The sequence below is a fragment of the Notechis scutatus genome, chromosome 3 (genome assembly GCF_049901735.1).
Source record: "Notechis scutatus isolate UNSWTSFEM ecotype Mainland chromosome 3, rNotScu1.2, whole genome shotgun sequence".
Taxonomy (NCBI): domain Eukaryota; kingdom Metazoa; phylum Chordata; class Lepidosauria; order Squamata; family Elapidae; genus Notechis; species Notechis scutatus.
The window spans coordinates 60,089,085-60,233,263 of NC_142011.1; the positions used below are offsets into that span (position 1 = coordinate 60,089,085).

Genomic DNA, 144,179 nt, shown 5'->3' on the forward strand with positions numbered 1-144,179 from the left:
GCTCCTACTATGTTATTCTGTTATTCCTTGAAACAAAAACAATGATCCTGAATAGGCTGAAAATACCCAGAATAGAGACTGGAGTGAAATTTCCTTTAAAGAGTACCATCTGAGGACAAAATCCCAAATGTGACGGAACAATAAATGAAATGTGTTAAAAGCACCGTTGGACTCAAGGTCAATGAAAACATGCTCCAAAAGGAAGCTGTGTACATAGCTTGTATTTTCTGAAACAGTTTGTGCAATCTCTCTGTATGGATCAATTCTGCATCACGCTGAGATGCTTGAAAACTGTTGCAGTGGATGGAAAGCTCTGTGTTCCAACTCCTGCCAGCCAGAAAAACCCACAAGAGGGCATGAAAATTGATCATGCAGAAGCCTCTTCCATATTGCACATTACAGGTTGAGTGTACTTCTATAATTAAAATTATGAAAAAAAAATCTCAGTAATGTGTTAATCAAATAAAGTAAACATGTGGATTGCCTTCAGTTTTATAATACTACATATTGGTGACTATGAAGATATCATTGATTGATTGATTGATTTAATTCAATTTCTATAGTCACCCAAAGTTTAAAAGGTTAATATTTGGATATAATTTGCTCACCATGAGACCTATGTAATACTGCTATTTTCTTAGAATTTTATAAATGTATCCACCATTACCAGTTCATTTGAAAAGCTATTTTTTGTATTGAAACACAGGTAATCTTGCTCACTGGCCATTCTAGTAATGAAAATCAAACATGCAGTAAGAAACGGGAGTAAGATTAAGTATTCAAAAAGGCAAATAGCTTCCAACTTTTAGGATGAACTGTTAACAGTAAATGAATTGACAGGGCTTGATAGAGCAGTTCTGAAGGCCTTGGAAAAGATAATCACATGCTGGGATTAGAATCATGTAGGCAATGGTTTTTACCTTTGACACTCTGTGAAAATGAAACTTGGAATTTGAACAAGCAGCCCAAAAAACATATTCACATTTCAACTTTAATGCTAGAGAAAATTCCACAGAATACTAGGGATATCCCCAAAGATCCCCCTAAATGGATGAATCATTGAACAAATCAACCCAGAGTTCTCAGCCAAATGACCATATTCAAAGTATCATACTTTGGATATATTAGATGAAGATCTAGTGCCCTGGAGAAGTCTGTGATGCCGAGAATGGTGGAAGGAAAGAGAAAATGATGACCAGTGACAGTGTGAATGGACTCCATTAAAGCAGCAATGATTGCACTGTTGGAAGATTTGAAAACCAGGCTGGGGACAAATTGTGATGGAGAAAGTCTGGTGGTTTATTGTGGTTGGTCGTATAGTCACCCAGATGTTTAGATTTGGCATTTTTATCCTTGCAGTTTCCTTATTCACACCTTCATTATTGGTGGCAGGCTATTTTTAAGGTGTTACTTTCATTGCTGAGAGTCTCTTTCTACTGAATAATTCTGCATTTGCCATCATTTTTTTTTTTTTTTCATTTTAATTCTTCTTGTCGAGGGATAAATTCACGTGTTGTTTCAATGCTGGCCTCTGTCTGCTCTGATATTATGACTTGTTATAAGTCATAATTTCTGTAGTCAACATCAGCTATTTTCTTTATATTTCCAATTGTTGTTATCTGAGTTTCTTCTACTGTTCTACTATTGTTTCCGCCATCTTCCATTTTCACAGTTTTTCTGTATCTTTCAATAGTTTATTTCTGATAATGGATTTCCTTTGATCTGGAAATCATTCACTGATATTTGAGTCTGGATAAATTCTTTCCCACAGTTCAAACATTTGCTTTAAATAGCCCTACTTTGTTGGTTCCTATTTATAAAAGCAGGCCATAATGATATGATTTTCAAACAGAATATACTTTTATTTTGTCTCTAGTTGTAGTTTTTCTTCCAGTAATGATTCAGGGTGGAGCCTTAGTTGCCAAGACATAGCTTCTGAGTCCCATTGCCTACTGTTTTCCCACCATTGTGTAGTAAATGAATAAATGGATAGGTTTAGTCTGGTTCTTTGGAGATTTGTCTGATGTGAGTGACCCATCTAAGTAGAATACAGGTAGTCCTCAACTTACGACCACAATTGAACCCAAAACTTACATTGCTAAGTGAGACATTTGTTAAGTAACTTTTGCCCCATTTTATGACTTTTCTTACCACAGTTGTTCAGTGAGTCTGTTGTTAAATTAATAACACCGTTGTTAAGTGAATCTGGCTTCCCCATTGACTTTTGTTCAGAAGGTTGAAAAAGGGGATTGCATGACCCCAGGACACTGTAACCACCATAAATATGAACCAGTTGATCCAAATGTAAATCACATGACCATGGGGATCCTGCAATGGTCGTAAATGTGAATGGTCACTAAACTAACTGTTGTAAGTTGAGGACTAGCTGTATATCACTGCCAGCATAGTTCTCAAACATCAGAATATCACAAAGGCATAACTATGGGCAGGATAATTGTGAATGTTGGTTGCACTATCAGATATTTAGATTAGATTTGGCATTTTTATCCACCTATCAAGTCATTCCCAATATGATGAATCAGGGTGGGATACAAAATAAACCCAGTTACAAAAATAGGTGAAGCTCCTTTTATTCCTTCACTTTGCTTCAAAGCTCCAAATATCCTTGACTGGAGACAAAAAAACTCCCCCACAAGCAGTTACAAAAAGGAGGAAATGCCGTTTAAACTAAAAATGCCTATAAATTATAAAGAGTAAAAACAACACAAATCACACAGAAGCAATTATGGGAACCAGGCAAGATAAGGGCGTGAAGACTCCACAGAAATCGAACACACACTGGGAAGGAAAACCAAACTCAGAGAGGAATGTCAAACTAGAGATATTTCCACACTTTGTTTCCAGCACCCGCCCATACGCATGTCCGTCCTTTTAACCAGTTGTGATGACCCGTAGTCTCTCAAAATAACCCAAAACCCAAAACATACATTAAAGTCTGGTAATGCCTTTAACTTAACTTCACTGTTTTATTAGGCACAGTTTAAAGTCATAAAAGTAAATAATGAGGCAAAAAGAAAACCAAAATAAACCGCATTGACGAGAGTTCCGAAGCAAGCCAAGATAATTAATCGTACATTCCAGGAAGGTAACCGAGGAGAGTCCATGGGAAGAATGCCAGCAAAGATAAACCTCTTTCAAAGTAAACACTAAACTTTGACTCCAGCAATTCTGACTACGCAGTTACAAACTTATATACATAGCTCCCAGCTGCAAACCACGAGGAGGATCCTCCTGAGTAGACCTCGCTTTTCCCTGATCCTCTCCTCCCTGCATGCCCTAGGATGGAGAGGGGATGGGCCTGGATCTTCCTCTGACTGCCCAGCTGGCCTCTGCCCTTCCCCAGCCTCCTCCACAACCTCTGTAGCTACACTTCCACTCCCTGTTAGCTGTTCCTCCTCTCCCTTGGAGTCAGTCTCCAACAGGGGCATGACACCCAAGAAGTTTGGCTAGAAAGATATTCATGGAGTTAAAAGTATCATGACAGGATGTAAACTGTTCCAAGTAAATCTGCCTTTTGCCATTGATAATTTTGTCAAAATGTTCAAGGGCTGCTCCAGAAGTTTTGGGATTGGATCCAAGGAATCTATTACTATTGGTATTATTTTTGCTTTCTTTTGCCAAAGTTTTGGAATATCTTGGATGAGGAACTAGACATGGTACTTCTTACAGTTCAGTCATCTTAATCATTCAAGTCCACCTAAATATGAACAACTATCATGTCATTAGGAGAGAGAAAAATATCTAAGCCAAGCCCAAAGTCTTTAATCCAATAAACAATCTAATTGGCATAGAAAACAAAATAATTTTCGAGGAAGAACTATGCCGCAGTGTGGAAGACTAGTAACTCTAATTTAGCTACCTCATTTTATGATACTATGTCCTAGTTATTATGGGAAGATTTCTGTGCTTTCTAAATGCTTATCTAATTAGACCTCATATCCCTGAAGTCTTTTGTCTACATATTTAATGAGCTCACTAACCACCAGGAACAGAAATAATGGGCTGCTAAATCCATTTACAGTTAAAAAAAATAAGAATGACTCTCAAATAAGACCTGTAGGCAGCATTAAAGCTCTATTCTTTCCATTTTCATTAGTATATTGTGATGTTGGTTACTAACAAGACATTATATAGTTTTTCTTCCTGTAAAAAGGGGGAAAAGATACATAACTTTTCAGACAGTCCAGATCTTTACTTTATTTACAGGTAGACCTCGACTCATGATCACTATTGAGCCCAAAATTTCTGTTGTTAAGTTGGATGACAGTTCCTACTAGGAGAACAGAAAAGCCACCTAATGTTGTGCTCCCAAATCCTGGGAAGATCAAAGATCTGGAGGCACAGTGAGGCTAGAATTCCTGGAGACAGAGAATGGGTTGCATTTCAAAGAAACTTGTAGTTCTACAATAGCTTCAAATGTACTTCCCCGAAGACAGAAATAAACCAGCTCAGCTTCGGAATAAAGTTGACACCATGGGATCACATAAACCCTGCACTGCTTTCAGATTGGTGCAGCGTTTGGATGTGGACATTCACATACTGTAATTCATCACCCAGTATGACACAGATCAGTGGACAAACAAATATGTCAGTTAGAGCAAGGAGTAGCAGATTTTTTTTTCCAGGCTGTGGAACCTGCTGGTTCTAAAAAAAACAATCAAATTGCCAGAATCCAACATTCCCGGGACAAAAATTAAGCTGCATTCAACCAAACCACAGTCTTTAATGGACCTCATCAATTTCTCATGGAACCCTAGGGTCCTTGCAAAACAGAGTTTGAAAAACCCTGGGTTAGAAGATGGTGTAATAATCGAATGTTAGATAAACAGCTAAGACTTGCACAGCTCAGAAAGTTTTGTTACCTACCTTTAAGACTTCGGCAGGGGATCCATAATAACATTTAAGGTAGGATTTTCAGATTGTTATATATCTTTATTCAAGTTTATCCATTTTTACCTTTTTTCCTTTTTATTTTGTTTGCCACTTGAAGGCCAAATAAATAAAAATGATTGCCTGAAATTCATACCATGGTAATAGACATGGTATAGTAAACCTGTACTTGTGTGTGTGTGTGTGCTCACAACTTCAAATCAAGGTTGTCTCATGTTGACTGCCTGTACTAGTCCCTGCAGTATTTTTGGCAAGCTTTTAACACTGGTTTGCCATTGCCTGCTTTGTAGGGTTGAGAGAGTAACTGGCCCAAAGTCATGCAGTTGGCTTTGTGCCTAAGGCAGAATAAGATATTCTGGTTTCTAGCCTGATGCCTTAAGCACTACACTAAACTGGTTCTCCCGAGTATTTTAAAACAGCATAAAATTGGCACTGAAGAATAGGAATTAAAATTGTACTTGAATATATTCAATTGACAAAAGGGCCGGGTGGAAGAAAGAATGTACAGCATATTTGTGTACAAATGTAAAGCAGAAAAGGGAATGAAAAAAACAAGCCGCTTAGCATTTTATTCATTTGTAGAAGTTTTCTCTGTGATCTTTCTTTTAACTTGTTTGCTTGAAGACAATATGAACCTGTATCTTTTTTGTGCCACAGATAATTGTGATTAAACTTTCATAGGAAAAAATATGAGAAGGAGACACAAATTATAAATACTGATGTAGAAAGTGAAAGAGAGCAGTAGAAGAAAAGAGAATAGAAAGCAAAAAGATCCCCCCTCCCCCAAAATAACCCAGGAATTTAAAACTATGGAAAGATCCTGTTTCCGATTCAATCTCAGGTATTTCAGCACTTGAAATTTTGTTTCGGTTACAATCTACAGTTTGCCAGCCTTGAGAGGACTGAGCTACATGGACCATTAATCTCACTTTCCAGCTCAATGTTTAATAGAATCGTTAATGATTTATACAAAATAAATACACTAAAATTCATTAAGCAAAGTGTACGTGTTTCATGGCCCATAGCTATATTCTGTTAAGAAATTACTTGATAGTTTTCTGACATTGATTATGTTGCTGAACTTGGTTTCAACATGGTGTGGTAGTTGTATTTCCCCAGAGTTCTTTGACTCACTGACGCAAGTAACCTAAAAGCAAATGCTATGCTGGTTATTTTAGTGGAATGCATCTATGCTTTTTTCAATATATATCTCCTAATGTCAATTAGGAGAAATGAAATTAGGAGAAATCTGAACCAAACGGCTGCTTAATGCTTCCTTGTTCCAAGAAATACTCTTATTTCCTTATTCACTAGTGCCTTACAGGAAAAGAATATTTTTCCAATCAAATAATCTCAGTAGTTTTATATTTTTTCAAAATATTTTATTATTCATTTATTTATCTATCAAATTTCTTTACCATCCATCACACTTGCATCCCTCTGGGCCGTATCTCTGCCTTTCTAAATTAAACTATTTTTAGTAATTTATTAGAAAGATGCATTCACATTTTTGAAGGATCATCGGTGCATCCTTAAAGTACAAGATAGAATTACAGAAAAAACTTTTTTTCTTTGACAGGCAATGCAGGATGGTGATATTCGCCCACTTGGAATATCTTCTTTGTCTCGGCCACTGTAGGTGGATTATCTGCAGCTTCCGGAGGATGAATGCAAAAACAAAAACAAAAAACAATATAGGTGGCAAGAATCACAAGGCCACAGAGTGAGAGAAAGGAAAATTATATTTACTGAAGTCCACAGAAATTAATTTAAATTGTATTGGAAGCTTACTCCAAGACGGAAAGTTCCTCAGATTCTTAGGGAGTTGTCCATTGGAGCATCATCAGAACATCTTGTCCATATAAATGTTGATCTTGCAACATTGTCTAAGTTATCTTTAATGGCAAATCCTTTCCGTCATTTCCTTCTGGAAGAAAATGAAGAATGAATGAATGGATAGATGACTACATTATATTTATTTGAAAGAAACTGAGTCGACTTTTAGAAAAATAGTCCCATATATGCAAATAATACATAGTGGTTAGGTAATATAAAGGAACAATAATGCAAGTTTTCAGTTGTTAATTATGGATGAAGTCTTCCTTACGTTAAATAGTTGCACAGCCATTCCTTAAACAAAGCACATCCAAATGTTAACATCTTTGTTATGTCATTAACATCTACTGATTTATATTTTTTCAACATTCACAGGTATTACGGTTTGTTTGTTTTTTACCAGAGGTATTCTAGTATTTTGGACTATTCAGAGCATACTAATATTATCAATGTTACCAGACAAATTAAGTTAGAGTTCAAGCATAGATTCCCTTCTTCTAATAATCTTTGTCCAAGGAAAGATTCTTTTGCTGATAGAAAATTTCCTGTCTCCTTCCTGCTCCAAACCAAAATGTTGAAGTACTTTGATTATCGTATGGAAGGTGGGAGGCTGTCTTCAGTCAAGTTCAGCACTGTTGTGAGATTTGAGCCAAAAATATCTGGCTCCCAAAACTTCTTCTGCCAATTAAGATCAGCTTGATCAAAATTCAGCTGAATATATAAATGCATATCTAATTAAAAAAAAATTCCAAGGCTATTGGTAACCGTATTGTTACTTTAAAAAATTAGATTTGTAGATAAATTGCTGTCATTTGCAAGTCATTTGAATCAATTATTTCCCTAATAAATATCACTAACTTTTAGATTGATTTCATCTTTAACTAAAGACCTTTCAGATGAAAGGACTAAAATGCTGAAATGAGACATGGGCCGTAAAAAGAGGAAAAATTGGCAATGACTCTTTGAGTTGCCATGGTGACAACCAAAAAGCTCAAAGACAAAGCTGATAAAAGCTTGTGTTGTGTTTAAAAAATCAATTTCTACTTTTTTACTATTTTCCTTTTGCTAACACAAAGAAACGAAGATATAAGAGGGAAATATATATCAGGAAAAAGGAGGATAAAATCTACATTCTATCTAATTTCACTGTGACAATAAGAAAGGACGTAGCTGTGGCAAGTAAAGTTTCCATCACAGATGAATGAGGATGGGAGAAGCCTTTCTATGACATTCTAATAGCATAAAGAATTTAGAATCTGAAGAGGGAAGCTCATATAATGACCTGTATTATCTAATCTACAAGGTATCCAACCTTGGCAACTTTAAGACTTCTGGATGGAGAATTCTGGGAGTTGAAGTCGTTGCCAAGGTTGAACTTCTCTGATCTAATAACCGACATGCAAACAAGTCGCGTGAAATTATTTCAAATAAATAAAAAGTTTGGGAGTTGCCATTATGCTTGCAATTATAATAGCCCATGTTTAAGCAGCTTATAATATCTATCTAAATAAAAGGTCAGCCCTGAATTCTTTATCATATATTGTGCAATACCATAATAGCAGCAAGAGGACCTTGCCAGCAAAGGAAAAAGGGTTATCTAAAAATGTACTATTTTGATGCTCAGTAGTGAGGAAATACAGAGGGCTAGATACAGTATTCATCCCCCTTGACAGGTCTAAAATGACCCAATTAAGCAACTGAACCTTCAGTTTGATTGATTAAATTGGAAAAATGAGTATTTGTGTATTTAAATAGTAGAGATAAAAGTTTAACTAAAGGTGAGCCTGGGAATTCAGCTACTTCTGAGAAAAATATTATGCTCATTCTATTGCCACAAATAAAATTCCATTCTCTCTCTCTCTCTCTCTCTCTCTCTCTCTCTCTCTCTCTCTCTCTCTCTCTCTCTCTCTCTCTCTCCCTCCCTCCCTCCCTCCCTCCCTCCCTCCCTCCCTCCTTTCCTCTCTTCCTCCCTCCCTGTAACTAACACTGGGTTATTTTCTTCAATGTTTCTTGTCAGACAACTTTGATAATGGAGGGGAACAATCCCCATAGCAACCTGTGTATTTCCAGGATTGCTGTATTTCTTGGCATTATTATTGTAACAAAAAACTGTTTGGCCCAGTAAAACAAATTATTGCTTTCCTGAGAGATGCATCTGTAAAGTTAGTCCTAGATGGAAAGAATTCAGTGATTCGTTTTATACCACCAAGTGAAAAAGAGAAATTTCTGTAAGAATTCAGTAAATCATCCCAAAACTGCACATGAAAAGAGTAAGGAAAAACAAGCACTTCTGCAAAGATATGAACTTTTGCATGCATATTGGCTAAAGTGGATAAAATGCCACATCTTGTTTCAGATATGGAAAAAACATATTTAGCGTATCTGCGGATGTTTGAGGCGGTTTCTATGTCTCAGCCCTTTTCCCATTTATAAAATAGAGTGGTTGCCTACTTTATTAAATTACTGAGTTCCATCTGTTTTATTTGTAAAGGAAGGAAGGCAGGAAGGAAGGAAGGATACATGTGTTGTTACAAATAGCCAGCCTGCATTCATAATACTATAACATCCCTGCCAGTCTAAAGACTGGACTTCATTTGCATTTTTATTTGCTATTTTTAGATTTCAATCTTTTCAAGAGAGATTGGAAATCTCCAGGGAAAAATAAGTTCCTGTGCCTGATACCCTCAGCACCTCTGATAAATGACTAGCATTACACTAATAAATGAGAAGAGATCCAGAATATAAAAAAAAATAAGACTTTGTTTTGGGATTAAGTTGTCTCTAAGTAATAGGTAAAAACTTTAGAAAAATGTTGAATGAGGCTTTGTTTTAAGCTTCCTTTTCTCTTAGCCCTATTTTTCTGAGCAAGTAGGACATTCTGTATAATTTAAGACTGTTTCCCTAAGATTTCTCTTCTTTCTATGAACTCACAATCAACATCCTTAATTATAGCAGACAATCACTGTTTTATTAGCTATATTTTGAGTTCCTTTTTTTAAAAAAATGATTTTATTTATCTCCTATGAAATGAATGTATCTTCAGTTTATCTTCAACAAACAAATAAATAAATATCTACAGGCCCCTCACATCCTGGACATAAACTGTTTCAATTTCTCCCCTCAAGAGGCTGCTACAGGCATTGCATTGCCAAAACTACTAGACACAAAGATAATTTCTTCCCCCAAGGCCATCACTCTGCTAAACACCAAATTCCCACAGAACTATCTTATGCCTAAAGATTTTTACCCATGTAGAAGGGTATATTGCTATTATCCTTGTCATCTTTCATCTTTCCTACTACCTTCTATTGGTATATAATGATTTATCAATTGTTTGTATCTTACGATTTATGATTGTATTTTATGATTTATCACTCTGTTGTTTGTATGTACACTAAGGGTTTATACACTGAAGACAAATTCCTTGTGTATCCAATCACACTTGGCCAAGAAAGAATTCTGGTCTATTCTATTCTAAACTGAAGGGCAAAACAAATTGTGGGCGTCTTATCTTTCACAGATTGGATAGATGAAGGACAGTAGTCGAGGTGTCCCATGGAAGATAATTGGTGGCAGCAGTAATTATCTCTTATCAGGTAGGCCAGGCTGTATAAACCCAGAGGGCTTCTAGGAAAGAATACTCAAAAGTTGTAGACATTTACTCTAGAATCCCAGCCATACTTCTACCTGTGTTGCTTTGATTTGGTTAGCAGCCATCAAATTCTATTTCCAACCAGTAACTTATTGTCCCCACTTTACGCCTGCAAAAATTTGCATCAAAACTCCCTTTTAAAGAGGTAAAAAAATACAGGTGCGCTATTACTTCCATTTCAATTCTCAGTGTTTCCATTCTCTGGAAGACTACTGATAAGATCCCAGAAGGAATGTGTGTTGGTTCTATCATCCATTGTAGCCCCATGAGCTTGAGAGAGTGACTAGAAGATAAGTAAGGAATTTGGATTTTTTTTTTCCCTTGAAGCACAAGAAAATGAAACCAAGCTATTTCAGAAATTGTTTTCACTGCAGTGGACACCTCTTCCCCAATCGATAAAAAATAGAGGGGAAAATTAGCATTCCTCATGTTCACAAGCCTCCAGCTACAGCATCATGTGACATGAAAAGAGAGGTCATCACTGGATCTTCATACCTTCCTAGAAGCGCTACAATACCAGCCACAACGTGATGCTCTTTATTCTACATAAAGCTCCATATATAAATATATGTAAATATATGTACATATTTGTAAAATAATCAGAAAAGAAGGGTCTACTCTTGTTTCTAAATTACTATTCAAACCTGAAACCAATTCCCAAAAGAAACATTTTACAGCACAATTCTACATTTACTTGGAAGGAAGTCCAGTGTATTCAACATGTTTCCTTCCTAAGAAGTAATTTAGTACAAAATCAGGACTGCCACATAATTCTTCCAATTACTGGTGCAAGAAAAATCTGCGATGAAGGTGAAAAAGAGGTCAAGAAGGGATGATTAGAGAAAGAATGGGCTTATCCAAGTAGCTTTAATGCCTATGTAATAGAATAATTACACCTTAGCTGTGCCCATTATACAAAATTGATTTTTCTTCCCTGCCTCCTTCTTTACTTAACACAGGAATGGGTTTTTTTTCCCCCTGCTCTTTATTTTTATTTTTAATTTTGTTTGCTGCCATCTCACCACAAGGCAACTTTCAAACATATAAAGCAGGAATGCTACTTAGGAACTTTTTTCCCCCCCAGGATCCAATCTGAGTCGGTCATCGGACCAGAAGTTTAGTCTTCCGAGCTTTCAGATTCATGCAGAAGCCCATCCTCAGGGAAATTCTCTCTCTCTCTCTACCAGAATGTGATTCCCCCCCCCCAATCCACTATTTTCTCTTTTCCAACAGAATAGGAACATGTACAGAGTTTGAATGGAGGTATATAGATTCTTCCCAATATTAGTGACTTCTCTCAGGGAACAGAATTAATTTGGTGGCAATATCTGAATTTGCTTCTTCTTTTTTTGCTTATCTTTGTAGAAGGATTCTTGTCAAAGCATTTATGCTAATGTTAGCAATGGGTATTTCAGTGAACTTGCACCCCATAATCTTAAAGAAGGAATGAGCTTTGCAACTGCGATATGGAAGTTGTGCCATTGTCGGTATTACAGCAGGTATGCTCACAAGATCTTTGGGGTGGGGGCAAATGTCCCCCATTGAGATAAGGCAGGCTAGAAACACTTCAAAGACTACATGAACACTACAGATTCAAGTAGGGCATACTGAGTGAAGGGGCCCACAGTGGCTCAATGGTTAAAGACTCCGAGTTTGACTGACTGGGTTCAAGACCTGAGTGACTTGTGAACTGTTATTTGCCCCAGCTCCTGCCCATCTAGCAGTTTGAAAACATGCAAATTGCAAGTACCGGTGGATAAATAAGTACCACTTCAGTGGGAGGGTAACAGCGTTCCATGCGCCTTGGCCATATGACCATGGAAATGTCTTCAGACAACACTAATACCCTTGGCTAAGAAATGGAGATGAGCACTGCCCTCTAGAGCAGGGGTCCCCAACCACCGGGCCCCGGCCCGGTACCGGTCCATGGAACATTATCTACCGGGCCACCGGTTTGCTGGGCACCGCCATCTTGTTTCGATGAGAAAGTGCTTCCGGGTGAGCTTTTCCGGTTGGAAAGCGGCGTTTGGGTCCTGAAGGAATCCTCGCACCTTAGCTTCATCGAAGGGGGGGGCGGCTTCGAACGAAACTAAGGCGCGAGGATTCTTTCAGCACCCAAGGCAAGGCGAGCCAAGCGACCGTCCCAAAGCCGTCCTGAAGCCCATCGACAAAGGTACAAAGGAGGAGTTGAAGGTGGTGGGGAGAAGCGGGGGACGGCTGGCTGGCCGGTCGCTCGGCTCACCTTGCCTTGTCATGCGTGCTGATGCTGGTACCGGGCCGCGGATCATTTTGTGATGCCGGTACCGGACCGTGGCACAAAAACGGTTGGGGGCCCCTGCCCTAGAGTCAGAAATGACTAGACAGGAAACCTTTACTTTTCCCTTTATACTAATTGAAAGCCTGACAGACTTTCTCTGTGCCTAGTCTTAACACCAATCAAATTCAAGGCAGGATTGTTTTGAGTTTCTTTCTCACACCTTCCCTTCCCCTGGGCTGTTATCTTTTATTTCACCATTGCCTACTCCAAGATTATTTAAGCGTTCCTCTATAACACCGCTTAGGGTCATGGTGGTTCAATGGCTAAGACGCTGAGCTTGTCAATCAGAAAGGTCGGCAGTTTGAATCCCTAGCACCACGTAACGGAGTGAGCTCCCGTTACTTGTCCCAGCTTCTGCCAACCAGCAGTTCGAATGCATGTAAAAATGCAAGTAAAAAAATAGGGACCACTTTGGTGGGAAGATAACAGCATTCCGTGCACCTTCAGCATTTAGTCATGCCGGCCACATGACCACAGAGACGTCTTCAGACAGTGCTAGCTCTTCAGCTTTGTAACGGAGATGAGCACCATCCCCTAGAGCCAGAAACGACTAGCACGTATGTGCGAGGGGAACCTTTACCTTTACTTACAACAGGACTGTCAAACTCCTGGCCCATGGACCGGATGCATCACATGCTGGCCACGCCCACGCCTGATTTAGCGAAGGGGAAAAAAGTCCCAATATATCATATGACACCACCATGACGATGTTAGTTTGACACCCTGCTCTACAACAATCAATACAATGTGTATCACAATATCGTGATGCAAACTGTGTTCCTTGCATTCTCGTGTGTGATCACACCGCAACTACAAAAAGGGCTGAGCGTGTGCAATGATGTCAGGACACACATTTCATCATGTCGGCATTCCTGGGCTTAGGAATGGATGCTGATGGATATGTTGTTAATCACATTTCACTTTCAATCTGGGAACAAGCAGGAGGAATAAAAGCCATGATGTAGCTGTGCATATCTTAACACCAAAAAGACAAATTCATATGTTTAAAGAATTGTTTAAAATCAATTGCTTGAACAATATGGTACAAAGAACAAAAAAACAATTCCTATTTGGCCAGCCAACAATACTGAGCACATTACTACCATTTTACAAGGATATTTGTGGAGAAACTTCCTCTTATTATGCCTTAAGGGAAACAGCAGGAAGGAGGGAAGTTATTACAAAGTTTTTTTTCCTTCTTCCCACCTTCATTGATTTCCTGTGTTTTAATTGCCTTTTAGGATCAGCAGCTATTCTGATGCCTGTGAAACACTGCATAGATATCCTCATCTACAAAACTGCTCCCAAAAGGCAAACACCTCATCAGAAAAAAATAGATTTCAGGTGGAGCAATCCCTTTTCACGCAGCGAGGCTCATACATCTTGCTAAATTGAAAACCTTAAAAAGTCTTATTACAACTTAGTGCAATAAATGAACCCAGCAATGTTCATAAGATATGGTTTTTGGCTTATGCACTGCGTAAAGCTAACCAAATTTGGTTTAATTAACAAACTATGTTTTAAAATGCATGGTTAAGCATAGCATGGGAAATTGCTGGGTTACCTCTAAATTGAGGGATGTCACTCCCTTTAAATCTATTACACAGGGTTGCTGTTGTGGGGATAAAATTAAAGAGGCTCCAAAAGCTCTATCTTGAGCTTTTGGGTGAAAAACACCATATAAATCTAATAATAAATAAAAAGTGAAGCTGTACTGTGCTGGAACTTTGATGGCGTTAATTTTTTTTTACTCCTGTGACTTATCACACATGCATTACTTAAGGCACCTAGGAAGTACACAGCTGGGAAATTTTAGTGCAGCTCTTAAATTACCTATGTTCTTCTAAAGCAAAAAAAAACAACACATTTATTAAGTCCCTATTCTCAAAAAAAAAAAAAAAAAGGAATAGAGATGCCTTGGTGCTACTCAATTAGAGTTGCAGGTTGTTCCGTAGATCAGTGGTCCCCAACCTTTTTTATGCCGCGGCCCGGTACCGGCATCAGCTGGGCGCCGCGGCCCCGGCATCAGCTGGGCGCCGCCATCTTGTTTTGATGAAAAAGTGCTTCCGGTGAGCTCACCGGAAGCACTTTTTCATCAAAACAAGATGGCGGCAGCCACGCTTTCAGTGAGCTTTTCCGGTAGAAATGGCTTTCTACCCAGAAAAGCTCACCGGAAGCACTTTTTCATCAAAACAAGATGGCGGCACCCAGCAAACCAGCGGTCCGGTAGGATTTGTTCCACGGACCGGTACCAGTCCGCGGACCGGTGGTTGGGGACCCCTGGCGTAGATGAAATTTCTGCTTTGGTGGTCTCTTTGTTCTATTCCGGATCAGTTTGTCTCATTCCAAAAGTATGTTCTTATCCACCTTCATCCCAAATGTCTCCCTAATTTACTCCCCTGTCTTTGCAACATTAAAAACTATGTGCCTATGCAGATTAATTGTGCATGACTTAATCACTAGTGAACTTGCAAAGCAATAAGCTAAAGGATCCCTTTGTTATTTCTGCACAACTGCTCTCTCCAGCATTCTTTCATCCAAAGAAAACCTTTCCTGTTTAGAACAGGGCTGTCAAATTCGCGGGCCACAGGCCAGATGTATCACACGCTGGCCACGCCCAGTTTAGCAAAGAGGGGGGGGAATCGTGAGATGTCACATGATGACGCCATAGTTTAGAAGCAAGAAGGAAGATAGGATGGTTCTTACCAGTGGTTCTAATTCCCTTTGATCAACCAAACTGAATTCATTGATGAAGTAGTAAAAGTGCTTGTAGCAAGTATTGACATGAGCTTCAGCACCAATACCGATGATGCTGTCAAAGTGATGGATATAAACATGGACGAAAACCCTGAAGAGGCGTGTGAGGATCTTTGTGCAGACCTGCTGGAAATTCTTGGGGAAAGGTACACCTGCAAAACAAACAAACAACAGTCTCCTAGCATCTCAAAATCAAATGTGGCCAAGGAAATGCTTTGGTGAACTATTAGTTAGGGCGTTCTATTTCTACCTCCTTCACAATCAAAGCGCTAAAATTTCAGTATCATCAGTGACAAAGTGGATGCCTTGAGAAAGGTCTGCTTCTATTGTAGCAATTGTTTGGATTACCAGAATAAATCTGTTCCACATGTACCTTGACATCATAAAGACTGTCACTGTGATGACCCGGGGCGTAGCACAAAAGCAACAAAGTCACAAAAATAGGTAAAGTCCCTTTAATACCTCCAACTTGGCTCCCAATGTCCAGTTATCATCTAGAGAAAAAATTCTCCCAAGAACAGTTTTTAAAGAGAAGAAATTCCTTCCGAACACAAAGTACATATAAATTATAAATAAAAACCAACACAAACCATGCTGCAGCAATTAATGAGACAGGGCAGGATAAGGAATTGAAGACTTCAAAAGATAACAAAACACACACAGTTGGGAGGATGCCAGAACTCAGATAAGACTTGACAAAGCAAAATAATTCATGCTTTGCTTCCAGCGAGGAGCTGTGCACTAACATTTATCCTGTTTTCCCAACTGCAGCTAATTAAGGGAATCAGGACCTTTTTCTCCCCCATAACCCACATTGCTCCCTTATCCATTCCTCCCTGCGTGCCCTAGGATGAAGAGGGAGTGGGCCTGGGTCTTCCTCTGAATGCCCAGCCAGACTGTGTCCTTCTCCAGTTTCCTCCACAGCCACCAGAGTCACATTCCCACTCCCTGTCAGCTGTTTCACCTCTCCCTCAGAATCAGATTCCAACAGGGCCATGACAGTCATATTGCAGCTGTGTAAGAATATGAAGTTGATATATAGATTAGTGTGCAGTGAACTTTGGAGCAAACTCCAGGAGACAGTGGAGGACAGGAGGGCCTGGTGTACAATGGTCCATGGGGTTGTGAAAAGTTGCACACAACTTTTAGTGATTGAATTGGACACATTGGACATATTTCAAGAATAAATGAAGCTGTCCTTTTATGGAATCAAAACTTTGGCCCATAAAGTCTCATGATGATCAATAGTGGTAATGGTGTCATGCCGAAGGATTTTGCCCAGACTTAATATTACCTGGAGATTGCAGGGATTGGAGCTGACACTTCAAGCATCAGTTTGTTTATGTCTTTCACTGTAATCTTAAAGTGGGATGAGTGGTAGGGGTTTATGAGTGGTAGGGTTTAAAAATCATTAGAGTGATTCATCTAGCACTAGAGAAATATTTTGAGGATAGCGGGGTACAGGGGAGTGTTTTATAGCACAGAGCACATTTTAATACCTGCAGAAGATACCATTATGATTTTAGGGCTTTGGCGATAGAATTAATCAAATAGTTAAACACATTCTTTCAAAACAGCTATGAAGATAAAATGCCCATCAGGTGACAGAACAGTTAGAACTTTCTGTATCTCTACTGCCATCTAGTGCTGTTCTGAATGTATACAGGTAGTCCTCGACTTACAACAGGTCGTTTAGTGACCATTCAAAGTTACAACAGCACTGAAAAAGTTATTTATGACCCTTTTTCATACTTACGACTTGCAGCATCCGCACAGTCACAAGGATCAGAATTCAGACACTAAGCAACTGACTCATATCTGATAATCCTGTTTCTGAATACATTAACACAGTGGTCGCCAACCAGTGGGCCGGGGACCACTGATGGTCAGTGAGAAAATTTTGGAGGTCCGCAGAGAAATGTCACCCCCAAAGCCATTAATCCAGTATGCGCAAAAACAAGGCTGCGCCGCCCACATGGTCCATGGGAACACAAAGCTTGTGTCACTTGCATTGTGAACAACACAAGATAGTGAAGGGAGGGGGGGAAGGGCAGAGGGGGGGAACTTGCCCAATGCACCTGGCCTGGCCACCAGGCTGCTTCTTTCGCTTCTTTCTCCTTCTGCTTTTGGCTGCGCGCAAGGAAAGCAGCAAAAGTCTTTCTTTCTCTCCCCCAAACTCTGCCAGAAATGAGTCTTTGGGACCCTGCAAGGCATCTTGCTCCAAAAGGCTGTGCCATTCTGGTGGAGTTTGGGGGAGAGAAAGAAAGACTTCTGCTACTTTCCTTGCATGAAGCTGAGAACGGAGCTGGAGACAGTATCTTGCGATCCCAAATAAAGAATGATCGATCGGTAGGAAAATGGGGTGGGGAACTTTCCTGCAGACTTTTTTTGGGATTTTCCAGTCCACAGGATTTAAAATTATGAGTTTGGTGGTCCCTGAGGTCCAAAAGGTTGGTGACCCCTGCATTAACACAGAACTTGTTAACTGCCTTGTTAGTTGACATGCCCTCTTAAATGAAGACTATACACACAGTTGAGAGACAGTCTGGTGTAGTAGTGAAGGCATCAGACTAGAAAGTGGGAGACCATGAGTTCTAGTCCTGCCTTCTTGCATTATTAGAATACATCTAACTTAGGAAGAAAGTGGAGTCAGAAGCATCAAGTGGTAGCAATCCTGTCATTGTAGATTCCAGCAATACAGAGCCAGTGATCTCACTCTGATTTTAACAGAGCCAGCAAGTCCACAGGACCGCTCACCCATACATTGATAATCTCTTAGATCCAGAAGCCTAGTCACTTAGTCCTAGGCTGAACTTTGCAAATCTGAGAGGCTAACCAGGTGAGTGCTAACAGAAGAACAAACTCTGCGGCTACTATTTCATGAGGGGAAGGTTCGGTGTGGCTTAGTTAACCATACTGTCCCTTCAGACAGTGTTGAGAACAACATCAGAAATTCAGCTCTTCCCTGTGAATATCCTGCATTGCTGTGTTTTTTTTTAATCTTAGATTTATTTTGACCTTTTTGGTAGCTTACCGGTTTCAGTGTCTGTTTGACCATGAGTACAGTCTATCCTCAAAGGTACTGCAAAAACACTTTTCAAGAGCTGTTTTATTCCAGCTAATTGTAGTAAAACACTGAATTTCCTTATCTCTGGCCTGTGGCAGATTCAAGGCTTACTAACTTGCTTCCTGGCAGCCAGCTGTGCTGGCAGAGGATGCTGTATAACAGAACTCAGGAGGCTCAGTTGTGTAACTTACAAGAAATTCTCAAATGTTATTGCCAGGTTATTTGGAGTTTAATTGCTGTCTGTTTGGATGGAGATATGAAAATTGTTGTACAGACAGCTATATTGCACACTTCTAGTAAATGATGATTAACTAATTAATCCAATTTTCTAATTTTCATGATATATAACTATATGTTAACCATATACCAATGCTGTTTTCACCATAACCTAGGTTAAAATATGTTGGCTAGTTTGGGATTCAGTATGTCCGGTGAGTAGACTACAAATAGCTTGTAAAGACAAATCCTACATTCTCTGGTTTATGAAAACAGTGCCAAAAATAGTTTTTCTCTCTCTTTCTTTTGAAAGTACACGCTTGCTTTCTAAACAATGAAATGTAGCACAGCTAGAAAGTTAAAAGTGCTAAAATGGCACGGAAGAGTTGTTAAGTATTTGTTTTGAAGCATTGTTTATACAAACAACTCAGCCATGTGTTGTTATCTTGGGAAAAGTCAAAACTATGTAGCCTTCCAGCAAATTTTAGCTTACATAAAAAGCCTGTATAGATGCTGCCGTGCACTGTCTTGGGTATAAAGTTGTGATTTGTGCAACTTTCTAAAGACTTTTCCTCATCATATCTCCACTCCTGGGTTTGTAATTGAGAAACATCCTTTTTTAAACATAAGCTACATATGCCATATACTTACAAGTTCTACCAAGCTTTTGGCATATCTACTTTACGTTTGCCATAGTATCTGCTTGGATTTACAGGATATATTATTATAATAAAGTAACCAATGAAGCAGAGACAAAGAGGCCATGGGATTCAAAGGTTAACACTATGCAATACCAAATTGACATGGTTTATTTTAGATACAGTGCTTTAAGGTTTTGGCAGTGTAATTCAAGCATGAATGTTCAGGTTATTAATTCAAAGCAAGCGTGGGGATGGATTCTTTAGGAAAACAATACAGGGATTTCCCCCCTCTGCCTTTTCTTAACAGCTGCCAGAACCTTAAAATGAGCGCTCCCATTAGCTTGCCTTATAGCTACCGTTAAGTGAGGCTTGGTTTTTTTTGGTGTCAAGGCAACTGAAGAAAAAAGTGAAAATCATTGCTTCTTACATGTTACTCTTCTAATGAAAACCCTCCGCCCCTCTTTTTAAAACCCTAACATGATGATGAAAGATTAAAGCACAGCTTTCTGTCTAAATATTCTCTCAGGTAAAAGATGAAATGAAGTGAGGAAAGCATGCAGACTAGTGTGGCTTCTGAAATTCTTCCCACCTCTTTACCAGCACTGGTCATAAAATTCATCTGTATTCTGTGCAGAGAAGCACAGTACTGTCTTTGTATTATATGCACACTGGTGTGTGTGTGTGTGTTTCTGCACATGCTCTGCACAACTCTAGGTCATATGCCTGAAAGAAATAGAGAATGCTTAGAATGGAGCAGTCACAAACACTGCAGAACTGCCTCTCATAGAAGGATGTGTTGCAGATATTTTTTCTTTTCTATAGCAGGCCTGTCAAACTGGTGGCCCACAGGCCGGATTTATCACACGTAGGCCACGGCCACCCTGGCTCCACAAAGGAAAAAAACTGTTGCAATATACACCATAATATGTCACATGACATGATCGCTTTTGACACCTGTGCTCTATAGCCTCAAGGCAGGACTGTTTTGAAACTCAGTCTTTTACTTGCCAGCTTAGCTTGCCATACCAAACTCACTTCATGCTGTTCAACCAGCCTACCTTCCACAGAACCTGTATATTGCTGGGGGCAAAAGGAGGACTGAGAAGGTATCTGCACACCCCCTCACATCCTGGATATAAACTTCAATCCAGACCCCTGACATCCCGGATATAAACTCCTGCCTCTTGAGATGGCACTGTAAGGCACTGCAAAAATAACTAGATACAAGGATAGTTTTTTCCCTTCAGACCATCACTCTGCTAAAAACCTAATTCTCACAGCGCTGCAGATTGTGTATTTACCCATGTAGTATGGCTATAGTATTAATCCTTCTTTACTCGCCCCTCTTATTGGTATTATTATAAAGATGGTTATCATTGTACTGTTGCTTTGCATGTACACTGAGAACTTCTGCACCAGAGACAAACGTTGTCACACAATCACATTGGCCAAATAAAGTATTCAATTCAATTGAATTTTTGGAAATTTGTCCTGATGGATAGGTAGTGTTCTGAGCTTCTTTACATCATTTATTAAAATTAGAATACTAAAAAACATGGAACAACACTTTGTAAGCTGAAAAATATTAAATTAATAATATCCTGCTGCGTTCTGAATTTTTTTCCACAACTGCAACCCAAAAACATGCATAGTTAGTCAAGTTTATTAAAGGAAACATTATTTTTAGCTATTGTTTTTCCTACTGGGTTATGCATGGAAATCTGAAAAGCAATTTTGCTATATACAGTAAAAGCAACAAACGTAGCTTTCATTAGGACATTCACAAACAAGAATAGCATTCTCTGATTGCCCAAAGGCAGATCGCAATCTTCTCTCAATCAGGAAGTGTTGTGGCTCCGATTCCCGAGCCTGTGTTGTTAGAGGAAGAGGACTTGTAAGATGAGGAGGAGGAACTGGGAATGCCTTCCTCCCCAGGACCTTCCTCTCTGGCAATGCCTTCCTCCCTGATAATGCCTCAGGTTTCATCAGACAACCGAGAGGAACAGCCTGAGATTAATCAGGAGGAAGGCATATCGGAGCAGCCCCTGACAGGGAGTCAAGAGAAAGAATGTTGGCTTGATCCTAAGCTGCGTCATAGGGAGAAACGTGAGCAGCAACGTAGGAGGCGTGGGAGGGTCAGAGAGCGAGCTGAGTCATTGAGCCACACCCCACAGGGGATAAAAGTGGGTGTGTTGTCGGCTGGAACTTTGTATGGGACAAAGTTTGATCTTACTTCAGGTTTTTCTTTGTGAATTATTTTTGTGGTCTGCCTTGTAATTTTCTGTAAGTAGCTTTTTACTTGTTATCAGTTCGAACTTGGCAGGCAGAGCGTGTTGGAATGCCAAGGACATTATCAGTTCCAAAGAATTAACTCTGTGAAGTCCGAGCCAGCTTGCCTGCCTGTGTTTGTGTGAATTTGTACTCTTTCATCTTTTGAGAAAGAAGAAAGGTGAGACAGAACAAGGAAGCATGGTAGAAATCTGATAAGATAATGTTTTTTTCATGTAACACTACGTTATCTAAGGTCAGCTTACACAAACACAAAACTTCTAATATATTGCAATTGAAACTAGGAAAATCACATTAAACTTTTGAACTGTTTCAGGCTAGTTGCCCAGGAAAAGTTATTAAACAAATGTTGCATTGTAGCTCCAGTCTCAATTTGGAGACCATCTATTTTCATGATCTTCCCATGTGTTTGGTAAGATGCTTTTCTGAGCATTTTTCACTGAGAAAAAATATAAAGGAATATGTTATGCTACTGATCTCATTAAACTTTTCTCTAAGCTTTGTATGGTACCATGATGACTAGAAAAGTGAAAAACTAGAAAAGTTTTAAGAGGCATAGCCTCAGTCCAATATTTCTCCAATGCCACAGAGTTCGCAATGCATTTTAAACAGAAGTGCTTTGAGCTAACTAGCTAGCAGTTGTTCAAGCGTGTAGCAATTTAACCAAGCACACACTGCTGAGAAGGCAATGATAAATAAAACATAATTGATGGTGGTGTTATTTCTGGATCCTAGAAAATTGCAATATCTATTCACTGGCATCCAAATAAAGTTTTACTGAAGCTCAATACTATGTAACTGATATTAGTCATTTTCCTACTAGTGACTTTTAGAGTCATCCTGCCATTGGTGTTTCAAAATAACAGTAATGGGGAGTGGCTTTATATTATTTCAAGAATGACTGGATGATACTGTGAAGACATTTTTGTCATTGATGGAAAAATGGTCATTATTTCCCAGTTTCTAGCTGTGAAAGTCCTTGAATGACAAATTAACCCTAATAATGGCAATTCTCTCCTCTCCTGGTGCTTTTTTTAAAAATGTGTTTCTTCCCCTAATCATCTTTAAAAACCAAGAGTGGCAATTTGATCTGAAGAACAAAAGTATAATGATGAGAAGTGTGTCAAATCCTCCTTGGATTTATCGCTCACAATTTTCTCCTGAAGTTCTTTTTCCACAGCTAATTTTACCTGCAATATTAAAAGTGAATTGCAGTTCATGTACAGTATTCTTGACCTCCAAGACTATAAGCAGGATATTTTTATTGAGTTTTTGTTTTGTTTTGTTCTTCAGTAAGAATCCTGAGCTTTTAAGTTCTTACAATCTTTGGAACGTGGAAATGACTTGTCACAATATCTCTCCAGCTTTGCTAAGTGGCAGAATATTCACAGAGAATAATACATATCAGATAAAGGCATGCTGCATTATTGTATTAGGCACTATCTGAAACAATACTAAAAAAGGTAATTTTTGAGTCTAGTTTTATGACCAAGTTGCTAAAATGCAGGGAACATTCAATTCTTGCTATCAAGAGCCAAGGGCCAATCATTTTGAAGTGAGTTGAATGTCATATGACATTTTTTTGTTTCATTTACAAATGGTTTTGTTTTGCAGACTAGAAATATCTGCAAAGATTATCTTGGACAAGTAGACATATAAATGGGGTTCAATTTTATCATCCTCAAAGAGATTCTGTTGTCCGACTACAATCCCATGAATATAGAGGGGAGAATGGTAGAATGGCACCTTGTAGAATTTCTAAATTCTGATCACAACCTTGTCCAGTATCCAAGAGCATTGATGGAGGAAGGGGGGAAGGAATTAAATTTCTGTTATGACATCACAATGCAAAGTCTGCCTCTTACATATTTATATACAACACTGTGTGTCATAAATAGGAAAGGGGAAAGCTTGCATTAGGAGTCACAATGCACATTTTGTCATTTTGATGTTATCATGGTAATGAATAGATAAGTTCAAAGTGCTGTTCATTCCAGTATGGTGTTGATTGATATATTAATGCATTAAAAATGAGAAATAATAAGCACAGGTATGTTACATAAGAGAATGTTAAAGCTATTTGTTTCTCCAAGATAACATTTCTCTGATGCAGTCAAGAGAGACCTGTCAGTTGGATTTTTTTAGTTTCAGCTATTATATTGTTAAATCTGGGAAGAATGATTTGTTCAGAACAATAGTATATTGTCATGGAGTTTTAAATCCCTCTAGACAAAAAGTATTATTTGCCTCTTCCCATAAATGAACCTCAATCTGTGCTTTAAACCAATGTATGATGAGAAAGGCACAAAAACAGCTGCTAAGTTTTACACAATATTAATTTTGAAAGGTGATGGGAGGGGAAGAGATAGAAATGACACAACTAAGCATTTATGAAGCTGACCAGCTGTGAAAACAAGAAGGAACATGCTGTGTCAAAATGGTATTCCTTCACAATAGAAGAAAAATTCAATACTTATCCCTCACTCACTCCTTTTGTATTTGTGAAAGTGTTGTTTGCATTTTTTTAAAAAAAAGCAGAACTGGCTCACTGCAGTTAGTGCCAACTTGAGAAGAGACCCTGCTGCATTAAGTGTAATATTAAAGATGCACTGTTGCAATGATTCAACTCATTAAAAGAGGGATATTGCCTGGAAGCCTAGAAAAAAAGATGCAGCTGCTTTAATAATCAGCAGACAGCTGCTTTACTTATGTGAGTCCTCATTAAAATAAGGCCTAAGGCCTTGAATGCATTGAAGAGGTTCTTTTATAGGTTAAACCAACAATTCCTCATACTCATTCCTGTGAGAGGGATGGCTAATTATCCACATTAAAAAATTGAATCTGTTTTTTTTGGGGGGGGAGGGGTAGCAGTGAAGCAATCAGGTGGATTCAGAGATTGGCTACAGGTTTCTCTATCTAGAGCAATCTTCCCTTTTCTCTTTTCTGACAGGATATAAAAAGAGATGTGGTTTAAGGTGGGAAATATATGTCCCATTCCCATTTGGTCAGATGCTTCTTCTACCTGCAAAGGTGATCCTCTTTGCTCCCTGCAAGGGGGTTAGGAGAGGGATTCTCTTCTGCAGAGGAGAAGGATAAAGGTGAACCTCAGAGGTGGTATTCAGCAAGTTCTGACCAGTTCTGGAGAACCAGTAGCAGAAATTTTGAGTAGTTCAGAGAACCGGCAAATACCACCTCTGACTGGAGATTTTACAGTATCCTTCCCCTGCCACGCCCACCAAGCCATGCCCACAGAACCGGTAGTAAAAAAATTTTTTGAATCCCACCACTGGTGAACCTCCCTTCCTCTATTCCTCCTCCTATGAGGTTTTTCCAGTCAGGGGCAGCACAATGAGATTTCTGTCTCTTCCTCTTTCTCCTGGCGTAACGGTGGAGTCAAAGGCAGAGGGTCGCAACTCATAGCTTTCTCTGAGGCACTCGTGGTTTACTAGGTCTTTGGGAGAGGATATTACCTGTCAGCTTGTCGAGTGTTTCAAATACTTCTGTTTCTTTAGTGAAGGATAATCGATTAAGGCACCTGACAGCATTACCAACACCCATCTTCTGTGGTACCTGGGCCATCCAGCTCCCTTAAGGAAGAGTAGTGAATCTTCTGACAGTTACGAGAGGCACTAGGCTTGTGTTAATGTGTCCTGGTGGGCAGGGGTAGGGGCGGTGCAGATTGCTAGAAATCAAAACCTGTTGGAATGATCCTCCAAGGTATCCCCTGACAGTGAATGGCTGGCCATTTTAACAAGGAAATTAAATAGGAAGCAAAAAAAATGAAGTACCACAAGGTCAAGATCTGTGGATGAGTTAGTCAGTTTTGGCATTGTTGATAGATGGTCATGCTTTATGGAAGGACCAGCATGGGGAAAGGAACTGCCCATCTCTCCCAGGAATTGATGCCAGGTTCTTTTTCAGTTTTGCCCCTGAAGTGAGTAGAAGGAATACTCACTTCAGAGTACCGTTAAGAGAACTTGTAGGATCACTGAAGCCAAAATAAACTCTATGCTACAAGGAGAAAGAGTTTGATCTAGAAGAATCAACTTTCCAGGGAGCAATCAAAGTTTACTTACCTATTCTAGTGGGAAAGATGTTTTCATTATTAATTAGTGTCTCAATCCAGTCCATTAGCATGCACATGTAATGAGGTGCTGAAAGCTTGGTAGGCCTCTTGAATCGATAGTCATCCTGCCATCGGTATTCATACTTCAGACCACCAGACATAATGGGGCAGCTCTTTTCAGTGCAGAATTCAGATATGGTCCCGTAAATGAGATTTATCCTGTTGAAAAAGTCCACGAGGTGCACTGCAATCCAATCATTGATGTTCTCCCCTGGGGGCAACTGGACCACTGTCTTTAAGTCTAGTCCTGATTTGAGGGAAGCCTGGGCTTTCTTGTACAGCTCAAACCGCTGTGTACCCGGCTCAAATTTCTTACGAGGACGAAATGTTTTGTCTTTGTTAAAAACTTGCTTGAGGCATAGAGCCATTCTGATTTAGGATTAGCCAGGGTGGCAATTATATTTTTCAAAGGAAAAAAACTTTCAAGTAGAAAAAAATAATATAGTTTTTGAAAAATAAATTATAGAGTTTTAACAGGCAGTTCTTCAATCGTTTTAAAAGTTCCTTTTATTCGCTTAACTGTCCAGCAGAGGGAACAAACATCAGCAACATTTAAAGTGAAGTGTAGTATCCATGTATATATTTAACAGGGAGCTGAACTTTTTTTCTTTCCTGGTTCTCATCAATGTGGAGAAAGTGGTAGGCAGCAATGGTCTAACCTGAAATGAAACCCAAAAAAATAAGTAAGAAAGAAGGAAGGATGCAACTTGTGAAAAGCAATGGACATGTATATAAGAAAGTTTTTTTTAAAAAAGCACCACTGTATTAGACTACAGAACCATTTTGTCAAATATTTTGTTGCCACGGTGGCCAAGAAGGTGCCTGGAGAAGGACATCTGTATGAATAACCACCAGAAAACCTCTGTACTTATACTGAATCGAGGTTCAGGGGGGGAAACACCAAAGAAAGCAATGGCAAAACAAGTCCATGTTGCTCCCTAGAAAACAAGCCATACGTATTCACGACTCACCAGGAGCCAAGCTTAGTCTGGAGACTGACTATATTCTTCTGTTCATGTTTCCCAGAAAACTAAGCCTACAAGCTTCTGTTACTGGAACTTAAAGAATATGAAGGGTTGCGTTGTTTCAGTGAAACCTACTTTTTCAAACACCTCCACAAAATGACTTCTGGCAAGGTAGACGGAGGCGGATGAAGATCGAGAGAGAAAGTGTTCCAGTGGAACTTTTGGCTGGATCCCATTGCTTTATTTCAGTGGAAATGTGAGCTCAGTGCAAGCATGGCACCAAGAAACACTTTGATGAAGCCCCACTTAAAACACTTCTCCTGCTCCTTTTAGTTATTTTCCACAGTCCCCAGAACTGCTCACGGAAACCAGAGTCCTTCCCCACCTCCCCATCCCCAATAGCAAAGCAATTTGTTCGTTGCATCTCATCATTACTCTAAAGATGAGGACAAAATGCAAACAGAAAACACTTGTATCTATTCAGCATTGCACAGAAGTTGTTTTGAAACAGAAGGTCAGATCAAAGTAGTACTCAAGGCATTTCTAAAAATAAGTGTACATTTCTGGTGGGAAGCAGAGAAGTTTCCTCAACAGCTGCAGTGCTTTTAACCCAAGAAGAAAACATTTTGTTGCTTTGTCATTGGTTTGACCATTCCCTGGACATCTCCTGGGAATGCAGATGTTTGGCAGTTCACATACTTTTGTGACTCAAATCACATTTACAAGCCTCTTGGGCTTCCAGCTGTAATTCAGCAATGTCCCTATGGAGAAAAGTGGTATATATTTAACTATCAGTCTTAAGGCAGAAGTGCCAAGCACTGCTCTTTCCCAAATGCCATTTTTTTTAACTTAACAGGGAGTTGAAAGAGGAAGATGTGATGCATTTTGAACAGGAAATCTACATCCAAATTGTGAGACCACTGCAAAATATCTGTCTACTTCACTTTTCAGTTTTTTTTTCCGTTAAGATCACTTATATCAATACTACAGATCAGTCTACAGACCTTTTCCCCTTTACACATGAACCTACCAGTCTCAGCAGGTGGAACATCTATACAACCTTGACTAATCCAGAAAGCTAAGCAAGATTGGCTCTGGTTAGTCTATGGATAGAGGATTGCATCTAGAAAGTCCAGGACTGTAGGTCCTGGTATGAGACTGTAAGTCCTAGTATGAGAAGTGTCAGATTTGGAATCCTTATTAAAAGCTGCAACACACCTGCGGAAGAGGGCTGCTGTTGTTTGAGTAGCTTTCAGTAGACAAAATAGATATAAAAAAATTCCAAGGTTATTCTCTATGGCACAACAAGAATTGTAGCTGAAGGGTGATTGGTTCACGTGATTTATGATGTGAAAGAAAAGGGGTGGGTATAGGTTGAGTCTTGTGGGAAGTCTGGGAGGAAAGTTTAGTTTTGGAATTCCACAGACGTGCCAAGTTTCTGTTTTAATAAAGCACTTTGAGATGATGGTCGTCTCGGAGTTACTGATTGGAATGGATAATTTTTGGAACTCTGACAGTATGCCGAAACTAAAGAACTCTGACAAGAAGATAATGACCAACCACTTCCATGTTGGGTACATCATCACTGTCCACCAAATTGTTTCTTTCATGGTATAGAATAGAAGAAGGGTCAGCTGGGCCCATGCTTTCCTTCTTTCTTCTGCAACTGTTAGGTACATAAAAGGTTGAATACGAAATAGCCAAAGTCTATTATCCATGCTAATTACGGTATTTGTAATATTGTTCCCAGTTGCACTGGAAAATTATGCCCCTCTAGATATATAGATATTGAGACTGTAGATTGTTGTTATTAAGTTCTCTGAGTTTTTGGGGGTTTTTTTTACTTCTTGCCTCTTGTTCATCTCTTTGCCTTTCTGTGTGTCTCTTTCTCTGTCTAATTGTGCCTGTCTTTTGTCCTGTTAACTGTCTTTGATCTTTGCTAACATTTGATAAATAAACATCAACTGATATTTTTGATAGCTATACTGAGAGGCATGTGTGTTTGCTCTGATCTGAAAAAGGATACAGGAATTGTCTGGGATTGTGGTGGGCAAAACCCAGCTGGAAATTATTCATGGGTATATCCATGAAACTCACTAGGAGTCACATTCAAACTGAAAAAGACTTTCCTTTTTATATATGAAACCTATTCGCCTCCCAGTTGTTAGTTATTGCTGTGCCATTCTTCCTCCCAGGAAGCCTGATAGCTGCAATAGGATTCTTTTCTCTTACATATATTTATTTGGTTTGAAGTCTTGAAAGTGTTATATTCTTTGAAATCACCGCGGGAAAGGTCTGGCCCCAAGTGATTAGTAAGAACTGCTGCTACCACACATAGCTGATACAAAGTGATATGAATCACTAGCCGCACTGCAATATCTTCTCTAACCTGTCAAAGGACAGATGATATTATTAGCATTAGCATTTGACAGAATTGAGAATTAAAGCTGAGAACAATTGGGTCATCATACCAGGGTGGGATGCTGGGGGTTCGCATGGGTTCGGGAGATCCTCTAGCTAAGATTCTGCACAGTTCGGAGAACCTCCGAATCCCACTCCTGGCTAGCCCCACCTACTCCCCTCCCGGGAATCCCCACGCCGCCCATTTTGGATGCAGGCAAGTGCAGGGCACAGAGGCTTAGGGAGGGTGAAAAAGGAGCCTCCCGGAAGTTCAGGAAGGCTGGAAATGGGCCTGTTTCTGGCTTCCAGAGAGCCTTCAGAGCCCCGGGAGGCTGTTTTTGCCCTCCCAGAGACTCGAGGAAAGCTTCCGGTGCCCATGGAGGGCAAAAACGCCCTCCACACCGTGGTGCAGGAGGCTGACTAGGCCACGTCCACCATGGCCATGCCCACCCAGCAACCAGGCAGAGAACCTGTTGCTAAAATGTTTGAAGCCCACCCCTGCATCGTACCATTTTATCATACTAAAATTAAAATTTTGATATAACTTTTATTTTTATATATTACCTAACAAGTGGTTTTATTAGTATGATTGTAATTTATTTGATTGTTTTGTAAGTTGCCCAGAGTCATTGAGCGTCAGATGGCATACAACTTTAATAAGTTATTAATTTTATTCAACTGAGTTCCAATACAGGCGGACTTCAACATGACCACAACTGTGCCCAACATTTCTGCTGCTAAGCAAGACAGTTGGGTGAGTTTTGCCCTGTTTCACAACCTTTCTTGCTGCAGTTGTTAAGTGAATCACTGCAGTTCTTAAGTTAGTAAACCCTGTTATTAAGTAAATCTGGTTTCTCTGTTGACTTTGCTTGTCAAAAGAGCATAAAAGGTGATTGAATGACCCCGAGACACTGCAATTGTCATAAATATGAGTCAGTTGCTAAGTGCCTGAATTTTTATCATGGAGTACCATGGAGATGCTGCAACAGTTGTACGTGAAAGAGGTCATAAGTTCCTTTTTTCAGTATATAATTTGAACAGTCTTTTTAAAATTACAACTTTTTTCAATGTTGTAATTGGAATGGTCACAAAACAAATAGTCCTGAACTGAGGACTATGTGTATGGTTTCAGGAGATGGCAGATTAGACAGACAGACAAATGTAGAGAAATTATCCTGAATCTATATTACAATTCAGTTTACCACATCGTACAGCAATTACATTACTCATTACTGCATCTCACTCAATTTGGTTATCAACAAGAGGAAGCAAGGGGAGTCATGAGGAAGTGGTAGTTTTCAGACACTGCTGAATCTGACATTTCTGCATGTTAGAGCAAAGTTTTATTATTTGGTTATTTCCTGTTAGAGAGGTTGCTCCATTATTATATCCTGTATTTAAATAGAATTCCGGGGGCTGGGGAGATTGTTTCTGAACATTTAGACTACAAGCTGTGCATAAAACTAGTAGGAAATACTTCCACTGTGAGTGGGACTATATCAGGCAGCTTCTTTTTTAGAATAAGCCAATGATTAGTCTCTGAAAGGATCTTCAACACAGATTGAAATAACAGAAGTTTGATAAACATCCATTAAATCAGCATTTTAAATGAAAACACTGTAATGAAGTAAATTAAAATGAATCAAAGATAGAGAGGAAAACACCTACTGGCAGAAATTATCAGAATGATATCAAATCATGGGCACATTCCGTGGTGTCCCTGGAAACATCCCCATTGGCAATTTTTCCGGTGACAAGTTGCTTGTATGTGACAGACAGTGAGTGTACTCAACATGATTCCATGATTATCCCTTAGGCACAGAGCAAATTCAAGACAATATGCATATATAGCCATTGTGCAAGTAAGTACGGAAAGATAAAATTTCAACAACTACAGGACAGGGAGGGAGAGGGCAGGTAGCAAAGCCACAGTTCAACCTGGGGTCTCCTCCACTTCCTTCAATGGTGTCATCTGTTTGTTTATTTTAAACATAACTATTCACCAGCAAGCAGCCCAACCAACATCCCATTTACTACCCTAAATACATGCTAATTGCCAAGTGCCCAAATTCTGATCATGTGCCCATGGGGGGGGGGATGCTATGACAAGTGTGAAGAGTGGCCATAAGTGACTTTTTCCAGTGCCGTTATAACTTTCAGTGGTTAATATGTAATACTTAAAATCCTAGAAGGGGAAAAGTTAGTCTGGATTCGTGTGTACAGAGACCACGGTTCATGAGATTTTTTTTAAAATGCTTTTAATTTAGTCCTTTTTAAAAAATAACTTCTGTAGCCCTTCAAAAGTTGCCCCGCAATTGCATTTTGATTTGAGGTGAGTGATCCACATTCACTGTTCTTTTCTTTCTGTTTTTTAAGGAGCACAGAGCAGGGAGTCATCTCCCCAGCTGCACGTTAGATTGAGAATATAAAAGGTCTGATTCATTTCCTTTCCATAATATTTATCCCTACGGTAGTTTCTTGATATGACAAATATCTGCTTCTTTGGCTGTGCTATTAATTCATATTTTCAGTTGATTACATAAATTCAATTCCAGATTTTATAATAAGTAACAAGTGTGGCGTTCACTTACATTTTGTTTGAGTTACATGGCTTTCAAGTGCTCCAATCATCAGATTCTGAGTGACACAAAACTCCCCAAATCTGTAATTTGGGATGAAGCATAATCCTGTGAGTAACTGCTGACAAATAATACCGATGATTTTCAAGATTACCTTTATAAGTACAGTTACAGCTATAGGGTCTTTCCTTGTTTGCACTTAACCATTGTGTAAACATGCTTTGGCAATATCATTTTTCTACTATGTTGCCAGTATGTTACCTTCATCTCATTGCCATCCTCAGAGTGATAGAGACTTAAGTCATTAATTTAAGCTATTGCCTCAGCTATAATAAGCATAAGCATGCTAGACCATTTCTTTACTATTGATTTACAATACATGGTGTTCACAGCCCCACCAGCCATCACAGAAGTAATAAAAAATCAACTCCTCATCCATATTATTTTGGCATTACAACATGTTTGGATGACTCTAGGCGATGCTGGATGTTGCTGGTAAGGAAATGAGTGGTATTTTATTCTGTCCCTTTCCCGCTGTAGCTTCAAAGTCTGTAAAATTTGTTAGGCTTTCTCATTTATTTCTTGGAAGGGAGTTGGATGACTACAGTAACTTGAGAACAAACAAAAGAGCAGGCCTGGGACGGGTAATAAATTTCATGCCATTGGGCTGCTATTCTCAGTCCCAGATGGGTAAAAACAGTTCAACTCAGAAATGGGCAAATGTCCAACCATACAATGGCAATAACACTTTCCCTCTTCTAATAGACCCCTTGCAGATAATTGGCTTCCTAAAAAAAGATGGAAGAGTCTCTGGAAATTATCTGCTTTCCTCCTTCCTCTGGCTAATTTTGCACTAGCTGATATATACTGCTTTTATAACAAATCTGACATTACTCTAGATGCATATAAGGCAATTATCTAGGTCCAAATTCAAACTGTTTTATTTGATTGGGTGAGTATGTTGATCAGGAGCCAACCACCGCCTGGATATTTGAAGGCCTACTGAGATATCTTAGCTGCTTTTTGGCTGGAAATTTTCCCTGCCTTCTAAAGGCCATGAGAAAGTCACATTTGGGGATCTTCTGGAGAGAGAAAACTTCTAGCATTACTTGTCAAAACATCTTATAGCTGATCTCTTTTTCTAGCAACATTTTACAACTGTGCGTAGAAGTATTAGGCAAACACTGAAGGCTTATGAGTAGACGTTAGTACTCTGCAGATTTTCCTCTCCAACTCAGGCACAAAATGTATGTTAAGTAAACATTTTTGTATAGTGTGGAATGGAGTCTGTGATGAAAATAAAGGCTCCCAGTTTCCCAAAACTTCTTTCTGGTTTTACTCAGCTTTTCTGTACTCCAGACCATGAAGGCCAGCTTGACAACTGCCTAATGCCAACAGATGTAAAGCAGGAAGTAGCAGCTGGACTTTTGTCTAGCTTAATTGTGTTTTTTGCTGTGCAATATGAATGACCCTTCCTGTTGTGGTCCCAGTTTAGGTTGTTGGTGGAGATACAAAGCTACCCTGAAGCCTACATGGCCTTAGTTGTAAAAATTAAACAAATGCATCTCACCCTAAACCTTCCCCAGGGCCTCCCCTTCAGACACCATTCAGAATTTGCCATTGAAATGTAATTTGAATTTGACAGATGGGAATCTAATGCATTAATAGATATTTCATTTATTTAGGTTGTGGAATTGTTAGGTTGTTTCAGCCCTACCTGCGCTATTGTTTTGGACCTACCTAATTTCATAAATGCCCAAATTCTATGGACATCCATGGACCAAGATAGGATATGGAGGATATAATTATGCATCTCTATAAATTTATCGAATTTGCCATGTGACCAACCCAGACAAAAAGATTCAAACAAATGGGTGGGAGGAGTTTTTCTTATATTCACATCTTCCTTTTTAAAAGTTAGGAAAAAATACTTATATATACATCAAAGGATCAGAGCTTAGTTGTCACTAATAATCCCTCCTTTCTGAATATAGAATTCATTGCCATGTCTATACTGAAAAAATAGACTCTGGTGGTGGGATTCAATTTTTTTTTTTACTACCGGTTCTGTGGGCGGAGCTTGGTGGGCGTGGCAGGGGAAGGATACTGTAAAATCTCCAGTCAGAGGTGGTATTTGCTGGTTCTCCGAACTACTCAAAATTTCTGCTACCGGTTTTCCAGAACTGGTCAGAACCTGCTGAATACCACTTCTGCTGGTGAGGAACAAGGCATTCATTCACTACCTCTCCAGTTCTGGTGTGGAGTTTCATAATGAAGTAGAACAAGGGTCCCGTTCCCCCCCCCCCAGGCTGTAGCCCACTACCAGGCCACGGCTGGGTCACGCATGTGGTGGCTGAGTGCGTGCGCATGCATGAAGCTCCCCTCACATGGGCGGTGGCCACTTTGCCCTCATGCATGAGGATTCTCTCGTGTGAACAGCAGATGTATTGAGCTCGCATGCAAAGCTCCTTTCTCATGAGTGTCGGGTGCACGCATGGTGTAGTGTGAAAGCATCAGGTTACTAGGATGCCACAATCTCTAATCCTGCCTTAAGCACAAATTCAGGTGACTTTGGGCCAGTCACTGGTTTTCAGCCCTAAGAAGGAGGCAATGGCAAATCACTTCCAAAATAATTTTGCCAAGAAATCTGTAGGGACTAGTCTAGGCAGTCACCATTAGTCAACACTGACTCAAAGGCTCAAAAAAAAAAAAAAAAAAAAAAAGCATAGATTTAACAGATATGGACTACAAAAAATCCTGCCACCCTCATAACTTTTTGCTGTTAACTAGTTGCTATCTGGAGTTTTGCAGCCTACACCTGGAACTTATCACAATGCTGAAACAAATCTTTTGTCTGTTAATTGTATCCATTTACAATTCTTTTTTTTCCCTGAAAGTGCTTGCTAAGCTGTTACCCTTTTGACCATGCTGCAGTTTGAATATAGAATTTGCTTTGATGCATTTGCTTTCCAGAGATCACTTATTCAGCTCTAAATACCGTGGAAAATTCCACAGCTTCCTCTAAGAAAATGGCTGTTAGAGAAGAGATCATTGGCTTCTCTGTGTGTGAGAGAGAAAGAGAGAGGGAAAGAGAGAGAAAAATTGGAGAAGAAAGAAAGCCAATTACATTTGCCTGGCAGGAAATTAATTCTGATAAATAAAAGCCAAAAAGGATTAAACACTAAAGGCAAAAAAAGAAAAAGAAAAAAATCCAAAAAGTTGTTTTTGCTAGTACAAACTATTTTGAAAGTCTAGCCAATCCTGAACCCAAGGACTATTACACAAGCCAATACAAGCCTAAAGCAATATTGGAATGTAAGGTTAATTCTGTACTGTCTGACTCTCCAAACTTAGTCATACTTGGAGAAGAACTCATGATTTCAATAGATTGGCATCTAAATCTACATATTTTTGGAAGGTTTTTCTTAGCTCCTCTCACTGGAGCATCGCTGGAATAAGTGCATTGCCATTGATGGAATAGAATCTCTACCCTATTGATTCCAGGCTGCGATGATTTTCTTTTATTAAAAAAGTTTTTATTGTTTTTTTAAGACAGACATAAACAAACACAACATAAAAACATCAAACCATATTCCATGTATGTGCATACAGTGTGTCGGTTGGTTTACAAATTGTTTTGTGCTTCCACTTCGTAGTCTTCAATTACAGTTACATTGTATATGTTCTCATATTGTCAATCAAATATTCCTAAATACATTAATATCATTGTTAATCAATCATTTGACTATACTATTATTCATTCATGTTATACAAGATAATCCATATTTTACTTAATTTGTTTTATGACAATTCATATTTCCATCTCAAATCTATCCTATAATCATTTTGTAGATATGATAAAAAATACATCTTTATATATTCATTATGTTCTAAAAGTCTACATATTTCATTACCATGTTTTATTGTCTAACCATTGATAGAATAAATCCCAAATTTTATAAAATTGTTTATCTTCTTGTTCTCTGATTTCAAATGTCAATCTACTCATTTCAGCATATTCCATTATTTTCTTAATAACTTCCTCCTGTGTTGGTATTTTCTCATTTTTCCAATTTTTAGCAAATACGATCCTAGCCGCTGTTAATACATTTACAATCAAATATTTCAATTCTTTACTATATATTTCAGGTAAAATTCCCAATAAAAATATATCTGGTTTCAAGTCTATATGCTTTTTTGTCATTTTTTCCAACCATGTGTGGATTTTAGTACAATGTTTTTTGGCATCCGCACACGTCCACCACATATGGTAATATGAGCCAGGTACTTGATGACATTTCCAACATTTTTCAGATTTGTTCTTGAACATTCTTGCTATTCTTGTTGGGGGGAAATGCCACCTGTAAAACATCTTATACACATTTTCTTTATATGCTGTTGACATTGTCATTTTATAATTTTGAGACCACAATTTTTGCCATTTCTCTAGATCAATCCCATATCCAAAATCCTTCCCCCAAGCAATCATTGTTTCTTTGACTTGTTCTTCTTCTAGTTTAATTTCTAATAAATATCCATACAATTTTTAATCACCTTTTCATCAGTACCTGTCAAAATCTTATCTAAATCAGTCAATTTATCATAGAAACCTTCTGTTTTAGAATCTTTATCATACCTTGAATGTATTTGCGCATATGAAAACCAATTCATCTTTATACCTTGTTCCTCTAGTTTTTGCATAGATTTAAGTTCACCCTTTTCATTCAATATTTCACCATATCTAACTGTTTGTTCCTTTTTATATATTATAGGATAAGAAAATGCTTCAATAGTCGATATCCAGACCAGAATTTTCAAATAACATTGCATGCCAGCCCAACAACAGATCATGTCCTTCTAATGTCAACAATCTAGTATTTTTTAATGTTATCCATTCCTTAACCCACATCAAATTTGTATTTTGGTAGTACAACTCCCAATTAGGCAAACCAAATCCTCCTCTTATTCTAGCATATTGCAAAAGTTTTAACTTTATTCTCGCTTTCTTACCTTGCCATATATATTTCAACAGAATTTTATTTAAATCTTCAAAGTAATCTTTTCCAAGCCTAATTGGAATTGTTTGGAACAAATATAAATTTCTGGGTAATATATTCATCTTGATTGTTGATATTCATCCTATTAATGACAGTTGTAAATTTTCCCATTTCGCCAAATCTAGTGCTATCTGCTGCTTAAGTTTAATATAGTTATTCTCTTTTAATGTACTACATCTTGCTGTCAAATGTATCCCCAAGTACTTGATCTTATTTGTGACCTGGATTTTCAATACATCCGCCAATTCTTCCTTTTGTCTTGATAACATATTCTTTGTCAAAATCTTTGTTTTGTCTTTATTTATTTTCAAACCAGCCACCTTCCCATATACCTCTATCTTTTCTATCAATTTTAATGCTGTTTCTAGTGGGTCTTCTAAAATGAAAACCAGATCATCTGCGAATGCTTGCAATTTAAATTCTTTCTTTTTAATTTTCATCCCTTTAATATCCTTTTATTCTCTAATATTTCTGTTTAGCACTTCCAAGGTTAACATAAACAACAAAGGTGACAGTGGGCACCCTTGTCTTGTTCCTTTTCTTATATCAATAGAGTCTGTCAATTCTCCCTCTATCATTACCTTTGCCGTTTGGTTATGATATATAGCTTCTATTGCTTGGATGAATTTTTTACCAAAGCCCATCTGTTCCAGCTGTAATAACATGAATCGCCAATTCACATTGTCAAATGCCTTCTGTGCATCTAAAAATATCAAAACTATTTGTTTTTCAGGGTGTGCCTCGTAGTATTCCAAAGTGTCCAAGATTACTCTCATATTGTCTTTAATTTGTCTCTTTGGCAGAAATCCATTTTGATCAGGATGAATAAAATTATTTAGGTATTTTTTAAGTCTTTCTGCCAATATTGAAGCAAAAATTTTATAATCTTTGTTTAGTAGGGAAATAGGCCTATAGTTCTTGATTTGTAATGGGTCGGCCTCCTCTTTTGGGACAAGTGTAATATAAGCTTCTGACCATGATTTAGGTATCTTCTTCTTTAACATAACTTCATTCATAACTTCTAACAATGGAAGATTCAACGATTCTTGTAGTGTTTTGTAAAATTCCTCTGGAAGTCCATCTGGGCCTGGTGCCTTTCCATTGTTTTGCTTCTCAAGTGCTTCAGTTAACTCCATCATCATTATATTACTTTCTAACATTATTTCAATCTCTTTAGGTATCTGGGATAGATTAGCATTCTGTAAGTACTGTTTAACTCTTTCATCATCAATATTCTCTTGTGTGTATAGTTTCCCATAATAGTCTCATATAATTTCCTTCTTCTCTTTACTTCCATAGCAAACTTGGCCTTGATCATCTATTAATTGCAATATTTTCCTTGATTCTTTCTCCTTTTTCAATTTATATGCTAACTATCTACCTGGTTTATTTGCATCTTCAAAATAGTTCTGATTCGCACCTCTGATTTTCTGTGCTAATTCTTCTTTTTCCATTAGTCCCATTTTATGTTTAATTATATCCATTTTTAACAATGTCCTTTTTCTGTGGCAATTTCTGTAACTCTTTTGCAAGTCCTTTATACTCATCCTCTAATGTCTTAAAGGCTAGATTTTTCATGGTATTTCTTTTCCTTGTATAGTCTATTATCAAGCCTCTGGCATATGCCTTCATTGTATCCCATACGTTCTGCATTGATGTGTCTTCTTTTTTATTTTCTTTAAAGAAAAAAGCCAGTTCTTTCTCCATCCTCTGTATGAAGTCTTTTTCTTTTAGTATAGTATTATTTAACGTCCATCTAGATCTTATTCTTTTTCCTTTCCATTTAATTGTCATTGGATTATGATCTATCCAAGTACTTGTTTCAATATTTATTTCTTGGATATTAGCTAACAATTCTGTTGACATCCATATCATATCATATCATATCAATGATTTTGATTTGGTCTTTTGTTTTTGCTTTTCACAGAATAGGACTTATTAGCTAAAGAAGTTTGACATATGTTTTAAACTGAATTAATCGCTCTGTATATTTTTTTAAAATTGTACATTTGTAACTATTATCATTGCATTCTGTCCTTATTTATTGTTGAAATGCTTGGTACAGAAGACTGAGAGTACCTAATCTAATCATCTTGAAATCATTGGACTACAGCTTTCATTATTGGGTAGAGGACAAGTTATATGATCAAACAATACCATACCAATGATTAAAGTTGATGTCTAGTAATATCTCCCTGGATATCTCTGGTGGTAAAGGAATTATGGTTGGTCTCGAATTGCCATCATGTTGAGGCACTATTTGCAGTTAGGTTAATACATTGCTGCATAAACAATCAATGAGGGGTTGCTCAGTTAATCTATCAACATTGCACAATGAGAACAGCTGATAAGGCCCTACAGCTCCTTATATGTGTGTTCTACTTTACACCTGTAATGCCTGATTGACGCATTTGTGACCATAGCAGACTGAACAAACTGCTTTTAAATGGACAAAAGACAGTGTGGGCCTGTTATGCTTTCTGCAAGTGAAAAAAATTAGGTGGATTATGGTAATAATGCTATGGTGGTGCAGTGGTTAGAATGCAGTATTACAGGCTAATTCTGCTGCCTGCTGATTGCCAGCAGTTTGGCAGTTCGAATGTCACCAGGCTCAGTAAAATGAGGACCCAGATTGTTGGGGGCAATATGCTGACTCTGTAAACTGCTTAGAGAGGGCTATTATATGGTATATAATAGCTATTGCTATTACTTCTATCCCTTAAGGTCTTCAAACTCAGCATGAATATATCCATTTAGAAGTCTATGATCTTTCAGTTGAGTCTGGAATCTTGCTTACTTAAATAGCATAGCCCTACTGATTCTATCCAAGAGATCTTCTCATGTGGAAAATGTATGAAGGTGCTAGATATGAACTGATCATTCTCCAGAACAGTTATCACCCAGATGCACCTGGAGATGAAAGTTTCAAACCAAATTCTTATTAGAAGTAAAAATGATATAATTTAATTAGTTTAACTTTTGATTAAATGTACAAAAGGCACGGAGAAGATTGTGCTACATATTTCATAACAATAGGCAACAAGCAGAGGTGGTATTCACCAGGTTCTGACCAGTTCTGGAGAACCGGTAGTAGAAATTTTGAGTAGTTTGGAGAACCGGAAAATACCACCTCTGACTGGAGATTTTACAATATCCTTCCCCTGCCACGCCCACTAAGCCACACCCACAGAACCAGTAGTAAAAAAAAATTGAATCCCACCACTGGTAGCAAGTTGGTGAACACCTATAATAGACAATAAAAAATGTACAGTCTGACATGTTGTGTCTCATTAGGATGATTGCAGAGAAGAAGGAATCGAGTAGTAAACTTTCTATCTGAACAAGTACTGTGGAAATGACTAACAATGTCTAATAGGTTCATCATAGACGTTCCCATGTGATGTGAAATGACCCTGAAGGAACAGTTCTTTGGAAATACTGCTCCTACCCATAGTTATGGTCCCATGATTCAGTAGCACAAATTTCTTTGTCCAAAAGTGGGGTTGAACAAGTGCATGTTCATTTTAAAGGGCTTTAGGTAGGGCTTAATTTTAAACAAGGTAGCACAAGAGCAGACATAGACAAAAAAATTATCTCTAGGAGAAAAAGATTCCATATTTGTGTCCAATGTCTGTTAATCCATTGTTCATGTGATATAATTCTAAAGCAAGTTCTTTCAGATAGTCAGACTATACAGTCAGTTTTACATGAAAGTTAGGTTAAACATAATCAAGTGTACACTGATTTGGAAGTCAGTGGAACTTTAAGCACCTATAACTTTGTAGCTCATAGAATTTTTTCAATCACCCTCCTTGAGCTAAGCTTATTACCTATTAAAGGGTTTGCCCTTTAGAAAATTATCACATGAAATCACTGTCAGCTTAAATATACTCAATCTTAATTCTAATAGCAATAGAACTTAGACTTTTATACGACTTCACAGTGCTTTACAGCCCTTTATAAGCGGTTTACAGAGTCAGCAAATTGCCCCCAACAATCTGGATCCTCATTTTACCGACCTCGGAAGGATGGAAGGCTCAGACAACCTTCAGCCTGGTGAGATTTGAACTGCCAAACTGCAGGCAGCTAACAGTCAGCAGAAGTAGCTGCAGTACTGCATTCTGACCACTGCACCACCATGAAGCAGCTTTCTGAATGGAAGAACTCAGTAACCCTATTACTCCAAATCAGATGTCCATTCAAAGTCATGTCCCAAAGTTTACACTTGTATTATTATGGATATTAATATTTCACATCCTAGCTGAGTTCTGAGTTTCAGTTCTAGCTGAGCTTAAAGTACAATACCTAAAAGCTGCATGGAGCTAATAAGGTTCTCAAAAAGGACATTTAAGTTTAAAGATCAAAAGGCTGTACTATACAGGCTGTACTACAGTATAGTACTATGGAGTACTATACAGACATGTTAGAAACCAGGATTATTCGCAGTAGCAACAGCACTTAGACTTATAGACCTCTTCATAGTGCTTTACAGCCTCTCTAAGTGTTAACAGAGTCAGCACATTGCCTCCAACAATCTGGGTCCTCATTTCATCAATCTCAGAAGGATGGAAGGCTGAGTCAACCTTGAGCCAGTTAGGATTGAACTGCTGGCAGTGAGCAGAGTCAGCCTGCAATACTGCATTCTAACCACTGAGCCACCACAGCTCTTTGTTGGAACAGTATAAGGACTAATCTTGGCATAAACTAGTTTTTGCACGTTTGTATTTTCTTATCTTTTTGTTATTTCATAACTTTAATTATCACTGAGTTGCTATTTCTTACCAATTTTCTACACTTAGCATAACACTGCTTATCCCAAAATGGATTTGTATAATGGGAATATATTGGTGCTATCAGATTCACTCAAAACCTGTGCCAAAGTTTTATATCACTTTGTTCCATAAAACCTGAAAGTTGTTATTATTAAGGACTTTTTCCCTTAATTTTCTATATATGTATGTGGTTTCTTCCCCAAACCCCAAAAACTTTAACCTTAGACTGTCTACTATTGACCTCACCCCTTTCCTAAGAGGTCTGTAGGGGGCGTGCATAAGCGCACCAATGTGCCTACCGTCCCTGTCCTATTGTTTCTTTTATTTTTTATTTTTCTTGTATGTATCCATGTATTCATAACTATGTTTTTACTTATACCTATTATCTTGTTTTTTACGTATGTATGTATGTAATTGTGGTTGAGCTACCATGGACATTGTGTATGTCACAATGTGGGGGGAGCAGAGGCATAGAGTACAGAATATGTATTCTGTAGAGCAGTGGTCCCCAACCTTTTTTATGCCGCGGCCCGGTACCGGCTTCAGCTGGGCACCGCCATCTTGTTTTGATGAAAAAGTGCTTCCGGTGAGCTTTCTACCCAGAAAAGCTCACCGGAAGCACTTTTTCATCAAAACAAGATGGTGGCACCCAGCAAACCAACGGCCCGGTAGGATTTGTTCCATGGACCAGTACCGGTCCGTGGACCGGTGGTTGGGGACCCCTGCTGTAGAGAATACAAATTCTTTGGCAATATAGTCTCTGCATACAGGTTCAGCAGAAAATTCCCTTATAGCAATAAGAGTTTATTTCCAAATAAGCAGTTTGACTGTAGTGGTACTGTAACCACTAGTTTTTAATGCTAGCAGTCAAGGGATTCTACTTTTCTTCCTTTCTGGATTTTCTCCAGAAAGGGAAATATTGAAAGAAGGGAAGGAGAAAGATGAGATGATCAAAATGAAAGAATGCACTGGCTGCCTTGGACCACTGTTAAGTATAATTGCACAGTAAAAGCCTGACTGGAAACACTCTAAATCTTTAGGCTGACAGATTCTATAACAATATCAGCAAATTGAAAGATTTCCTCAACTGCCTCCCCCGGGAATTGTAAATGGCATGTTCCCTTTACATACTCAGAAACACACCTGGTGTTATTCTAGTTAAGTTATTCTCTGTATCAGACACACAGATGCTCATTTTCAGTTTGCTCAGTTCTGTAATGATTCGATCTGTTTAAAAAGTTTATTAGATATGGTGCTTGTAGCTATTTTGCCTTTGCCAAGGGGCAACCCAGGAGCACCAAACTGATCTGAAAAACAGTTGTTACTTTGTGCTCCAAAACAGCTCCATTCAAAATTGCTAATCTAACCATAGGAGAGAATTAGGATTTGGGCACTGTAAAGATTTGGCTAGATTTTAGTACAAGAGTTTTCCTCTATCCCAAAGCAGAACTTGCCCAGATCCATAGCAGTTAGCTTATACAGTATTAAGAGTTGAAAAGTTAAGAAATCTACCCTGGTGTATATTTTAAGATGGGCTGCAAAACTGCAAATATGCCATGGCTAAACTATAATAAACAACATCAATTCAAGAGAAAGATCCAATGTAGAAGTTAGCTTGTCCTGCTTTGATCAAAGTTATTTGTAAAACCAACTGTTTACAGAAAACACTCACCCACGACTTCAAGATGACCCAAGGAAAATGTCCTCCTTCTGTACGTTATTCCAGAAACGTCCAAAAGAAATTCCTGAAATTCTTGTAAAATTACTGGTGTGTTCAGAGCTCAGACATTTAAGTTTTTCATTTACAAAATCCTTGTTGGGCTTTTCATTAAATACACTCCGCTTTCCTTTTTTTTTTTTTTTTGCCTCCCCCTAGCTGATGTCATATCCTGATTGTGTCTAGAGGACTACAGCTGTCCTTGCTGCAACACATCAGTTCTTTCACCCTCCCCCAGCTACGCCTCTTACACTCTTGTGCAGAAACCCCCATGCTAGAAAGATCCTTGGGAAGTGCTCTCCCCCTCCCCTTTCTCTTACACACACACACACACACACACACACACACACACACACACACACACACACCATTCTCAACACCCAGTCTCAGCTTTTGTTCCATTTTGTTTTTCTTGGCTCCAGATTAAAAGGAAGTTTAAGGGCACATTATTATGAAGATCAGCAAGGAAACTGAAATTCTGCTGCACGGCACCACACCACTTCCCACTCTTCATAAGTTGTAGATAAAGAGATAGCTTTTCAGCTGCAAAGAGCCAGAAGGAAGTTTTCTCCACTAAGCAAACAAAACCAGGTAATAAGAGAGCTCACGCTCCCAACTTTTATTGCAAGGTTGGGAAAGAAGAGGTTTGCCTAAAGAGTGCAAGAACAGGTAGGAAATGCATGTAAGAGAAGAGGCAGAAAATACAATAATTGGCAAGTCTTTATTTTGCAGGCGAACAATCTTTGTGCACTCCTTGCTTACTTGGCTGATCTCAAACACAAAGACTACATACACATGGGCAAAGTAGGGCAGAGCAGATCAGTTGACAAAGACATTAGTGGATCATCATGGCTTGTTAAATAGCAGGTCCCCTGTGATGGCTTTCGAAAGTATCCAGTGATGTCAACGTTGACACCATTCCTGAGAACTTTTAAAAATGGAAGGTTCTGGGTGAATTGAAGTTATTTTAATCCATATGGCAGTCATAGAACTATCTTCTAAAAAAAAAAAGTATCAATGAGTTTAATAGGAGTTCAGTGGAAATTGCTATTAAGTCTGCTTCCTAAAATTATCTTACCGTTTTTTTCAGGTTCTACATACATGCATATGTTGTTACTAAGAAACATCCGAAATGGACCCAAAGAGCAATAAGATTTGGGGTATGTGTCAATATTGTGTACGTCAGGGTTCCTCAATCTATGGTAGTCCTTATTAATAAATTGGGCGGCTGTTATCGTCCCTAAGCAGGGGTGGGATTCAATTTTTTTAACAACCGGTTCTGTGGGCGTGGCTTAGTTGGTAGGCGTGGCTTATTGGTCATGTGACTGGGTGGGCATGGCCAACTCAACGTCACTCACATTGAGGCACGCATCTCCTCGCCTGGCCTCTCATGACAGTGGGGATGCTGCAACGGTCGTAAGTATAAAAAATGGTCATAAGCCACTTTTTTCAGTGCCATTGTAACTTTGAATAGTCACCAGTTTTAGACCAAAACTCAAAAAGGGTATGTAAACTCACATTTGAATGTCAATCTTTCTAGCTAGCCAAGAAGCCTTGCTGAATATCACTCATCTTGGTTCCTTGTCATTAAAAGCTTCTTTCTGCTTCATTATTCAATTATTTCTTCAAAGTGCTAACTCCAACAGGGGAGTATTTCCTCCCAACAGCAGTGTAAAAAGCTTAAAACAACCATTCCCCTTTAAGAAAGTAAAGCAAAGAAAAAAAGAAAAAGAAAAAAAAACCTCCTTCAGACAAAGTAAGTCTAGGCATACTGCCAAGAATGTAAGAAGGGTGGAAAAAAACAAAAGAATATTTCTTCCAACAACCGGTTCTCTGAACTGCTTGGAAAGTTAACAACCGGTTCTAGCGAATAGGCGAGAACCTGTAGAATCCCACCCCATCCCTAAGAAGCATGCCATGCTGCCTGTGAAAAACAAAGGTTACTTACTAAATCTGAAGGATACCAGGATGGGTCTAGTTCAAAATTCAAACTTTTATTGTCAATCCACAACATGTGTACAATGAAATTGAATGAGCCTCCCTTGGTGCAGCCCACCCAAGAACATGGAATACATCTCAATGAATCAATAAATAATAAAGAAATCTCTAACCCTTGATAAGTAATAAACTAGCACACATTCCCCATACTAGAATGTGTACTAGTCATACTAAGGTCTAGATCTAGAATCGGAATAATTTGGTAACCATCTATCCAGATTCTAAGACAGAATAGTGACCAGGAAATCTATATATATAAAAGCAAAATACCACTCATGCATCATCACAAAATCTCCAGAACCGTAAAGCCTACAAACACTCATGCATCATCACAAAATCTCCAGAACGTAAGCCTACAAACTTGAAATTTGGCACGTATGTTCCTCCTGGCTTCTAGGTGCTCACTAAGAAATGATTTTTCGAAATGACCATCATAGCATTAGTATTTCGTATATTATTATTAACACACTCTGGTGCTAAGGAGTTCTACTCCCTCTCCCCACCTGAAAAGAAATCTGTTCCAAATGCAAAACACAAGCAGAAGAGAGGAGTTTCAGTTTCACAGCACCAAGCAGCTTTAGTACAGAACAGTTGAGCTAAGCCATGCCCAGGCTCCTTGCTGTCTCCTTCTTGCTCACACAGCAAATACTCTTTCAGTTTCCAAACAGCCTTAAACTCTCTCACACACTGACAGGACACTAGCAAGATGAATACCGATGGATGCTGGTAGGCGAGGCACATTTTTTTCCCTTATTTTCCTCCCCAAAAATTAAGCCCGATCACATAGTTTCGTAGTGAAGCATAAGTATAGAGTTAGTACTATATAGTGAACATTCATGTAAAACCTGTTCTGTCACTAAGTTACAGCCTTTTTTGCGGGGAAACAAAAAAATATTACTCTAAAATCATATCCTGGTTCACAAAGGTTGAATGTGTGATTACTACAACATAGTCATCCTGACCAACTCAAGATTGACTTAGTCTTCCCTCCTTCCGAGGTTGGTAAAATGAAAACCCAGATTGTTGGGGGGGGGGGGAATATGGTGATTCTTAGAGAGTGCTGGAAACCACCATAAAGCAGTATATAAATCTAAGTGCTATTGCTGTTGAAAGGATTAGCCAGTGACATCACCATTGCCTGGGGAACACCCAACTGGGGGTTTCTTTCATGTGAGGAGCAAGTCCAGAACAATGGTTGACAATGCTCCCACTCTCCCTGTGCAAGGTTTTCAAAGTTTTCAAAAAAAAGTTACCCTACTGACCCTATGGTCTTAACCCATAGTTTGAGCACTCTTGTTTAATGTAATGTAACAGGTAGGAGCACGGTAGTTCCCAAGGTTAGGGTGCTGGATAGGACAGCAAGCTGCATTTGAGACCCACGTGTTGCCATGGAGCAGGATTGAGCTCCCATCCTTCACTTCATGTGTGCAATGTACAATGGGAAGTTGCAGAACCACAAGATTTGAGAACTGCAGCATAGAGCTTAAACTTGGGGGGGGGGATAGATAGGGAGGGAGGGAGGGAGAGAGAGAGAGAGAACAAATTTTTAAAACATTCCCATCCTGATATTACTTTCCTGAGTTTTGAAGTTGAAGGAAGTAAGGGCGTAGTTTCTCATTATAAAATGAGAGTTTCTTTGGTCCTTTGTAGCACTGGTTTCCTCTGCTTCAAATAAATTTCAAGGCAATACAGATCAGGAAGGAGAATGATAAGGGAGGGAGCAGAATGGTGGAGGAAAATTTAATAGGCAGAAAAACAGCATCTAGAATCTCACAACGGCCAAAAAAGAAAAAAAAAACCCAACCAAAAGCACCCAGCAAACTAACCCCACCCACACAAATGAGAAATGAGAAAGCACCCTGAGGATGAAGCAAGGCCTTTTATGCAGGAAAATAAACATTTGGGCAACTGGAAAGAAGAATTTGCTTTATTGTTAGTCATAAAAGGACACTGATTTTGGCCAAGGGATCACAGAGGCAATCCAAAAGAGAAGAGGCGATCTTTTTCCCCTTCTTGTGATTGACAAAACTGCACTGGACTGAAAAAGATTAACAAGATTAAAACGAGATTAAAAAAAACAAAAAACAAGTACACCATTAAAAACAAAACAACCAAAACAGAAGAGACTGTTTCCAGAGAACTCCGAGATAAAATTCCCCTTATGTTGCAAGAGATAAAGGCTGACAGCCTCCAACTGCTGATCTGCAGGCCAAACAATTTAGGAGAAAGGAGAATTAAAGTATCAGTTTAGGGTCTTTAGCAGTGGTGGATTCAGCCAGTTCACACCACTTCAGGAGAACCAGTTGTTAACTTTCTGAGCAGTTTGGTGAACTGATTGTTGGAAGAAATCATTAGGGCAGAGAACCGGTTGTTAAATTATTTGAATCCCACCACTGGTCTTTAGACAATGACCGGCTTCTTGCTTTTCTATTGTTTCTCCATTGACTTGTTCCTTCAATCCAAAAAGTCTCTTTTTGAGTGAAATATCCTTAATTAACACACGTTAGTGGAGTTCACAAAGAATACTTATACTACCAAACATTAATTCTGAGTCCTATTAGACTTTGCCAATTCATATACTCCAGCAGCTTTCCAAAATTTGATTTCTGCCCCAACTTAAGCTGACATGAGTTGTCATCCAGCAATCACATATTTCCTGCAGTATGGGAACTTGGAATGCTAATGGGGAGGCATAATTGTCAAAGGCAGAACTGATACATAGATTTCTGTTTCTTGGAACTGAGCTGCTACTTCTCTGGAATCAAAACAGTTCTGCTTCTACCAGATGCTTGGACATGTCCACCGAAGACCTCAACAGGAAGGCTCCAGTCACTCAATCTCCAAGACAATTGTTCGATTAGCAACAACCTGCATTAAAAGTGTCTGACACCTTTTCTGCTTATGTGAAGAATCAACCATATGGTATTTTTAGCTATATGATTTATTCTAATTCCCATAGATGCAGGTGTGCATTGTTTCTTATTAACATAACATCCATATTACTGAATTATACAGTACAATATTTCTAAAACAACTTTAACGCAATGCAATGCAATGCAATTTTAGATTATGAATGGAAAATGTGTGGGAATCTGCAAAAGTTGTTATAAAGTTGTAAAGGAAGGCACTAATGAGGTCAGCTGGAAATTGATAGGAAGGCCGAGAGATGTTAGGAGATAGTGATAAGGAGAACACAGTGACTTCTGGAAGAATGGCTGGTTGTTTATAAGCAAAAGAAAAGTTTTAAAAGACTTTAATATAAGCCCCAAGTGAAACAAACCCAAGAGAATATCTTGGTCAATATAAGAAAGACTTCAGAGGTTATAAGTGCCATCAAAGATCTGAAGAAGTCTACCCAACTACTCTGAGTGATCATATGTAATTATCAGTGGGGAACATTACTGAACACTTTAATAAAAACTGAATTGTATCTTGCTTCAGTGTAGGATTCATGCTCTGATTGATCAATTTTTCTCACCCACACATATACTAATAATCCTGGACTACAAGGTTCAACTTTAGCTTGGGCAGAGGTCAATGAAACAGAACTTTATCCCTAAGATTTCTGCACACAGCATTTACTATGCCAGTTTCAAGGACCAAGATTAGGGAATCGCTGAAACTAGTTACTTATTTCAATCCCATATTTAACAAGGATGAAACAAGTCTGCTCACAAGATAGCATTTGTAGACATATAACACAAGGGGAATTGATAAAATGCAAACAAGATCTGCAGCAAAGTCCATGTTTAGCTAGATTTAATACTTGACTCTAAAGCAGCACTAGTTGAGCAGTTTCTAGTTTTCGGGACACCCAGACATAAAATTACAAAGTTATGGATACCATCATTGAAAACAAATTGTACAATGCATAAAATACATTATGCAGTTTCTTTTTAATGATGGTATCCATAACTTTGTAAATTCTGGGGTTATTATGATGTATTTTGGGAAGGGCTTATCTTGTAAGTGAATTTAGAAAGGGACTTTTTTTTCTACAGCTACAAGAAGTGATGGGTGTATTCAGTCAGTTCTGAGGCAGCTAGAATTCAACTTTTTCTTATTTACAAAACCTCAAACCCAAAAACCTGTTTGTTCGTCTGAGGAATCTTTCGTTTGGAATTCTCTTTTGGGGTGGAGAAGCATGAACATAAAAAGTAAGAAAACAATGAGGCAGAAGTAATATGGACTGAAAGGGGGGAAAATAAATCCCTCTTAATCCCTTCAGTCAGAACTGATGAAGCTTCTTGGGTGAGAAGCAAAATGTTTTCAAGGAAATACAAAAAAAGTCCAGCTGCCTTTTGAAAAAGCACCTTTGGGAAAATCTCTATTACTGGGCTCCATTAGTCAGTGTTACAGTGCTCCAATTCAGCTATACATAATGTTACTACAATAGCCGTTTCCCTGCCACATGTTCATTATATATTAGGCTTCCAAGCTTGTAAAGGAGCCCTTTAAAATAATTCTTCCACAGCCATCTCTATAGTTCTGAAGCCTCTAGACCAAGGGTGTCAAACTGGATTTCATTGAGGGCCGTATCAGAATTGTGCTTGACCTTGGGGGCCTGGGGGCGTGGCCAGGGGACACAGCCAGTTCGATGTCACTCATCGGGGCTCTGTTATTGGCCACAACGGCCCTCCCAGACTCTGTTTTTGGCCGCAACAGCCTCCTGCAGCCCTCTGCCAGCAAAAACAGAGCTCAGGAGGGCCACACATGGCTTCCCTGAGCTCTATTTTCTCTGGCAGAGGTACCGCATGGTGGGATTCAATTTTTTTTTACTGCCGGTTCTGTGGGCGTGGCAGGGGAAGAATACTGCAAAATCTCCAGTCAGAGGTGGTATTTGCTGGTTCCCTGAACTACTCAAAATTTCCACTACTGGTTCTCCAGAGTTGGTCTGAACCTGCTGAATACCACTTCTGCTGTGGGCTGGTCCTTTGATGTTTCCAGAGTGGGCCCACAGACCAGATCTAAGCACCCTGTGGGCCGAATCCAGCCCCCGGGCCTTGAGTGTGACACCCCTGCTCTAGACTCAAGTGCACCTTAATTCCATCACTGTGGAATTTTATAAGAGAGTAGCGAAGTAACTAACCCTAGTTTATCTTAGGGGCTTAGTTTGAAGTTCACTATGTCTTGTGAAACCAACTAAATTGATCCTGGGCCTGTTATGTGAACATATCCAATGGGAAGCTTGTAATGAAAAATAGCACTTGAATTAAGAACTATGCGTTCTTTTCCCTGGGCCACTTCAGCACTGCTAGTTATTCCTTCCTACGGATGCCTAGAAAAAGAAATGGGAGTTATCAATCCAGTGTGCCACTCCAGTGCTCTAAAATACGCCAAGGCTATACTGAATGTTCCATCTATGTAAAGAATGAGATTTATCTGGGAACAAGTAGGTTCTCTTAGAGATAGAACAACTTGTCTACCCAATTTTGCACAGTGCCAAGAGACAGTGTAATTTTACAAAATCAAGTCGAGAGCTGGGTAAGAGGTCATGGCAATCACCTTGCAGGAACCGCTGAATATGGAGATAGCCGCATCCTGTTGTGAAAGGCATTGGCTTTGCTTGCAAATTGTCCTCCATTACGTTGAAGTGATTATTTATTGAATTTCTACTACCTGCTTAGGCTTGGAATTTGAAGAGAGCCATCGTTTCCTTATGAGAAAAAAAAAACACCAGAATTTTCTTCAAAAATCCAGTCTTAAGCAGAAGCTGGTGATGCAAGACTTAACACTGTGAAGAATAACCAGAGACTTCCTTGTCAATTTATAAAAAACTATAGTCACAAGAGGGCTAGGACCTCAGAACTTACCACATCAATAAGAGGACCAAATGCAATGTTTGGATGATTTCCTTGAAATATCCAGTTTGGAGAAGAGTTTTTCTTCCTCCTCCTGCTCCTCAAAACCACAAGATTATAGACTTCTCCCTAGGGGTTTTGGGGTTATTACATAATTGGCACCATAACTTTTTTTTTAATTCTGATGCAATTCTTATTACAAAATCAAGCAATTAAAAGTATTTTCAACCAAGTGTTACAATGCTCCAAGGATGGAGTTAGGATATCTCCCCTAACCTCTCCCAATATTTGTTAAAAGCTTTAGAAACTTGAGCAAGACAATTAGCTCATCTCTATCCCATCCTGTTTTTATTTACCTTTCAAGAAGACAATATTGCAAGTAACTTTGTTAGGTTACTTTTAGACGCTACAAATGATTATATATGTATAACAATAAAATCTTACAAGAAAGCTGTTGAATAGATCTGTTGCTTCCATAACAAACTTTACTATTAAGAGAAGATAATAAGATTGTAAGTTTGAAGCAGCATTTATTGTATTTGGTCTCAGCAAAGGAAAAAATAAATGAATGAATGAACCAATTAATCAAAGAGTTTTGCATCACCTTAAAAAAAAACATTATTAGGAGCCCATTTGGTATAGTGCTAAATGTATCAGGCTAGAACACTGGGAGATACTGAGTTCAATAATTGTTGAACAGCATCCTTGGAAATTATTATTAACTACTTAATTAATGATTATAAACTATAGTCATTACTATAGTTCCTTAAGTCTGCACCCCAAAATATAACATTTGAGCAGTAGTATGAAACAAGGCATAGCAAGCTGGCAAAAATTGAGAAAAGTAGCCCAGCTTTTCAAGGGCTAAAATAGGCTGAAACAACGACAAATTCTTTTGTCATTGTTTACTTTATTGTTCCATTATTTTACTTCTGTTCCGTTTACCCACTTTTCATTTTTCTTCCTTTTTATTATTGTAAGCTGCCTAGAGTAGCTCCACAACAAACAAATAAATAAAATAACAGGAGCAAAATGCTATTAAAATATTTTTCAAGAAGCAAATGTATACCTTATATTTCTTATCATGAGAGACAGCAGAGGAAATGGAACATCAAGTCTGGTAGTATATTGGAACTATAGGTTTATACTGTTTCTTCTTCTGCACATTGATTCCTCCCCTAAACCTTCTAGATAGTCACTGTGTTTTCTGGAGCACTCTGAAAACGTGCAAGAGGATATTGAAGAAGGCATGTGTGAGATCCACCAAACAAAGGGGAAAAAACACTATCACCTTTCTGGATTTCTCCCCAATTATTAGATTTTGCTTGTTTCAATAAAGTATAATAGAAATGGGCAGCTAATTATACTTCATGTAAGTATACCTTGTCCCAAGTAGCCTATAGAATCAATACTGTAATGAATATCCATTTGCTAAATACAATAGAAAGGGCAACTAAAGGGCTTAGGAGAACAGAGTGCTCATGCCAAATGAATGAGAAGAATTTTGAGACTTTTTTTTTTCTGAAAAGGGATATTTCTTAAGCTGAACTTACTGTTGTTATTTAGTGCAATATCACAATGAAAACTATTGCCATTGTTAAGCTGGGTAGAATAAGTGTATATTGAAGTGGCATACAAGAGGGTTTGTTCTTGCTCCCAAAGGATTAAATGGGCGAGTCTGAATTTATTGTCTTTATTTGGAGTCTCGTTTCTGACTCCTGCTCTTCCTGTGGCTGACCAAACCCCATTCAGTCTTTCTTTCTTTCCTGTAATTGTCATGTCCAAAAGAAGAAGTGCGGGGAAAGCCAGTTTAACTTCCCAACTTGGGCAAACTGAAGATCTGTTTTCATAGAATTATTCTGTTTGCAAGAATTATGGAAAGGCTGTAATTGCACCATTGGACAAAAAAATGGGAGAAAATATTCATCCTTTGGGAAAAAGATGATGACACTGAATAAACTGATTACATAATGGACCATTCCCCACAAGTTTTAAGTACATTCTCCTACCCTGGGATGTGTGTTTTCCACATGGTTGCTTAGTAAGCACAACTCTGAAAACAGCAAAAACATCCCTTTGAAGAAAGGCATTCATTGCTCCAAAGTGTTTCTTGTGGAAACAGGTAGTAGGCTGTATCTTTTCAGGGTCTCGGGGTGCATGTGTGTGTGTGGGGGGGGTAAAATTCTACATGCTGCATCCTTCATTCCATGTCTCTCTTCATTAATGTTGTCACTTGTACATTTTCAGAGTAAAACCAACAGCAATAGAATAAAATGAGATGGTATGGGCAAGATTGACCTCTAGCGGCTGTTTCTATGATATGCCTTTATTATTATTTTTTGCAGAGTCCAGTAGCGCATACAGTATCTTGTGCAACCTAACAAAAGCTGAACAAGTGTTTGAGAAGATGAATTCATTTCTTTTTTAACTAAGGACCCTAATGTGAAAAAAAAAAGGTTGACTTTGGACTTTATGAACAAGCGGTAAATGCAGTGTAAATCATTACACAAGCATAAATTGAGGATCCTGTCCCTTATCTTCTAACATTTTGTCCCTCAGGAATGTATTTTGAAATTGATCAGGACAAAATATTGTGCTACACTATATTATTCATATCATGCTTTAAATAATTTTAGATATTAAACAGAGAGCAAGCCATCTAATCTTAGCTACTTGGTTTTTGGAGATTTTATGACTAGAATGACTAGTTAACAAGAAGAAAATGTATTTTTATTTCTCACTTTAGTAGTTAGTAGTTGCTGTTCACTGGAACAGACTTCTCAAAACAGCTTATATTTTGTATATTTTGTTATTTATACAGTACTTTAAATTAAAAGCGCAAACTACTAAAACAAAGTGAGTACCATAAAGTTTATATAGGAATGTTCAACTGGTACAGAAGAGGTGTCAGACTGGGATGAACTCCTTGAAAATTCTAAAACCAGACAGGTGTTTTCCTTGATCATCACTCATCTCACCTTTGAAGGTAGTAAGAGACAGAGAATATTCATAGAAGATATCAATATAATTGCTAAGCCAATTTGGGAGACCGTAACTCAGAAAACAATTTAGGAGTAGACATGTGAAAAATACTACTATAATAGTGGCAAACAGCATGATCTTTTTCAAATCAGTCATGAACACAAATCCAGTTTTTAGTTGAGCTATATGCCCACTATGTAGGATTGAATCTAAAGTTGACTGAATCCTAATCAGCACATGCAAATAACTTTTACCGGTAATATCCTAAATATGGTGATATTTAAAAGATGGAAATCAAAGTAGTGTTATCATTGATGAGTTTCTATAAATTATATAAAGGCTGCTTTAAATTTAAAATTTATTAATAATTAATAATGATTATATTTACCATATTAAAAATTATTTAACAGAAGAACAGAGTTGGAAGGGACTTGGAGGTCTTCTAATCCAACACCTGCTTTAGCAGAAGATCCTGTACCATTCTGGACAAATGGATGTCCAATCTCTCCTTAGAAACCTCCAGTGATGGAGCACCCACAACTTCTGAAAGCATGCTCTTCCACTGATGGTTCTGCCAGGAAATTTATGGAACACAACTGTTTGTGAATAATTATTGACCCATAATCTACCGTAACACTGATCCTCTATCTCTGAAACATTTCAGTTCACTGCTACTACAATAAGTAAATCAACCCGAAGGGGAAAGTGTATATATCAAAAACATAAGTTTCATTACTAGTCCTCACAAGTCCCTGATCACTACCCCAATAAAATTAAAACCAAGAAAGAAATAGAAACACATTCTGTTCCATGTGTCTCGAATGCTAAATGAGGACAGCCCAATGTCTTATATAGACATTATACAGAATCCATAGAACCATGAGATTTGACTTCTACTGTGTTTCTCACGTAAGGCCGGGCCTTTTTTTTTTTTGAGCTCCGAAAAACGGCTAGGCCGTCTTTTCGGGGTAACTTAATTTCCCCCTTTCATCCTCATCTAGAGCACCCCGCAGGCAGCCTCGCCACCAGCTGCTCCTAAAGGGTGATCATGGCGAAGCGCAGAGAGCTCCCTACTCCCACCAAGCACCTTTGCTGCAGACCCAAGACCTTTGGCACCTGCCGCTGTTGCTTTTCCTTCTGCCCATTCCGCTGCCGTTTGAGTGCCGTTGGAGCTGCCGCTGCTGTTTGGAGTGCCGTTGGAGCTGCCGCTGCCGTTTGGAGTGCCGTTGGAGCTGCCGCCGCCGTTTGGAGTGCCATTGGAGCTGCTGCAGCCGTTTGGAGTGCCGTTGGAGCTGCTGCTGCCGTTTGGAGTGCTGTTGGAGCTGCCGCCACCATTTGGAGCTGCCGCTGCCGTTTGAGTGCCGCCGCCACATTTGGAGCTGCTGCTTCCGTGTTTGGAGCTGCCGCCGTGTTTGGAGTGGCGGCGGCGCTCCAAATGGCGGCGGTGCTCCAAACAGCGGCAGTGCTCCAACGCGGAAGCGGCAGCTCCAACGGCGGCAGCAGCTCCAATGGCACTCAAACGACGGCGGCAGCTCCAAATGGCGGCAGCAGCTCCAAACGGCGGCAGCAGCTCCAACGGCACTCCAAACGGCGGCGGCAGCTCAAACAGCGGCAGCAGCTCCAACGGCACTCCAAACAGCGGCGGCAGCTCAAACAGCGGCAGCAGCTCCAACGGCACTCCAAACGGTGGCGGCAGCTCCAAACAGCGGTGGCAGCTCCAACGGCACTCCAAACGGCGGTGGCAGCTCCAACGGCACTCCAAATGGCAAGTCCCCCACCCTTCCCCTATTTTGCATGTTTTAAACTAGGCCTAAATTTGGAGGGGGGCTTAATTTGATTTTATGCCTAGAAAACATGCTGGGTCTTCCTATTGGTGGAGGCCGTATTGTTGGAGAAACACGGTATGTCTGTCTGATGTAAGTTATTTCAAGTCTTGTAATCTGAGCACTAAAAGTATATGCTGTGCTGATGGAGATTTAAAAACAAGATGCCTTAGAACCTTCCCTTGAGTCTTCACTTCCTATGGTGAAACCCTCTTCCTACTGGAAGGTTTCTACTGAAGAAAGGGGATATTTTTGTTAATTTCCCTCTTCCACAACACTTCTGGCACCCCAAAATATGATGATTTTCTCTGGAAAGCATGGGCATAGGTTACTCCGTGAGGCTGTAGAAAATTTAACCTTTCTGTTCAACAGTAGGCACAATAAAATGAAGTATCATGCATTCAGGCATTAAATCTAAGACCCTTTGAATCCAACACTTGTGTCTAGAACTATATCATTTAGTTTAATTTTTTTTCAGTATATGAAAGGTCCCCGAGTTTAAATTAAAAGGTAATACCTAAATGTTTTAATTTGCTAGTGAGAAAAAGCATCTTCTCCTCACCACTTAGAAGGGGACATCTCTACATTGTGTCTGTTCCAACCTGAAGGCTCACCAACTGAACACAAAGAAAACAATACATCATTTTTCTGCAGAATACTGTTTTAATTCCAAAGCAAAAATATAGAGATTTCATAAATTAATCAATACACATTTTCATTTATGTCTTTACAATGCTTTGGTTTTCAGAGAATGAGAATCACATAACATGTCCCGAACAATTTGCCTGAGAAATCAATTTATGATTTTCTTGACAGCATGTACAGTTAGTTCTACAGGTGAACACAAGCTGGAGTGCATAATTAAAACGCAGAGAGAAATCTTTAGATAATATTCTCATAACCTCCAAATGCTTTTACTGATCTTATTTAATTAAAATATTTGGCAGTGTTCTTTTACCGATATTTATTTTTGAAGCAAGCTCAAGAAAAGGACTCCATCTGACTCCTATACCGATATGTGCTTTTTCCTGTTCCCATTATCAGTGAACTGATTCATTACAAAAGCAGGAGAAATCAGAGAAAGTAAGGCAATAGAAAGTATACTCTATTTTCATGAATGAAGAGCAAAGGTGACATTAGATCTAGTTCAGGCATATGTTGGGTTATTTCTAAGATGAAAAAAATGGATAATTCCCACTTTTGCAATTAAAGGCCTCGATATTTTTTCTCCCACAACATTATCTCAATATTATCCTACTGCTTAGAATTACAGAGATTAACAGTTCTGTAAATACTCAATAGTCTTTCATTTCAAATGGATCCACTTCATTACATTTTTTAAAAATTACCTCACATTTTTAGTTGATATATTTTTGGATATGCTTAAGAACCTTCAAAGTGACACTTGTGCTAGTCTTGTTCTGAATTTCTGCTTCACAAGATGGGAACTCATTCAGGCTAAAATGATAGCATGTCACTCACAGTAAAATACTTTTAACCAGATCCAGGAAATTGTCATACTCATTGAAAAAAGCCCCTCTTGGCTTTTCTTTTTTTTTTCAGTTTCATTTTTTGCTGAAGAAGAGATATATGGAAACTTCAAAAATGCTAAAACCCAACAAGCCGTATGCAACTGGGAAGAGGAAATTTCAAATAGTTTCATATAGTGATCATAAATGCTTATCTATTCTTTTAGCATTCAGATATAAAATGGACAAGGGCCTCTACATCGTCACAGTATTGAGTAGTCCCCTTTATAAGTGATTCTTTTCCCCACAGAGTCCCAAGGGCATTGCTTATAATGACACTTTCTGGGGAAAAAAACAGCAACTCTGTCCCATGGTGGTATCTCTTGCCATGCCAGTGACCTTTGGATAAAGCCGCTATACCTCTCAAGCAGTTGGTGAGGGCACATCTTCCTGAGGTCTCAGTTCTTGCCCAATTCTGTTCTGTTCAAGCTCACTTATTACAGACATATATTTAAATTCATTTGGCTGATGGTTAAATGATTCCACCAACCAATAGGTCTCTTGACGGTCTGTGGCATAGAAAAGCTGAACCTGGCTGGCTAGGCACTGAGCTTCCTGTACAGTCTGTGAAAATAAACAATGTATGCTGTTAGAAGAGTTATCGGGCTTCGTCAATGGAAAAACAAGGAGCATTAAGCTTTACACCTTGTACCAAAATTTTAATTTCATTTTATTACTGTGCTCTAATGCCAGGACAATTATATAGAAACAGACATGACAAAGCTGCTATAAAAGTGGCACAGTATTTTAGTATTTGGAGGCATTTCAAATAATTAAGAACTGATAATGAAAGGGAAAAGAACATAATGGTGATGAGGTCAGTGGCTCTTTTATGAATTCTGAGGCATTTCTAAGCCAGTCCTGAATATTGTCCAACTGTCTTAAGTCTTTGAAGTAGAACACAAATGTATAAGAGCAACAGCTGGTACAGCTTCAACTATCACAATACTAGTCAAGAGAGGGAGAAGAGAGCCAATTGGAATGCAGAAAAAAAAAAGAAAAATGAACCAGTCCTAATATAGTCCACATTACTAAAATATGCAAGCTATTACTGAATATTCACACGTTTACATGTTTGTTTTGTAAACTGTTAGCTGGCCATCTGGAAGCCTCTTCTATTGGTATCAACATGAGGGTGGAATATGTATAAAAATATTTGCCTACCATACTTAGAAATGCTTATCCATTCTGTGCTTTCAATAAGCAAGACTGACAAAATGATACAAGAATTCCACTTTTATGCTCTTTGTTTTAATAAAGCAAGGAACTATCTTTCTGTCATGAAAACCTGATCATTGCTAAGTTTCATTTACCAAGAATTTTGAATCCATTTCTGCAGTCATCAGTACAATTCCTTTTTCCTTCTGAAGCTCAGGAAAATGATACAAAATCAACTGGCTGGAAGAAGCATCACCTTGAGTCTGCAGCAAATACAATGTTTACTATTATATAAACATAGGGGTATTCAACAAGCACTTTAATTACCAAATCATTTTAAGACTTCAATCAGGAAAGAGATTCACAGGCATCTACAAGATGCAAGAAGAAAATATTGCACGGTTGAGCTCTTTCTATTCAAAATCCTTTCCTTCTCTGAAGTTTCATGTATGGTATCTGCACAGAAATGTTTGTATAAGTATGTGCGTCTAAAACCCTCCAATACTCTAATACTAGGAAGTCAACAGAAAAAGATAAATGTTTTCAGGAAAACGATATACATTTTGATTTTTGGCTAGATTGAGATGTCATTCCAAGCACAAAGTTCAATTACAGCTCTCTTAGTTCTCATCTAGAATGTTCATCAACTAGTCTAAGCAATTGGTTGAGAAAGACTGATCTAGAGAGCAGGATTGGTCTGGTAAACCTTCATTTTGACACGTGGGCACACGGGACTGTATAAGTGTTATGAAAAATACTCATTATTCAACTGAAGCTCTGAGATACCGCCACATTGGAAGAGTCCAGACAAACATATGTTACCTTAAGCTGAGTTATGAAGGAACTGCTGACAATTCAAGAAGCCATTCTGCTTTTGCTTTAAGGCAACAGCAATCAAGTTTCTAGGCAATGCAGTTTCCGTGTTACCTCTCAAAACAAGCAAAAAATATTAACCAGCTTCAAGCTATAGTATAGTATCCTAGATTCCAGGTGCTATAGTAAAGTGAAGATTTAATTTATTTGCTACTATGATGGGTCCTGCAAAACATCTGCTCATATCCCAGCTTATTAATTGTCTAGACATAATCACCACCTAATCGGCCAATTTTGACTTGTGTAGGTTCAGTGTCTGGGATGATTAACACACCAGCTTCCACTAAATAATTTTGCTATAAAAAGAACTGTCAAGGCTTAATTGATTTGGAGCACTGTGCCGTTTTGAATCAAGCACTGGAGGATTGTCTGTTTTATGCATCTTACAGTAAGGCCAAATAAATGACCTAAGTCTTGAATAAAATTCATCTTCTGCAATTTAAGAATCCTGCACAAGAGATATGTAGCAGAGAGTTCAAAAACAATTTAAAAGAAACAATTTCTCCAGACATCTCTATCAGTGCCCACATGAAATAATTCTTGTTTTAAGGATTGGTTTTAAAAGGCAGTGGCATACACAGAATTTGGGTGGGGGGGGGAGGAATTCTTCCTCCTTTCTGAATTCCCCAGACTGCCCCTAGAAATATTTTTTTAGAAAAAAACCTCCACCTACCTGAATGTTTATCAGAGAAGTGAAGTGAAGTTCTCTTCCTGACCACAGTCCAACAAAAAATTCATACCCTTCCTTCCTTGGCAGCGCATAAAGAAACTGGATTGAAGATGGATGGGAATTAAAATTGGTCTATTGAAATCCAAGTCAAATTGAGTAAAACACGAGACTCAGGAAGACAAATGAGCAGTCATTTTAGACTAGTCCTGGAAAATGACACTTCTTAAATGTTCATTTCCTCATTTCCTGCTGAGCCTGAGAAACTTTTTATCTGCCTGTGATGTTCCTCCAGAATGTTCTTTGCAATAATTCAGTATGTTGCAGTTTTTGGACTGAAGTACTTTTATAAACGCAGTGGCAAGGGACACGGTGGCTCAGTGGTTAAGACGCTGAGCTTGTCAATTAGAAAGGTCGGCAGTTCGGTGGTTCGAATCCCTAGCACCGTGTAACGGAGTGAGCTCCCATTACTTGTCCCAGCTTCTGCCAAACTAGCAGTTCGAAAGCAGGTAAAAATGCAAATAGAAAAATAGGGACCACTTTGGTGGGAAAGTAACAGCGTTCCGTGCGCCTTTGGCGTTTAGTCATAACGGCCACATGACCACGGAGACGTCTTTGGACAGCGCTGGCTCTTCGGCTTTGTAACAATGATGAGCACCGCCCCCTAGAGCTGGAAACGACTAGCACGACTAGCACGTATGTGTGAGGGGAACCTTTACCTTTCTTTTATAAACAGAATAACAGAGTTGGAAGGGACGTTGGACGGATTCTAGTCCAGTCCTCTTCTCAAGCAGCTTATACCATTCCAGACAAATGGCTCTCCAATCTCATCTTAAAATGGAACAGTGATGGAGCACCAACAACTTCTGGAGGTGAGCCATTTCACTGATTAATTATTCTCACTATCAGGAAATTGCTCCTTAGAGAATTATAAGAATGATAAGAATTGACAAATGAATATAGCAGCTGTAGATTATCAGGGCTGTAATATATTAAGATTATCTAAATTCCGTCACAATTGGAACATCAGACTATCAGTAACAAAATTTTATATTGAGAAGAGTGAAAGAAAGACTCTGGTCACAAAGAGCCTTCCCAAACACACACATTGTACTTACAGATGGACAATTTTGAATTCGTTTCCACATGACATCAAAAGTTTTTCCCTTTGGAAAGAAATGGGAAAACATGCTTATGTGGTTCTCATCAGTGAAAAAGAAACAACAAAGAACATGATTTATTTTCTTCCATCCCACCATCCCACCACTTGAGGTGGTTTCTAATAATAGCAAGTGATCATACTCTTGCAAAAGTGTTTCGGCACAGTCAGCAATAAATTTTTAATTGAATTTCTGAATGCTCCACTAGGTTAAACAGGAGGGATGTTGGGGTGAGATCAAATTATTGTTGTACTTACAGGAATAACAGCATAAACTGTGTCTTCTCCAGAAAAGTATTGCTTCCATATCTGGATAAAAGAGATTGTGCCAATTATTTCAAAGACAGTGAATGGAAATCAAAAGAATCTCGATTCAGTGAAATAACTGTATTACCAAAATAATCAGTCAATTGAAATATTTGATGTTGGTCTTTACTGGTACTGTTTCCAGTCTAATAGCCAAACTCGAAAGTTGTCCAGGTTTTTTTTTACCCATGTTCCTATTTAAGGTTCAGACAGTCAAACTAGTAATAAAAATAACCAAAACTTACTAAATGAAACACATAGCAAAACAAATTAAAGAGCTTGGTAGGATAACTGCAAGTTGATTTCAATGGGATTTTTGTTCTTCTAAAAAGATATTTACTCAGTCCTAAAAAGACATAAGGATGAACTCTAAGGAACTGGCTTGGACAAAAACCTCCTGTGGTGTGGGTGCACATTTTAAAACTTCATCATCGTCTTATTTCACCATGCACTAGAACCCAAATATTCTTTAAAGATTTCGAGGGAAAAATATATGGGAATTGATTTCTGCCCATAAACTCTGGGCTTAAAAAACACCATTTATTTATTTATTTACTTACTTACTTACTTACTTACTTCTTCATTGTTCATGTTTCTATCTTGCTACAATCGAAGGACTTCACTATGCCATACAAGAGGGACTGTACATATATATGTCTTTTTAAGATTATATGTAGACTAATCTAGACTTTTAATATAAAAGGACAATTCACACATAAGACAAATGATAACATTGTTAAATTGTCAAAGCAAGTATCTCCATTCAGGAAACTGAGCAACAGCACTGAATATAGGACTTTAATGTTAAGTTTTTGCTCTTCAAAAGTTAACAGAGAACAGGTTCCATTAACTTAACAGTGTTAAAAGTTACACAAAATGTACTTTTTAAGGATTCCCATTTTTGTCACCTGCTTTATTTCTTCAGGCTTCTTCTGTTTCATCATCTCAACATTAAGTATAGAATCAAGTGTCTGTAACAAATTATAAACAATAAAGTTTGCATGCTAAGTCATCAATGTAAGAAACAAAACAAAACATTGACTCCTTGTAGGCTAACACACATACAATGTAACTGGGAAGAACTACTTCTAATAACACTTATCTAATTTATAGAATTTATATCCTACCTTTCATCAGATAGTTCAGTGTAGTATGCCTGTATACTGCATGAGTCAAAAAGAGGGCGGTGAAGATATTTACAGACCCCTCACATCCTGGACATAAACGATTTCAACTCCTACCCTCAAAACGGCGCTATAGAGCACTGCACACCAGAACAACTATACACAAGAACAGTTTCTTCCCAAATGCCATCACTCTGCTAAACAAATAACTCCCTCAACACTGTCAAACTTTTTACTAAGTCTACATTACTATTACTATTACTCTTCCCATCCTTCCATTCACCCATCTCCTCCCATTTATGACTGTATGACTGTAACTTTGTTGCTTGTATCCTTACAATTTTTTATTGACTGCTTATTGTACCCTGACTAATTATTAAATGTTGTACCTTATGATTCTTGATGAATTTATCTTTTTTTATGTACATTGAAAGCATATGCACCAAGACAAATTCCTTGTGTGTCTAATCACATTTGGCCAATAAAGAATTCTGCTCAAAATCAATCATTGGATCGATGAATGGGAAGGGACCTAACACTAGGTCACATACCAATCTAGATCCAACTTATTTGTAAAATTTTATTTTACATTCTTAAAATAAATAATTAGTAAAACAATCTTTACACTTAACTTTAAAAAATAATAAAAAAACAAAGCAAAAGAAAAAATAGGAATAAGACAGCTCCAAAAGATTTTTAAAAAGAGAAAAAACCCTCTATTTTATAGTTACCAATAGCTCTGATGTTACTAATAAATATATTACTATAATATAATCTGTACAAAATTGTAAAATATAACAAAATCTCTGCCACAGTAATATATATCCTTGCATCCTTTGATTAGTAGAAAATATTGCCTTTTGCTAGACTGATAGATTCACTTCCAACCAATGGTGGGATTCAATTTTTTTTTTACCACTGGTTCTGTGGGCGTGGCTTGGTGACGTGGCAGGGGAAGGATACTGTAAAATCTCCAGTCAGAGGTGGTATTTGCCGGTTCTCTGAACTACTCAAAATTTCCGCTACCAGTTCTCCAGAACCGGTCAGAACCTGCTGAATACCACCTCTGCTTCCAACCATCATTTCTTAACATACGAAATGAGGGCTCCTTGGCGCTCTTGAGCTTGTTTTCTTGCAGACATTTCATTACTCAAACTAGGTAACATCATCAGTGCTGTTAGCTAGTTTGAGTAATGAAATGTCTGGAAAAAAAAAGAAACGAGTTCAGAGAGCACCAAAGACTCCTCAGTCAAACCCTGAGCTACAATTATTTTTACTGGTAATATCTGGAATATTATCACATTTCTAATTTCCCAATATGAAAAATCCAAGACCTTAGCCACTCTACTATGCTAGCTCAATAGCAAATAACTATATAACATAACCATCAAATCCAGTGGCCTGTTCTCAGGATGAAAGAAAGCATATCCATGGTAGCTTATCAAAAGCAGCTGAACTATGCCAATTACAGAATTTTCTATAAAAAATCTTATGAAAAATCTCTCAGATAGATCTAGCTCCCTAATCCAATCACCATTAGCAAAATAGGTACTATAAATAAGAGTAGAAAATAGGTTTAATGAAAATATAATTTTACCTTATTTTTCGTGAATCCTGGTTTTGTTTGTCCTGCTTTTGCAGTCTAGAATTAAATATTAAGACTACTTTAGAATCAGCACCATGAAAATGGTTATAATCTTCATAGTGTTAAGCAATTTGTCTTAGACCTCTGAACAATTCAAGGAGGCACATATAACACATAACTGGCTGAAGTGCAAAGCCAAGGGATTGGGTAAAATGCAATTGTTTTTAAATTAGAAGTTAGTTTTGTATCAGTAGAAGACATGAGTTAATTTTGAGATGAAGACTATGGGTTGACATAGTTATTTCTGGAAGATACTTTTAAAACTAATATAAGGCTGTCCCAAATCTTGGAATAACATGTATTCCATTCAATCAGAAAGCATGGGGGAGAGGTTATGCTGCTGATATTAATGTATCCTTCTCAAACTCAATGTATCCTTCCTGTGTATACGACAATAAATCTGAAAACATAAAAGGTGTGTGTATGTATGTATGTTTATATGTACATATCAAACATGCATACAAAAAGCTAAAGGAGAAGATAGATCTTAATGTTTTTGTTATTTTTTAATGTCCAAACAAATTTCAGTTTAATTAAGTGGTTCTTTTTGCAAAAGAAGGCCTTCCTTTTGAAGCCTCACTTTTACAAAAAAAATGGGATAAAGGATCCAGCTGTGACTATAAAGGCCTCTATTCAACATTTAATACGAACAGAAAAAAGTTTAATCTATCTCTGTAAAGTCAAAATACATGCATAACCATAAATACGCAGGCACACAAGAGTGGAAACAACAGTCAGGATTTTTTTTTTTATATAGCAAAAAATGTTTTCTAATCCCAATTTCTTCTGATAGTTAATAAAATATTTATTGGATTAGATACTAAACATGAAATATTTGACATTAGCCTTGCCTGTTCCTCCATGCATCTGACAAACTCTGCCTGTTTTGAGAATCCCACTGGCTGCTTTTTCAAACCATTCTTTTGCTCCATGCGAGATTCAAAAAGATCTGGATTGGATCTGAATCAAAGTTAGAACAGTTTATAACTACCGCACACAGATCATACTTTCGCCCCAAAACTCCTTATCATATGCCAAAAGTGTGTGACCTCCTCATCATACTTTGTCATGGTAACTTATTAAAAAGCAGGGCAGGATGACAGCAAACTGGGCATATTTCACTCTAAATATCCGTCAGCGACCAGCTTCAACAGGAGAAGACTGGTGGAAGAAAGCAAATCTACTATGTATTTATAGCAGCACCCAAACCAGTAAAGCTTGCATGCACACAAATAAGGTTTGAAACCTCTGAGCCTTTACTGTAAACCACTGCAAACCCGAGTGCGGGATATATTATAGCTCGACCCTGGACTTGTTTACTGGAATGCGTGTAAATGCCTCGAAAGCGTGGTATAGTGGTTAAGCTATACAGGCTAGAAAACGGGAGACCATGAGTTCTAATTCTGTCTTAAGATAGGAGGCGTGCAGGGAAAGACGGGAAGACAAAGCCCAGCTAAGGACGTTCCTAGGGCTTCCACTTCAAGGTTACTCTCAGATCCCCACTTCTTCCCCCGCCCCCCCCAAAAAAAGATTAAGCACAGCGTCCGGCTCCTCGGCGCTGTCTTATACCTGCGAAGCTCTTGGACCTTAGTTCGGTATTTCTCGAAGAAAGGGTTCTCCCCCAGACCACTCTCGTCTGCCAGCCCGCGGATCCCGAGGACTAGCGGCCTAGGCCGCGGGGGGACCAAAAGGCCAAGAGGCCGAAGAGCAGCGTAGCGACTCATCAGCACCCCGCGGGCCAGGCTGAGCCCCGCCATCCCCCAGAACTGCTGCAGATGCCCCGCTGCCATGGCGGCCCTGCCCACCCCCCTACTCTGCCTTAGCCGCGAGCAACGCGGAACGCCCTCCGCCCGTTTACGTCACCCAGCGCAAAGGTTCCGCCCAGGCAAAGAAGGGAGCGAGCGAGGGACGCCATACTTTAAATGTTACATAATACAAACCGCGGACCGGGCTTATTAAAGAGAGCATCTCCAATGAGGCTATACTAGATCTACCCGATATTTGGGGTTGAGGGCTAAACCCCGGTTGAACATTGTTGATCTCTGTTCAATTTATTATGCGTTCAAGTCACTTTTTGACTCCTGGCTAAATCCCTCTACTTGGAAAGGTTTTTTGGAAGTGGTCTGCCATTGCTTCCTTCTTAGGGCTGAGAGAAAGTGGCTGGCCAAGGTCACCCAGATGGCTTTGTATCTTAAGACAGAATTAGAACTCATGGTCTCCCGTTTTCTAGCCTGTATAGCTTAACCACTATACCAAACTGCCTCTATTGGCTGTCCATTTTTGAAACAGTATTGGGTGCTTGATTTTCAAGTGTAAAAGTGTTTCCTAGTATGATTTGATTACTTATTGTACCCTATGACTATCATTAAGTGTTGTACCTTATGATTTTTGACTCTTGGTGAATGTATCTTTTCTTTTATGTATACTGAGAGTATTTGCACCAAGACAAATTCCTTGTGTGTCCAACTACACTTGGCCAATAAAGAATTCTATTCTATTCAAACCCGTTCTCTAAATGCCAGATATGCCCTTAGCACCAAGAGGTTATGGATCCATGACCTAAAATAATCATCTGGCCTGTTTGGGAGGTCTTATAGTCAACTACCAGAATTTCCAGTTAAAGGAGTTAATATTTCTATAGATCTGGAGAAAGGCAGATCACAAACAGCTTTTTCTCAAAGAAAAAATAAAACACATACAGAGAAAAGTCAGCCTGTAGCGTTTTGGATTGCATAAAAGAATGGGCAATCAAGCTTTTCCTTATCTTGAAAAGGAAGGCAAAGGTTTCTAGAAAGTCTATCCTGCATAGTATTGCTTTATTGACTTAAAAGTCCTTTCACCTATGTTCCAGGAAAGTAGAGATTTCAACTGGGTGTGAGAGTAGAATGTATATTCTTGGCCCTCAGTATGGTCTCCTGGTGACCATTGTTTCATCATAAGCTTTGGAATGTGACTTTCTCTTCTATTCCTTTCCATTAGAATTAATTTCAACTACTCATTTGGTTTTCTCCTCCTCAAAAGAGAGCAGCTTCATCTTCTTCGAATAAAGGCATGGTAAAATCCAAACTTACAGTAAATGATGATTATCCCTAGTGGTGAGTAGCCCACTGTCTTTTCTGAACTAAACATTAGCAAGTTTGCTTTTTATTACTGGAAAGCTAGGTGAGTCACCCAGTAGCAAGCAATTGAAACAGTATACATATACTGCTGTGCCTGATCTGTTTTAATTCTGGTCTCTTAACTAAAGCTCAGTGGTTCAAACAGAGTTTAAAACAGAGTTTACAAATTGCAACTATAATTACGATTGGGTCTGCAGAACATACTTAACCAAAATCAAATAAACCACATACGGTATATTTTTTACTAAAATACATGAACTCAAGAGTCATTGGTCAAAAGATAAGTTGATTTTGGACTGGCTGTGGGGAAAGGACATTTTTCTTAGGAATGGCTCCCTTTGGAGGTGACTATTTTGGCTTAGATCTGATTAGCAGCTTTGACTGGTGCAAGAACCTATCACTTCCTGATGTAAAGGCAGCTCGGCCAATAACCCTTTTCCTTTTGGTTACCTTTTGCTCAGATAACATCTCAGGAAGCTGCTTTGATGTGTGTTTGGACATAGTTAATATAAAACAGGGCAACCAGATTGTTTTCAAGGATGCACCAATGAGCACTCATTTGTACAACTCCTGGAACATTGGTTTATTTCTGGGACATTCAGGCAATTTGTACCTATAAAATCCTCAGCACTTAAAGGGACAGTGTATCTATACATGTATCTTTGTGGATAGCCTTGCTGATAGTTTGAAAAGGAAATGTAGAACAAGGCCTTTTCCATGGCACTAATCCAAATTTCCTTTTTTTTTCTGCTTAGGGTATTAAACCTTTGCTGGCTATTATTTTGATAGAACTCTGCTATTTTAAATCTTCAGTTTCTCAAATTGGTAGAATATTTATTTTTAAAATAATTTAATTTTATAATAATTCTGATTCTCTAGATCAGAAGAGAACTTTTTATTAAATATTATAAAGTTCTTACCATTGTATCTAAACTGGAAGATTTGGGATATACAACTACATGCTTTAAAAAAAACATAAAAGCTACTGTATAAGACAGCTTTAAGCTATTCTTCCAAATCACAAAGCTTGACTCCTTTAAATCCAAGCAATCCAGCCTATCAAATTCGTCCCTTGATGAAAATGTTTATAGAAGAGACAGAGAGGGAACTTGATTGTTTTAACATGCTAATACTTTCCAACTTAAAAGCATGAGAGAATCCTTTAACACAAGCAGTATTCTATTGATGTTTTGGGGATTTTCTTGACAGTTTGAAAGTTTCACAACTTCCTCCTCATGCAAACAGTAGTAACACTCAAGATGACAACCAAATTCTCTTCTGAAGTTTATTTTATGACCCAATTACAGGTTTGCTGCCGGTGTATTTTGGAAGCCTAGCTTTTTGCTACATCTTGGTGTTTACGTGTATGCTGCTCCTTCAATGGCGAAAACAAATCCTTCAGAAGCGCCGTGCAAAAGTCTGGATGAAACAGTTGAAAGCGGAGTCTTATTTTCAACATGCATTGGCTCACAGGGCTGATGAGGAAGCCCAGCCTAGAACAAATACAGCCACCTGCAATCCCGATAACATACTAGACCTAGAACCACAAAGCACTGTCTTACCTAGTGAGAATATTGTGGAGAGCAACGTCAATTCTACCCCTCCACTTCTAGATTCAGCTCCATACAAACCAGTATTTCAAGAAGTTCCATGTGCTTGTGCACTCTCTCACTTGCCGCCACTGCTTGCGCATTCAGCTTCTTACCCTTGCTCTACCATTCCAGCAGAAAGTTCACCATTCAGCTCGCCTCTAAAACCAACCATCTTGAAATATGATCCATACAGTATGGGTAGAAGGATTTCTGCTTAGCGATCAAATGTGACGGATGGGAATATTCTTAAGTGGTTTCAGTTAGAACTCAATTAAAGATCAGTTTCAAACTATTTCCGTTATCATTCAAGCATTGTTTTAATATTGGGAAGACAATCTGCCTTCGACAGCTAGTGTAGAAAGAAATCACTTCAGAAATTAAATTGTATTCAGAATCCGTTCATATATCATGAAACTGAAGTATATGTTCTTTCCAAGGTTTCTAAATCTATATTTCATCCCAATTGTCCAAAGAGCTGAATATTATTACATGGCCATACTTCAATTTTAACTTCACTAACAAATTACATTTTAAAATATATGAGTAATATCCAGATATATCAAAAAGCAAAGTGTATGGAAGTCTTTATAATTAAAACCAGCAAACATTGTTTAGTCCTGAGTGTCTCACATTTCATTAGCAAAGTTAGTTATGGCTAACAAATGGCACTTATAGTGCAGCCTTTTAAAACTTAAAGTAAAATATAGTACAAATTATGGTCCAACTCAGTGAATATTTTGGAGCAACTTATTTTTTTCCAGTGTGAGAGGTAATCTGGGAACAGCAACTGTTTTTACAAATCAGTTTATCATGTTATGCAATTCTAATAGACACAATAGGATTTTTTCAAGTGAACCGCATTATCAAAGAGAAAGCTGAATGCCTCAGTTTATTCTATAACATATTTTTCTAGATGAAATAAAATAACCATTAGACCCAAAACAAACTATTTTATTTAGATTTGACATTCACAATGCATAATAGGTGCAAAATGCAACAGCTAAATCCAGCTTTCATTCACTCCATTAGAGCTTTTACACATTTGTGAGGTCCTATTTTATAAACCATTTCAATTAGTTTAAGTAGGACAATGCAAATCAATTACCTTTATACAATGTAAAACCAGTGTACTTTCAGTGCAGTGGATTCCAATACAAATCCTAAAGAACAAACACTATGATTCACAGCAGAGCATTGTTTTTTAACATTTTAAAGATCAGATTAGTTAATTCATATTCTAAAGGACATAATTTTCATTCTGGAGATATAAAATCAAGACTCTTTTTTTAATAGCATAAAAAGCAGTACCACTTTTAAACTATACCCAACACTCCCATACAAGGAAAACAGGTTTCAATCTTTCAAAACCCTTAAGAATTATTTCCTTTGCAATGTTATGCTTCTCCATACAAATAAACTACCCTTTTCTATAAATCTTAATTTTATTCATTCTTTTCATATGATTATCTGAACAAAAAGATAAGTAATTTTTACTTTTTAAATGCCACTAGAATTTTTTGTGCAATCACAAAAGATACAATACATTCCACTGTTACTTTACCCTGTCCCTATTCTTTCTATTCTGAATGTCCCTAATTTTATCAGAGGATTCTATTATTGTGAAATACCTGAATAACCTACTGTATTTTTCAGACTATAAGACGCACCAGACCATAAGACGCACCTAGGTTTAGAGGAGGAAGACAAGAAAAAAATTAGTTTTTTGCCTTTGTGCGTCCCGTTTTTGCCCTCCCCAGCGACCAGAAGCACTCTACAGGCCAAAAGTGAGTCTTTTTTTGGCCTGCAGAGTGCTTCTGGGCGCCAGGGAGGGCAAAAAATAGGACGCGCGGAAGGTTTGGGAGACCAAAAACAGGCCCGTGTTTGCTCTATAAGACGTACAGACATTTCCACCCACTTTTTTTTAGGGTGGGGAGTGCATCTTATAGTCCAAAAAATACAGTAATTTTTTTAAAAAATAATATATTCATTGGAAGCATTGCAATAAATTCAACATTCATTTGAAGCCTTCTGTTATTACCATGCTAAAAAGATGAGTCCATTTCATGGGCACCCATGAACACTGGGAAAAAAAACCTGTAGCTTAATATCCATACGAACATTTCAAAATCTTGTGTTTTTCTAAAATATGTTACAGCTTCCAGCTATCCTGCTCAGCATGGCTGATAGACAGACATGATATGACTTGTGGCATCAGTTCAATTCAGAAGAGTATTATATCTTAAGGACGATAAAGCTAAAATGGGGGAAATGTTAAGTTTTTGACCAGTGGTTTAGCTAATTCCCATTACTCTTTCTTACATAACATTCCCTAAACAGGCAGGCTCAGCTCTGAAGAATGCTGCATATTCAGTTTCAAATCAATTCTGCTGAACAGCTATTGCACATTGTTAATTAACTGTAAAATAATTTCAAAGAGTGAGCTATTTGAGCCAATTTATAATACTCAGATTGCCATATTTATTTTGCTTTCCTGATAATATGCATAAATTTACTTTAAATGCACAAATATTGCAAATTAGGAGAAACACATAAGACAAACGATGTATATTGAAGGCTCTAATTACATTCAAAAACAGCAAGATAGAATTACTTCAAGATTTTACATGAAGAGTTAGCTTTCTGAAAAGCTTGCAAATAGGGAAAATTTACAAGCTTTTGCACTTCAGAATTTAGACATTTCATCACTTAAATTTGCTAAGTATGAATGCCTTCTTTCTCAGTGATGACATACACACGAGGAATGGGGAAATGCTGGTATGCTAAGGACCCTCAGCAATCATTCCAAGTGATACTACCTTCCTTCCTGCTCTATAACATAAAGTATGAATTAACCTTAGGTATTTTTTTCTAATGAAAGTATTCCTTTAATGTAGGATAGTTTTCAAATACATATTTCTCTTACGGTACAGTATTGAGTTATTGAATTCAGCTTCTAAATTGGATCAGAAATTTTGGAGTGAGATTTCTGTTACAACAAAAATGTTCCTGAAAGCAATCCCTAAAAGTGCTCATGATAATCAACTTAATACTGAGATTAAAAGTCATTCTTTTCATATGGATCATAACAAGCCACCTTTAAAAAAATACCTTCAATATTTTGTTATACAATCATATGACATACACACATACAAATACTGTTATATTTAATTGTTATTGCTTTATTTGGTCAATGGTTTTTATACACAAAGCATATAAAATTAATTTTATCCAAAAGAATACTGGTGTTCAGTTATGAACACAATATGAATTTTGAGCTTTAATGGATATAGCTAACATATAAATTTAAGGAAACAATTTGCATTCTGGATAATTGTCTAGATAAGGGAATCTGGTTTTCCAAAACCTGTTCATTAAATTTTTGGAAGGCATCTGTTTACATCATATTCTAGTACACCAGTGCTCAGTACTTTGATAGAAACCACTGCCATTATGGGCAATGAAGATTCCTGAGAACTTAAAATTTGCTAAACTAAAAGCTGTAAAGAAAGCCAACAATTATGACAGCATTCTACTCAACATATCCTTTAAAAATAGATTTACAGTAATAGTGGCACATTAGAAAATCTTGCTGTATTTGGTTTGTACAGGGAATAATGCTTATCTGAGGTTATTTATTAAACGAAATCCTACTGTTTGTTTGCCTGACAACACCTGATGTTTTCAATAACCAAAACAAAACACAGCAGCTTAAAATGTTTTGAATTTCCAAGTTTATAGCTTACACTACATCATCAAAAGTGACTTCACATTCACAAACACATCTGTTTTTTTAATAAGGCAAAAGCTTACTAATCTTGATAGTATATAGGAAGATGCTGTACTCCTAGTGGAAATCTTTCTCAAACTTCAATTTAAGAAAAAGGAGATTTAATTATCTGGAAAAAAAATAGCACGTCCATGCCACAATCTCAATCCATTTGAACCTCACATTGGAATTAATGTTAAAATAAATCAGCAAACCACAGAGTGAAAATGCAAAGTTGTACTTAGTACAAAATATAATTTGGTCCTTATCATCTTATTCTTCTCTTGAGAGTATCCTAATTATTGTTAATATTAACTACTAACCATTAACACCACTTTTAATCCTCTGTTAAATTGGGAAAGGTTAATTGAATTAGGTATCACCAATACAATGGGAAAAACTGAAGTAAATATTGCAGTGTTTCCAGCAGGAATCCTTCTTCATAAAATTATTATAATTGAAAATAGCAATGAATCTGTGATTTAGTTAAAATCAGAAGAAATTATTATTCTTACAACCTGTTTCTCTGAATGTCTTTTTATCTCAATTTCAAGAATTGAAGTCTCCTTTAGAGTCTGGCATAAAAGTTAGTACTTGAATAGCACAAAACTTACCAGTGATTCACAAACCAATATAGGAAAGGAGTGTCATACAAGTGTAATTCCTAGCAAGAAGCAATGTTTTCTATTATCGACTTTTACTTAATACAAACTGGAACACTAATTACTTTTGATGAATATTAGACCCAAATATGTATAAGTTATTCTAGTTTAAATATTTACAAATGGAAGAATCCCATCCTGCAAATCAGATTTTTATATTTTATTCTAAAGTGCAGCTAATTTAAGGCAGATCTGAAATATAAAATCAAGTTTGTCAATATATACACATATTTTAACTTGAAGACGAGCTTCCCTTATAAGGGAAATAAGAACTCTGAGATAAAATTCTTCGTGTAGTCATAAGGTGCAATTATCATTTTCATTACAATTATTCAATGCAATGCAATGCAATCCTGGGGCTGTGATCCAGGACAAATAAAATGTCCCTAGTTCTGTGGGAATCCAAACCAATGCAATAATGTATTTGCTATTAATAGGCCCTGTTTGCATAAACAAATTTAAGCATGGCTATTTACCCCTCGATCAGGGCCTCAAAAGTTGGAAAATCTTTCAGGGGTCAACATATCTAATGTTACAGCAGATAAAAATATAAAAGCTTTTCGCTGTTTTCCAAATAACAGAAATTTTAAAGGTGTCAGCTGATACACTAAATTAACTTCAAAGACTAGTAGATCACTGGGAAAAGTGCTATAAGTAGCTTTTACTTATTCAGTTGGTTTTTAAAAAACAAAAACAAAACAATAGCTACTGTAGTCCTTCAATACTGTGTTTATAAGAAAAGATACTATAGACCCAATGCTACTTTCAGTTCTGATATAGAATATCTTCCATCTCCATCTTCATCAAATTCCTGAAAACTCTGTGGATCATGCACTATAGATCCAACCAGATTTTCCAGGTCTTCATATGATAACTTGTCATTAATGCCTTGGCTAGAAGTCCTGAATAAATTCTGAAGATCTGCAAGGGCAAAAATTTTTTTTATAAAAAACCATTCATTGCTCTCTCCTGAATTCAATCACCCCAAACTTCTATGATCTGTACAAGTCAGTTGCAATGGTGTTAGCTTAAGAAATAACTTGATTGTGCCAATAATAGCATCATGTCCCTCAAACTCAGTCTCCTTACTGTCAGCACTGATATTTCTATCATGGATTATTTAATTAGAGTTGTTCATTCATCTGCAATTCAGAAAATGCAATTTGGTATACATTTATTAAACTAAGGCTATTTTCATTATGTCTAGGATGTCTAAAATTACTATTATGGTTGATTAAAAACCACAAAAAGTCAATATTGCTTTGTAATGGAGAAAGAAATGGTATGAAACCAGATTGCAACCTTGTTTTCAATTTACTAAACTACGGAAAATCATTATGTCTGAGCTGACCCCAAAACAATAATGATACGTATGCATTAAACTAGCAGAAATAACACTAAACATTTGGAAAGAGATAATGGCTAAATATTAATGTATGTCAACTGTCTCAATATAGCTGATTATGTGCTTCAAGTATTCAGAGTAGACTGTAGTATAACAACCCATTTTATATTGTTTTTATACATTTTAGCTAGGTTCAGTATATTTCTTTTGTTACTTTAATATTTTCAATTGGATAACCTATGGCAAGACCCCAATACAAAATATTTAAGAAAATCAAGGGATAATTAGGACATGGGGATCCTGCAAAAACAGAGAGTCACCCTTTTTTCTAACATGGTCTATTCTAAACCATGGGTGTCAAACTCGATTTCATTGAGGGCCGCATCAGGGTTATGTTTGACCTTAGGGGGCCGGGGTGGGCATGACCAAGGGTGGGCATAGCCAGTTTAACATCACTTGTGTTGGGGGTGCCTGTGGTGGTTCAAGAGCTCTGCCAGTGAAAACAGAGCTGGGGAGGTCCGCAGAGGTACCACAGGCCAATCCTTTGCTGTTTCAAGGACAGCCCCGCAGGCCAGATCTAAGCACCCCATGGGCCGGATCCAGCCTGTGGGCATTCAGTTTGACACCCATGATCTAAATGAATATTTTTCAAAGCTATTATGGCTAACAAAGAAACAGATGAACTGATGATGGGATTAAGTATCTCTCTGTAATCCCAATTCTGCTCATCCCACCTGAAACTAGCAGCTATTTATCCCATCTCAAAGAGGTATACACAACCAAACATTTACCATCATAAATAAATCCTAATATATTCATTCATTTTGCCATTTCTAAATGTAGTCTCCCAATTTAAATTTGTAAAGACAACTCTTTGACATCTATAGATCCAAATTTATTAATTTCTAGAATCCTTTGCACACAAAACATGGGTTCTTGTTCCATGTCTAAAAACTTCAACTTTACCTTCTATGTTGGATATTCCAGGTAAAGACAAGCTTCTTGGGTGTCGACTTCGCTCAACATTATTGCCAAGTGATCTTGAAGAAATTATTGGAAGTTTTGTAGGCTCTGATGTCATGCTCTGTGGATTTTCTACTGTCAAAGCAATTTTACAGTAGTCATTTATTTTTCTTATTTGATAACAGCAAATATCATGCATCAAGGTGGAGGGAGGGGACGTTAAAATGGTATAAAGCAGTCACAAGCAATATTAGCAGATTTCAAATGTGTTCTAGTTCCACTCATACTAAAGTAAATAATAAGCATATAGACTGACTGCCTTCTAGAGATTGAGAAACAAGAACTAGTGCTTGTTTTTTAATCAAATCATCAATTTCAGTTTGTTTTCAGTTTATATGTTAAATTAAAGCTGGAAAAAAAATCTGAAGTGATTAATCTTGGTCCGATTTTTTTTTACATCTCAAAAACTTGGCATTTTAACAGGGGTGTGTAGATTTTCTACATCCACTGCAAATCCTATTGTAGCTCATGATAAATGGGGACTCTCAGCAGGTCTACCTTAGGTGACCTAGTTACTGACATCTGGAGTAGATACTCTTTTAAAAATCCAACTCCAAACCATATAGGATGTTAAAGGTGGTAATAAGCACCTGTAAACCAAGTGGCCAACAATACAGATCATGCGGAAATGTGAAATATGATTATACTAGGCAGCACCAGTTAGTTGCATTCTACTACAACTAGTTTCCAAATGTTCTCCAAGGGTGGCCCCCAAGTGGAAACTGACAAACATATAAATTCTGAAAATGATGTTCAATTCTATGAAATATGACAATTAAAAGATTTAGTTCAGAAGCTTGAATTCAAATGCTAGCCAGTAAATAAATCTCCATACCTTCAGGTATGCATTTGGAAACAGATAACAATTTGTTAAAGTAAGTTAGTAATTAAAGCATGATAAAATAAAATTAGCTTGATATTCTAATAAAATATGCAAAGTGACATGTATATGAGATGTTTACCTTTAAGTGCTTCAGATCGTTCACTATCTGATTTGCTTGACAGAGCATTAATCAACTGCAGCTTTTCTTTTAGTTTGGATACCTGAGATTCTCCATTTTCTATTTTCTGTAGATTACCAATTAAAAAAAAACTCTAAAGTAGCCCTGTTTGTTCTACTTTGATTGCACTTAATACAAAATCCACTGTATCATTTATATATTTCTAGCAAGTATATTTACCTTTTTTCCTAATATTGTAACTGCAAATACTATAATTTTGATGGTTTCAGAACTATCAATGTGAAAAGGGAATTGGCAATGTCAAAATCCAGCAGGAATTTTATTTTAATTCCTATCAACAGTAACTAATTTCAGGTATTGTTATACCAAGTCATAGTTCTATCTATAAGTTGAATAAACTAAATTAAAATGATTCTCTGCTGTACTTCTCTTACATGACTGTATATTGAATTAATCAATCTATGATTGACATAAATACACAGTAAAGCCTGTTTTATTGGTAAAATTAGCATTCTCTCCTCAAATCTTAAAGCTAAAGTTCTGGTGTAAATCTCTGCTGTAATGGTACTCTATAATTGCTCATATTCTTAAAATGTGACTAAACCCCTGGTTAATTAATGACTTTAATTAGTCATTAGCTACAACATAAAATAACCTGAGTAGTTTTGCAGCATGAGAATTATCCTTAGAAACAACTGATTTTTTAACAGTTTTTTTGAATATATTTTGCCTTGTGAATGTATGACCTTTAAAAGCATGTTTTTCTTTCCATCAAGATATTATTATATCTAAGGTTTTGAACGAAGAGGAAAGTTGAAGTGATGTTCTAATGCCCCATAGAGAAATATTTTATTATATTTTAAAGTATTTTTAAAAAGAATAAGTTATTGACTTTCAGCATTAAATAACAGCCAAACTCACTTCAGTCAATTGGTGACCATATAATTAAAGTTCTGAAATGTTTGAAACAAAAATGCTGTTCTCCCAGATACAAAAGACACAAGAACATGTTTTCAAGAGTCTTGTACACTTTTTAGTTAAACAGAACTCAACATAGGTAAATAAACAAAGCTACATATTGTGTTTCATCAGCTTTGGAGCAGTTACACATTTAATATCAACCACTGTAAAAGCTAAAATATCATTTTACTTGCTTCCATTTTGTTTTTAATGCAGTACTGAAATTTATAAAGAAACAAAAAGTGTATGTGAAACTGTAAATTTACTGCTATATAGTTTATCCTTAATTTTTTAAATTTTTTATTATTTTTTCAAGGCTGAACCAATATCTTCTTTTCAACTTTTCAGCTCACACGGAATTTTTGTTTTTACAAAATGTGAATGGAGAAAAATATATATGGGCTATGAACCTCAGTTGTTTTGTCATTTCACTTGAGTTGGTTACCTTACTCCTCTTACCCTCAAAGTCAGGAAGACAACTCAAGGGGGTTCTAAAAAAAAAACTCTTTTGCTATGGTTCTCCAAAACTTACCTCCATATTTTCTACTTTTTCAGCAGTTGTTTCATTTCTTGATTCATTTTTCACATTTACCGAGGTAGTTAGGTTACTCACCTGTAAGGGACAGTATAATGCATGTGTTTGCTTGTGGCATACTATCCTGCACAAGCAACATGTTGCAAGTGTTTCATTCCCAAAATATTTAGACACTTACCATACCAAAGGTAAGGTTCTTTCTGTTTTCTGGTTTATTCACAACAAACATATGATTTTCTAAGGAAGTAACTTTCCAGCTTAGATTGGTGACTGTGGAATCCAGATTGAAAAATTTTAAATCATTCAATTTCTGATGTAACATTAGGGTAGAGTTCATCTCCTCTATAGAGATATGTAGATATTGGTTATCCTGTTTAACAAAAGAAAATCATTACTTTGCTATAAAAGCAGTGGAACAAGGTTACTGAAAATAAGCAGAACATAATCTTAATGAATCTAGTACACTATAAACTATTCTCTGTAGCCTTTTCAAGTTCAACAGAACAAATTGTGTATCAAAGGAATATACAATCACCTCTTGAGTTACAACCACTCGTTTAGTGACTATTGAAAGTTACAATGGTACTGGAAAAAATGACTTATGACTGTTCTTCACACGATCTTGCGGCATCCCTATGGTCACGTGATCAAAATTTTGACGCTTGGCAACCAGCATATATTTATGATGGTTGCAATGTCCTAGGGTCATGTGACCATCTTTTGCAAACGTCTGAGAAGCAAAGTCAGTGGGGAAGCCAGATTCACTTAACAATCATGTTACTAACTTTACCACAGAGAATCACTTAACAACTGTGGCAAGAAAGTCGTAAAATGGGGCAAAACTCACTTAACTGCCAAGCTTAGCAAATGGAAATGTGCTCAACCACAAGTCAAAGACAGAAGCAGAATTAGATGTTATCTCATGCACCTCTTCTCTGATGCAGGCCAATTTCAGTGGCTATCATGGATTCTGCACAACCATTAAACTATTAGAATGCCATTGTAGTTTTGTGAACATATTTATTCTTGGTTTTTAAATTATTAAATTTAAATTAGAACTGCAGAAAATAACAACTGCTACCAATCTGCCTTCCACTGAGGACCTGTATACTGCACAAGCCAGAAAGAGGGTTGTGAAAATATCTACAGACACCTCCCCACCCCCAACATCCTGGACATAAACCGCTTCAACGTCTATCCTCAAAATGACACTATAGGGCACTGCAGGTCAGAACAACTAAACATAAGGACAGTTCCCCACACCCCCCATGCCATCACTCTGCTAAACAACTAATTCCTACAACACTGTAAAACTATCTAGAGAGGCAGTATTACCATCTTTATTCTCATCTTCCCTATTACCTATCTCCTTATCTTGTAATTTTGTTACTTGTACCTTACGATTTATATTGTTTACTTAGTATCCTAGTATGATTTATGCTGATTGCTTATTTAGTATCCATGCCTATCACTAAGTGTTGTTATCTAATGTTTTATGATGAATGTATTACCGCTATTACCACGACTATGATAATCTATCACTATTGTTGTATGTACACTGACAGTGTATGCACCGGAGACAAATTCCTTGTGTGTTTAATCACATGTGGCCAATAAAGAATTCTAAATTACTCAACCTACGTCAGGTGGCTAATAGGAAGATACGGGGACCAATTCAGTAACTGTTTGATACTTGGGAGTGTTTAAACACTGAATAATTGTTTTACGGAAAGGGCATCTTTTTTCTATCTTGGATGCGATACCTAAGTCCTTATCATATTGCAACTACTCTCAACAATTATATGATAGATGCATTTGAAGCAACAGCAATAGCTTCTTGACTAGTTATTCTTTTCATTCCAGAGGCCCTATAAGTATCAGCATTTGTGTTCCAAAAATAATACTAAATAGTAGTATAACAATGCAAAGCTATCCTGGCTTCATTTTAACATAACAGTTTTGCAACCGTGATTTCCAAAGCTTTTAAAAGCAAAAGAGCAGCACCTGTTTACAAATGTTCGTCATATTCTTTTCATTTATCTGGGGGACAGAAGAGGAGGAAAAGGAAGGTAAATGCTTTTGTCTAACATCTTCTGTGTGTTCATTCTGAAATATATTAAGACATGTGTTCAAACCAGTTATTATTTGAATATTCATAACCCATCAGGCATAACACTTATTTACATTCCGCAAATAATTGAAGGAGAAGAAAGCAAAAAGAAGACAGTAAACCTTTTGCGAGCAGCCATAAAATACTGGCATTTGCTTTACTTGACATTAAATTTGAATTTAAGGTTTTTATGCAGGAAGAATATGAAGCAGAGTTATAGCTAGAAAAGTGAGGTGTCTGAATAACTAACCGCCTAAAATGTGATGTGCATAAAACAGTCAATATCTACAAATCTGATTATATAAATTTTACAAATTTAAATTGGTTTTAAGACCAGATAAAGTTTAACGAACTTATAAGAACATAAAATATATTCCACTTAATATGGTAAACTATAAACATCATTTTTTCTTAATAAATCCATAGGGGGTTTTAAACAAGAAAATAGGGAAAAACAAGCTTCAGCCACTTTTATTTTTAAATTGCATACCAAATCTGAAATTCTTATAGGATGAGCTATAGAATGTGCTTTTGTGAAATGTCTATAAATCCTTACTATTTCTTTTTGGAGAGTTTCTAGAGTCTTCTTTTGCTCTTCAATTGCTGCTTGCATGGCCTCAACATCATGATGAACACTAGTTACTGTGCTACCTATGGTAGCAACAGTCTAGGGAAAAAACAACAGCAAATCTTTTAGCATTGGACATTCATTGATCAACTAACTGAAATTCAAATGTGTTTACTCCAGTGAGGAATTATTTTAATTGGTTACATTAAACACAAAGAATGTACATTAACAAATCCCATTTATAACAATATGAATAACAATTTATGTTCTTGGATATATTTAACTGGGAACATATATCACATTTGAAGAATATGGAATCAGGTCTGTGGATAAAATAAGTCACTTTGTATTGCTCCATTGAAATCACTTCCACATCAAAGCTTATATAAAGTATACATTGTAGTGTATACACACAACCAGACAATATCATTTATATTGCCATATACCCACAAAGGTTCCAACTGCATCGGCATTCTATGTGCTTGGATATGCAAGAAAAGATACATCCTATGATGAACTGTTTTCATATTTGGAGAAAAACATGCAAACAGATATTTGTAAAAGTGTTTAGAAACACAAACATCTAGTATTATCAGTTCTATTATCAGATCACAAAGTATGATGCAAATTACTTTCTGGATTATAGGAAAAATATATAAAGTGCTGGAAATACAATCTGTCAAAAGTATTGCATTTAGCTTACATATAGAAAAAGGAACTCACTTCCAGGCAAGCCAACATAATATTGCCTATAAGCATATAAACAATTCTGAATATATTACTTATGCCCAATTTTACTGGTGGGCCTTATTACTGCAAAGACACTGAAATCACCACTACTAACTGTCACCTATATTCTTCCTACAAGTGATTTGTATCATTGGTGAAATATACCATTTTTCATGATCTAGTCACATGAACTGGAAAGCAGGATTTCAAAAGTTTTACAAATATATTTTTATGTTTCCTTCATACATTTTCAAAAAAAAAGAGGGATTAAAAACACAATAAAATATAGTTCCTATTAGGAAGGAAAGACACAATGAAAAGCTCTGTACTTGTCAACTTATCTATAGCACAAAAAATTCTAAAGATAGATTAGTATTGAATATAATACATACTTTCTGAAGCTCTTCCACTGTAACAGGAAGATTAATTAAATCAGAAGCAGATTTAATATTTGCTTTGAGATGATTTACTGCCAACATCAGCAAAGATATCTGTAATCACAAATGAAAGAATGACTTTACAGGACAGATTTTTATCTTTTCTGTTGTAAAGGTTCATCCTAAGGTCATGTTATGAATGTGTTACTGTTGAGTTATCAGGACTGAAGACTGACTCAAAGGAACAAACCTAAACAACAGATATTCCCCTTTATTGCTGCCCAAGGTGGTGCTGATACACTTCTACAGAGGAATTTTTGAGTCTATCATCTGCACCTCTATAACTGTCCAATCAAGACAAGCACCGACTTCAACGGATAATTAGAACTGCAGAAAAAACAATTGCTACCTATCTGCCTTCTGTTGAAGACCTGCATATATACTGCATGAGCCAGAAAGAGGGTTGTGAAAATATCTACAGACACACACACCCTCACGTCCTGGACATAAACTGTTTCTACTTCTACCCTCAAAACGAAGCAATAGGATACTGCACATCAGAACAACTAGAGCTAAGGATTTCCCCCCCCATGACATCACTCTGCTAAATAATTCCCACAACACTGTAAAACTATCTAGAAAGGCAGTATTACCATCATTATTCTCATTTTTCTTACTTCTCATTATTCTCACTTTTCTCCTTATGTTCTTATTATACCTTTGTTTATATCTTACGATTTATATTGTTTACTTAGTATCCTAGCATGGTTTATGTTGATTGCTTATTTAGTATCTATGACTATCACTAAGTGTTGTATCTAACGTTTTATGATGAATGTATTTTTAAAATGACTATGATAATGATCTATCATTATTGTTGCACCAGAGACAAATTCCTTGTGTCTAATCACACTTGGCCAATAAAAAATTCTAAATTCTAAACCCTATTGGTAAACAAAGGAATGGTTGGACATTCTATTGCCCAATATAGAAAATGTTCAGTAGAATGTAATATGAACTGACTAAATTGAGTGATTAAAAGTGCTATTTAACACTATTTTTGATGCAACTTTACTTGAACAAATGCTTGCTCATTTTACCTGTTTGCTTATTTCAGTGATGTTTATCCATATTTTGTTTATCCCCAAATCTCCATTCTTAATTTTTTCCAATTCCTTTTCTTTATTACGGAGGTCTTCGGTCATTTTGGGAATTTCTTGAAATGAGTTTTTTTGATTAGATTCCACTAAAATAGAAAATTAAATGAATCTGAATGGATTAATGAATGAATCTGAAAACATGAACATAATTTCTTTCAGGCTCTAATTCAGAATATCTAAGAGGCTATGACTCTCATGATGAATATGCACAAGTTCTTTGGGAGATATTCCCAGCTTTAGAAGCCCATTATCGTTTCATAATATGCAGAAGAACCTGTTCTCTTGCACTGTTCCCAAATTATGGGAATTGCATTTGGTCTCCACTGTCTTGTATTTAGAAACATTATCTCTAGTTCATTATATTAATTTGATACTGCAGGGATTCTGCTTTGTCTTAAGAAACTTGCTAGAGTAGAAAAAAACAGAGTATAATTCAAGTAAACAACAAACATTTTCTTTCAGGTCTCAGGTACCCTTCCCAGTGCATTTATTGTACCCATTTTTCATAAAACATTAAAACACAAGACACCCCATGCCCTATTGGGTCATCCTTTCAAAGATATTTCCTTACCTAAACAAAGAAACAAAGACCATAGGTGAACAAAACAATTGTGGAGTGGGAGCCACTTCAAACTTTCTGCCTGCTTCCCCATTGAGTTTTCATGTGGGAAGTTGGTAGGTAGCATCAGAAAATCTCCCTCCCTCCCTCCCTCCTGGCTTGTCCATTTATTTTGCTTGTGGGAAACTTGCAGGAAGAAGTTAGCAGGGAAGCCAGCAGAAAGTTTTTCTCCCCCTCTCACCAGGCAGTAGTGCAGGGGTGTGCATAAAAGAGGTGCTGCATGAGACAGGGAAGGCATGCAGGGCTGGCAGCACCAGTCAAGAGAAGAAACGGGGGTGGGGGAGGGGGTATGTGTAAGACACAGATCAAGGGAAGACGGGGGGGGGGCGCATAGCATGGGCTGGGGGTTTCTTCCTCCATTTCTGCTCCCTTCCTTTCCAGCTGCTGGATGGGAGAGGGGCTGAGGAATTGTGATATTAGTTGGGAAGCCCTCACAGGTCATTGAAAATGAAGATCATGTGACCACCGCAGGAGTGCAGCACCACCAGAAGCAGCCACATCTTTCCCAAATTTCATTCCCTTGGGAGTCACGGGTCCTGGGTTTTGTAAATTAGCCCATTTGAGGTACACTTTTAGTTCAAAAATTGTTGCTGTGTGATGCACCCTTTTGCTCAGTTAAAGGTCATGACAATCAGAGTTCCAGTAGTATATACTGTAAGTATCTATGCCAATATATTTATACTTTTCCAATCCATAACTGATGACATATAACTCAGTGTTTGCTAGTAATAATGAAATTGAAATCCAGTACACTGATAATAGAAGCAAGCTGTTGTAAACTAGCAAATCAATAAACTTTTAGGATCAAAACATTTTAACTTTTATTTACAGAATGCAATCAAATTGTCGTAAACACACCTTAAAATTGATCACAAAATATTTGATTACATTTAGTAAGCATGTGCTGTTTTTCCATATGACTAAGACTCTATTTTCTGCAGTTTTGCAAAAAACATTTTTACATGTAAAAGATGCATTAATAATAAAGGAACTCACAATTGGAAGGTCTGTTAAGCATGCCATTAATCACAAATACTAGCACTAGCAAACAAAAAAATTATGTTCATGCTACTGAGTTCTTATTAAGTATGATATAACCCAGCAACTCCCTACATGAAGGAACATTGTTTTCTTAAGTATGATTGACATTACTAAGATTCCAATAGTAGTTTAACAATTGAATAAACTGCTTTAGGCGATTCTCATTGGCTGGAGCTGCTTAAACAAAGAACAGATGACCACCAATCACAGATGTTGTAATAATACATTCCTTTACTGGGCAGGGCGGTGGACCACTGATCTCCAAGGTCCTTTTCATTCTTTGTTTAATTTCAAAATCCCTTCAGAAAAGATGTTAATTACATCAATCCAAAGGTTAAAAAAAAAGCATAAGCTTTCAATATCTCCATCAGGGAATATTTTAAAACACAGAAGTAGAGGATGAAGGGAAAAAAAGATAATACATATAGTCCTTGACTTATAACAGTTCATTTAGTGACTGTCCAAAGTTACCAGAGCCCTGAAAAAGTGACTGATGATCATTTTTCAGCTACAACCTTTCCAGCATTCCCATCATCATATGATCAAAATTCAGATGCTTGGCAACTGATTCATATTTATGACTGTTGCTGTGTTCCAAAGTCATGTTGCAAACTTTCTGACAAGCAAAGTCAATGGAGAAGCCAGGTTTAGGTGACAACTTATCAGCTGCAGTGATTCACTTAATAACTGAGGCAAGAAAGATCATTAAACAGGGTTAAATTAACTTAACAAATGTCTCAATTAACAGCAGAAATTTGGGGCTCAATTTTAGTTGTATGTCGAGGACTACCTGTACTGAAATATAAAATCTGCACAGTCCATATCAAAATTAGAATGTAGGAGAGGACAGCAATTAGGATCTCCCCTGGTGCAGAGATTGTCTCAGGTTATAACCAAGACAGATGCAGCTATTTCTGAAATAGAGCTGTTCCAAATATTGAAAATATAAAATATCCCTGCTCTCTGAAATGAGCATCCATTCATTCTTTACTTGCTTTATACAACTTTCTGTACGATAAAGAAAGTTTGCCTAAACATACTTACTTTCTATCAAATTAAAACAAAACTGTTTTTGCTTTTGGTAAAATATTCTTAAGAAAATGGGAATATATAATTTTGCCCGTAATGCATGCTAGCTAAAAGCAAGATATATGCTAATTTCTTCCCTGAAAACATTATAGAGATGGCAAATATTTGACATTTGAACTTACTGGTTCTAAATCTTTCCTTTAATCCATCCAGATCTTCTTTGAGAGCAACTTGCATCCATACCAATCCAACACAGGCCACCATACAAGCAGCCAGGATGATAAAAGTACATAACAGGCAGCAGAGTTTGCAGCATCGCAGGTAGTCCCCCCTACATGAAAAATGTTTTAAATTGGTATTTGCTAACAGAGCTAAATATTACATTAAACCGATACCTTACTAAATTCAATGTAGGAAGCAATCGTGCTTTTAAACTCTATATACTTGTACTATACCAAATATAAAATTCCATGCTATGAAAAATTAGGAATAAAAACAAAACTGCCAATATTGTATTGTCCTTGTATAAATATATGGCATGTCTGTATCTGAAATATTAAGTTTAGTTCTGTGCTTGAAAAATATAACACAGCAAAAAAAAAAAAAAAAAAGCATAATAGGGCAACCAAAATGATCAAGGAGATTAAACAACTATATAAGAAAAGGCTATAATATTTGGGATAGTTTAGCTTAAAGAAGAGTGATGAGTTATGACTATAAACGTATATTAAATATGCATAGATCTCGGAGAAGAACAAATAGTGTTATTCTACATCAGTGGTGGCTAACCTTTTTGGGCTCCTGTGCCAAAAATTGTGTGCGCGCTTCCACACTCACATGCCAGCACCCAGAAGGCAATGCGTGCCCCCCACAGACCCTATGCATGCGTGCACAATCCCCACCCACCCACGCCACCCCCTTACCTGCACTGCGCCTCATAGCTGATTTTCGGTTTGAGGCCTTTTTCAGCCTCCCAGAGGATTGAGGAAGGCTTCTGCAGGCTTTGCTGACCGAAAACTACCCCCGTTTCGTCACTTCCGGTATTTTCGGAAAAACAGGAAGTGATGAAATGGGGCTAGTTTTTGGCCTGCAAAGCCTGCAGAAGCCTTCCTCAAGTCTGCGGGAGGCCAAAAAGGCCTAAAACCGGTCAAAAATTAGCTGTGAGGCGCACGCATGCGCAGTGAGGTACGTTTGCCTGCAGCTCGCATGCCGGCATAAATGGTCTGCATGCCACCTGTAGCCCAAGTACCATAGGTTCCCCATCACGGTTCTACACAAAGCCTGAGACAGAATTGTGAAGTTGAACATGTTAAAAAAAATACAACAAAGTACCTTATCCCACAGGAATATGTGTAGAAACATTACAAAGGAAAAACAAATGTACAACAAATGCTAATAAAAGCAAATTATGCTTTGATATATGTTTATGTACTACTGTAACCAAAATCATATTATGGAATCTAACAGCATAATCTCTGCAAGCTAACAATATTCAAACAGAAAGAATGACAGTATCATTCTTCCCCATACCTGCATCATTAAGCAGAGCCCAAGAATAACACCAGGACAAGTTGTACAAGTAACACACCCATTACTATGTCAGGGAAGGCTAATTCTCCAACCTGTATTGCTGTCATACCCAGCAATTGTTTTCAGTTCTAGCTGTGCTCAGCAATTTGATGTTCTCCAAATGAATTATGATTACAACTACTATCCATCCAAAACATCTAGCAGCTGAAGACATTAAATTACAATCCAACACAAATTCAAAGCAACAGATTGAAGATTATGTTAATAATAGTGCTATTCTAACCACTATATTTTCTGACTTACACTCATCCCAAATCCAACTTTACTTCTCAAGGCCTGTTAACTCAGCTTCTTCAAAATTCCGAGTTGATTACAGGTAGTCCTCAACCTACGACCACAATTAAGCCCAACCCCTTTATGCTGCTAAGTGAAAAATTTGTTCAGTGAGTTTTGCTTCATTTTACGACTTTTCTTGCCCCGTTTGTTATGAATCTGGCTTCCCCCATCGACTTTGCTTCTCAGAAGGTTGCAAAAGTTGATCACACGATCCCAGGACACTGCAACCATCATAAATGTGAGTCAGCTGTCAAGCCTTTGAATGTAAAGCACGTAACCAGGGGCAAAGGTCATAAGGGTGAAAAACCGTCACCAGTCGCACTTTTTTCCGTGCTGTTGTATGGTCACTAAGTGGACTGTTGTAAGTCGAGGACTACCTGTATAAACCGAAACCCGTTCAGCGTCTCTTCCTCTCCCTAAAGCGCCACATCCCTTTCCAATCCTAAACCTCCTCCTGACCCCCACAGACAATCCTCCGCTCCCCTATCCCTGCCTATCCCATCCCTGCTTTCCCAGCCACCTTCCTCCCCTTCTCCCTGGATTATCCGGGTCTCACTTAGAAAAGCGGGCGCGGGAGCCCGGCAGCCCGAATCTGTCCCCGTAATCCGGATCAGAGGAGCTGCTGGTGACGCTCTCGGCAGACTCGGTGCGGAGCAACCGATGACCCGAGGCAGAGCCTTTCCTGGGATGCTTCTTTTTGAGCCGGCCGCCTCCGCCGTTGCCGCTTCCCCGGTCGCCGTTTCCACCGCTCGCGAGGCCTATGAGCGCGTTCAGCTCCTTGCGCTTTTTCATCCTCTTCTGCTGAGCCGGGGCGAGGCCCTGGGGAGCCGAGCTCCGCAACGGAGGAGGGGCTCCTAATTCGGGGCCCCGGCTCGCCAGCTTCAGCGTTTCCGACGTTCACCGCCCAGGCGGGCGTCTCAAGAAGGCCGGGCGGGATCTCTTAGGCTTCGCCGATGCCGTTGTGGCCGGTTCTTCTTCCCACCGGCTTTAGCTGCCGCCGCAGAAGCCCCAGCCATGGCCGTGGGAAGAACATCGCTTCCTCTTGCTCCTCGCCGACCAAAGGGCTGGAGCCGTTCGTTGCTAGCACCGGAGGCACCGATTGGAGGGTTTTGCTCGTCGGCCAGAATCTACCAGTATCCCCTCCTCCTATTGGATAAAAGGATTGTTTTTCTTCCCTCTGCCTTCTTCCCTATTGGGCTATGTTAGCCTTTTTTTCATTGGCTAGTGACATTTACATCCGGGGAACTGGTTAAGACTCGTCCACAGCGAGGAGTGTAACTAAATCAACCTATTTAAAGGGCCAAGACTAATAGAGAGATAAATGGAATATTTTTTTTTATTTATTTATTTGATTTGCCAATTGTTTACAAGATAATAAGTATAAGCGTATACAAATTAGAATTAGAATTAAATTAGAATGACGCTTCACTTGCAAAGATGATTGAATAGATCTTCTTGAGGAAATGCCGTTGGATCAACGACTCTGCTTCAAATGGCATTAATTACTTTAGGGTCGAAAAAAAGACATACTGACTAGAGAGTAAAATGTCAAACATCATAGAGAAAAAAGGCAAAAAAAAAAGGAGCTTACAATGTAGTTGCTGTGGGAATTACAAAAGGTCAGTACTAGAAACTTCAGAAAACCCCTTTAAGAAAAGCAAGAAGCATCAGCTGAAAGAAAAACTCAGAGCAGCCTGCAGTAGGCTGTTACAAAAGTAACAAAAGCTGACCACAGAAATACTTAAATAGAGCCATTAAGATAAGGGGAATCAGGCTAAAAATAAACTCTCCAAGATAAATCAAAATTCCCCTTTTCCTGCCCCTGGGCAGGAAAAACAAAAGACCTGGGACCAGTGGTGGGATTCAAATTTTTTTTACTACTGGTTCTGTGACCGTGGCTTGATAGGCATGGCAGGGGAAAGGATACTGTAAAATCTCCAGTCAGAGGTGGTATTTGCCAGTTCTCCGAACTACTCAAAATTTCCACTACCGGTTCTTCAGAACTGGTCAGAACCTGCTGAATACCACCTCTGCCTGGGACCAAGATTAACCCAGTAAAACAGTAAAACAAAACCCAGGACAATCAGAAACACATCAAAACCCATAAAGCTACAGGAGCTTCCAAGGGGAATTAAGCATAAAAGGTTCAGATTCATACTTCCAAGCTGCTTTCAAGCCAGGAAAGCTCAGCTGTGTCACTTTTTGCTTCTTGTCTTCCTACATTAACAGAATTCCACCTTCTGGCAGCTGGCTTCTGCATCCATTTCTTCTCAGTGTGTGGTGTGTACCAGCTAGGAACAAACTCAGGAAATTTCTTCCAACATTGGAAACTTCTGAATTCACCCAAACTCCCCAGACAGGATGGTTGGAAATTCAGAAAAGGGGTGGGGTAGTGAAGATAATGTGGCTTTTTAAATTACTACATCAAAGCATGTAAACCAATTTTTTTTACTACTGGTTCTGTGAGCGTGGCTTGGTGGGCATGGCAGGGGAAGGATACTGTAAAATCTCCAGTCAGAGGTGGTATTTGCTGGTTCTTTGAACTACTCAAAATTTCTGCTACCGGTTCTCCAGAACTGGTCAGAACCTGCTGAATACCACGTCTGATGTAAACTGGTGGAATGTAGTTCAAATATCAGCCACATTTTGCCTCCTCCTTTCCCCATTCCCCTTTGGAGCAGCTTGTTAGTTGAAATTTTGTATCTGGAAAACTTGTATTGCCTTAATAAAGCTGTGGCTTCTATGATTAATCTCAAAAATCTACCAACCTAATTTTTGATTAATCTCAAAAATCTAACAACCAAACCCAGGAGACTACAAGGAAATCTCAGGATTGTAGGCTAGACAAGGATCTTGAAAAACATCTAAGAAAAGATTGATAAATTATTTTTACCTTGTTGCAAAAAAGCACATGGTTATATAGTTATTAAGTCCAGAAAATCAGAAAAAAGCTTGGCTTTATTAAAGAGCCATATCCAGCTCTGCCAGCTAAGATATTAGCTAAAAAAATTTTTGAAAGTCCTCACGTGTTTTTTTTTAACTTTGCAAAAATAAATTTATTCCCTTATGATTATATGAAATATATTTAACATTCTGTAGATTTTCCCTGCAGTATCAGTTCCTGATTGGCTATGAGGAAACTCTTTCAGTAATACAATAAATCCTAGTCTTTAGCTTTACAAAAAGACTTCAATCGTATTTTTTTTAAAAAAAGCCATGGTTTAGGCATGTTCACCAATACTTTATACCCATCCAGCTGCATGATGGAAGTGGGGGAATGTAAAAAAAAAGTTGAGATGGTGAATAAAGCTATACAGTTGAACCCTTGGCCCTTGTAAGTATGTGATGAGCTACATCCAAAAGGAGCAAGGCTTTGATTGCATGTCCATAATCACCATCTTAAACCTTTATGACTGTTACCACTTGGAGTACCCCAATGCCCAATACAATAGCCAGAGTTCTGGAAGAGAGATTCAATGGCACACCTCGATATATCATTCATGTCCATAACTTTTTGAGAATATTGAGTCTATGGCATACATTTTTTACTGTTGCCCTTTTATTTGGTGTAAAAAATAATCATACTTATTTTGATTATCTGACACAACAAAAGATATATTATTCTTCCAACCTTAGCAGACACATTAGAGATAACCTCCGGGAGAGCAGATAACTTCTCCTCTCTTGTTAACACTATTCATTGTCACACTTGTTTCTTGTTTGTCTATCACTAAGTGTTTAAATCTCATGTTCAGAGGGGGCAGAGCTGGCGTCTCAGTGGTACAGCGTGCGATCTTGAAGCTCCAAGATCGCCACTGATATCTCTGTTGCAGGATGGTCCCACCGGACCTAAACCATCTCGTAGAGACGGTGATTGAGGAGGGCACATCCTGTCGATCCCAGGGACATCGCAAAGTCCCTGGTTGATCCAGGAAAAGCCCTTTTTGCCAGCGGCGGAGAGGCAGCCTTCCAAGCTGCGGAAGCTGGGACAGCTCCGGAATGGAAGAGATTGGAAAGAAAGTGTGTCAGTTTGGTGAGATGAACTTTTACTTATTATTTCTTGGAGAAAACACCCTGAAAAAATTAAAGTGGACAATAAGTGAAGAGAAAAGAATTTAAGCGGCATGATTAATTGTCAAAGTGAAAGTTTTTTTTCTTTTTTCCCTTTTTATTGCAACTTTGAATTTGGCAAAGCTGTTTAACTTTAAGCTGGACTGGTACTTTTTAATCTTTTTATTTTTGTTTGTATTTCTTTCTCCCTTTTTTAAACAACCCTTCTGAAAATCCCTTTTTGACAAAGATTCTTCTGCTTGACTTAAGATTTATTTTTCTCCCTTTAAAAAAAAAGGGGGGGGGATTTTACTTTTTTTTCTTTTAGTTCCTGGCTGTAGATTGAGGAGGGGGAAGTGAAAGTGAAGGAAAGTAAGTAGCACTGCCACCAGAGGCTTGGATACATTGTTTCTTTTTTCTTTCATTAGTTTGTGCTACAATCAAGGACTCTGAGCTGTGTATTGGAAAAGATAGAGATGAGCATGGCAGTTTGTTTATTCAGGTGCTCATTTCCGAACAGATAGCTGGAGTCTGGAGTTGAAGTTGAAAGAAAGAAGATTGAAGTGACCTTGAAAAATTCTTAGCTGATTTATCAAAGAGCCTTGGATATTTGGCAGCAGAGGCTTGTTTTATATTAGAATTGCTTTTTATCTTTTGCCTCCCTTTCTACCCGCCCCTCCCACTAGTGGGGCTCTTTTTTTCTCTTTAATTGGATCTTAACTTTTTAAACCAGGAACTAGAATGTAAACTTTTTATTTTGGTTTTCTTTTTGTTTATTAAGAGGAACATATAGAATATTTTTATTTTTTATTTTTTAGTTGTTACATCTACCATTGCAACTAATTGGATTAAGGTATACAAGTGCCTGAAGATTTACTTTTTCCTTTTTCCCTTTGGAGTGGCAATTGTTTGCCTTCGTTTATTTTTTATTTTTTTTCCTCTTTTTTTCCTCTTTTTTCTCTCTCTTTCCTTACAGATAAGCATTACAAGATGAGTAGAAAGACAACAGCCCCAGCTTCTTCAATACCAACTCCCTCACCATCTGGAGGACAATGATCTATACAGACAATATTACAACAAGAAAAAGAGAAAGAGAAAGAAGTGACATTACAGATGATTATGCAAGGAATTCAGAAAATTGAGGAAAAAATTGAAAAGACAGATGAAAAAGTGGAAAATATTCAACAGATGATGATGAAATATGAAGACAGATTCAAAAAAAATTGAAGAAGAAGAAGATATACAAAAAGATAAGAAAATTGGAGATATTGATATTCATTTGAGTGATGTCGAGAAGGGCAGATTTGAACCACTAGGATGGGAAATAGACAAATCAGAATTTTATCTAAGATTTCAAAATATAGAAGAAGGAAAAGGTGAAAATCTTGATGAAATAATGGCAGAAATATTGGCAGAAGCACTGGAAATAACCAAAGAAAATATGATGATGGGATGGACGAAGTGTTTTGTGTCTATACAAGATATGCAATGAGGAATAGATTACCAAGAGAAGTTCACATTAGATTTACTAAGAAGATTATTAAGACACAGCTATTCCAGGTGGAGAGAGAAAAAACACTAAAATATAAAGATAAAGAAATTGTGGTGCTGAAATAGATACCAAGAAGAGTAAGAGAGATGAGAAGAGAATATTTATTCTTGACTAAAGAGTTTACTTAAAAGAGGAGTAAACTACAGTTGGCTGATGCCAGAAGGCATCTTGTTCACTTGGCAGGAACAAAGACACAGAATTGACACAGTTGGAAAAGGTGAGCTATTCTACTTAGAATACTTTAGAGAAAAGGAGGAAGAAGAAAGAAAGGAAGAGTCACTAATTGAGTTCCAAGAGGAGTGTATAGCAGTAATTGAAAAAGAAAAAGAAGAAGGCGCAGTAGGCGGTGAACCCAGAGAACAACGAGAATTGAGATCTACTAGAGCAATAAAACCCTCTTACAAAGCTTAACATGGATGAAAGAAAATTGATTACAATTAACATAAATTGACTTAATTTGGCTACTAAAAGAAGGGAAGTATTTCACAAAGTAGAAAAATTAAAATTTGATATAATCTGCTTACAAGAGGTACATATTAAAAAACAACATGAATATATACTAAAACAAGGAAAACTAGGGAAATTATTTACGTCGCTGGCACAATCTTAAAACAGAGGTGTGGTATTATATATTAAAGAAACAATTTTGGCAGAACTAATTTACACAGATGATGATGGAAGGATTTTGATGGTAGAAATAATGGACAACAGCGTTAAAACATTTTTAATTGCAATTTATGCCCCGAATGATAAACAAGAAGAATTTTATAGAAAATTACATACAAAAATAATTGAATTGGACTATGTTAATATTTGTATGATGGGAGATTTTTAATGGAATAATTAACAACTGGCTGGACTATAAAACACAGAAAACAACAAAGTTAGAAAGATACTATCCAAATCCTTCCTTCGAATAACAGAAGAATTTAATTTAAAAGATACATGGAGAGAGAGAAATGCGGAAAGTAAACAATATACTTTTTATTCAAACAGGCATACATCCTGGTCTAGAATAGATATGATATGGATGTCAGCAGAATTATTGACTAATGTACGACAGATTGAAACAGAAACAAGCACTTTGGCAGACCATAATCCAGTGTCAGTTATTTGAAAAGGACACAAGAGGAGATCCTAGATGGACTTTAAATAATATGATACTGAAAGAAAAAGACTTTAAACAGAAAATAGAGAAAGAACTTGTTTTCTTCTTCAAAGAAAATAGAAAAGAGGATACATCTTTACAGAATCTCTGGGACACGATGAAGGCCTACACAAGAGGCTTGATAATAGATTATACTAGGAGAAGAAACAGAAAACAGAAAAAGGCATTTAAGACATTAGAGGATGACTATAAAAGACTGGAAAAAGATTTACAGATGTTCCCCCAAAAAAAGACGTTAAAAATAAAATGGATATAATTAAACATAAAATGGGACTAATGGAAAAAGAGGAATTAGCACAAAAATTAAAAATGCTAAACAGAATTACTTTGAAGATGCAAATAAACCAGGCAGATGGCTAGCTTATAAACTGAGAAAGGAAAGAGAAGCAAGAAGAATTATTCAATTGATAAATAAAGAAGGACAGGTTTGCTATGGAAATGAGAAGAAGAAAAAAATTATACAAGACTACTACGGAAAACTGTACTTTCAAGAGAATATTCAAGAAGAAAAAGTTAAACAATATCTTCAAAAAGCGAAGCTACCTCAGATACCCAAAAACATTGAAACAATGTTAGAAGGAAGTATAACAATGATGGAATTAACAGAAACTTTAAAAAAACAGAATGCTGGGAAAGCACCAGGTCCAGATGGTTTGCCAGCAGAATTTTACAAGACTTTTCAGGAAATATTGAATTTTCATCTTTTAGAAGTTATGATGAAGTTATGTTAAAGAAAAGAATACCAAAAACATGGTCAGAAGCATACATTACACTTATACTGAAGGAAGGTAGAGACCTACAGCAAGTTAAAAATTATAGACCTATATCTTTATTGAACTCAGACTATAAAATCTTTGCTTCAGTTTTGGCAGAAAGACTAAAAAGATACTTAAATAATTGTATTCATACTGATCAAAATGCCAAAGAGACAAATCAAAGACAATGTGAGAATCATTTTGGATACTCTGGAATATTATGAAGCACACCTGAGAAGCAAATGGCCTTGATGTTTCTAGATGCTCAAAAAGCCTTTGACAATGTGAGTTGGTGATTTATTTTACTGCAGTTGATACAAATGGGCATTGGTAAGAAATTTATCCAAGCCATTGAAACAATATACCATGAACAAACTGCAAAGGTGATGGTGAATGGAGAATTAACAGAATCCATAGATATAAGAAAAGCGACAAGGCAAGGCTGCCCATTGTTGCCTCTGCTGTTTGTGTTAACATTGGAAGTCTTGAATAGGAATATTAGAGAAGAAAAAGAAATAAAAGGAATGAAAATTAAAAAGGAGGAGTATAAATTGCAAGCTTTTACAGATGACCTGGTATTTATATTAGAAGACCCATTGGAAACAGCACCCAAATTAATAGAAAAAAATAGAAGAATATGGAAAAAGTAGCAGGTTTAAGAATAAACAAAGATATTAACAAAGAATATGTTAGCAAGACGAAAGAAAGAGTTGGAAGAAATTTTAAAAATACAAGTCACAAACAAGGTTAAATATTTAGGGATTCATATTACACCAAGATGTAGTATGCTGAAAGAAGATAACTATGTTAAACTCAAACAGCAGATTGTGACAGATTTGATGAAATGGGAAAAACTGCAACTATCATTGATTGGGAGAATATCCACAACTAAGATGAATGTATTGCCGAGAGTTTTATATTTATTCCAGACAATTCCTATTCGATTAGGGAAAGAGTGTTTTGAAGATTTAAATAGAATAGTGTTGAAATATATTTGGCAGGGTAAAAAAGCAAGAATAAAATTAAAACTGTTACAAGATGCAAGAATAAGAGGACGGTTTGCCTTGCCCAATTGGGAGCTCTATTACCAGGCGACAAATTTGATGTGAGTAAAGGAATGGATAACACTAAGGAACTGTAGATTATTGACTTTAGAAGGCCATGACTTGCTGCTGGGATGGCATGCCTTTCTCTGGTATAAGGGAATTAAAACACAGGGGTATTTCAGAAGACATTATATTCGTGAGGCATTGTTTTTGAACTGGGAGAAGATAAAAAGACAATATTACTTTAAAATTCCAACATAAATATAAACTATTGAAGCTTTTTCTTATCCAATAATATATAAAAAGGAACAAACTGTTAGATATGGGGAGATATTGCATATAAAGAAAATTTGTATAAGATGTTTTACAGGTGGCACTTACCCCTGATGAGACTTGCGAAAATGTTTAAGAATAAATCGGATAAATGCTGGAAATGTCATCAGATACCTGGTTCATATTACCATATGTGGTGGGCATGTTCGGATGCGAAGAAATATTGGACTAAAATCCACACATGGTTGGAAAAATGATAAAACAACATATAGACTTTAAACATATAGATCTTTTTATTGGGAGTCATGCCGGATATATACAATAAAGAACTGAAATATTTGATTGTAAATGTTTTAACAGTGGCTAGAATTGTATTTGCGAAGAACTGGAAAAATGACAAAATACCTATGCAGGAGGAAGTTATCAAAAAAATTATGGACTGTGCTGAAATGAGTAAACTGACATTTGAAATTAGAGAACAAGAATACGAGCAATTTTATATGATACGGGATTTGTTTTACCAATGGTTGGATAAAAAGGCATGGTAATGTAATAGACTAGATAATTTTGTGATAGAAATTTAATAGACTGATATAAAACATAACATAGATATATATAACCACTGGTTGAAAGTATAACACAAATTTTAAGATAAAACTTTGAACATCTCGTATAAAATGATGGAATAAATAGTTTAGTCATGGATGATTAATAACTGATAAATATATAACCATATGTTAGTTCGACAATGTGAAGACTGATATAAATTGTGAGTAAATGACTACAAAAGGATAGCACAAAAGATATGTAACCAACTGACACACTATGTATATAAAATGGAAGATGTTTTTATGTTTTTATGTTTTTATGTTTTTTGTATGTGTATGTTTGTTTTTAAAAATAATTTTTAAAAAAATCTCATGTTCAAAACAGTTTTCCCACTGGTAGTTGTGATCATATATAAATTCGCAAAGGAAACTATTAACTATTATTTGATAACTTCCACCCTAACCCATTGGCTGGGAGATGGGATGGAAGCATGAAACGGTGAAACAAATGTATATTATCGATTGGTAAGTGAAACTGGCTGGCAGGCAAAATAAAAAAAAGGATTTTAAAAAAAAGGAGCAAGAGCCCTTGCTTCATCGTGGTGATTAATACATATTAACTAACAGTACTTCGAAATACTGTTTTAGAGGCTTCGGTCTTGGAGTCATAGTCCTGAAAGATCAACCTGGGTGGGAGAAAGGGTGGAGACGTAAACGACTCTACCGTATCCAGCCACATTAATAATTCACCGCTTCGAATAATTCGCTTTGAAGACGGATTGAATATGATGTAATTCTCTCTGAGGCTTCCCCTCTCCTCCAGTTGCTATTGCAAAAACATCCCTCTGCACGGAAGATGAGCCCCGAGCTTTTCTTACGTAAGCCGGTTAAGAGGCCTTTCGTACATTGCTCCGCTGACTCCACTGACTTCCGCGGAAGCAGCGCACGTTGCAGCTCCACTGACTCCCGAAGAAGCAGCGCTTGCAGCCTCGAAAGCGTCGCCATGCCTTTTCTCTGCTTTTGACAACTCTTCACCGAGATCGTAAAGAATTCAGCGCGAGCATCGCTCCTCGTAGCTTTCTCTCCTTGAGGGAAAAAAGCCATTTTGTCGCCCGGACGGGCTGTCGTCCAAACCTCCTGCCTCCCCGAGCCTGCGTTACCCCTTTACTTTGCGATGGATCTTTCGCGGATCTGGCATCTGGTTGCCGTGTTTTGCTTGACCTGTGTGCTGGTCAAAATCATCCAGTTGCATCTCCGAAGACAGGCACTGCTGAAAACTTTGAACTGTTTTGATGGTCCCCCTGCCCATTGGCTTTACGGTCATATACTTGAGGTAAGGCTGGGAGAGTTTGTTCCCTTTAAAATGAGGAGGGGAGGAGAGGGAGAGGAGAGGAGAGAGAGAGAGAGAGAGCCCGAGCGTGAAAATTTGTAGTACTTCCATCTTATGTCACATTGCAAGTGGGTCCTCAACTTACAACAGTTTACTTAGTGATCGTTCAAAGTTGCAATGACTATGAAAAAAGTGACTTATGACTGTTTTTCATACTTTGTTGCAGCATCCCCATGGTCACGTGATCAAAATTCAGACACTTGGCAACTGACTCATATTTATGACGGTTGCAGTGTCCTGGGGTTACCTGATCACCTTTCATGCCCTTCTCACAAGCAAAGTCAATAGTCAAAAGTCAATGGGTAAACCAGAATCACTGAATAACAAGGTTATTTATTAATTTAAGAACTGCAGTGATTCACTTAACTGTGGCAAGAAAGTTTGTAAAATGTGGCAAATTCACTTAACGTATGTTTCACTTAGAACAGAAATATTGGGCTCAGTTATGGATGTATGTCAAGGATTTCCTGCATAAGCAGGAGCATGTCAGAGTTTCTTGGAGACCCACGGATGTTTTAGGGGCTAAAATTTAGCTATTATAAATCTGATATTGTTCATATTGTCTTACAAGAACATGATTTATTAAACATCTGTGCTGTTTCCTCCTAGTGGTCATTGAGGGCATGTGTTTTACAGCACTTAAATGAATGAGAAAGGCAACTGGAAAAGAAAGGTTGGCTATTGCTTAGAGCTAACACAAAAGTTGGGTAAAAATTGTGCAAAGATAAAACTCACACAGCATACAATTAACCCACAGTCATGGCCCTGAGCAGGTCATGGAAGGCAGTGCCCAAGTGTCAGAGCATTCCCACAGCACTCTTGATGTCCCAGTGGAAGGTCAGCAGTTCCTGAGCAGGCATCCCCAGCCTTGTCTCCAAGATGCCTGTAGATTGTTGTTGTAAGGGAATTATATGTAGGGAATAGAAGGAAAACCCTACCTGTAAACCAGGACAACAAAAGACATCTACAGGTAGCCTCAGTAAGGAGTTGGGGTGAGATGGAGGTGGTATCTTGAGGTCATGTCCTTAAATATAGTTAGTAAGCCATCTTCATGCTAGGGAAGGCAGGAATTAAGTCCTTTCTCATTATCTAGGGCCACATAGATTAATGGCATATTAATTAAGAATTCAAGAGAGGGGGGTGTAGTAAATGGGAAGTGTTCTATATTGTTAATGATGTTTTCCTTCTTCATCCATTTGAACATCCATAATCCATTTAATATAATTTTTGGTCCATGTTACTTGCGCAGTTGCACAATATGCAGCCACAGTTATATTGCCGTTGACAGAATTTTGAGTTAGTATCAGAGGTGGTATTCAGCAGGTTTTGACCAGTTCTGGAGAACCGGTAGCAGAAATTTTGAGTAGTTCAGAGAACTGGCAAATACCACCTCTGAATGGACATTTTATGGTACCTTTCCCCTGCCACGCCCACAGAACCAGTAGTAAAAAAAAATTGAATCCCACCACTGGTTGGTATCATAAAAATCAGTTTTGAATCATAATACTCCCTGAATGACATTGTGTCAGTTAACAGCTACCTAACATCTTTCCTGCATTTTGCAATCAAGAACTGAAGAAAATTCATTTGTGTGGTCACTAAGAGTTGATACCAGCTTTGTGGCATATAATCAATCAAAACCTTAAATTATAATTCATAAGAGAAATATTCGTCCAGTGCACAAAGCCACAATGAAACAAGCCTCATTATCCCAAATGTGCCAACTTTGGCAGAATCAAGAATAAAGAACAGCAACACATATTTCACTAGAATATCTTAATGGTGTAAATATGGAATCTTGGAAAAAAGTAATTGAAATTCTCAGCCTCATTTATAGGCAGTTCATTAAGGCAGAGTCTCTTTGAATGATCTCAGAAGACTTCTGTCATATTTCTGTACCCTCCCACGCCACAAGTGCTTTCTCCACTTTTCTTGTCCCAATATACCAATGACTGCATCTCAAACGATCCATCTGTTAAAATACTGAAGTTTGCAGATGATACAATAGTGATTGGTCTCATTCGAGACAACGATGAATCAGCATACAGACGGGAGGTTGTACAACTTGCCTCATGGTGTAACTGGAACAATCTGGAACTGAACACATTCAAAACCGCAGAAATGACTTTAGAAGAAACCCTCCCATACTACTACTTCTTACAATACTAGACAACACCATATCAACAGTAGAGACCTTCAAATTTCTAGGTTCTATCATATCACAAGACCTAAAATGGGCACCTAACATCAAAAATGTCATCAAAAAAGTACAACAAAAAATGTTCTTTCTGTGCTAACTCAGAAAGCTCAAACTGCCCAAGGAGCTGCTGATGGACTTCTACAGAGGAATTATTGAGTCTATCATCTGCACCTCTATAACTGTCTGGTTTGGTTCTGCAACCCAACAGGACAGACACATACTTCAGAGGATAATTAGGACTGTAGAAAAAAACAATTACTACCAACCTGCCTTTAATCGAGGACCTGTATACTGCACGAGTCAAAAAGAGGGCTGTGAAAATATTTACAGACCCCTCACATCCTGGACATAAACTGTTTCAACTCCTTCCCTCAAAATGACGCTATAAAGCACTGCATACCAGAACATCTAGACACAAAGACTGTTTTTCCCTGAACGCTATCACTCTGCTAAACAAATAATTCCCTCAACACTGTCCAACTATTTACAAAGTCTGCACTACTATTAGTATTAATCTTCTCATCACTCCTTATCACCCATCCCCTCCCACCTGTGACTGTATGACTGCAACTTTATCGCTTATATCCTTATGATTTATATTGACTGTTTCCTAGTATGATTTGATTGCTTATTTGTTCCTATGACTATTATTAAGTGCTGTACCTTATGATTCTTGACTCTTGATGAATGTATCTTCTCTTCTCTTCTCTTCTATTCTTGGGCATGTTTATGCTTGTTTATGTCTGCCCTCATTTCTTTTCCACCTCTTTACAACTATTTATACAAAATAAATAGCATAGACCAGTTTCCCATCATAGAGTGGATTACAATAAAACCTGTTTTTCTGCTCCTAGTTTTCAAATAAAAATTAAAACACTTCGCCTATATTCCCCTGTATTCTGTTTGGGACCAGCAAAGCCTGAAGTGCAGGCATGAGAAATTGCTATCACTATATTTGTAATCTGAAACTTCCTTCATTTTTTGATCAGGAGCAAAAGGTGGAGTACCTCCTCTCTGGCTGCATTCACATATTGCTCTGAACCTTAATGTTATTTACTTTGATTTTGGACTAATCTGATTTGCAGACACAGTTTGTATATTTGTTCATCCAATTGCACAGAGGTCCAGATATTTTCAGAACTCAGCAAGGTTTTCCAAATGTCAGCTTTGTTTCAGATCCTGTATTATGCTGGATTGATATATAGTCATATCTGACATTCTCAGCCAAAAAGTAGCCTATAAGAGCAGAAACTAGATTTCCAAGATGCACGAGACCCTAAAAGGCTCAGTTGAGGTCCATCTCTTCCAGAAGTTTCAACGGAATGCTAATGTTTAATGTGATTGAAAGAGAAATTATGTAACACAGATTACAATAGTAATAACTGTATTTTGTTCATTTCACATTTCATTAATGAAATTAAATACACGTAAATAATATTTTGTTTTATTCATCTTCAGACACTTTTTGTCCTGGCTCCTTCACCTGCTTTTAGGGGAGGGGCTCCTGATATGCTACTTAAAGGCCAAGGAAAGCCTTTGACTTGAAAAAATAAATTTAAAACACCAAATAGCTCATTAAAATATTTTACCAAATATCACCTTTTCTTGTTTTCTTCTTTATCTTGCACCAATGCAGTTTACACCTATTTCTGCAGTTTACAGAAAAGTAGAGGGATGGACTTATCTGTATCCATTTGCCTTTCCTCTGTGGTTTGGTAGGTTCATGGCATGTTTGAATATCACACATCCTGATTATGCCAAACCAATACTTGCTCGAACAGGTAAGGAAATACAAACGTCGTAATTCATTAGCTTTTGTAACTAATACTTCATTGCATATGTAGATTAACCAATTAGTAACAAGGGAAGTATATTACAAAACAAATTTATGACTCTAAGGTTCAGCTTCAACACAGCCTGATTAGCAAGCTGTGCTGATTGTCGGTTGGATCAGCATCCTGAAATACAGACGATCAGCTGTTTCAGGCTGCAGAGATAGCCATTGCTTATTGCCGGCTCTGTGTGCCCCATTTTCAGCCTCTGCATCCCATTTTGGGCCCATTCCAGGTGGCAGGGATCAGAACGGCTGAAAATGGGGGCACAGAGGCCAAAAACGGGGCACGTCGAGGTGGCGATCCCTGCATCTGAAGCAGCTGATTGTCGCTATCCATTGGAGTCTGTGCCGGACCTATTTAGTTGCTCTACCAAAGCAGACAGTTCAAAGTACAGATGAGAGACTCAATAATTCCTCTGTAAAACTGTATCAACAGCTCTAGGGGCAGTCTGAACCTCCTAAGTTGACACAGGAAGAGCATTCTTTGTTGTGACTTTTGGATGATGGTTCTAACCTTAGGTGCCCATTTCAAATCCTGGAAAATTATAAAACCCCAAAACTTGAAGGATTCTACTGCTAATCCTGTGCTGTTGAATATAGTAAAAAGTTACTGAGTAATTTGGGAATATGGGTTCCTGTTGTCATAAATTCCCAAAGTAATAATAAATAAGTAATAAATTCCCAAAGTTTTATTAGCCACCTGGAATGTACAGAATATTTATAAAAAATAGGGAAACTAATTTATGTGGCAGAAAACTAGGGAGTCCAAAGTTTTCTCAAGTAGAGGGGTAGTTTGTACAGTAGTTGTTTCAGTTGTTTTTTTACATCACAAGAAAACATAAGCATTATTTGATATTGTCTAAAAAAGGATGGAGTATGTTTTGAGAAACAGTTGTTTTAATCTGAGGAACACCCTGAAAATTATCAAGGGAAGAAGGGGAGTCATTCTGTTATGTCTTAGCATTAGAAATGCAAATAAGGATATCTATATATTATGCCCATATTTTAATGTACATTATAATTTATGGGGTTTTGTCCATAAACAAAACCACACATTATCTAGTTATTATTTCTTTAGGTTAGCAAATATTTTTCTCTGAAATTTATGTATTTTTCTCTAATAACAGCCTAGTGTAATTAATTAAGCTATAGAATTTTACTTCTTTTTTCTCTTCTTTTAGAACCAAAAGATAATTTTACTTATCAGAACATAATCCCATGGATTGGTATGTATATTCCAGTTCTCCATGATAAAGAACAATTGATCAGTTAAAATTGTTTATAATTTTATTCTAAAGACTCCCCCTTAGGAGCTCTAAATTGTCAAACTTTTGTCATAGCTATTTCATAACTAAAAAAAGACAATCTTTACATTTATTTTGTTTGCTTATTTTAATTTCTGCTTGCTTCCACTTCTCTGGAAATGTGTATTGATTATATATAATAATCAAACAGACAAAATATGTTATGATAAAGAATTGAGTCTACTTAATATGCTTTCTCAAAATATACATGCAGCGTATTAAGAATTCTCCAATAATAAAATTCCAAATAGGTTGTATAAGTATGTATTTCAGTATTACTATTGTATTATTGTCCTATCCCCAGGGGTGGGATTCTACAGGTTCGCACCTATTCGCTAGAACTGGTTGTTAACATTCTAAGCAGTTTGGAGAACCAGTTCTTAAAAGAAATTACTGGCCTAATCCTGTAAGGAAGGCAGGAAGGAAACATTTTGGTGTTGCTTACAGAAACTGCCTCTCCATTAACCCTTATTACATTCTTGGCAGGACTAGACTTCCTGTCTCCAGAGCTTCTCTGGAGTTTTTTTTCCTCCTTTGCTGGTACTTTGCTTGTGTGGAGTGACCATTCAAAGTTACTAATGGCACTGAAAAAAGTGACTTTTCACACTTACGACTGTTGCAGCATCCCACAGTCATGAGAAGCCAGGCGAGGAGATGCGTGCCTCGATGTGAGTGATATTGAGTTGGCCACACCCAGCCAATAACATGACCACCAACCCATGTCCACCCAATCACATGACCACCAAGCCACGCCCACCACCTAAGCCATGCCCACAGAACCGGTTGTTAAAAATTTGAATCTCATCCCTGCCTATCCCCATGATTTACAAAGGAGTTGAATAGGGTCAAGACATGTTTAGAGAGTTATTAGAAGTAGAGGTCTAAGTAAATAAATATATAATTTACATTAGAAATTGAGATTCTCATAGAAGCCTTGATTTTAGCAAAACTTTCATTTGTGAGTAAAACAAACCCTCTGCTTTGGTAGTTTTTTTCCAATTGATTTTTATGGGCAATGTATTGACTTGCAGTGCCATCTAAATGAAGTCAAAAATCACCAGGTTGTTGGACAGAGAATTGCATACGTATTCAGAAAGGGCAATGTTTTCACTGCAATACTCTAGTCTGCCTATTGTGCCAGTCCAGACACAAACATCCTTGCAGGTGCCACAGATTGGCTGACTGAGACTAGGCCTTCAGATTTATTTATCCTGCTAACTTGTGCGTAACGCATTTATCTACTGACTGCTGAAATCCTGGAATTAAAATTGATAAAAGTATCAGGGTTTTTTGAGAAAGCATAAAAAGCATCCCATGTAGTGTTGAAGGAGGAGAAATCTTCACAGGTCAGTGTCTTGCCAATACTGCTGTGCCACCCCCTGCCATCTGGTCCCAGGGTTAGGGGTCTCCTAGCATAAAGAGATATTGATCATGGGAGGAACATCCAATGGTTTGGTTCTTAATCCCTGTTTTACCTGCCTACTCTTCTTCTTACCAATCAGTAAATTTAATGCTCATCAAAGGACCTCCATGAAGCTGATGATAATGATTTTTAAGTACTGTCCCAAAGGTGTTATTTTTCCAAAAGGCAAAGAAGCTGAAAGTGAAGAAGTTTCTTGGATGAGAAGTGAAATGTTTTCAAAGAAAAAAAAAATCCAAGAAACTTCAGTTGCCTTTTGGAAACGGCACCTGTCAGATTGAGAAGCTCAATTGAGATTTTAAGTATTGGTATTTTTTCCATAAGAACTTTGCCTTTCATGATCCTCAATCTCTCTTGAGGAATCAGTCTCCAAAGACAACATGGAGGAAAGATACCTCAACACAGCTGGGTGGATGAATCATTAGGGCACAATTTTGCATTTCAAGTTCTAATTATTATGCTGTACAATATATCTGATGCAATGCAATGAAAGTAGACAAGCATGTATAATAATCATTCTATATAATGTATACATTAGGAGGAGACAAATTGGTCATCTAGTCCAACTGTCTGCTAGAACCCATTAAACCATCCCTGGTTAGAACCCATTAAACCATCCCTGACAAATGTCTACCCATCACTTCTTTGAAAACGTCCCATAAAGAAACAGGCAAAGGAGAAAACATTTCTAAAGCAAAAAATAAATCTGAAGAAAATGCTTATCAAGAATGTTCAGGTTAACCAATCAGCTACCAAATAAATGAGAAATGTAAACATGAGTCACAGAAAGGGACACAGAATAAAAACTTTGATCCTCACATTACATAATGTATCTCGGTTTATGGTTATAATAATTGTTCTTACTACAGACTCAGTTGTAATGAAGTTTGAAATCTCAGTTTTCTCTCATTTCTTTGAATGTACATCAGGTGCATAAAGCACCACTTACCTGGTTCAAAATTAATGAAATACAATAGTTATGGAAATGAAGTTTCATTGCTGCTGTAAACCAGAGAAAGCTTTCTAAATGTAACAATATTTTATTTTTTATTAGTTTTTTTTCCCATCCTGCCTTTATTATAAGTAACACAAGGTACCGAACGTATATAACACTCCTTCCTCCTCCTGTTTTTCTATTTGATGTGAAGTGTCTATTTTCTTTAGGGAAAGGTTTATTGGTCCTGCATGGACCCAAATGGGCACAACATCGAAAATTGCTAACTCCAGGTTTCCACTTTAATGTATTAAAGCCATATGTGCCCCTGATTGCAGATTCTGCGAAACTGATGTTGGTAAGTGTTAATAATTGATTTATTAAAAGTTTTTTCCTGACTGGTTTACTGGCAGCTGAAATGGTGTGTGCATATGTGTATATTTGGCTGCAGAATTCTGGGGTTGAAGTCTCCCATCTTAAAGTTGCCAAGGTTGAGAAACATTGCATTAGAGAATCAGAAACGAAAAGTAATGAATGTCCCAGAAAAATAATTACTTGAGAAAATTGAGAGGTCATTTTCCTATACATTAGAATAGAAACATTTATATAATATACTATATAATAATTTAGTTTTGCTTGCTTTAAGGGGTCCATCACAACAACATAACAGCAATATTTCATTTTCCTTCTGTTAATTTTAGAATAAATGGGAACAACTTATCATGCAGGAGAAATCAGTGGAACTCTTTGAACATGTGAGCTTGATGACACTTGATAGCATCATGAAATGTGCCTTTAGTTATAACAGCAACTGTCAAATGCACAGGTTGGTATTGCTTTTCTTTTAACTTTGGGTAAAATTTGGGTAACTTTTTATTATTAACATATTCAGTAATGATTTAATGGGATCCAAGTGATCCCATTATAAAACATAGCATCCTTGTATTATGTCACTACTTACCCTCCCACATATATAGAATCACAACTTACACATTTCATAATTGTCCGCTTTATTTAATATGCATCAGTTGCTCTTCTTTTGGAGTCAAATAAAAATTGCAGTTAAGTCCCCTGATGAACCAATTTTTGCCTCATTGTTTGTATATATTATACATCATTTCAATGCATTGAATTATCAAGGTTTAGAGAGTTAGTTTGGTATAGTGGTTAAGGCAGGGGTGTCAAACTCGTATTGTCATGGAGGCGTCATGTGACATATCAGAACTTTTTCCCCCTTCGCTAAACCAGGCAGGGGCGGGCCCAGCACATGACGCATCTGGCCCGCAGGCTGCGAGTTTGACACCTCTGGGTTAAGACATCAGGCTTCAAACCAGGAGATTGAGTTCTAGTCTAATGTCTTCAGCACAAATTCAGTTTGGATGGCCTTGGGCCACTCATTCCCTCTTAAACCTAGGAAGTAGGCAATGGTAAACCATCTCAAAAAAAATTTTTTGCCTAGGAAAGTGCAGAGTCTTGTCCAGGCAGTCATCAGGAGTCCACACTGGCTTAAAGGCACATTTACACATAATCAAATGTTTTGCAACCAGGGACTGATTGCCTATAATTTTTGGCTGATGAGGCTTCAAGGGGGCAAAATAATAATGTCATGCTAGTGGCCAGAACCACTTTTCCAACATTTGTCTTTGGCGGAGGATGGGGGAGGATATTTTTAAAAAATAGGATGAGGTGACCATTATGATACAGTAAGCACAGTAAGAAACTTAACAAACCTTGTTTCTTTTCTATTCCACCCCCGTTTTCAGAAATCAGTGGAAAATTATGCCTTCAGGACTCAGTGATTTAGCAATGGACTTCAGACCAGGATTGACATTTATTTGCAGCCTGTGGTGCAGAGTAATCACCCCTTGATTTAGGTGGACTCAATGGCAATAAAGTACCCAGGGAATTTATACTGTATTAGTTAATGAATAATGACAATTGCTTTTAAATAACATTCCTGAAGTACTGTATTAATACCGTGTTTCTCATAAAATAAGGCCGGGTCTTATATTTTTTTGAGCCCCGAAAAAACGGCTAGCCCGTCTTTTTGGGGGTGACTTAATTCCCCCCCTTGCATCCTCATCTAGAGCACCCCCCGGGCAGCCTCGCCACCAGCAGCTCCTAACGGGTGATCATGGCAAAGCGCAGAGAACTCCCTACTCCCACCAAACACCTTTGCTGCAGACCCAAGACCTTTGGCACCCGCCGCTGTTGCTTTCCCTTCTACCCATTCCGCCACCAGTTTGGAGCTGCCGCTTCCATGTTTGGAGTGCCGCTGCCATTTGGAGTGCTGCCGCCATTTGGAGCACCGCCGTCATGTTTGGAGCTGCCACTTCCGCGTTTGGAGCTGCCGCCATGTTTGGAGTGGCGGCGGCGCTCCAAATGGCAGTGGTGCTCCAAACAGCGGCAGCTCCAAACGTGGCGGCACCTCCAAATGTGGACATGGCAACTCCAAACAGCGGCAGTGCTCCAAACAGCGGTGGAGTTCCAAATGTGGAAGCGGTAGCTCCAAACGTGGTGGCAGCTCCAAATGCGGAAGCGGCAGCTCCAAACAGCAGCAGTGCTCCAAACAGCGGCAGCGCTTCAAACGTGGAAGCGGCAGCTCCAAACGCAGTGGCAGCTCCAAATGCGAAAGCGGCAGCTCCAAACAGCAGCAGTGCTCCAAACAGCGGCAGCGCTCCAAACGTGGAAGCGACAGCTCCAAACACAGCGGTAGCTCCAAATGCAGAAGCGGCAGCTCCAAACGGCAGCGGTGTTCCAAACAACAGTGGTGCTCCAAACGTGGAAGTGGCAGCTCCAAACATGGGCAGAAGGGAAATCAACAGCGGCGGGTGCTGAAGGTCTTGGGTCTGCCGCAAAGGTGCTTGGCAGGAGTAGGGAGCTCTCCGCGCTCTGCCATGATCGCCCATTAGGAGCAGCTGGTGGTGAGGAATTGCTGCCCGCAGGGCGCTCCTAACGACAAGCCCTTCTCCCCATTTTGCATGTTTTAAAATAGGCCTAAATTTGGGGGGAGGGGCTTAATTTCATTTTATGCCTAGAAAACATGCTGGGTCTTCCTATTGGGGGAGGTCGTATTGTTGGAGAAACACGGTAGATGTACCTTATGTTATCTATTATACATTACAGCATTATTATCAGTGGTGTGCTGTATCCCACATGTATTGGCTCATGAGAACTAATTGTTAAATTTCTGGAATTTTGTGACATGGTTGAGACAGAGCAGCACAGCGTTTAGTAGAATATTCAGTGGCTAGTTGCAAGATGGCAGCAACAGAACTGGTTGTTAAATATTTACCGCTGACTATTGTCCAGAAAGCTGAATGAAAGCTTTAATGACAAAATAAATGCAATGGTTTATGATGTAATTTTATGTAAAATCAGAAGTAAGCTTCACTGAGTGGTTTCAATACATGCAGGCCTCGACTTACAACAGTTCATTTAGTGACCATTTGAAATTACAATGGCACTGAAAAAAGTCACTAATGACCATTTTCACACTTACGTTCATTGCAGCTTCCCCACTGTCGTGTGATCAAAATTCAGAGCTTGGGAATTGGGTCCTATTTATGACAGTTGCATGGGGTCATGGGATCACCTTTGGCGACTTTCTGACAAGCAAAGACAATGGGGAAGCCAGATTCACTTAACAAACTTGTTGCTAACTTAATACCTGCAGTGATTCACTTAACTGTGGCAAGAAATGTCATAAAATGGGGCAAAATTCACTTAACAAATGTCTTGCTTTGCAACATAAATTTTGGGTTCCATTTTGGTCATAAGTCAAGGACTATCTGTACTATTGTTTGAAGACTATACAGTACTGAAGTATTCATAGTTAAAATCCTGAATTTCTCCTTTGATTTTCCTGTTGTCCTTTAGGGAAAATTCTTACGTTCAAGCTGTCTTTGAGCTTTGCTTCTTGGTACATGACAGGCTGCACCGCATTGTAGGTTACAGTGATCTTCTATATTGGTTCAGTCCCCAAGGATTTCGGTTTCGGAAAGCCTGCCAAGTTGCTCACCTTCATACAGGTATTTTTTCCCCAATGCTTTGGTTTTGGTTTGGACCCAAAGGAAGGTAAAAATAAAAATAAAATGAACCAAAAAACAAGCAAATCTTAAACAACTGTTTAAGAAGAAATCATGCAGAGTAGGATTTTTGTTCAATCCATCATCTTAAGTGCTTCTGTGTAATTTATATTTCATTAGTATGTTGCCATTTCAGTCTGTGCATTTTTTTTTTTAATTGCAATGTCCTTCAGGGAAGACTAGGGAAATCACACAATTGGTGTGCTATTAGAACAAAGAAAAATGACTGACTAAAAAAAGTTAACATAACATACAGTTTTACATTTTCTTACAGTGTAAGGAGTTGCCATGAACAAAGCTTAAAAATTGGAATTGGTGAGCTATTAACACCAAATGTTTCCAATACAGAGAAAGTAATCAAGGAAAGAAAGGAATCTTTGAAGGCTGAAGAAGAACTTCAAAAGATCCAGGCAAAGAGACACTTGGATTTTCTTGACATTCTTCTCTTTGCCAAAGTAAGTATAACAATGAGGAAAACATTGGTCAGTTAATTATACTAGTTGTGATTATGATTTCTAAGTGATCTTACTGCCAGTAGATTTTATATAATCAAATAAGAACCCTGCAATTCTGATTCACTCCATGAAGTTTCGAAACTCTCAAAGATAAGTGACATGGATAATAGAATTATAGATATTTTCCTATTGTTCCACCTGCATATTATAACCAAAATTTTTAGCCCAATTTATATTCTTTCACTTGTTCTTCTTCCATTTCAAATTTCAACAGAAGTTCATACATCATAGCAATACACCAGTGGTGGGATTCAATTTCTTTTACTACCAGTTCTCTAGGTGTGGCTTGGTAGGCATGGCAGGGGAAGGATACTGTAAAATCTCCATGCAGAGGTGGTATTTGCTGGTTCTCCAAACTACTCAAAATTTCCACTACTGGTTCTCCAGAACTGGTCAGAATCTGCTGAATCCACCTCTGCAATACATGCACCTCTTTTATGTATAATTTCATTTTAAACTTTGCTTTACCTTTTATTTTTTAAATCCACCAATTGCCTGCACTCTTTAATAGTAAACAAAAAAACATTCCCATAAAGGTGCAGTTTATCAATTTTAATTCCAATTTATTCAAAAGCACTTTCCTACAAAAAAGACTTCCACTTTATTGTCTTGAAACTTTCTTATATCTGCTTAAGCTTTTTTATTTGAAATTTGTATTAGCTTATCAGAATATAAAATACAAAGAAATGGAAATAATGGAAAACTAATGAATGAAAAAGGGAAAAGAAAATAAGTTGACCTTTGTTATTTATGTACAGCAGTGTTACCTTTTGGCGGCCGTCGCTGGGCATTTGATGAAAGGCCGTGACATCGAACAGAATAACCCTTTTGAATAACAAGGATATGCACATGGAAACATTTATGAGAGTAGTAGTTATGAATAATTATTCAGCCACACACAGCTACACTTCAATTGAGTTAAAGTTTACTTTAAGAAATAGCACAGTCCAATAAACAGTCCAGGTCATATACATTTAACAGTCCAAAGAATATCCAATTACAAAGTCTTCTTACCGGTTGCCTTTGTCATTTACAGCAAACAAAGATATCAAAGTATAAGCACAGCTTAGATAGCAACAGAATGTCAGAGATACAGAATGTCAGAGAGAGAGCATGTCAGAGAGAATAAGCTATGATCTCTAGCTCCCTCTTATGGCAATTCACAATACAATCAACCAATTGGAACATAGTACAAATCAATACAGTAACTTTGTCTTAAAGCTACAAACATACATAGCTGGTTTATATATTGCCAATCCAACAACCTTTGATTCCTAACAACTTTTGATTCTCTTTAGCACAGTAGAAGATGATCACACTACTGCCTCAACTTTTTACTTTTACACAATAATATATACTACTAGCCATTTCTACGAAAACAAACCTATACAATCAGAAAAAAAACAAAAAGAAAGTTTCATTTTTTTCCACCAGGAGCACAAAATCCAGAAGCAATTTCCAAATGGAAATAAAATTAAATATATTGTTTTCTTTGAGTGAAACAATCAATTTAACTATCTCTACTTTTTTTCCCCTTCTTTGCTGTAAGAAATAATATATATTTCTGTTTATACCTATTAATCTTTATAAAGTATCATTTCATTTATATTTTAGAACATAATCAATTTATAATATGAATGAAAATTGTTTGTAGATAATTTTCAAATATGTCTCTTAAAATGTGTTCGACTTCAGCTATCTTCTTAGCTCCTCCAGTGGTCAAATAATTGTTTCCCTAGCCAATCAGAATTCATAAAAATCAGGGAATTTTACCCACAACAAAGCATTCCTGCAATCTACACAAGAGGAACAGCTGTCCGAAGTGCAAGTGGGTTATCTCATGTTCTCTCCTTTATCTGGAAAGACAGCACTGGCCTGAATTTGCCATGTAGCTACTAATCTCTACTGCAATACCATGCCTGTTTTATCAGGGGCACCTAGTCTGCCATAGAATCTTAGCTGGAAGACTGAATCACAAAATACTCTTAAGCCAAAAATGAAACAAAATATATTTATTACTTAGAGTCTTGTATGAACCTGGTGAAAAAAACGAAGTCTTCGATAAAATCTTATCACTAGGTTTCTCAATCTTTAGGATGAAAATGGCATTGGATTATCTGATGAAGAGATACGTGCCGAAGTGGACACTTTCATGTTTGAAGGTCATGACACTACAGCTAGTGGGATCTCTTGGCTGCTGTATTGTCTTGCACAAAATCCAGAGCATCAAGAAAGATGTAGAGAGGAGATCAAATCCATTCTGGGAGATCGTGACACAATTGAATGGCAAGTACTGGTATTTTACCAGTCGCAAGATTTCCTATAGGTATCAGTATTCACTGGATAGATGTGTGTTACCAGTGAGTGATATTGTAAGTATTGGGCAGTTATAGATGTTAAACGGTGCTCACTGGTTGCATTTTGTTAGGTCTTGGGTCTACTGCTGTGATTGTGTTTTTATTATTGAGACGGCATAGAACAGGAGGGTCAAACTGGATTTTGTTTCGAGGACCAGATCAGCATTGTAGTTCTCCTCCATGGGCTGGCCGGGGGGGAAGGGTGGGGAGACTGGATGAATGCCTCCTGCAGCACCCTGCTGGCCAAAATGGGGCATGGGGAACTGCGTGCAGCCCATCTGCACCTGTTTTGGCCAGCAGAGTGTTGCAGGAAGCTGTTCAGGCTGAAAATGGGACATGGTGTGTGTGTGCATGCGCAACCCCTCATGCCCCATTTTGGCTGCCAGAGGCACTGTGTGCCGGTTCTTTGCTATTTCCAGGCCAGCCCTGCGGACCAGATTTAAGTAGCCCGTGGGTCGAATACAGCCCGCAGGCCTTGAGTTTGACACCCCTGGCATAGAATCTCAGTGAAATTGTCAGTATGTATACACTAGTATGACAACTACCAATACAGAGGGTCTGTAGGATTGGCTTTAAATAACTTATCTGATCCACAATTAATCTATTGATGTACTTTGTTTCAACATATTCCAGGGATGATCTTAATAAGATGACTTACTGCACCTTATGCATTAAAGAGAGTCTCCGCCTTTATTCCCCGGTACCTGGAGTGTCCCGAATATTAACCAAACCGGTTACATTTTTTGATGGGAAAACTTTACCTGAAGGTTCAAATAATTTTATTCCACTCTCATATCCATAGATCCTTTTTAGCTTCATTGTTGCAACATATGTCATCGTTATACAAATTGTCTCTAAACTATCTTGTTTTTAATTTGGTTGTTTATTATTTAGCTAGGAGTCTCTATTTCAGTTCTGTAATACGCAGGCTAGCTTACTAACAAAACTTAAAATCAATTAAAACAACATATACACAATTGAGCCTACCTTTCCTTCCATTGCCTAAAGGCCCAATAATTTATCCAGCAAGAGTGGGGGGAAATTGGGCAGACTTTAGGACTGATTGAAGTGTCTTTACCTGCTAGGAACTGAATTAGGAATAACAGTCACAGAAGACCTGGCAGAAAATTCATGTTATTTTTGTTGAGAAGAAGCCTTATTAGAAAGATAGTATAGCTGAAGGCACTGAAAGCTACTGAGATATTCAAGTCATTAAATAGAAATTCTGCCTGCCCTTCTACTGGTGTAGGCTATCCAAATGGGTATTCCATTGTATAAATGCTGATATACTACAATCACATTATCTGGAGCTACTGCTTTGGTTCAGAAATGTCATGAAATGTCAAGTTCCTACTATTTGTGTACCGTATTGCAGCCATATTGCAGTCTAAATTTCCACCAATGAATGGACACAAAACCTCCAGCTCAGAGTCCATCAGAGCTTTTATTGCCATCTCATTGCATGCAATCCAACATGATTCCTTTTCCATATTAATTGTTTCACAGGCACCTGGGTTGTGATAAGCATTCATCTTATCCACATGAACCCCAGAATATGGCATAATCCAGAGGTACGGTATTTTTGGTGACATTGCAATTATTTTCTCCAAAAGAGAGCCACATTCCTTGGGTTGACTAGAACAAAGTTGAGAGTTGTCACAGTATCCTTCTAAATGACATTTAAGATTTATACAAACATAAGTCTATAAAAATAATGCAAAAGGTTCATTTTGCAAAACACTTAGTATTAACACAATAACTCAATATATATATATATATATATATATATATATATATATATATATATATATATATATATATATATATATATATATATATATATATATATATATATTTTTCAGATGTGGGCAACTGTTTAATGGTAGATTTCATGTTAGGATTCAAAAGGTCCCAGTTTCAATCTGTAGCATTTCCAGATACAGATTGAAAAATCTCCTGCTTGACTGCACTGAACAAGTTGGACTGCTGATCTGGCTCAGTTTAGGAAAGCTTTGTAAAGTGTTCAAAGACCAGCTAAAGTGATCCTAATTTTCTCTTTTTATGGCACTTGATAGACATGGATGTTCTCTAGTAACAACTAAAATGACCAGGATATTTATTTTGTAACCACCTACTGAAACAACCTCTTTCTTGTTTTTAGGTGTTTGACCCAATGAGATTTTCTCCTGAGAACTTATCCAGCCGACATTCTCATGCTTTTCTTCCATTCGCTGCTGGGCCAAGGTGAGTTTATATTGTGTAGATATAAACATATTAACTTGATCCAAAATGTCTTTGTCCATGTCTTGCCAAAACCGAGCTAAACACAATGAAGCCAAGATCTTGTTCCTTATGAGCAGATTTCTTTTGGTTGGTGAACAAAATCAGCTAGTGCTGAGATAAGCGTTCCTTCATTAGAATTTTTGGTTCTAAGGACCTGCTTTTGATATTTATTACTAAAGCAGAAAAAGAAAAGTGGGTATAAAAAGGATATAAAAGGGTGAGCATATTTGGAGGCCTTTCTAGATGGTAGCAGTAAGCGTCTTCTCCTTTTTAGATTTATTGTTTTCACTGCCTTTGCTGACAGAAGAAATTGTAGTAGAAAAAGTAATACTCATTGCAGGGTATTCCATTCTCCTTTTTATTATTGGCAGAATTTCTCAGAATATCAATCCAAAGGTTTCTAGGTCTTTAAAAAATGGGAAAAGTAACCTATAAGTTATATGTAGAAGACCACAGCATCTTGCCAGAAGCATTTTAGAACATTGCTATCATGCCTAGTACAGGGGTGGGATTCTACCAGTTCGCACCTATTCTCTAGAATCGGTTGTTAACATTCTAAACAGTTCGGAGAAACGGTTGTTAGAAGAAATTACTGGCCTAATCCTGTAAGGAAGGCAGGAAAGAAACATTCTGGTGTTGCTTACAGAAACTGCCTCTCCATTAACCCTTATTACATTCTTGGCAGGACTAGACTTCCTTTCTCAGGAACCTCTCTAGAGTGTTTTCCCCCTCCTTTGCTGGTACTTTGCTTGTGTGGAGTGACCATTCAAAGTTACAATGGCACTGAAAAAAGTGACTTATGACTGTTTTTCACATTTATGACTGTTGCAGCATCCCCACAGTCATGAGAGGCCAGGCGAGGAGATGCGTGCCTCAATGTGAGTGAAGATGAGTTGGCCACGCCCAGCCAATAACATGACCACCAAGCCACGTCCACCCAGTCACATGACCACCAAGCCATGCCCACCACCTAAGCCACACCCACAGAACCGGTTGTTGAAAAATTTGAATCCCACCCCTGGCCTAGTAGTATATTTCAAAGAACACTCTGGGCAAGATAAATTAACAGTCAGAGAATTTGGGGAGTTGAGAGTCCTAGGACAGCTGTAAGATACCAGTTTAGGGTTGTGCCAGTGAAGGTTAGGAATTTGGGAATTAATTTCCAGATAGATGTACCATTGATAACAAGCTTTCTTGTCCTTTTAGAAACTGCATTGGACAACAGTTTGCCATGAATGAGATGAAAGTGGTTCTTGCTATGACTTTGCTTCGATTTGAATTGTCACTTGATTTGTCAAAGCCTCTGCCTGTTCCAGTGCCTTTGATTGTCTTGCGTGCTGACAAAGGAATTCATCTTTGCTTGAAGAAACTGGGGTGAATCTATAATCAATAGAGGAAATAATTCATGTGGGGAGCAGAGAAGGGCTTCTATAGAATTTTCTCATCCAGCCAGGTGCCCTGTACATGTTTTGAGATTATAATTCTCAGAATACTTTTGTTGCTCTTCAAAAAATATTGAGACTTTAATCATGGTGACTAGAAATTAGAATACTAATACCTCTGGGGACTGCTAATTTACTGAAAGTGAGAGGGAGAATGTAGAAATTATAGAATGATATTTGCAAATAATTACCAGGAAGTGTATTTTCTCCTGATGAAAGGTTGAATGGCCAAGATATCTGGTTTCATCTACTGTCAATTCATTTTTAGATTAACTACAACACTAATAAAAGTTTCACCCAATAATTAATCTCCTGTGCTTTTTTAAATTAGTACTTGCATGTAGTCATGCATGAATTAATCCCTCTTGCCATTTTTGGTAGATCTCCTTGTCCACAAACAGAAGTGAAATGTCAATAGTGTGGAAATTGGTATTTCTTTCCTATGTTCTTCCTAGTACATTTCTTCTAAATTTTTCTTTATCAGTATCCCTTCTTTACTGACCTACATATGTAAAAGAACACATGGATGATCATGACCAAGGACACTGTATTTTAATAAAACTGTAGGTGTAGTTATTTCAGATCTTCTTTTTTTTAAAAAAAATGAGATGAATAAACAGTGTGGGAAAATAAAAGATTAATACTTGAGTGGCCCTATAACATCCAACTACAAGCATCTTGTTATAGCAATAGCAATAGCACTTAGACTTATTTACCACTTCACAGTGCTTCTGCAGTTTACAGCAGAGGTCTCCAAACTTGGCAACTTTAAGACTTGTGGACTTCAACTCACAGAATTCTCCAACCAGCTGGTTTACAGTGTCAGCCTATTGCCCCCAACAATCTGGGTCCTTATTTTAACAACCTTGGAAGGATGGAACGCTGAGTTCCAACCCTGAGCCTGATGAGATTCGAACGGCCAAATTGCAGGCAGCTGGCAGTCAGCAGAAGTAGCCTTCAGTACTGCATTCTAACAACTACATCATCACGGCTCTTATAGTCTATAGTTATAGACTTTGATTGCTTTCAGCAGAGAAATACTCCTTCATTTATTTCTTCTCATGTGATAAGCAGCAGCGTATGGCTTTTCTTGATGTAGGTCAGTTCTTTTAGTCACACATATTGTTAGAGTAATTCTGCTCCAAGTTGGGCATGGAAGCCAAGACAGAAGCCAGAATATCTGCCTCTGGGATTCTAATGCTATTATATAATATATGATCACAGTATTTGATTATCAAAAAGAAAATCCGTTTGTAACTAAAGTCACATGCTCTGTCCATACTGGATATTATTAAATTAATTGTACTCAAACCATAATTTTCCATACGATCTTTGAATGAAATATGGAGTGCAGGACAACAGCAGATATGGAAAATTTGATTCAGTGGTAAGTAAAATTTTCTTGGACCTCAGGACACAGAATCATAGAGTAACAGAGTTGGAAAGGGACCTTGGAGGTCATCATCGAGCAGGAGAGCCTATTCCAAATATTAGCATCTGCCTAGGATTGAACTCATGGCCTCCTGATTGTAAGGCTCCACCTTTAGGCCACTGGAGAACTAATTGTAGCTTCTCCTTGCCTTCCTCCTTCAAAGTCCATATGTCCCAGGTAAACCAGACAGGAAATGCAACAAGATGAACTAATTCTACTTTATTGTAAGGCTTCTTTAACAGAATCTTGTATGTCTATAAGTATAAATTTTCCACCACCATTTTTAACTGTTTGATCCACTTAGTCTTTGATAAATTTCTCTGAACTTTAAGTCACTGGGAGCAGAGCAGGGTTCCTGCCTCTCTTGTCCAATTGTTTCCTAGGCAGTGCTACATGCTAAGGAGCAAACTGCCTATGTGGGCCTCTTGACTATTGGCATGATCTCATTTCCTATATCTTGGTGAAGGTGGAAAGTCTCAGAATTTCCGGACTTACAGGTGACCTCAGTTTACTACCATCACCACTATTCCTAAGGATTGGTTAGGAGGTTGTACCAATGTGGTTGAGAGGTTTCACCCATGTGAGATCTATTCCCTAATCCAGATGCTGTATCTATGTTGCCTTTGTCTTCTTGTAAAAACCCTATAAATGTAATAAACACTGCCCAGGCAGTCAGACATCTTGGCGCCCTGCACAATGAATGGTCTTTGATCACCACATTTTACTTTCCATCCTGCTGACTTACGGGAAGGAAAATAACTAAATTAACTGAATTATTGATCAGCACAGTTTCTGAGTTGCTTTGGTGGAACAAGCTTCTTTTTTCAGTAGAACAAGGTGACTTAAAACAGAGCTTATAGATCCTTGACTGCTCTGATGTGACTCCAACAGCATAAAGCTATCATTAGTGGATTTGTCTACTGTTGAAATTGAGGTGTCCGGGACTGGATTTTCTCCATTTGTGCAAAGAGAGGTTCACAGACAAAAAGATGGTTACTTCCAGGGGTGGGTTTCTACCAGTTCTGTCCACCTCTGTAGAACCGGTAGCTCCGAAAAGCAGCAGACAAAGAACCGGTTCTATGCCTGCTGATGTTTTTGCCCACCTGCCCACCCGGGCTCTTACCTGACATTTATTTCATGGTTTTTCAACTTCAGCTGCCAAACGAGACACAGCTGCAGTTAAAAAAGCAGGAAAAGAGGGCTGTTTCAAAGGCTGCTTCTCTGCACACAGCGTGCTGATGACGATTTACAGGCACATGGCTCACAGTGTGCAGGGAAGCACATCATAAATCACCGAACCTCATAAATCACTGAACCGAGAGTTAACCCTGTTGTATCCCACCCCTGGTTACTTCTATGGCAACTGGAATGGTGTCTTGTTTGAGGAACCACTCAAATGATCTAGAAACATCTAATGTTCCATGGAGATATGTGGAAAATCTGGTAGCTCCCATAGAAGTTCAGAACTCTCAAACTTTAAAGTTGGGGTTTTCAATAAATATCTATAATCACCTTTTGTTTTAAAACAAATTTTATTCAGTTTTTCACATTAAAAACAAAAATCTCTTTTTAATGGACAACATATTTCCGGGTCATCACCTTTACATACAAATATGACAGCAATTATACATTCATATATGCATACTTCTATTATTACCTTTTCCATTCCAAATTTTCAGTAAGGAGAGAAACAAATACATTAATTCTAGCCTCTTTCATTAATCTCAATCAAAACATCTTTTTGTTTCATTTCAATTATTTCAAATATAATCCTTTAATATTTATTTTAAAAATAAAGATAAACAATATGTTTTTGCCTAATAATAATAATAATAAAGGTTGCCAATGTCTCTCCTTGCTTTTAATAGTCTATATTAACTTATTAATTTAGTTGGTTCTTTAGTCTGTCATATTCCCTTTCCATTACACATTCTTTTTATAAATTCTAGATTAATACAAATTTTAATACACACACACACAAAAGTATAGGTCCCCCCCCCTTTTATTGTTTTGTGTGTGACACCTCAATGGTTAAAATATACCTTTATTCTCTCATCTTGATTCCCAATAAACCATTATTTTTAAGAAGTTACAATAATAATCATGACATCTTTTCATTTGGATTCCGCAGCATATTTTCCCTGCTAGATTTTTAATAAGAGTTATCAGTATCTATATTACCCTATTTTCTAAATATTTTTAATTGCAGAAAAATTCTTATTACCCCTTGTCACCCTGCTTAATCCCCTTTTTAATTCATCAACCATTATCTCTGAAAAAACAATTTCTTTTCAACATTTTACTATTTCTGTATTTCTTTATTTCATGCACCTGTTTCTTTCTGCTTCTCCTCCCCCTCTTTTCCCCATATCTTTTCTCATTCCAGTTTATATCCCTCTCTTTCTTAATATCTTCCTTTCCCCTTTTCTGCTGGGTCTTTCTGCCTTTCCCGACTTCACAGGTATTCCCCCTTTTGATTGCCTTCTTAAATTTCAACTTTTTAATCTTCCCTCTTTCCCCACTTCTTTGTAGTGTTCTTTGTGGTAATTGTCTATTTAAAATGTCTTCTCCTTGAATTGACTCCTCCTCCTCTGAAGCTCTTTCTTCTTGTTCTTCAATCACCATTTCCATTTTTTCTAACACTGAGCAAAGTGATTCACCTCTTTCCTGTAGTAATTCTCTCATAGTTACATTTTAAGTTCCATTTTTAATTCCCGAAGAGATATCATCATTACACACTCTTATATTTTATGATTGTTAAAGTCCACAAAAAAAACCACTTTTACTTTCCTTCTTTCTTCTTTCAATTTTTTAAAGTTCTGTTATTCCAGCCGAGGGTCTATACCAAAAACATCAATCAATCCCACAGTCAGTCTTTCCTTGCTTTTTTCTTTATTCTGGTTCTGCTTTCACTTTCTAAGATTCGTTCTTTGTTTCAATATTTCTTTTATGTTATATCCACACAAGTTCATTCAGAAACAGGATGCTTTCCCTTTTGTTTGAGCTCAAGTTTTTGTCAAAAGGTGGCACTTTCCACTCTTCACCTTTCCCCCCTATTTTTTTATTTAAGGTTTTTCGAACCTCAATATTCCAGCACAGTCCAGTCTCCAATTTGTAAACTTTATTATTATTATTATTTGACAATCTTAAGTCCAGCTTTATTTATGCCTGTTTATTCCCAAAATATTTCAGTCCAATTTAGTTAAATCTTTAGTTCCAGCTTCTTCCTTTCCCGGTTCGAAGCCCGGCTTAGCTGTCAAAAATATTTTCTTTTTTCCCCCCTGTCCCTTTGTAATTTCGCCACTCACTTTTCTTTTCTTAAAAATTCCATGTTACCATAATCCTGGGGTACTTTTGTTTAGTTGTATTGCCCAGTTGTCCCAGTTCAGATGTTATCCACCTGTTTTTTCCCTCCTGAACAAATCTTAATCCAGCTGAGTCCTCCTCTTCAGGGTGGCCATTTTAAACCACCGCTGCAGTCATCTTCGGGGGGAAAAAGACCAAGCCCGGGGGGGGGGGAGATGCAGCTCCCCTCAACCTGGCTTGCGGCTTCCCCTTACTCCGGCACCCCTCTAAGGCAGCTTCAGCCCCTAATCGTAATAATCGGGGCTCTCCAACGAAAGAGCACGGACCATAACCGCAGAGAGTCGCAATCTACGGTCCGTCAACGAGGAGGCTCTGCCTTCTTCCCTATAATCACCTTTCTTTATGACTTCCAGGTTCCTTCTTCTCTCTTACATTTTGCATTTAAAATATTTATATGCAAATACTGTAGTTATGACATACTGCACATTTCAATAAAGTGCAGACCATCTTTATTTCCAAGAACATTTTTTGGTCTAAAATATACTTATTAGATTTAGACCCTGACTCCAAAATGTCTCTGGGAGCTTGGGAGGCTCACAATTTAAAACAATATATTATTTACAGAATGAGATATACAAAACAATCGACTTGCACCTGGGCAGCTCTAAATGCAAATTCTCTAAATGCAAAATCCCTCCAACAAGGCCTAGGAAAACTTCTGGATTGCTATCAGGTAGGAGGCACAGGGATCTCTTTAGGATCCTAAGTAGTGTAACTCAAGCACACCCCTTTTATTATTCCAAACCCATACATTTGGGAAGTCTCCTAGATGTTCTAGAAACATACCTTACTTCTTATACAGAGAGTCCTCAACTTATGACCACAACTGAGCCCAACATTTCTGTTCTTAAGTGAGACATTTGTTAAGTGAGCTTTGCTCCATTTTACGACTTTTCCTGCCACAGTTGTTAAGTGAGTCATTGCAGTTGATAAGTTAGTAATCCGGTTGTTAAGTGAATCTGGCTTTCCCACTGACTTTGCTTGTCAGAAGGTCACAAAGGGTAGATCATGTGACCCCTGGACACTGCAAGGGTCACAAATATCAACCAGTTGCCAAATATCTGAATTTTGATCATGTGACCATGGGGATGCTACAAAGGTTGTAACTGTGAAAAATGGCCATAAGTCACTTTTTTCACCGCTGTTGTAACTTTGAACGGTCATTAAATGAACTGTTGTAAGTTGAGAGCTACCTATATATGTGCAACAGGAAACACGACTTTGCACCACTCTTTGCCCATCTTTTGCTTTGTCAATACACTTCTATACTGGACTTCTTGTGAATACCATACACTTTGCATGATATCTAAGACTTCTGTTCAAAAAAGAATTACTACCAAGACATAAAGTTTAGCCTTGCTGATTAAAATAAAGAGTACTCTATGGGTAATCCTACACAGCAGCCTTAATGCTGTTTGAAACAGACTGGAAATGAATCCTGCTTAAGAAAATGCTGTCTGTGTTTCAATCACTCCTCAGCTTTGAGAAGGATGCTAGTCAGGTATTATTATATTCTGGGCATGGGCGCAAGGAACGGAGACGAGGCAGTGAACAGTGAACTTCAACTCTTTATTAACGACCAGGAACAGAGCAAAACCCTTGGGCAGCAGCAGCTCTTTTATAGAGCTGGCTGCTGTCCCATTAGCCAATGAATAGCGTTGGAGCGTTTAAACTGCGCCCAATGGGAGACAACTCGCTATTAGCCAATCAGATTGCCCAGAAGGGACCAATCATAATCCGCTATTTACGGGCCAATTAGAAGTGCAGGATTACGTGCCTGCTTTTCTAGTAAGGTTGTCAAGCTTTATTAAATGCATTTACTTAGTTCATAACAGGTATTATGCCCAGAGAGTGGTTACTACAATCCCTGATTAGTAGATTTCCCTCCCCTGATTCTCCCCCTTTGCTGAGAAATCAATTCCCTTTTCTTTCTATGGGTCTTTGGGGCCACATGGTTTCCACAGGTGCAACTTTCTATAAGCTGCCGTCAGTAAGAACTCTGATCTCTGATCTACTATGTACTTGTTATCTAGCTTGGCATCCAGTTTAATAGGCAGTGAAGCATAAGAGATGCTATACATCTGGCAGCTGCCCTATATTATGTACTGTATATTCAGTTTATTTTTCCCTGTTGCTGCACAGGAGATGCTTACTTTCATTGTTGTATTGCTCTTATATGTTCAACTGCTATACTTTTTGCAGAGACAAAGTTGTAGAAAGAAACAAAAAATATTGTGAAGCCCAATAACTCTCGTCTTTTCAATTGGTCAATCAGTCCTGTATACTTGGAGCAGCAATGGACAGAAGAAGTGCAGTCATCTTCTGAATGCATATGGAAATCATAGGCATGGAACAATTTGAGATTAAAGGTTTAGGTTCTACAATTAAGCCACTGTTAGACAATTATTGTATGAAATATTAAGGTGTAAGTTAGTAGTAGAGTTTTCCAGGCAACATTTTACATTCTATTTCCTTTATGTGTTTTATTTGTTTGTCAAACATGTACAAGATAGTATAGGTATGAACATAAACATGAACAAAGGAAGTAAATACAGATAAATGGGAACAGTAAGACAGGGATGGTAGGTACACTGGTGCACTTATGCACGCCCCCTTTAAGGACCTCTTAAGAATGAGGTGAGGTCCACTATCTTGTCTCAGGTAATATTTATCTTTCCAAAATACCTGAGATAAAGAGCTAAACACTACAAAAGCTTCCATACAAAGTTTCTTTATTGGATTATATCAGGCATCCTCAAGGTATAACTCACAGTTATGCTGAGATTCATCTAATGTCCAATCTTTGCATTGTCATCTTCATAGTGTGAAAAGATAGTTATCTTCATCACATAATGATACAGCAAAGGAAGACTCCAGCACGTTGCTGGGGTCCAAGTAAGAATGAATAAAACTCCCTCCAACCCAACCAGAGGTCAATTCAGTGACCAATCAGGAGTACGGATGTCGCCACATGACATGAACTACATCTTCCATGAGGCATTAACTACATTTCCCATGAGGCATTCCCTTAAGGGGACAGCTCTCATTCCCAAACTAAGTATATACTGTTTAACCAGCACATCCACAGTAGACAGTTTGAGGTTGAAGCTGTGAGAGTTTGAGGCTATAACAACAGAGTCTTGTAGGCCATTCCAGGCATTGACCACTCTGCTGCTGAAGTCATATTTTCTGCAATCGAGTTTGAAGCAGTTTACCTTCAGTTGTATCAATTGTTTGCCTGTGTAATATTGTGGTTAAAGCTGAAGAAGTCATTGACAGGCAAGACATTGTAGCAGACAATTTTGTGTACTATGCTTAGATCGGACTGTAGGTGGAGGAGTTCCAGATTGTCCAAGCCCAAAATTTCAAGTCTGGAGACATAGGGAATTCTATTGTGAGTAGAGAAGTGGAGTACTTTTCTCAAGAAAAACTTCTGAACCCGCTCAATCATGTTAATGTCCAATATACAGTGTGGGTTCCAGGCAGACCAGCTGTATTCAAGAATTGGTCTGACAAAGGTTTTGTATCCCCTAGTTAGCAATACAATGTTACTGGATAAGCAGTTTCGCAAAATAAGGTTAACAACTCTTAATGCCTTTTTGGCAATGCTGTTACAGTGAGCTCTGGGGCTTAGATTGTTTGAGATAAGTACTCCTAGGTCCTTGATCTATGAGATCGTTTCCGCCTAACTTGTATTTGGTATTCTGATTTTTATTGCCAGTGTGTAGGACAGAGCATTTGTTAGTTGAAATTTGGAGTTGCCAAATTCTGAGATAGGGGAATTCCATGACTCCCTGACAGTTAGGCTGTGATGCATTCATATGACAAATAGTGAAGGCTGAGTTTTTAAGAATTTACAAGGAATTAAAGTTAAAAATGAGAATTGTTTTGGGCGAAGTGGAGAGATTTATTATGATATGTATACAGACAGGAGGTTATACAACTTGCCTCATGGTGTAACCAGAACAATCTGGAATTGAACACACTCAAAACTGTAGAAATGGTGGTAGACTTAGGAGAAACCCTCCCATACTACTACCTCTTACAATACTAGACAACACAGTATCAACAGTAGAGATCTTCAAATTTCTAGGTTTTACTATATCACATGACCTAAAATGGACACCTAACATCAAAAACATCATCAAAAAAGCACAACAAAGAATGTTCTTTCTGTGCCAACTCAGAAAGTTCAAACTGCCCAAGGAGCTGCTGATGCACTTCTACAGAGGAATTATTGAGTCTATCATCTGCACCTCTATAACTGTCTGGTTTGGTTCTGCAACCCAACAGGACAGAAACATACTTCAGAGGATAATTTGGACTGCAGAAAAAACAATTACTACCAACCTCCCTTCCATCAAAGACCTGTATACTGCACGAGTCAAAAAGAGGGCTGTGAAAATATTTACAGACCTCTCACATCCTGGACATAAACTGTTTTAACTCCTTCCCTCAAAACGATGCTATAGAGCACTGCACACCAGGACAACTAAACACAAGAACAGTTTTTCCCCGAACGCTATCACTCTGCTAAACAAATAATTCCCTCAACACTATCCAACTATTTACAAAGTCTGCACTACTATTACTGTTAATCTTCTCATCACTCCTTATCACCCATCCCCTCCCACTTGTGACTGTATGACTGTAACTTTGTCACTTGTATCCTTACGATCTATATTGACTGTTTCCTAGTATGATTTGATTGCTTATTGTACCCTAAGACTGTTATTAAGTGCTGTACCTTATGATTCTTGACTCTTGACGAATGTATCTTTTCTTTTATGTATACTGAGAACATTTGCACCAAGACAAATTCCTTGTGTGTCCAATCACTCTTGGCCAATAAAGAATTCTAATCTAATATAATGATTTATAAAGCTGTACCATGCATCATGCTTCTGGTGGGTTTGCATGGTTTCTAATGCCCCATCTTCGTCTTACAGCCTTCTTGGTATCAACTCCTGCAATAATTTTTCATATCAGTTGAGTTTCTTTAAAATGAGGTGTATTCCATTTTCAGATTTGAGGACAACCTGGGGGATTGGAATCGGAGTTTTTCTGGGTCGGGTATTAATTCAAAGCGAAGCAGTATCAGAGCAAGTGCTATTTTTAGTTCATTCATGGCAAATTGCTGTCTGATGCAATTCCTAACAAGAAAAGAAAGAAAAAAAGCCCCTTGTGTTATACTCAATATAAAAAGACATTCAGACATTTTGACATTCAGAACAAGGTAGGGTGGGTTTTGTTTTTTCCTACTCAGTTACATATCAGTTAGTAAGCATGCAAAATAAATGAGTGTACTGACAAGTGCAAACATTTATAGGTATCTTAAAAACTGAACAGGTGAGGACAATGTATTGAATCAATTAAATCAGGGTGTGAATCAGAGATGGTATTCAGCAGGTTCTGACAAGTTGTGGAGAACCAGTAGCGGAAATTTTGAGTAGTTCGGAGAAATACCACCTGTGACTGGCCCTGCCCCCATTTATTCTCTGCCTCCCAAGTCCCAGCTGATCGGCTGGGTCTTCTTTTGTTGTCCTGCACAGGAGAACAGGAGCTGGAAAGCAGGTTAGTGGGGTGGGGAGGGAATGGGATTTTTCAATAACTTTCTCCTGCACACCCACCAAGCCATGCCCACAGAACTGGTAGTAAAAAATTTTGAACCCCACCACTGGTGTGATGCATGAAATATTTCAATGGAAGCACTTAATCTGCAGGGGCTGCATTTAATTGGTAACTAAGCAGGAAAGCACCGTAGGAAATTATAATCAGGGACTGAGTAGCATAGTTGAATTGTGCCCAGTTTTCACCTTTGGCTGGGCTTTTCTATCTGGAAAAGGTTCTATATACAGTGTAGGGTGCTAAAATATACAACTGCAGGTACAGGGTTTTCTTTCTAACTAGGAAAACATTTTCACATTTAATTTAAGAAAAACAGCTGTGCCAATTGCACAGCTTTGGTGGGGGGGGCATGATTACCTTTCTCCTTTAACATATCAGCCTGTCATTCTTAGATGTGAGAACATTTCATAAGACTCTAAAAAGACATCAAATAATTGGGATGGGCATAGAGCAGCATTTTTCACCCTTGGCAACTTGTGTGGACTTCAACTTTCAGAATTTGCATCCAGCTTCTCCAAACAAGTTGCCAAGGAAGAGAACACTGACAGGGATGTTCATTTTTAAACCAATGGTCTAACAAATAGACCGTAGACTCACCTTGATCCAGCTGCAAAAGGAATAAATGCAAGAGAATGTCTTTTGGAGGCGTTCTCTAGTGAAAACCTCATAGGATCATACTCCTGGAATAAGAAAAAAAATGAAAATTGGAGGGGGGGGAGGTGAATCTGCTATGCTTACAACCTTTTTTCTCATTATAGTACTTGTGCTATTATAAAGCTATTGAAGCATCTCAGAATCACTTTACACTTTGCTCTGAACATATAGTGAGTCAATACAATGTCCTAAAGTTGATAAATGGGGATTATCTCCACTATAGAGAATCTGTATACTTATACAAGTCTCGATAAAGTGTGACAAATTTTATTTATAACAGTTAGTCCCCTTTATCACTGTTATCATTTGGTGGGGGGGGAAAAACTACTTACCAAGGCTCTGGCCAAATGCTGGGGTTTTTATGAAGAGAATGAATGTCAACTGCAACTATAATGTCTATAAAACACAGAACCAAAGAAGACAGCAATTAAAATATTGTCAGTGGTTGAAACAAGATCAAAAGACATGAAGAGAAAAATTCTGCAGCCTGTTTATGCAGCCAGAGAAGTTTGCCATTTACATTTTTCAAAGAAAATGTTCATAGACACTGTGAAGCAAACTGCTTAAATTTTTATTAATTTATTATCTGTGCAACGGATTTCTCTTGTGTTATGATAAATACGTAATCCTACATATAAAAGTTTAAACACCTATACATTCAATAACTAGTTTGAAGATGAAAAAGAATTTCACATTTGACAACAGGAAGAGGGGTGGTCCTGATCCCAGTTAAGTATCCAAATCACTCTTAACTATATCCAATTTCATTCCAGATACAACTGGGCAATACTTTATCTTGGCCTTTGGTATAACTGTGATGTTGCCATTACGCAGTCTATTACGCAGGGTCTAAGTATTCTGTAGAAAAGAAACCCAGATAATGTTGAATTATCAGACCCATAACTATATAACGGTGAAAAATCAAAGTTAAGTGCTAGAACATTCATACAGTTACTTGGTAACAATAAAGTCATGGTTTGTCACTCACTGTCTTGCTCTAGGATGTTTTTGTCAAATTACAGCCCAAAATTTCCCAATAATCTCTCATCCAAGATTTTACTTTCCTTAGTTTTATAGAAATCGGGCAAGGTTGCTATGACTTGGCAGTTTGCTTTGCAAGCTTCCAATTAGTAAATGTCTAATGCCTGAACAATTGACTTAAGTTCTTGGAAAAAGATCCTACAATTTCAATTAATTCAGATGGTTGACGTTAGCGTTTAATAATTCTGTTATAATGGCAATCGCTTACTCTAACTAGAGTAACTTTTTAGATAGATGTACTTTTAGATAGAGTATAATTTTATAGACATAATGCAATGTTTAATGTATATAATTTCAGAAATCTTGGTGCAATTTTGGAGTATTTTGGTGAGGTTTAAATAGGCAATCAGAATAGAGCTGAAAGGGACCTTTGAGGTCTTCTAGTCCAACCTCCTGCTCAGCCAGGAGATCCTATACCATTTTAGGCATGTGACTGTCCAGTCTTTTCTTAAAAACCTCCAGTGATGAAGCACCCACAACTTCTGATGGCAAGTTGTTTCACTGGTTAATTGTTCTCACTGTTAGGAGGTTTATATTTAATTCCAAGTTGCTTCTCTCCTCCAGTTCCATTGTTTCCATTGTTTCTTGTCCTGCCCTCTGGTGTTTTGAAAAATAAGTTGACCCCCCTCCTATTTGTGGCACCCTCTCAAATGCTGGAATACTGCTATCATGTCCCCCTAGACCAGGGGTGTCCAACCTTGGCAACTTTAAGACTTGTGCACTTCAACTCCCAGAAAAGCTGGCTGAGGAATTATGGGAGTTTAAGTCCACAAGTCTTAAAGTTGCCAAGGTTGGACACCCCTGCCCTAGACCTTCTTTTCTACAGACTAGCCAAACCCAAACCCTGCAACCGTTCTTCATATGTTTTTGTCTCCAGGCCTTTAATCCTCTTAGTTGCTCTTCTTTGCACTTCCCCCCCCCCCCCAAAGATTACACTCAAGTGAATTCTAAATACCGTGTTTCTCATATAATAAGGCCGGGTCTTATTTTTTTTTTTTGAGCCCTGAAAAAATGGCTAGGCCGTCTTTTTGGGGGTGACTTAATTTCCCCCCCCCTTGCATCTTTGGGTGGGCGGGCGGCGACGGCTTGGATGTTGACCTCGGCGTTGGTGGGGCACTTCGTATTGGGGTCAACGCAGGCAGCATCATATCCAGGTGTGCAACAAAAGTACTTCCTAATGGCAAGCCCCCCCACCATCCCCCCCCATTTCGCATGCTTTAATATAGGCCTTAATTTGGGTGGAGGGGCTTAATTTCATTCCATGCCTATAAAACATGCTGGGACTTCCTATTGGGGGAGGCCATATTGTTGGAGAAACAGGGTATTAACTATCAGGCTGCTTTGCATTGTACTACGGTATACAGTAGGAATGAATTAAAATGCCTTAACTGTATCTCCTAGAAAGCAAAGGGAATGATTGGAATGGAGGGTTTCACCCAAATCAGAGTGTGTCAAACATTTTATCGTTATTACTGTGGTTTTACCTTTTTCCAGCTGTATTTAAATTCAAAGCTTAGACGTTATCCAACATGGAGCAGCACAAAATGGAATGAAAGTAACATTTTGTTCTTAATAAAGAAATTGCAAACCTTCAGGCAAAGTGCGTCCGTCAAAGAAAGTAACAGGTTTGCTGAGCTTTCGGGACACCGTTGGAACTGGGGAGTATACACGGAGACTCCCTTTTATGCACATCGTGGAATAGGTCATCTTACCAAGATCATCCCTGGAAGTTATTGTTCTGTATTAACATACTCCAAAAGGTACATTCTGATTGGTCCATACGAACTACATTCTGATTGGCCGACTCAACAACTGTGATTGGCTCACTTAGAATCGCGGGAGATTCAAAGTGCTGTCATTGGCCGACAAGCTGCGAGCAATCCCTATATGAAGGGCTGCTGCGGCTCCAAGATCTTGTACAGATCTTAACATAAAATAAAGAGCTTGAAGTGCACTGGTCTCGCGTTTCTTTTGTACCCGATCTAACAGTTATAAAGAAAATCAATTAACCTTTCTATTAGTGAAATGCTATTAGTGAAATGATAGTGAACTTAGTGAAAGGCTAGGTGCCAAAGGAGGGTATCGGATAGAACTAAATCAAGCAATTTTATTATTTACTTACACTTAACATTGGCTCCAATGTGTGTGGTGTCACCTTTTTAATTCCACCTGTGAAATTGCCTTCATCTCATCCCCAGGGCATGAATGAGACAAACTTAACTTATTTTTAACTGCAATGATGTAAAGTAGTATGCCCCCCCTCCCCTCCCCTCCCTCCTCCGCCATTCTACACAATCCAAGGAAAGCTTCAAGGTGCACAAAAGGTACTAGGTTTTGTCTTCTGGTCGGTAACTGCAAGGAGTGGAAGCAGGAATGGACAATGGAGATAGTGCTTTCATAGATTAACAGAGTTGGAAGGGACCTTGGAGGTCATCTAGTCCAACCCGCTGCTCGAGCAGGAGAGTCTATTCCAAACATTAGCCTCTACCTCGGATCGAACTCACAGCCTCCTGATTGTGAGGCGAGAGCTCCACCTCTAGGCCCCCGGAGCGGAATCCTTTCCATTCTAGCATAGTTTTCTGCTGATTCAAGGATGGGTATATAGTGCTTCAACTCAAGTAATGGGCAAAGCCGTTTAGCTTTGGGTGGCTAAGGTCATAAGGCAGAAGATCAATGTTTCAAACCAGTTTGCCCAGAATCCGTCTGAGTGCTCACCCCCGACCTTTACCTCCTGGTAGTTCCTGCTATCATCACCTATCTTCCCAGGGCATCTAGTCTGATCCGGTGAGAGAAAGATAAGGCTTACACAACCCAACCTGCCTTTCTGGAAACTAAAAGGTCAAACTAATTTTTATAAGGCCACTTCTTAGAAGAATAACATAAAGCTAGAGGATTCTGTCTTTCCTTGGGAGAATGGAAGATGGACCAGTCTCACTGCAGAAAATAAGGAAGATGACCTTGATGGAAGTATACAAATGTTGCTGCCCAGGGAAAAGGGGCTAAAGTATTTTGTTTTAAGTGCAGGATGTCCAGATAATATTTAGAAGAGGATCCGACACCCACCAAATTCACTGAACTGTAAGGAGGAGGAAAAGGTACAATGCAATGTTTGAACTTCTGAATGTTTTAAATTTAAAATGTCTAATTTAATATGTTTGTCTGAAATATATTCTCTTTGAATCATAACCACATAATTATGACTGTGTTATGTTTTGTGTCTAGGTATCATACAGTATCCAATTGTTTTCATCTTTTCTATAAATCTTATAAGATTAGATATAAATGATTTGGTGTATAAAATCAGTATGCGAATTGACCTGCTGCTTAACATTTAAGACAGAACTATATGTACCAAGCCTTTTATTTTCTTTCAAGAACAATGGTCTCTGAACTCTAAGCTACTAATAGTCTTTAGATTAGTTATTCTTTTCATTGAAAAAAGTAGGATTGGGAGTTTTAATTGAGGATGAATAAGTAGATGGGCAATTTTCCTCTTCACAATCCCCTCCTCTGGCTGTTCTTCCGCCTGTAAGTTTAAAGAAATAGGGTACAGAAGAAGTTTTGCAGTACACAGACAGCAAGAGGCAGCAGGATCCTTCCTAATCCTAACCCTGCATAATGGAATGGAGTTAATAGTGCCTCTTGTAGCACATTTCCTTAGATAATGATTGCACTGACAGTGATACTACACAACAGCAGTGGTGGAATTCAAATTTTTTTACTACCGGTTCTGTGGGCATGGCTTATTTGGTGGGCGTGGCTTGGTGGTCATGTGACTGGGTGGTCATGGCTTGGTGGTCATGTGACTGGGTGGGTGTGGCCAACTCAATGTCACTCACATCAAGGGGTGCCTCACCTGGCCCCTCCCCTCCCAGCCATTCCTTGTCACCCAGCCTCAACTTATCTATAGTTCTGTAAAAATGTTGTTCACCTTTTTTGACTTTATTATCTGCATACTATAGATGTACTTTCATGGACCACTGAAAGGAGGAAATGGCTCACATGTTTTACTCAAGAGTGTGATAGGCAACAGGCTTTTAAGGGGCTGCCACAAAGAAAGGGAGTGAAATGTATTTTTCCAAAGCACCAGGAGGCAAACAAGAAGCAATGGATGGAAACTGAACAAAGAGAGAAGCAACCTAAAACTAAGGAGAAACTTTCTGACAGTGAGAACAATTAACCAGTGGACCTGCTTGTCTCCAGAAGTTCTGGGTGATCAGTCACTCGAAATTTTTAAAAGACTGGACAGCCATTTCTCTGAAATGGTATAGGGTTCCTCCAAAAGTCCCTTCTAAGTGTTATTCTGACATCTTTCCCAGGACCTCTACTCAGAGTTTGCCTCCTCAGTTTTCCTGCCTGAGCAGGGGCTTGGACAAGAAGACCTCCAAACTCTCTTTTAACTCTGTTAAACACACATGTATTTATGCTTTGGACTATAGACATTGAATGCATGTAAACCCTGAAAAATATGTGGTAGCCCTGGGCAAAAGAAAGGCAGTAGAGTCACTCTAGGTGTAGGGACAGTGTAAAATATTAACACATGATAAATAATGGAACAATTATAGCACAGAGTTCTCTCTCTCTCTCTCTCTCTCTCCCTTCCTATTTCTTTTTCTTTCTTTCTCTTTCTTTGTCTCTTTCTGTCTTTCTCTTCCTTCCTTTCTCTCTCTCTCTCTCTCTCTCTCACACACACACACACAGGCCACACTCTCTTTCTCTCCCTATTTCTTTTTCTTTCTTTCTCTTTCCTCTTCTTTCTTTCTCTCCCTTCCCTTTTCTTTCTTTCTTTCTTTCTTTCTTTCTTTCTTTCTTTCTTTCTTTCTTTCTTTCTTTCTTTCTTTCTTTCTTTCTTTCCTCCTCTTTCTTTCTTTTCTCTCTCTCTCTCTCTCACACACACACCACACTCGTTCTCTCCCTATTTCTCTTTCTTTCTTTCTTTCTTTCTTTCTTTCTTTCTTTCTTTCTTTCTTTCTTTCTTTTCTCTCTCTCTCTCTCTCTCTCTCTCTCTCTCTCTCACACACACACACACACACACACACACACCTGTCAGCCTTCATTTCTTCTCGCTCCAGGCACTTTACTCACAAGTGAAAGCGATACTTCTAGTATCCATGAAGAATCCAGCCTTGGAACAATTTTGCAGGTTAACGGACTGCTGCTCCGCCCACAGTCATGTGTTTTCAAGTGGCTGCTTGAAAATGCATGGCTAGGGCAGAGGAGCAGTCCTCCTTTAAACTGGGGCAGCAAGCATTGGGTGGGTGGGGCAAGCGAGTGAGCGGAAACTGGGCGACCGGGTTGGGGGCATTGCCAGTTAGATGTTGCTACCGGTTTGGCGACCCATGCCAAATTCTTGCTACTGGTTTGCCAGAGTAGGTGCAAACTGGCTGAATAGCACCTCTGCAGCATAGGCAATCCTATGGGTCTAAACATAACATAAAGAACCATGCTGGTGGTTGTCCTTCCCTCTGCTTCCTCTTGATTAAAAAAAGTCCGAATATGGTGATATCAGTAAAAGGATTAAATGTCCCATCTCACCAATTCATTCTTCTGATAGCCTTCTGATTTTTGTTTGCTTAAAAATATTTTCTAAATGGGTATTGTGTAGTGTTATGCTTAAATCAAGTCACCAATGAAAGAAATCTAAAGCAAACAATATTGTATTCACCACTGGATGTCTTCCCGATCCCCCAAGATTTCCTTGACTTCTTCTCTGCATTTCTGCTATGTTATGTTATGTTATGTTATGTTATGTTATGTTATGTTATGTTATGGGTGCTTAGCCATTATATAGAGTAGCCAAGAGAGGCCAGTGGTTGTTGTGTCATGGCCTGCAAACATGAAAGTGTCCACTTCAGCATGGAGGTCTTCATCCGATAGTCCGGTTCCATCTTCATACTAATAAACAGAGAAGAAGAATCAGCAAGGGCCACCTTCAATGAGCATTCATTTAAGGAAACATAAAATACAACGAGGTCATCATAAAATCAGATCAAAGACAAAAGTGTCATTTTTTTTCTTAAATTTATGATATTATTAGATTCAGATGCACAGATACTATTGGGATTTATTATTCCATGGTTTCAACAAAGACACATCAAAAGATCCTTTTGATTGAGTTAATGTATATTGTTTTAGTCTTTGAGTTGTCCAAATGCATGTTGACACAAACTGCTATCTTTATTTTGCTTTCTCTCTCCCTGTCCTATCTGAATAATACTACAAATACATCTGATTCATTTAGTGCTACTTTTGCAAGGAATTGTGGGATTTCACTACCCTACCTTCTATCTTCCTTTCTGTAATTGTAAATGATAATAAGATTTTTAAAATAAAAAAATGGTATACCTCAGAGACTCTTTAACCCACCCTGACTAAAAAAGTGCCATAGAATAGAAAAAGTGTTGGTACCGTGTTTCTCCAACAATACAGCCTCCACCAATAGGAAGGCCCAGTATGTTTTATTGGCATAAAATCAAATTAAGCCTCTCCCCCCAAATTTAGGCCTATTTTAAAACATGCAAAATAAGGGGGAAGGGTGGGGGGACTTGCTGTTTGGAGCTGCCGCTTCTGCATTTGGAGCTGCCTCTGCGTTTGGAGTGCTGCCACTGTTTGGAGTTGCCATGTCCGCACTTGGAGCTGCCACTGCATTTGGAGCTGCCGTTCCACGTTTGGAACGCTGCCGCTGTTTGGAGCACTGCTGCTGTTTGGAGCTGCCGCTTCCATGTTTGGAGCACTGCCGCTGTTTGGAGTTGCCATGTCTGTATTTGGAGCTGCCGCCATGTTTGGAGCTGCTGCTTCCGCGTTTGGAGCACTGCCGCTGTTTGGAGCACCACCGCCATTTGGAGCGCCGCCGCCACTCCAAACACAGCGGCAGCTCCAAACGCGGAAGTGGCAGCTCCAAACATGACGGCGGTGCTCCAAATGGCGGCGGCACTCCAAATGGCAGCGGCACTCCAAACACGGAAGCGGCAGATCCAAACGTGGCGACGGTGCTCCAAATGGCAGCGGCACTCCAAACACGGAAGCGGCAGCTCCAAACGTGGCGGCGGAATGGGCAGAAGGGAAAGCAACAGCAGCAGGTGCCAAAGGTCTTGGGTCTGCAGCAAAGGTGTTTGGTGGGAGTAGGGAGCTCTCTGCGCTTCGCCATGATCACCCGTTAGGAGCGGCTGGTGGCGAGGCTGCCTGGGGGGGGAATTAAGTCACCCCTGAAAAGACGGCCTAGCCGTTTTTTCGGGGCTCAAAAAAAAATAAGGCTACTTTTGCCTTATTTTGTGAGAAACACAGTAGAAGGAAAACCTTTTCTGTCCAATAGGCTGGGAATAAGACCAAGGCAACTGTCACAAGGGCATGTGTTTTAAAAAGGATAAAATGATTTTCTGACAAGATGGGCAGGACATGAAAATGAGTCTATAACCATTTGCTTTTTACCCTGGTTAGCAAATTTCCAGTGTTGCCTCATTAAAGGAAATGAGAATTATTTCTGTTTTCCCATTGCATCTGCATGGGAAAGTGTTATAAAAGGGAAAACAGGGAAGATTTCCTCTTTATAGCCTTGAACATTTTGTCCAATAATAGAAAAAAACAAAAGTACCATGTAGACTTTGTTCCTCTTGTGCTGCAGTAACAGATCTGATGAAATTTCCCCTTCTCTGCAACTTTTAAGGAGAACATCAAATCCCTGATCTGGCAGCCCCATTTCTTCCACAATTTATTTGCACAAATGCTTTGAGTCAGCAATTATTTGATATAGAAAATTCCTATCCGGAATATAAAAACTGCAAGCTATTTAAAATATAGGTTGCTTTAGCTGTATTTTTCTCTAGTACTGTTGACTTTCTCATCTTTTTTTACAGGCATTGCAAATAAGCCACTGACAAAGATTGAAATTAATTGTTCCCAGTTTATTATAATACTTATTCCGATTTAACCAGTTTTTCATTAGCACATCAATTTTATGTCCAGGTTGTTCTACTTACTGTTGTAACAAAACAATATTTCATTTTGTATTGTAATAACTTTCATAATGGTGTGAGACAAGAGGCTGTTTAAAAAACTTCCTATAGTTTCTTACTTTGGCACAAAGAAGAATGTCCAAAAAATCCAAATGTCGCTTCTTTTTAATCTTTTCAAGCTCTCTTTCATTATGTAGTGATTTCTTTCTCTCTTCAATTACTTTTTCTATGAAGTAATACAAGATGAGTTAATGCCAGGAATGAGAAATTCACTGTGTTCCCCTCATTTTATTATTTTATCCCTTGACTTCAGAAAAAAGGGCTCTGAGAGATTAATTTGGTTTCTTTTATTAGAAATAAAACTTGCAATATACAAGCTAAGAACTATTCAGAATAAAATCAGTATACACTGAAATCCCTTATTAGGCTCCAAGTAAATTCAACAGCGGCTTTCTGATGCTAGTCAATTTTTACTGGTGATGAATAAAAGTTATTGTGTGTATAATCAGAAAACATTGCTTATATTATAATAAGCCTCATTGAAGTCTATGGGACTTGCTTCTAAGACGGCATGCGAAGGATAATGCTGTGAAATCAGTGAAAAATTAAAATACGCTGTTTTAAGCATTGTACTTAAAGGGACTATACAGGTCATTATACTATACAGGTCATTAACTTTTGAGTGAAGATTGAAGTGCTTTGCTGCCAAATAAAACAATGTTTTGAAAACCTTTCTACTTGTTATATAATAGCTCTTATATAGCAGCATTAGAGGAAAGAGTTTCACTCCAAGTGGTTTCAACATTTTGGCTTCCGATTAGTGAAACAGTCCACCAAGGATGACTTCAGGCTACAGCCACATCTCCTCCATCTTCAGATATCCTGGTAACCCAAGATACTCTCATAGTAATTTTAATTTAATTTTACCAAAGAACATGAAAGTTACCTGTATGATGATGTGCCAATTCACAAGCCTGTTTAAAACGCTGTCCTGATGGGGTAAATGAATATAGGAAATCACTGCGAAGTATAGTAGAGACAACTCTCTGAAATGACAGGAAAGTTAAGTCTGACACAGCTTGGACATAATAATCCAGGTCTCTGATGGAAGGAAAAAAAACATTTTTTTTTACAAAAAATATATATGTGCTACCCAAATATGATCAATACTCATGTTATTAGAATGTATTAGTATAAAAGTTTTAACCTGTCAGTTTGGCAATTGCTCTTTTGACTGAATGCACATTTCATGATGCTGTCAAGAGTCATTAAACTAATATGGTCAAACATCTCCAAAGACTTCATGGGCTCCTTTGCAATCAGCTTCTCCCATTTATTCTAGTGGGGAAAATAGAGATGGAACAGTGTCAGCTGTTTATAGGGTTCCCATGCCATACGCCATTTTGGTGAACTGCTGTCCAATGTATCATTGAGCTCAGCTCAGCTTCATATAGCTACATAGATATGTCCATATTATTTACTTAGCAACAACATGGAAGAGATTTCCCATTCTCATTTTCTGGAATTGTTCTGGACTAGTTTATAGACTGTCCTTGACTTACAGCTACAATTGAGCCCAAAATTTATGTTGCTAAGTGAGACAGTGTTTACACAAGCTGTGCCCCATTTTATGACTTTTCTTGCCACAGTTGTTAAGTAAATGACTGAAGTTGCTAATAACACGGTTGTTAAGTGAATCTGGCTTCCCCATTGACTTTGCTTGGCATAAGGTCACAAAAGAGGATCACATAACCCTGGGACACAGCAACCATCATAAATATGAGTCAGTTGCCAAGCATTTTGATCACATGGCCATGGGGATGCTGCAGTGGTCATAAGTGTGAAAAACTGTCATGTCACTTTTTTCAGTGCCATTGTCACTTTGAACAGTCTCTAAAGGAACTGTTGTAAGTCAAGGACTACTTATACGCTACAGTTCTGGAAATTTTGATGTTTCACTATTCAAGAGGTAAGGATAACTAGAAATGGTCCTGCTCAGTTTACAATGGTCCCTTTTGCATCTGCTTGTATAACCTGAAAAAAAAAAACCAACTTTCCTTACCAGCATAACTTTGGTGGAATCTGTAATTACTGCCACATAGGGCTTCAAAATATTATAGTGAAAAGCTGGTGTTAGTAACTGTGTGTGTGCTGACGCCATTTTGTGCCACCTAAGATAAGCAGTCCTTTTCCTAGAGGTACAAAAAGAAAAAGAATTAAATGGTAGTGGTGGTGATGATGATGATGATTTCAACTGCTCTGACTGAGCTAAGAGATTGTATGCACTCAGAATTAGATAGGCAGTTTATCCCATGCTTGAGACGTTTGAAAGCACCAAGACAGAGTCAATGTACCTGCAACGTTAGGCCCATTTTTCAAAATCCCATAAAACAAATCTCATCAGAAATGACAGCAGGGTTTTAAAAATGGGCCTGCATCGACCAGAATTGCTTCTTTTGATATATTTGTTTGACACAGTGATGGTCATATTTCAAGCACAGAGCTCAAGGGCTGTTGCATGTCATTTCAAGTTGTCTTAGAATTCTTGACATTTCTTTTATCTCTCTTTTGCTTATTCATCTGAAATGTAGGTAAATTTTACCTTTTCATCTCCCTGTAGCTTTTCATCCATTCTTTGAATGTTAGGGAAATCAGATAGTGAAGCTTTTGAATTGAAGAAACTGCTTTTATTCAAGACAATTCATAAAGACACTAAGCCCATGCAGTATGAGCCTATCTTTTATTTCTATGCAGCAGATTATATTAAGAATACTTACTCCATGGAAAATTGCATAGCCATACGAACGTATAGTTGGTTTTAAAATTACCTGGGTTGACTTTCATCCACAGCACTTTATGCTAATTAAAGAGGAAAGTGATTTTTAAAAAATTATCTCTTCTTCCCTCTGTATATATAAATATGAGGCAGCAGTGTGCTGCAGCTCCAAAAAGCCAACAAAATCCTAGGTTGCATTAACAGAAGGATAGAATCAAGATCACGTGAAGTGTTAATACCACTTTATAATGCTTCAGTAAGACCACACTTGGAATACTGAATCCAGTTTTGATTGCCGTAATATAAAAAAGATGTTGAGACTCTAAAAAGAGTGCAGAGAAGAGCAGCAAAAATGATTAGGGGACTGGAGGCTAAAACATATGATGAATGGTTGCAGGAATTGGTATGTCTAATTTAATGAAAAGAAGGACTAGGGATGACATGATGGCAGTGTTCCAATATCTAAGAGGCTGTCACAAAGAAGAGGAGGTCAACCTATTCTCCAAACCACCTGAAGGCAATGGATGGTGACTAATCAAGGAGAGAAACAACATAGAACTAAGAACTTTTTTTCCTCACAATTAGAACTATTAATCAGTGGAATGACTTGCTTCCAGAAGTTGTGAATGCTCCAACACTGGAGAATTTTTTAAGAGGAGATGGGACAACCATTCGTCTGAAAAAGGGTTTCCCACTTGAGCAGGGATTGGACTAGAAGACCTCCAAGGTTCCTTCCTTCCTTCTGTTATTCTATACTCTGTTGTTTTCTTCCTAGTGTTGTCCCACTTGCAGGGTCAGCTTGTTTTGTATTATCCTCAATGCAATTCTTATCACAAAGCTATCATTACATAATATGACAAGGTGTTTGAAGAGTCTGATACTGATTTGGGCTGAAAAGGTATTAGGCACAGAAGCCATCGGGTGACCTTCCTTAATACACCATTTTGTTCATTAAAGTGTAGGCATGATGATCAGACTCTTGTGATCAAATTAAAATCCTTGTAAGTTAAATTAAGCCTCCGCAGCTTAGTAACTTTCAGGTGCAGTTCTGAATATAGTTCCAGATTCTGGTCCCATTATATACAACCAGTCTGCGGAAGACTGGAAAAGATCAAATTAACATTGGAAAGCTACACTAAAACAAACAACATAATAACAGTTAAATTATCAGTTGAACTGTTTGAAAACAAAGGGGGAAATAGAAAAAATACTTATAACTGATTTTAATTTTTACACATACCGATCCAAGGAATCAAAGGTGCATAGATGAATTCAGGCTTTGGATCTAGAAAATTCAAAGAAGATCAGAACAAAGTTATAACATGATGCTAAACATAAACTGAAATAATTAACTTATTTGGCATAGATAAAGTCCACATCAGCAGTGTTACGAACTAAGCAAACTCATTCATCAATAACCATACTAGTTTTACTTCAGCAGCAGGCTCGTAATCCTGCACTTCTGATTGGCCCGCGGATAAGCGAATCGTGATTGGCCGCCTCTGGCTGACCTGATTGGCTGACAGCGGGCCGTCTCTGATTGAACGCTTTTAGAGCGGTTAATTCAAGTTCATTGGTTGTTGTGACAGCAGCCAGCTCTATAAAAGAGCTGCTGCTGCCCAAGTTGTTGTTCTGTTCTGAAGTCACTATTAAAGAGTTGAGTCACTATCCGATGCCTCGTCTCCGTTATTGCGCCCACTCCTCCAGATCTAACAAGAAGTTTACTGCATTTTTCTTTATATGCTGTTGAGATTGTCATTTTATAATTTTGAGACCACAATTTTTGCCATTTCTCTAGATCAATCTCATATTCAAAATTCTTCCCCCAAGCAATCATAGTTCTTTAACTTGTTCTTCTTCTAGTTTAATTTCTAATAAATATCCATACAATTTTTTAAATCACCTTTTCATCAGTACCTGTCAAAATCTTATCTAAGTCAGTCAGTTTATCATAGAAACCTTCTGTTTTAGAATCTTTGTCATACCTTGAATGTGCATATGAAAACCAATTCATCTTTATACCTTGTTCCTCTAAGTTTTGCATAGATTTAGGTTCACCTTTTTCATTCAATATTTCACCATATCTAACTGTTTGTTCCTTTTTATATATTATAGGATAAGAAAATGCTTCAACAGTCGATAGCCAGACTGGAATTTTCAAATAACATTGCCTTTTAGTCTTCTCCCAGTTTAACCACAGAGACTCCTGTATATAATGTCTTCTAAAATATCCCTGTGTTTTAGTTCCTTTATACCATAGAAAAGCATGCCACCCCAACAACAGATCATGTCCTTCTAATGTCAACAATTTAGTATTTCTTAATGTTATCCATTCCTTTAACCCACATCAAATTTGTAGCTTGGTAATGCAACTCCCAATTAGGCAAACCAAATCCTCCTCTTATTCTGGCATCTTGCAGAAGTTTTAACTTTATTCTCGCTTTCCTACCTTGCCATATATATTTCAACACAATTTTATTTAAATCTTCAAAATAATCTTTTCCAAGCCTAACTGGAATTGTTTGGAACAAATATAAAATTCTGGGTAGTGTATTCATCTTGATTGTTGATATTCTCCCTATTAATGACAGTTGTAAATTTTCCCATTTCGCCAAATCTAGCGCTATCTGCTGCTTAAGTTTGATATAATTATTCTCTTTTAGTGTACTACATCTTGCTGTCAAATGTATCCCCGAGTACTTGATCTTATTCGTGACCTGAATTTTCAATAGATCCGCCAGTTCTTCCTTTTGTCTTGATAGCATATTCTTTGTCAAGATCTTTGTTTTATCTTTATTTATTTTCAAACCAGCCACCTTCCCATATACCTCTATCTTTTTATCAGTTTTGATGCTGTTTTTAGTGGGTCTTCTAAAATGAAAACCAGATCATCTGCGAATGCTTGCAACTTAAATTCTTCCTTTTTAATTTTCATCCCTTTTATATCCTTTTCTTCTCTAATATTTCTGTTTAACACTTCCAAAGTTAACACAAACAACAAAGGTGATAGTGGGCACCCTTGTCTTGTTTATTTTCTTATATCAATAGAGTCTGTCAGTTCTCCCTCTGTCATTACCTTTGCCGTTTGCTTATGATATATAGCTTCTATTGCTTGAATAAATTTTTTAGCAAAGCCCATCTGTTCCAGCTGTAAAAACATGAATCGCCAATTCACATTGTCAAATGCCTTCTGTGCATCTAAAAATATCAAAGCTATTTGTTTTTCAGGGTGTGCCTCGTAATATTCCAAAGTGTCCAAGATTACCCTCATATTGTCTTTAATTTGTCTCTTTGGCAGAAATCCATTTTGATCAGGATGGATAAAATTGTTCAAGTATTTTTTAAGTCTTTCTGCCAATATTGAAGCAAAAATTTTATAATCTGCGTTTAGTAAGGAAATAGGTCTATAGTTCTTGATTTGTAATGGATCAGCCTCCTCTTTTGGGACAAGTGTAAATCATTCTGACCATGATTTGGGTATTTTCTTCTTTAACATAACTTCATTCATAACTTCTAGCAATGGAAGGTTCAACGATTCTTATAGTGTTTTATAAAATTCTGCCGGAAGTCCATCTGGGCCTGGTGCCTTTCCATTGTTTTGCTTTTTAAGTGCTTCAGTTAACTCCATCATCGTTATATTGCTTTCTAACATTGTTTCAATCTCTTTAGGTATCTGGGGTAGATTAGCATTCTGTAAGTACTGTTTAACTCTTTCCTCATCAATATTCTCTTGTGTGTATAGTTTCTCATACTAGTCTCGTATAATTTCCTTCTTCTCTTTACTACCATAGCAAACTTGGCCTTGGTCATCTATTAATTGCAATATTTTCCTTGATTCTTTCTCCTTTCTCAATTTATATGCTAACCATCTACCTGGTTTATTTGCATCTTCAAAATAGTTCTGTTTCGCACCTCTGATTTTCTGTGGTCGTTCTTCTTTTTCCATTAATCCCATTTTATGTTTAATTATATCCATTTTTAACTTAATGTCCTTTTTCTGTGGCATTTTCTGTAGCTCTTTTTCAAGTCCTTTATACTTATCCTCTAATGCCTTAAAGGCTAGTCTTTTCATGGTATTTCTTTTCCTTGTATAGTCTATTATCAAGCCTCTGGCATATGCCTTCATTGTATCCCATATGTTCTGCACTGATATATCTTCTTTTTTGTTTTCTCTAAAAAAGAAAGCCAGTTCTTTCTCCATCCACTGTATGAAGTCTTTTTCCTTTAATATAGTATTATTTAACGTCCATCTAGATCTTCTTCTTTATCCTTTCCATTTAATTGTCATTAGATTGTGATCTGCCCAAGTACTTGTTTCAATATTTATTTCTTTAATATTAG

General features: G+C 37.9%; 5 protein-coding genes, 1 long non-coding RNA gene and 1 pseudogene across 16 annotated transcripts; 2 read left to right on the forward strand and 5 right to left on the reverse strand.

The window, feature by feature from the left end:
* Positions 1-6,279: 6,279 nt before the first annotated feature.
* On the reverse strand, positions 6,280-43,604 carry MOB3C (MOB kinase activator 3C). Of its 2 annotated transcripts, none has more exons than XM_087960219.1 (4): positions 43,258-43,604; positions 25,763-26,471; positions 15,423-15,625; positions 6,280-6,838 (listed from the first exon to the last, which is right to left on the reverse strand). In XM_087960219.1, the coding sequence occupies exons 2-4, from the start codon at positions 26,178-26,180 to the stop codon at positions 6,809-6,811; spliced, it is 651 nt and encodes a 216-aa protein (XP_087816345.1). In that variant the 5' UTR covers positions 26,181-26,471; positions 43,258-43,604; the 3' UTR covers positions 6,280-6,808. The 2 variants fall into 2 exon arrangements, with proteins under 2 accessions (XP_087816345.1, XP_087816346.1); XM_087960220.1 differs by lacking the exon at positions 43,258-43,604 and adding an exon at positions 31,769-31,840.
* Positions 43,605-56,549: 12,945 nt separating this feature from the next.
* ATPAF1 (ATP synthase mitochondrial F1 complex assembly factor 1) lies at positions 56,550-66,198 on the reverse strand. 2 transcript variants are annotated; one of them, XM_026665691.2, is made up of 9 exons: positions 65,937-66,198; positions 65,219-65,327; positions 64,320-64,364; positions 62,507-62,569; positions 61,551-61,601; positions 61,252-61,299; positions 60,140-60,235; positions 58,749-58,856; positions 56,550-57,999 (listed from the first exon to the last, which is right to left on the reverse strand). In XM_026665691.2, the coding sequence occupies exons 1-9, from the start codon at positions 66,155-66,157 to the stop codon at positions 57,799-57,801; spliced, it is 942 nt and encodes a 313-aa protein (XP_026521476.2). In that variant the 5' UTR covers positions 66,158-66,198; the 3' UTR covers positions 56,550-57,798. The 2 variants fall into 2 exon arrangements, with proteins under 2 accessions (XP_026521476.2, XP_087816344.1); XM_087960218.1 differs by lacking the exon at positions 65,219-65,327.
* A 1,126-nt stretch (positions 66,199-67,324) lies between these two features.
* Positions 67,325-69,369, forward strand: TEX38 (testis expressed 38). The gene is made up of 2 exons (XM_087960221.1): positions 67,325-67,462; positions 68,794-69,369. Exons 1-2 carry the CDS (start codon positions 67,444-67,446, stop codon positions 69,294-69,296), a joined length of 522 nt encoding a protein of 173 aa, XP_087816347.1. The 5' UTR covers positions 67,325-67,443; the 3' UTR covers positions 69,297-69,369.
* Positions 69,370-70,011: 642 nt separating this feature from the next.
* EFCAB14 (EF-hand calcium binding domain 14) lies at positions 70,012-88,888 on the reverse strand. Of its 9 annotated transcripts, none has more exons than XM_087960217.1 (11): positions 88,387-88,888; positions 86,147-86,295; positions 83,216-83,361; positions 82,131-82,229; positions 80,998-81,108; positions 80,336-80,371; positions 78,510-78,701; positions 78,329-78,409; positions 76,837-76,942; positions 75,818-75,949; positions 70,012-71,494 (listed from the first exon to the last, which is right to left on the reverse strand). In XM_087960217.1, the coding sequence occupies exons 1-11, from the start codon at positions 88,620-88,622 to the stop codon at positions 71,487-71,489; spliced, it is 1,296 nt and encodes a 431-aa protein (XP_087816343.1). In that variant the 5' UTR covers positions 88,623-88,888; the 3' UTR covers positions 70,012-71,486. The 9 variants fall into 9 exon arrangements, with proteins under 9 accessions (XP_087816343.1, XP_087816342.1, XP_087816338.1 ...); XM_087960216.1 differs by having other exon boundaries at positions 80,336-80,437; XM_087960212.1 differs by lacking the exon at positions 70,012-71,494 and adding an exon at positions 72,235-74,427 and having other exon boundaries at positions 75,818-75,946.
* A 374-nt stretch (positions 88,889-89,262) lies between these two features.
* Positions 89,263-117,293, forward strand: LOC113410994 (cytochrome P450 4B1). Its single transcript, XM_026665812.2, has 13 exons — positions 89,263-89,449; positions 92,857-98,555; positions 102,449-102,593; positions 103,828-103,872; positions 106,535-106,662; positions 107,006-107,130; positions 110,184-110,335; positions 110,741-110,847; positions 113,003-113,193; positions 113,898-114,031; positions 114,771-114,835; positions 115,426-115,508; positions 116,754-117,293. The coding sequence occupies exons 2-13, from the start codon at positions 98,397-98,399 to the stop codon at positions 116,923-116,925; spliced, it is 1,506 nt and encodes a 501-aa protein (XP_026521597.2). The 5' UTR covers positions 89,263-89,449; positions 92,857-98,396; the 3' UTR covers positions 116,926-117,293.
* On the reverse strand, positions 98,384-100,706 carry LOC148131209 (uncharacterized). The gene is made up of 2 exons (XR_015748578.1): positions 99,551-100,706; positions 98,384-98,578 (listed from the first exon to the last, which is right to left on the reverse strand). It is a non-coding gene; the product is annotated as an uncharacterized LOC148131209 (long non-coding RNA).
* Positions 117,294-126,772: 9,479 nt separating the features above from the next.
* On the reverse strand, positions 126,773-141,882 carry LOC113410995 (cytochrome P450 4A11-like; annotated as a pseudogene).
* Positions 141,883-144,179: the final 2,297 nt, after the last annotated feature.

Excerpts from the sequence above, each read along its gene's own strand:
- LOC113410994 (XM_026665812.2), top strand. The coding sequence starts at position 98,397 with ATGGATCTTTCGCGGATCTGGCATCTGGTTGCCGTGTTTTGCTTGACC. Across the intron at positions 110,336-110,740 it reads AGTTGCTCACCTTCATACAG|AGAAAGTAATCAAGGAAAGA; the intron begins GTATTTTTTCCC and ends TTTCCAATACAG. Across the intron at positions 114,836-115,425 it reads GAATATGGCATAATCCAGAG|GTGTTTGACCCAATGAGATT; the intron begins GTACGGTATTTT and ends TCTTGTTTTTAG.
- MOB3C (XM_087960219.1), bottom strand. The coding sequence starts at position 26,180 with ATGGCTCTATGCCTCAAGCAAGTTTTTAACAAAGACAAAACATTTCGT. Across the intron at positions 15,626-25,762 it reads CATCTTTCCCACTAGAATAG|GTGTACCTTTCCCCAAGAAT; the intron begins GTAAGTAAACTT and ends TTTGTTTTGCAG. Across the intron at positions 6,839-15,422 it reads AAAGGGAATTAGAACCACTG|AAGGAAATGACGGAAAGGAT; the intron begins GTAAGAACCATC and ends ATTTTCTTCCAG.
- EFCAB14 (XM_026665808.2), bottom strand. The coding sequence starts at position 88,622 with ATGAAAAAGCGCAAGGAGCTGAACGCGCTCATAGGCCTCGCGAGCGGT. Across the intron at positions 78,702-80,335 it reads TGACGAACATTTGTAAACAG|GATAACCAATATCTACATAT; the intron begins GTGCTGCTCTTT and ends TTTGTTAAACAG. Across the intron at positions 76,943-78,328 it reads AAAAAGTAGAAAATATGGAG|AAAATAGAAAATGGAGAATC; the intron begins GTAAGTTTTGGA and ends GGTAATCTACAG.
- ATPAF1 (XM_026665691.2), bottom strand. The coding sequence starts at position 66,157 with ATGGCAGCGGGGCATCTGCAGCAGTTCTGGGGGATGGCGGGGCTCAGC. Across the intron at positions 64,365-65,218 it reads TCAGATGCATGGAGGAACAG|ACTGCAAAAGCAGGACAAAC; the intron begins GCAAGGCTAATG and ends ATTTAATTCTAG. Across the intron at positions 61,602-62,506 it reads AGCCTGAAGAAATAAAGCAG|ATATGGAAGCAATACTTTTC; the intron begins GTGACAAAAATG and ends TCTTTTATCCAG.